This window comes from Gouania willdenowi, chromosome 6 (genome assembly GCF_900634775.1).
Source record: "Gouania willdenowi chromosome 6, fGouWil2.1, whole genome shotgun sequence".
Classification (NCBI taxonomy): domain Eukaryota; kingdom Metazoa; phylum Chordata; class Actinopteri; order Blenniiformes; family Gobiesocidae; genus Gouania; species Gouania willdenowi.
The window spans coordinates 23,888,983-24,028,641 of record NC_041049.1 but is presented as its reverse complement, the minus strand read 5'-3'; the positions used below and the strand labels follow the sequence as shown (position 1 = coordinate 24,028,641).

The 139,659-nt window shown below is 38.5% G+C and overlaps 1 protein-coding gene across 9 annotated transcripts; it reads right to left on the bottom strand.

Moving 5' to 3' along the window:
• Positions 1 to 29,112: 29,112 nt before the first annotated feature.
• Positions 29,113 to 134,218, bottom strand: osbpl8 (oxysterol binding protein-like 8). Of its 9 annotated transcripts, none has more exons than XM_028450702.1 (25): positions 133,849 to 134,218; positions 107,291 to 107,388; positions 81,949 to 81,985; positions 81,462 to 81,540; positions 77,278 to 77,448; positions 55,101 to 55,174; positions 53,748 to 53,828; positions 53,263 to 53,364; positions 52,942 to 53,145; positions 51,348 to 51,432; positions 48,949 to 49,114; positions 48,651 to 48,876; positions 47,301 to 47,485; positions 46,129 to 46,210; positions 45,306 to 45,404; positions 45,105 to 45,201; positions 44,924 to 45,022; positions 44,701 to 44,798; positions 43,661 to 43,750; positions 43,430 to 43,566; positions 41,752 to 41,937; positions 37,043 to 37,196; positions 33,523 to 33,625; positions 30,893 to 30,998; positions 29,113 to 30,790 (listed from the first exon to the last, which is right to left on the bottom strand). In XM_028450702.1, the coding sequence occupies exons 3-25, from the start codon at positions 81,979 to 81,981 to the stop codon at positions 30,661 to 30,663; spliced, it is 2,787 nt and encodes a 928-aa protein (XP_028306503.1). In that variant the 5' UTR covers positions 81,982 to 81,985; positions 107,291 to 107,388; positions 133,849 to 134,218; the 3' UTR covers positions 29,113 to 30,660. The 9 variants fall into 9 exon arrangements, with proteins under 9 accessions (XP_028306503.1, XP_028306508.1, XP_028306505.1 ...); XM_028450707.1 differs by having other exon boundaries at positions 37,109 to 37,196; XM_028450704.1 differs by lacking the exon at positions 81,462 to 81,540.
• Positions 134,219 to 139,659: the final 5,441 nt, after the last annotated feature.

The following is a 139,659-nucleotide window of genomic DNA, read 5'->3' as shown; positions in this document are numbered from 1 at the left end:
AAGAGTTGAGGCCCATGCTGCAGAAAAACTCTTTGTGGATTCAAATGAACTTTCATTATTATTTTATTATTCATGCTCCTTGTTTTAATGTCATGGAACACACTAAATTATTCACAAAAATGTGATTGATTTGCTTGGATTATAAAGACATACAAATGAATCAATTTGACCAAATTCCTTCTTACTTTCATAGTTGTTAATTCAATTGTCCAATACTTTGAGATTTGGGGGTTTTATATTGATTGGTATGTGATTACAGAATCTCTCCTGGTCAGTTCTGGTCAGACTGCCCTAAGCACGCCAGATACCATTGTACACTGATAGCATTCACCAAGATCTCTACTACTGTTATGACTACCGCTATCAGCAAAATACAAAACCCTGAGAGCATTGAACAACATCAGATTCACTAAGGTACACACACTGAAAGCCTGTTTGTCTGCTTCCTAAAACTCTTTGACAAATAAACCCTGTGTCTGCATCTGACCAGCAACCCTAAAGCTTGACTCCGTCTCATTCATCCAAAACCGCCACAGCAGTTGGGGGCTTGTCTCGAGATCTAAATAGATCAGATATTTACGCAAGTGCAGAAGTTTTCTTCTTAACTTTTTAGATGGAAATCAGTGCCGTGCCTGTTAAATAATTGACGAGATAAAAAAAAACTTGTGATTTGGTGGTGGTGATGAAATTGTGGGAAAATTTAGATTTTTCTTATTTCCCTAAAACAAAAGAGACGTGAAGCAGCCAAGAATGAGAGGTCTATTACTATTATTATTAGTTTATTTTTTTTCTTCTTAGAACCACTAGTATGTTTGTATGTATACTGGAGTTGTAGACTTGATTTTGATGCTAATGAATGGACTTGATGCTAATTTTGATATTACACTGATTTTTGATATACTCCTTTATGAGCTTTACAAGAAATAATGGTGCTTTTTTTGTGTGGTCAAAATTTTTTTTCAGAATTGTTTAATAACTAATAAGAAAAAGTATATATATATATATATATATATATATATATATGTATCTGTTTTTGCCAAGCCGGGTGTCTGGCTTTGATGCCATTGACCGATGTCTGATTTTCAATGCTTTTGACAGGTCTAATGTATGTATATAAGTATAGATACTCTAGGTAGATGTCTTTATTTATATACAGTATGTATATATGTATGTGGATATGTATGTATGCATGTAGGTACATTATGTTCACATGTCACTTACCTTTTTACTGTTGCAGCAGTAACAAATGTGCACATATTTAGTTTTTGGGTAATATTTTGAGCACATTTTATACTATTTACATTTCCACTGCATGTTGGTTTTAACCTCTGTGTGTATGTTTGTATCAGCCTCTGCGCCAAGCATGAGTAATTTAAACACATCCGCCACCTCAGCTGCACACAGAAAATAAACACTTCTATTTCCTCCCCTCACTTCACATATTTTATTTTATTGCGATGTTGTATGTAAACACACACATCAGCCTACTAATTCTACTCCTCAGAGATTTTCATATCGTTCATCATTTTTGAAGGCAAATATTGTAAAGCGTCAGCCAATTCTTTGAATTTCATGCTCAGCTGTCCCTTCTGCTGAAAAATGTTCAATTGTGGATGTCTTTGTATGTGTTATTTCAATCAATCGCTGCCCTATAAGCCTCCGAAACAGGGAATAAAGCAGCATTCACAGTGCCAGTGGCATCGCAGTAACTGTAAAGGAAACTAACACTGACATGATCAATCCATTTCAATTTACAAACTAGTTAGTCAGTTTCAGCAGGTAAAGAGATGTATGAGGGAGGCTGTGAGATTATTGTACAGGAACTAGAGAAATAAAAAACACAGGGAAATTAAAAAAATAAAACAAAACCCAGAAAAATCAACTATTACTGAATTCTTTAATATTTCCTCTGGCTTAGTTGATAAAATGCTCATGTTTTGAAATTTGTCAGCTAGCTTATCTATAAACCCACAGTTATTTGGTAATGGTTTGATCGTGATTGGTGGCCATTATGGATTGTGGTCAGGTTAGATTACTTATTCAAATCAGATTCAGAATGCATTATTTATTCCCGAAGGACAATTCAATTTCTACAGTTCCACCAAGACATGGACAGTGACATTTCACAGTCATAATTATGGAGGGAACCCAGAATATAACGTACGGGATGTTGTAAGGATAAATAGATGATAAAACACCAGAGTAACATGAAGACATAGTCATCATCATCCTACGCCAGATTGATTATCATTATAACTCACAACCTTTTCCTAAATGTCCTAAATCTAAAAAACTTAGATGTATACACGAGAAAATATTATCACATCAGAATATAAAATTACTAACTGTCTTAAACGGTTTGTTAGAACAGCTGTCCCCTTTGAAGATACATCGAACAGAGTCCATAAAAGGGCAATAACTCCGGAAAAAATAATTGCATGCTTCTCATTTTCGAACTCCATCAAGGTATTGCTACCCTGAAGCCACACACCAAATTTGGTTATCCCATCCTCAACAGTTTCTGAGAAAAGCTGTCCACTTTAACTTGAACGCACGGACGGAGCTCAAACCTATATCCCTGTTCCACACTTTGTGGAGAGGGATAATAATAACAAAAAAACAATAAAAAAGAGAAAAAAAGGCAATATTAAATGTAATATGGAATAAAACCAAGGATATTGTACATAACATCTACATTCCATGAATGTACATAAATGTAAACATCATCTCACGCAAAAAGAGAATTCACATTGAGAGTAATAACTTTGCATTTATTCAAACTACTTTGCATTCAACTATCATTGACATGTGTGTTAGAGGACTCAGATGCAGGGAAAGAAGGCAGAAGAGAGTTGGAATGTTTAGCCGTAATCTCTTATTTATTGAACTCCATAAAACAAAGTACATAAAAACAAAGGCAAGCATGGGGAAGCTGGAGAAGAGGAAAAATGCCACAGAAGAGGGAGCAGGAGTCAAGATACGATACGACTTGACAATGAGGCAGTCACTACTCCGAGTCCAAACACTCAGCTAAATAGTGAGGGAGGCTTGAATGTGAATGGGTCACACCTGAGTGTCAACAGGAGGGAGCTAATCACTCACCTAGTGGCACACTTTTTGGTATGGGTGATCTTCTATATACAGTATACCCTGTGAATTGTACAGCCCTCAACATAATACTTTAGCTGAAATACTGCAAATCTTTGTTGTTTATGTTGTAATAAGCCACGCCCACTTTGACCATTCACGATTAACTTCAAGATATTGCCTCAGGAGCAACCCAGGGTCATACCCACCAAATTTAGTAAAAATTGGTCTTGACATTTAAGAGATATAAATGTACCAGATTTGCAGTGCCCCGTAATGGCCTACATTAGTCAAATTTGGCTCATACACCTACAGTCACATGTCAACCAAGGATCTCAAATTTAGTGTTGTTAGCATTTATTTTGACTGAGATATGTAAACAGTTTGCATTTTATAGCTAGCTAGAAAATTTTAATTGTTAATAGTTTGTGCATATTTTGACCAAACGAAATGATTTTATCAACTTTAGATCAGGTCCAAATGAAGACTCTATGTGACAAGTTTCACGCAGATTGGACAAAACCCCAAAGAGGAATTCGAAAAAGTAGGTTTTTGTAGTTTATGTAGTGACTTACAAAGAGCAATGTGCTGTGGGAGTGGGCGTGGCCTATGTCAGAGAATGCAACTCTATTTAGGAAACAGGTGGATATAAACTTTATGAAGATGTGAATTAAAATGTGAAAGTTACAGGCCAAAATGTGTTTGCACTTAGAGCGCCACCTATTGGCGCAATTTTTGGTCTGGGTGGTCTGTTTGGTCTTCTAGATCTACCCTGTAAATTTCACTGCCCTCAACATAATAATTCAACAGAAATAAATGTTTATTTATATGTTATGATGTAATAAGCCACGTCCACTTTGACCAATCGCGATTAACTCCAAGATATGACCTCAGGAGCGACCCAAGGTCATATCTACTAAATTTGGTAAAAATCGATCTTGCCATTTAGTAGATATAAATTTCACATATTTGCAGCGCCCCCTAGTGGCCTAAATTATTAAAATTTGGCTCAGACCCCCACAGTCACATGACAACCAAGGATCTCAGATTTGATGTTGTTCGCATTTATTTTGACTGAGATATGCAACAGTTTGCGTTTTTATAGCTAGCTAGAGAACTTTACTCTTTAATAATTGTGCATTTTTTGACCAAACAAAATTCTTTCCTCAACTTCAGATCAGGTCCAACTGAAGACTCTACGTGCCATGTTTCGCGCGAATTGGACAAAACCCCAAGGAGGAATTAGAAAAAGTAGGTTTTGCAGTATTTGCAGACGAAAATGGGCGTGGCCGAGCTCAGCTAATTCAGTGCTATTCAGGGAATTTGTGGATATGAGATTTTTGAATGTGCGACATACGGTGTGGGAGTTATAGGCCAAAATGAGATGACTTTGGCTATAGCGCCAGCTGCTGGCGGACATATGTGAGTTTCGAACTCCATCAAGGTATTGATACCCTGAAGCCACACACCAAATTCGGTGATCCTATCTTGAACAGTTTCAGAGAAAAGCTGTCCACTTTAACTCAGACAGATGGATGCATGGACGGAGCTCAAACCTATATCCCCCTTCCACTTTGTGGTGAGGGATAATAAACGATGAGGAGTAGTGGTTTGTCTTACTGGGAGGCAGCAGCGTCAACTCAATAGACAAGATGTGTTAGTTGTTAATAAAGCTTTTGGCCTTCTGAAGAACACGTTTCTCACAGAGAGAGTTTAAGTTGCTCTGCTGAACTACAACAATTTTAGAGCAGACAATGTTGTTAAGGCCATTTCTGTTCTTTGTGGACAAGTCGTTAAACCAACAGATAAATGAAAAGGTCAACAAGCTCTCTATCTAGGACAAGTGGACAGAACACAGGAGTGGATTTTTAACAGCAAGATTCTCTGTTGACTCCTTTAACAATGGACTCAACAATCTAAACATCATTGTTGTGAACTTTGCCAGGAGTTTGATTGACCTTTTTTCCCTAAAATCAATTGTAAGTTCCTTTGTTTTAGAAATATTAAAGTCAAGGAAGTTATCATCACATCATTCAACAACAGCTGGAAGGGTGCTCACAGCAAATCAGTGGAACATCATGGCCTGTTGAGAGATGTTTCATATAAGCTCTGTGTGGGTTCATCCTTTAGTTAATGTTTAGAATATCTTTGTTTTGTACTTTCCATGTTGTTGAGGTTGATAATTAAACGAACTTAAGTCGAAATCACTTCAACCTCCTCCAATCTCTGCATTTGGGTCCTCAAACATCACAAGATGTGACAGTGGAAGGCTGCTGGCTACAAATGGATTCCATATACTTTCAAATATAGGAATTTCTTACTTGTTATAATGCACATAGAGTTCAACATAAACCCCAATGGACTTAATGAAGAGCACTTGTTGGAGGGTTTCACTTCTGCTTTAAGGTTAAATGGTTTTGTTATGGTGTTTTATACCAATGTAAAGAAACTCATATGTGATATTATTGGCCGATATTTACTATAAAATGTAATATCTGCTGACAATGGTTAACATATTGGTTTCCACCAATATGAAAAAAAAACCGATGTGTGCTGTTGTAGGAGGCAAAATGAATACATTTGTCCCTAAATATGGCACATTTTCCATAACTGAAATTGAATTAGTTTTCATTCCGATCATTTTTATTTGTGAAATACATTCAATGGGGCATCACATTAAAAGTAGGTTTAATGCATTAATTCCATGGAGACATATGATGTGACCTGTAATAAGGTTGGGGAAGGTGGAGATAGACAGAGGTCACAAAGTGCTTTACATATCAACTTATTCACACTCACATTCACACACCAATGGGACAGACCATGTGAGATAAGAAAGTAGGGTACGTGTTTGACAATAACGGAATATTGAATATTGGCAAAAAAAAAAGGAAATTTCGAACATCTCTAAAAATGTGCAGGAAATATGTTGTATTTACTGCAGTGAACAAAGGTGTCACAAAAAAACAAATATAATTTACAAAGGTACAATTATGACTGCTGGGTTCCAATCAGTTAATTTTCCATAAGCTTGAACTCAACTTTCTTGTGTGCGTGGGTGAGCATGTGTTGAAATGCTGGCAGGGCATCAGAGAAAAGAGAAAGGAATTTTAATCCTCAGTTTCAATGAAAAGTGCCAAATCGGCATGTTTTGTTAGTGCATGAACTATTGTAATCCTTGTTTGTAGGCATGCAGGGGGCACAAACCAATCACTGCAAACCTGCAGGCGGCTCAATCAAGTGGAAAAAAGTACACAAAGACTTGTCAGAGATTATTTATTTATTTATTTATTTTACTATTTTGTTGTTGCTGTTTTTTTGTCTTTAACTGTTGTTTATATGTTAAAATAAAGCAATCAGTCTGTGAAAGGTGCTATAGAAATAAACATTACTTACCTACAGAGAAAGACAGGCATGCGTGAGTGGCAGAAGGGAAGATGTACAGTGCATGTGCACATCATTGCAGTTATTTACAGAAAATTGGACTTATTGCCTCAGTAATTATCACATAGGATCACGGATCCAACCATGCATAGTAATCCTTTTTAGGCTTCCAGCATACTGCAGTTTATGCAGCTGTCTTAAAGCAGGAGATTGAGTGCACAGGTAACCAGTCCATCACAGGAATACCATCACATACTCAGCACTCAACTGAGAAAATCAAATTAAGCCAATAAACATGGATTATAATGGGAAGAAACCTATTGACACTACAAGAGAATATGCAAATTCTACAAAGACCGATTAGCCTCACTAGGATATACGCAGTGTTTGAAATAACGGCAGGTAACGGGGTTTGTTTTTCAGTAACCTGGTAGTCTAACGAATTACTTTTTACGCTGTTATCGTTACTGAACGTTAAATGCGGTGCGTTACATGTATTGATAGAATAAACTGTGATCCGAAAGCAACCCCTGGCTTCTTACTCAGCTGTAGTGAGGAGGTGGGTTCAAAACAAGGTGAGCGATTATGATTGGCTTGAGGCGGCGTTTGATATGATGAAGCAGCAGAGATGGCGAGCGTGGAGCAGTCTGATGAAAAGTTGCTATTTTTAAGGTGACGATACAAACACTACTTTAAATGAATTGTGGTCAAAGGCAAAAAGGTGTATGTGAAGTGTTCATTATATCCAGGAGTGAAGACTTTGTCCACATCCGTTGTAAGCAACTCAAAATTAATGAAGCACCTCACAACGACGCACGCATCTAAAAAATCTGAATTATTTGACATATAGCAACTTTTTTTTAACAGTAACGCAAATAGTTACTTTCCTTGGTAATGAGTGACTTTTATTATAGAGTAATTTAGTTACTAACAAGTAGTGAGTAACTATAACTAATTACTTTTTTAAAGTAATGTTCCCAACACTGGATATACGTAAACCCATAATCTTCCTTAGTGAGAGATAAAGCTCGATCCCACTGCTTCACTCAGCCAATGTAAAGAATGCAGATCAATAATAGAGCGTATATCAGCTGTGTCATCTGCTTTATCATATACTAACGAAATACAGTACATAGACTCATATACAGTAGGCCTGCTATTCTTTATCTCTGAGAATTCACACACAATGACTATTAGTATAATGGTTTCTCAACTATATCCAAAAATTATATGTACAGCATTCATGGAGGTCCTACCATAGGTGGGATTATCGTCACACTTTCCCATGTAATACAATCAGCATCAGTAAGTTGAAACTCAATAATAGCCTATGTTTTTGTTACTTTGAGACTGATGATGCTCATTTTTGTCAGAGAAAGGTTTGCAGCACAACTGTCACAGATGATACAGGGACAAACAGAGGCTCCGGGTGTTGTTGAGGAGTCAGCATCTTCTCAGACACGCAGACAGACTGGCTGGCAAATATCTGAGTCATCACTTGGCTTTTTTGGATTACTCAGGTTTCACCTCCACCTTCCACCTCTACATCTTTTCTCCACCTTTAGCTCCTATGGTTGCTTCTGTCACCAGGAGTCCAGCTGCCTAAGCCTGTGGAAGCAGCAGGTGAACAGTGATGGCTCAAACATCTCATGGAGCTCAGAGAAGTATCGAGTCTTTTGGATATCCAGAACAGTTTCTTTCAGTACCTTCATCTTTTCTGACATAGTTGACAAGGTAGAATAGTTCAGCTCACTGTTGTCTCTTTAAAGATCATTGATCTGCTGGAACACTCCAAAATCACCTTCAGATCCTTGATCTTCTGGTGCACCATGCCTAGGATGACCATCTTTTTTGTGGTGGATTCCAGCATAGGAATCTGGATATCCACAGTCTCCAGGTCGGAGGTGTCAGTCAAGGAATCTGTCTTCTTCAGTTTGGCTGACTTTGAAGTAGTGGTAGTGGAAAGCCGGGCTTTATAATCCATCGCCCAATGGACCAAATACCTGTCTATAAACTCTTCCAAGTTTCCACTTTGACTGGTGGTCGACACTCGTTTAATGACTAGAGTTTGACAGTAAAAATGTAAGTATTAAGATGAAGTATATAGTGTTTTGAAGACTCTAGCAACAGGGTGCCACCATCTTAGGATCACTGATTCTCATAGGAACACCTGACTTTCACAAAATCTCGCATGACTTGCCTCTCTTCCTCTACTCCTCAAACCTTGTTCTAAAATATTCAAAATCATAATTCATAACACCCCTACACAGCTCAGTCAGTGAAGGCTGGTCTGTTTTCCTTGGTATCCTCAGAGTTAACAAGTTTCTGTCTACTGTGTTTATGTATTGGTCAAGGATTGATTTGAATCAGTATAATCTACATGCATGAACAAGTATCAGGAGCTTGGTGAAAGACTGTCTCCTAACCTCTTTTATGCACAGATCCTGTTAATGTTGTTTCAACACAGTCTCCACTGCCAATAGGGTTTGGATACATGTAAACAGTAAAGTCATAATCATAAGACACCATGGTGTGTTCCTTGTTAAATGTAAGAGCTTTTGCCCATTTGCAAAGTCTTTAGAGTTTTTGGATGTGGTTTGGCATGTCCAACCCATGGAGCTAGTTGTGACTCTGTAGCTTTAATAAGGTCAACCACATGAAACTTTGTTATAGCTACAAAATCTAGGCCCTTGACCAAGACTTTTTTTCTCAGGTTGTGTAAAAGGAAAGCCTGTGCTGCATCTGGAACTCTCTGGGCCAGATTCACAAAGATCTGAAATAAATGGTGGTAAACCAGTTGCTTCCCCAAAGCCTTTAGTGACACAGTTTCTTCACCTGTTGCGCGGAATTCACTAAGATTGCAGCAATCATTAGTGCATGAGCAGAAGTATTTAAATGAGCATTTTGCTCGTTTATTGTGGAGACGTCAGTGTGCTTGTGCACATTTGAGGAAGTTCAATTTGAGGCAGATGGACTTCTGTCTGCTGCACAAACATTTAATAATGTAGAAAACTAAATAAACAAAAAGCTTTTTTTTTCTTTTTTTTTAAACAACAACTTTAAAACCTTATTATATTTTTACCCCTCATTTAATGTGGGTGCTCCGTTCGGTCCTGCAACTTTGCTCTGATCAGTGCATAAATAGGCAGATCAGGACAGAAACCGTCCTATTGATCGACCATTGATCTGAGTTAATACAGCAACACAGTCTGTCAATCAGTCTGCATTCTTTGAAGATGATCTACTGACCATCATTCAGCGCAGGTCACACACACTCTCCTATGTCACCATCGGAGAACACACGTAAATTACGCATCTGATCTGCTGATTCTGGCCTGACATCAATACGACACGAGACTTTGACGGTGAAAACATGGACTGAAAGGAGATCAGTGGAGCAGTGAGTCCCAAGTGATGTGTTTTTACCTCCTTCTCAGTCATGGAATTTTCTGTTACTAAAACTATCACCGCAAAACAGTTCCAGATTTAATTAATTGCATTGCGTCCCCTGCATTAATTTATTTGCATTCACTCCTCCCATATTTTTGTCCCCCCCCCGGGAGATCCGCCTACTATGCATATTCATCTGAGGAAAACACGCGAAATGGACAGAGGGCGTAGCGACAGTGCACACCTGATTCCATACTCCTTATTAGCGCATGGAGTGACGTTTGCACACATTTTAATACCCCTAAACCTTTTGTGAATCCGCTCCTCTGTGCGCTCTTGGTTTCTATTTCCATATCCAGATTCTGGATACCACCTTGGTTGTTCCTGTTGTTGGCGTGTGTCAGCATGGACAAATGCAAGCGGACACTGATCCCTCCACTGAACTGGATCTAAGGCACCTTTGCATATGAAGTTGGTCAGGGGTATGATCAAATCAGCAAAGTTCAGAAGAACCTGCAGTAGTTTTCAGATATCCTCAGAAATCGCCTCCTGTCTTTTTTTTTTTTTAACTGGGATCATCAACAGGCTGTAATTGCTGTGGTTTTATCTACTTAACTGAAATTACTCTGACAGCTCAACTATTATATATAAACATACTAATATTTGAAGGTAAATTAGAAGCTGCAGTATATGATTCTTTTAATAATCGTTATCTGTCAACGATTAATTACTGAAGGAAAATTGCACATTTTCTGGTTTTTATACTTCTCAATCAAATAATATAACCAAGACAATTGTGTGACCCAAAAATCCTCTTGAACTCTTTTCTTGTACTAAACAAATTAACATACAATACCTGCCTCTTTAATTACATTTGTCAACCTTTGCCTGTATTTGTGTTTCATCATCAGTTAAACTGAATCTTTTGAACTAGAGGGTGACACGGGTGTGGATTGTCACTCCTGTCCCATCCCACTCCCACAGAAATAATCACATCCAGTCCCAAACTTGGGCCATAGTGAAAATAAAATCTCGTCCCGTCCCACTGCCATCCTGTTCCTATTCAGAATGACTGAATGGTTGCACACGCGTGCAACTTTGTTCGTAAGACCAGACTTGATGCAGAATGGTAGTTTGCGTTTGACAAATGAAGAGATTAGCTGTTGAGCCCACTCGTCCCTGACTGACTTGTACAGTATATTTTACCAACACTGAACACGTTTCACAGACAGTAAATTCGGTGCTAGCACCGTCAAACTAGACCCTCGAGAAGTTTTGTAACACTTGCGATTTCTCCACCAGTTCCGTGAGCTTAATGGACAAATTATTATTTCTCACTTTGCGCTGCAAATTCAGTTTGAAGATATCTGTTGATCCTCCTCTGCTGCTCGCTCCCTCCATTGCTGTTTAAGAAATCCAGCGGAAATCAGCGGCCGGAAGCACCATTGGCTTCTGGGCCATGTAGTTCTTTTGACTTGCGTTATTGTGTACGCTTATGGAAAGAAAACTACAAATGGAAGTTCATCTGTCCTATGTTTTTGTCCTACTGGTTGGTCCCGCTAATAGTAAAATGACTCCCATATCGTGGGAATCCCGCAGGAATCCCATGACCAAGTTTGAACATCACGAAGTACTTTATGTTCATCAGTGTTGATCTCAACTGTCACAAGTAATACAAATGTCCACTCTGGCGTTTGTCAAATTTGAGTCCATCTTTATTGACGATGTAGTTGTCTCCCTTCTGAAAGGTTATTGTGGCTCCAGCATGTGTTGCTCTTGCCACTGAGAAGGTCATGTGGGTACGATGGCATATAGAGAGCAGCTCGTAGATGCGCTCTATGCTGTCTACGTTGTCAAATAGTTAGATCCTCGCAGTCCGTCTTTTGTTGTGCCATTTAGCAGCACTTTTTCCATCTGAAAGCTCTACGGAGTGTGTCTCAGGCTGGAGCGAGATGTCATTGCCCATAGTTTCTTGACATTGTTGACAATATGCGATATGACTCCTGTATTTACCATGAAGTGTTCCATCTTTACATTGTCCGATGTTCTCCTTTTCTTTATATCTTTGGCCTGGAAAAGTTTGCCTTTATTGTTTCCCCTTACAGCTTTCCTGATGCCTTCAGGTGTCTCTTCTTCCACAAGGACTTGAGGTATGTATTGTTTCTGCAATTATGCAATTGACCTTCCTGAAACAGTATTTTGCCATGTGACCTTTTCTTTCACATCTGTTGCACGTCAGCACAACGTCCTGGATGGATCTTCTGTACATACCTATTTTCAGAGAAGGCCGCAGGGAAGGCGCTAAAGGCAAACCAGATGCAGTGGTGCAAAGGTTCCTTTGGATTGTGTACATTTTGGTTACTCAACTACAGCTGCTACAGATTCAATATTTGTGATTATTTAAACTCACCTGAGTGCAACAAGTGTTTAAGATTAGCAACGTCTTAACAAGAAACTTAACGTTAACGAGAATAATGGAACTCAAGTAATATAAAAAAATACTGTATTTTTTAATTTTAACACAACATACTTCATTCTCCTCTGAAAGCAGGTGGTGAAAAAAGTGAAATGACCCAATAGGCATTTTAAGAAATTTGGCATTACGTCTGTTTCTGAAGTTGTAGGACACAGCAGCTCCTTGATGAGGGAAAAAACTATCCTATTAGATGACAGAGAATCACATCAGTGTTTAAAAAGTAGACATGGTCTATTAATCAGGCCCTATGACCACTATCAGCTGACCCAACTCTTTTTCCATGGCCGACCCCTTCCTGGCTGAGGCGCTGCCAGGGCCCTTCACTGTGCCTTGGTGCCAGGCTGAGGGATAGAAAGATCTCCATCTGCAACTGACACGTCTCTTAACCAATCTTACTCAGTATCACTTTGCATCTCTGACACTATCAGAGGTTGAAGGTCATCTTACCCGACACAAAGAGCCCAGGTTGTGCATATGCAGATGATCCTGGACAGCCTTTGTTAAAATGCTGCTAATGTGAAATGCAATCTGAGCTCACTGTGCTGTGCTGACGCCTTGGCCTCTTCATCCTTTGATCAGCTTTAGTTGTGATGCTGGTGGTATGAAGCTGAATGAGGGAAACCTGAGACACAAGCAAGGAGCATGTTTAGATTCCTTATTTATTTAAAGACGCAGCTCAGGCTTACAGTACAAAGTGTACAGAGCAAGATTTTTTAAATGTTTATCCTGCTGTATTAAAATTGTTACTCTAACCTACCAATGTGGTTCTACAAAATCATCTAGTTTTCAAATATATGTTTATATATAAAATAGGAAAACCTTTTATCTGTGGGTTTCAGCTTCTATAACTTCATAACGCCTAAAGTTAGTCCATTTTGAGTAAACTTCTTTCAAGCTGCTACCTTTTCATTTAAAACCAAAACCTACATCTTGCCATTACAAGAAAAACAAAATGCACACCAATAAAATAGTCTTTTGGTTTTGGCAAATAAGTAGATACGGCTCTGGATAAATCAAACGCAGTTTTTGGCCGTTGAGATATAAACCCACACAAAACACAAGATATTTTCTTGCAAATGCTCGACACAATAAAAACAAGTCCACGACCCACTGTTGGATCCTGTCCCACAGGTTGTTTTTTTTTGGTTTGTTTTTAGTATGTCTGCTTTTGTCCTCAAGGTTGACTCCACATTAGCAATCAGTTCTTGACAAATATGCATGTTTCTATCTTGGAGAAAAAAAATAAAAAATAAAAGTAACCAGCCCTCCCCAAGGAAGAAAAACCTTATCAGGGGAGAATATGTAAAAATAGAGGGCAGTGTTACACCTAAATAAAGGGGAAATAAGGTTAAGGAGAATAGGACTAAAGAGGGGAGTGTGAGAGGTAGTGTTAGTAGCACCCTTAGTAAGTGTGTTACTGCTATCGTTCAGTGGAGGGAAATCTACTGAGAGTGACCAGAGGGGGTAAATGTGTGCTTTAAAGTGTGACAGAGCTATTGGCTAGGCACAAGTAAGTCTGTGAGATCAGTTGAAAACTCTGCTGAATGAGCAGCAGGATAAGCTAAGCCTACCCTTTAGCCTGGTCAGGAGCAGGCTAGCTGCACAGAATAAATCTCCATGGCAACAAATGTGTTTTGCAGGGTTGGGGTCAATTATAATTGTAATTGCGTAATTGATAAAGTAGAGTAGAGTAGTACACCCACCCTCCTCCCACCCACTCCATAGCTGAGCTCATGCTGCCCGTACATAGCGGTACTCTGACAGTATTGGTACTCTGACAATACGTTTTTTCAACAATGGCGATCCGTCACGTAGAGCCACATGTCCTCGATCTACAATCGGACCCTGAATTTGAGGTGCATGAAGCCGCACAACCTCCCCGATGTGCAGCGGTGATAGACTGTGGAAGCACTGCGTGAAGGACGCAGACAAGCTCACCTTCGTGGCACGGCAGAGAGCTTCCTGGAGGCGTGGCTTCTCCAGTTCAGTGCCGCGTCAAATTCATCATCAAAGTGGGAACGCGTCATCAAATTGTAGGGAGGTGTTTGTGCTCACCCTGCAGTAAGAAAGGAGCAAATCACCCTCTAACTAACGATTGAGGGAATCAATGAAAAAAACACTTTAGACATGTGTATGAAGCCCTAATAGCACTTTATGATGTTTAAAGCACAGAAAAGTTGATTTAACTTAACATGGGCCCTTTAAATTGTGCAGGGTCGGTAATGACTGACTTGTTAACTCACACAGAAAAATACAGAATGCAGAAAGAGACATAAACAAAGTCCTACTAATTTTGGGAACAAATTGTGATTTAGTTTTAGTCATGATCTTTTGACTAAAATGCTACTTAGTTTTAGCCCACATTTAGTCATCAGGACTATTTCAGTTATAGTCTAGTTTTAGTCAACTAAATGACATTAGAATTTTAATCAACAAGATAAAAATATAAAGCGTTTTTTTTTCAAGATGAAATTATCATTGGTCAACCTTATATTTGATGGTATTAATGTTTGTAAATGTACACATTTGATGTGATCAATGTGTAAGATCACATGATCACAAGTTCTGAATGGATTTCATCCCATGTGATGATAATATCATTTGTAGTTTTCATTCACATGTATTTTATTTAATTAGTCATAGTCTCGTTCTTGTCACTTAAAAAAAGCAGTTGACGGAAAATGACAAAGAGTTTTTGTCAGCAAAATGAGCACTGGTTGAAACCGACCAAGCCATGCTACACAACTCACTCACACGTGCTGTCCCTTATGAGAGAAAAATCCAATAAAAACATTATTGGTGCTAATGTGTCAGTCATTCAATAGACACTGATGCTGTAAACTTTTCCAGTTACACTTTACTTGAAGTTTTATACAATTTTATTTATATGAAAGGCTGAAACTACGCTGTCATTATTATGATGTGACACCTGTCTTTAAGATTAAGATTAAATCGGGGCTTTCGCCTTTAATTGGCCATGTAATGTTATTACATTAATGGAATTTGTCCTCTGCATTTAACCCATCCCTGAGGAGCAGTGGGCAGCCATTTTGCAGCGCCTGGGGAGCAGTTTAGCATGAATAAGGTGTCATGAAGGCTGTCATTAAGTGTCGTTCATTACCCTAACCCTAACCCTAATCCTAACCCTAACCCTAACCCTAACCCTAATCCTAACCCTAATCCTAATCCTAACCCTAACCCTACCCCTACCTAACCCCACTAGATCCCTCCATTTAACACAAAAAATGCCAACATAGCTCCAAAGGTGCCATAATTCAGCAAACAACACTAAATGACAGCCTTCATGACACCTTATTCATGCCAATGACAGATAATGACAGCGTAATGTCAGCCTTGTGTCTAAAACTTCAAGTAAAGTGTTATTGCATATTGTAAAAAAGAAAAGCAAATGCCAACACAGAACACAGAAGCATGATAAACAGAAGCTGAGTGAGTGAGAGTGTGAGTCTAGTGTGTGTACATCTCTGTCCTCACATCAGCTCTGAAGGTCACATTAAAGGCGTTACCGTAATCGTTGTAAACAGTGTGTGTGGATGACAGTGCACGTTTCCCTCTGGTTGTTGTGGAGCGTTTCCCAGGCTTTTAGAAGACATCAGGAATCTCTACTCATTTGCATGTGTAAGATGTTGAGAATAAGTCTAACTATAGTTAGGTTAGAGGAGAGCATGTGTTTAGTATTCAGAGGGAGGAAGATGCAGGCAACTTTTCTTTCTACAGGGGTTCCCTAAAGCCATTCCTCTGTCTAAAAATAGCTGCAGCTCTGCCAACCTGAACAGGAGGGGAAACACCATCAATCCAGACAAGCATGACAATGTAGGGAGAGACTGTATAATGTATAATCTAATAAATGTAAGCAGAGAGGACAGTGGTTAGAAGAAGGGCTGCACATGGATTAGTAATATGTTATTGAACGTGGATGTTCCCTCTTGGTAACCATTGCAGACACTGTATTACATGTCAGTCTAAGTCAAGCCCAGATGTTAAACAGGAAGATGAAGTGAAACCTTGATGAAGTGTAATTAGCTGATAGCTTGGTACGGACGCTCCATCCAGTGTTGTCAGGGCCATGCAGCCTCCGAAAAAAGAAAAACCAACCTAAAAAGAAGAGTAAATGCTTTGCTAATCCGGTAATGAAAGAGAGCGGCTCGCTGCAGCACTTCTTTTATGCTCAGTCGATTCCACAGGGAGATAAACACAACGCTGAGCCAGCACCCAGTTCAACCTCAGCCCCTGCAAACACTGCACATTACCTTATTATACCGTATGTCTGCACAGTGGGGGACTTTAGCCATGATGTAACAAACCCTTTAATGGACTCGCAGGAGGTTCCCCAGCCACAGCTGGACAAACTGCTTTTCTTCTGTGTGGTTTTAAGCTAAAGAATAAAGTTTGGACAAATAATCGTATCATTGTATAGAAGATGTTCATGCAGCTAATCTGCCATGACATCATCACGACCTATACTTAATATTGTTGCTGTAACATAAGCACACTGAGCAAACATTTTGTCCACTTTGGATTTGTAGAATTTCTATAAATATATTTCCATTATTGTGTAGAAAGAGCCCACTGCCAACAGTGAATTAGAAATATACGAGATATATAAACGAGACTAAATTTATGCACGATTAAATATGCAGATTCTACAGAAAAAAGTCACGTTAAGATTTTAACGCTCATAATATGTGCACTACTGCAAAACTACAGTTACTTTAAGATTTAGATGCACATTATTTTTTTTCTAGAGCTTTATTGTACACATACTGTATTATTCCTGTTTCTTCTTGTTTTTGTGTGCACGGCTCTGTGGGAGCCCCCCTCCAATTTTATTGTATACCTTTGACAGGGCAATAGCAATAAATGGCTATTCTGTTCTATTCTATTCTGTTCTGTTCTGTTCTGTTGTGTTCTGTTCTGTTCTGTTCTGTTCTGTTCTGTTCCGTTCCGTTCCGTTCCGTTCCGTTCCGTTCCGTTCCGTTCCGTTCCGTTCCGTTCTATTCTATTCTGTTCTATACTAAAAGTTCCATATCAGATTCAGGGCCTTACCTCTGACACAGTTGTGGATAGTGACACTGTTAAAACAAACCACTCCTACGGGTGATTGTGCAGCTGGTACGTAAGTTTATCTATTGCGTGGAAACACAATTTCCTATATATATTTTTTTTTTTATAAAAAACAAATTTTAAACTTCCTTCACCTGAACCCTAATCCTAACTCTAACCCTATCGAGGCTTGTGTCATTGCCTTAGACTTTATTCCAAACAGAACAGTCCAGAACCTAATCCTATTGAGGAAGCATAAAAGTCAGTCCTAAAGCCTAAACATAGACCCCTACTAACCCACCCTTCAGACAACATTATGTGCCCCTCAACCTCTAAAATACTAAAAAAAATAGTGTTTTTGGTTTTTTTAGTGCTGGTGTCTGGTCCAACCTGTTCTCTCAATTTTTCATTTAAAAAAAAAGAAATATGAAAATGTTGAATGTATAGTTTATTATCCTGACATAGAATCTCTGCTCCCTCAATAATGTATATAGTAAAATGGTTTGATTCTCCAACTGTTATATATTTTAAGCACTTTGTATAGTAGGTGTTTATCCAACAGCTCACATTGTTTTACAGTTAGCTCAGTGGTTATGGTCTGCCTTCCACAGCGGTGGCGGTGGTTCAATTCCCAGTAGGGTTGTTGACTATGTTGGGCAAATATGTCAAACTCCGGGCTCGGGGGCCAAATCCTGCCGTTTAAACTTTCCAATTTGGCCCGCAGGAGAAAGTTAATAAAAATAACATGAATCATGGTGACATGAATCACTCCTCTATGAACCGCCACCTTAACGTGGTGGAGGGGTTTGAGTACCCGAATGATCCTGGGAGCTATGTTGTCGGGGACTTAATGTCCCTGGTAGGGTCTCCCAAGGCAAACAGGTCCCAGGTGACGGGTCCGACTAAGAGCGGTTCAATAGCCGTGTCCCTCGGGGATTCCTGTGGGGGGTCCTCCAGGAGTATGGGGTATCGAACCTCCTGATAGGAGCTGTTCATTCCCTATATGACCGGAGTCAGAGTCTGGTCCGCATTGCCGGCAGTAAGTCAAAATCGTTTCCGGTGAGGGTTGGACTCCGCCAGGGCTTCCCTTTGTCACCGATTCTGTTCATAACTTTTATGGACAGAATTTCTAGGCGCAGTCAGGGCGTTGAGGGGGTCCGGTTCGGGGGCCTCAGTATTGCATCACTGCTTTTTGCAGATGATGTGGTCCTGTTGGCTCCAACATACCATGACCTTCAACTCTCACTGGATCGGTTCGCAGCCGAGTGTGAAGCGGCCGGAATGAGAATCAGCACCTCCAAATCCGAGTCCATGGTTCTCGACCGGAAAAAGGTCCTTCTCCGGGTTGGAGATGAGGTTCTGCCCCAGGTGGAGGAGTTCAAGTACCTCGGGGTCTTGTTCACGAGTGAGGGAAGGATGGAGCGAGAGATCGACAGGCGGATTGGTGCGGCGTCTGCAGTGATGCGGAGTCTGCACCGGTCCGTCATTGTAAAGAGGGAGCTGAGCCCAAAAGCGAAGCTCTCTATTTACAGGTCGGTCTACGTTCCAACCCTCACCTATGGTCATGAACTTTGGGTCATGACCGAAAGAACAAGATCACGGGTACAAGCGGCCGAAATGAGTTTCCTCCGTAGGGTGGCTGGGCTCTCCCTTAGAGATAGGGTGAGAAGCTCAGTCATTCGGGAGGGGCTCAAAGTAGAGTCGCTGCTCCTCCGCATCGAGAAGAGCCAGATGAGGTGGAATCATGGTGTAAATGAAACTCAATCATATTTGCAGGTGCTCACAGTTTTCCTGGTGCTTATATCGCACGATTGATGTTGAATCCTTTAATTTTCCTCAAATTATTACATAATATTTCCCTTATTTAAATAGAATTTGGCAACAAAATCTAGGAAATGTAAAGTAAAGATCCGGTTAGCACTGATATCGATTACTTATTGCTTGGATATTGTCAGTTTCTTACATATTTTGTATTTTATGAATACGGAAATGCAAACTAGGGCACAATAATGTTGAAATCACTCGTTTTCCGGCATAAAATCTGTGGCCCACCTAATATTAAACTGCTTCATATTTGGCCCCTGATGTAACGCATACATTAGGCTTTTATTATTTTATCAATTTATTCTTTTAAAACTCTTGTGTTTATTTGGTTCATCTATTTTTAACAAAAATACCTTTTGGATTCCTCTAAGGATTCCTGAGGCAGATTCAGAACATTAACTCAAAGCAAAGGATGATGTCCTGTGGCCTGTGTCTTGTTAATGAGTCCTCTACCTAAACATAACAGCAACTAGGAATCCCAGACCTTAAAACGACTGCATGGTAATGATGGGATTGATATGACATCTGTTCTGGGTAATAACTTCTAATTGAAACACTTTGGTTTTAAAAGTGTTCCAAGCTGCATGAAAAACATGAGGACATCACGTTGGCACGCACAGAACAGTAGATTGTGACAGTTTCATGATCTCCCATGATATCGTGTTGGTTGAAAAGCATTGCTGCAGAGTCACCACCAGCAGGACCAACCTGGCAACCCATGCCAGGATGTTCCTCAGAAGCAGAGGACAGAGGAAGGAACATTAGGCACACACACTGTCTAATCTCCCCTCCCTCCTCTTCCATGTCCACTCCATGTTATTCCTCTACGCTTTTTTTTTGTTTTGAGCATCCTTCTTCATTTGTCCCTTTCCTCCATCCATTCAATCCTCATTCTTCACTACTTTAGCTTTGAAAGAATACCAGCCAGTCTCCATAATCATGTATCCTAGCAACAGGGGCATATCCTCTCATTCTGCATTACGGTGAATAACATTTACATATGGAATAGAAGGAATATTGTCATTGGATGGATGGATGAGAAAGAGGACTATGGGATGGATGACTAACCATATGAAGAACAGTGCAACACATGTTCTTTGCACTGATATGTTATTCATCACACGCCCCTGATTATATTGACTGATGAAAGGATGAGCAGTTATTAGGTTTGGGAGATAATCACTCTGTGGTTGCATCATGATTTACCAATTACACTTTGCATCCAACTATGAGGGAAAAGGGAATGTTGTGGTATTGTTACCTTTATCACTTTAGCATTAGCTACAGTATTATCAGAAATTATAGCTAATGTTGTGTAGTAGCTCTGACCTGTGTCAGCAGAAGATGTGCTGTAGTATCTGGTCAATGACGTTAGATCCTGGATCAGATCAGGGGTTCTAACCTGTGGGCCATGAGCCGCTTTGTGCAAATACGCTTATTGCTGATTGGACGAGGCAGCTGTCTTTCAGCTTTTGAACCAGACGTAACTGGACAACATTCAACTTTTACTAACATGAAGCAAACGTAGCTGCTGCTATCCAAGAACATTTTCATTTAGAATATACGTACAAAGTGATACTGGTTATGCTCCGGAATAATCACGAACTTTCAATCAGTAAATGTACACTGACTTTTTTTTGTGTGTTTTCATTTATGCATTTCTGCTTTGTTTTTTGTGTTTTCTTTTTATTTGTGTTCTCTCTAAAGCATTCATGCGTTGCACTTCAGAGCCACCGTAACTTCTGGCCCTTTGTCTTTAAAGGGCCCATGTTATGCTAAATAAACGTTTCTGTGCTTTAAACATCATAAAGTGCTATATGGGCTTCAAACACATGTCCAGTGTTTTTTCTGTGATTCCATCAATCATTAGTTAGAGGGTGATTTGCTCCTTTCTTACTGCAGGGTGAACACAAACACCTCGCTACAATTTGATATGGAGTGGGTGGGAGGAGGACGTCAGTGTTCCGTCTATAGACACGCCCACTCATGAATATGCATAAGTAGGCCACAAATCAGCCTGTTTGTGCTGAGTTGATCAGAAAATGACTTTTCAGAGGCTAAAACTCTGGAAAACAGGTGAGTTTGGGAAAATAAACCTCAATGCTATGTTTGTGGGGTTCTTAGAACAAATGGAGATGTGTGAAAAATAGCATGATATGGGACCTTTAAAGCAGGAAATATGTTTCATTACCCATTAAATTACATTTTTGTGTAATTTAAGAAAAGTCGACTAATCAAATGTTTTTTTTTTCTTTTTTACAGTCATATAAATGTTTGTTATTATTCTATTGATCATTTAAAAATGTAACACACAGTTTTTGTAAAAATGTGACCGTCAATCCCACATTCACCCTTGTTTACTGAACACATTCCACAGATGCTGGTTTGAAAACAACTCAAAGAGGGATTTAAGGACACAAAGAGTTTTTTCCACTCGTCACCACCTCTTCGCCCTCTGTCCAGATCCAGGCCTCACAGCATTAGATCACAGGGAAAGACGATGTGATGATCTAACATCAGATATTCTGTTATCGGAGATGGAACAGGAAGAACTGTTTGTCTCCATCACAATTGATCCTTGTCCTTGACTGAGGAAATAACAGTGAGAGTCTGTCCTTTAAGATCATCTCATTTACAATCTAGTCATAGACATTATAAATATGTGTGTATGTTTGAGTCATACGCCATTTATGTTTTTCACAGCTCTTTCTATCCATTCTGACCTATGAAATAAGGAAAATAAATGATGTTAATAAATGTATATTTCTATGAAATGTTTACTTAATGTAAGGCTCACAGCAGAACACTTGGAATGATTTGGTTTAAGAAAACAATCATTATTAGTGAGCAAAAGAAAAACTAAAGGACAAAAAGCTCCATAGCACCATCTAATGGAAAATGAGGGGCTTCACGTATTATAAAAACCTTTGAAGACTGTAAAAATTTAAAACTCTCTTTTCTCAAAACCTTTTTTTTTTTTTTTTTTTTTTTTTGAATGAAGCAAAAATAAATTTCATTTTTTTTTTTTTTAATTTACTGTCTCTTTTTATTTAATAATTTTATCTATTGGCTGTCTTGAAAATACATTTCGGTAGAATAAATTGAATATTCTTTTAAATAAACTCTACAAAAAATATATGACAAACTGATTCACAATTCTAAATATATAGAATTGCCTCAAATATTGACGTTTAAAATAAAATCTTTAAAAAAAAACAAAAAAAAAATTGGACTTTTGTAATCCTTTACATTTTAATTCAAATGTTTTTTTAAAAAAAGTATTGCTGAACAGCCTTTACATTATGTAGCAACGTATTAGTTTATTAACCTGTACCCAATGTCAACATACAGTAAATGTACATAATTGATCATTCATTATCATATTTCTGTCTGAACAGAAAACGTCTGGATTTGGGGTTTAAACTTTATTGTTTTTACTTGTTATGAATTTGTTCTTATTTGTGGTGTTGGGTCCCTTTATGTGAATTAATTGCTTTAGTGTATGAGAAGCAACACACACACACACACACACACACACACACACACACACACACACACACACACACACACACACACACCAATGGCTTTTATAACTTACATCAAACACTTCAAGTGTGAAAAATATTCGTGTTTATTATAAATTACTCCAGATTTCATAGAAGTTAACATGACTTATATCCATTGTTACCTGTGCCATTATCTGTATAATACTGTATGTGTGGTTTTGCATGTGTGCAACCATAATACTAAAAAGCTGTTTATATGAATCCTTTGTTAGATTGGGGTGGGGTTCCAGTTCAAGCATCAGTGTATGTGATTATTACTTTTGTTTTGTTCTTGTCACACAATGCGCTTGAAATAAATGAAATGAAGTCAGCAAATTACTGGTTACATTTAAAAACAATAAATAAAAACACATTCTACTCACTTCCTCTCTTATCTTTATACGCTGGCTCGTACGACCCTCACTTGTGATCATGATCTCATGATACTTGAATTCCTGTCTATCATCTAACCAGCGACTCCTCATCCTTTACCTCTTGGTTTGAAATTAAAAATAAATTTAGATATAGACCAGTTTTTTTTGTGAGCATGAATACAGGAAACATGTTTTAATAACCTACAATAGTACTCCCATCTTTGTTTGTCTGTTTCACTTTGGAAAGGGTCTTTAAATTCCTTGAGAAAGGCTATAACAAAACTTATATATGATACATCAATTTTATATAGCGCTTTATCATAAACACTCAGTCGCTTCACAGAATTGAGGCATTATTCTTTAACTCCACACTTAGTGGTGGTAAGCTACTATAGTAGCCACAGCTGTCTTGGGGCAGACTGATGGAAGCGAGGCTGCCATAGTGCATGCGCTATTGGTCCCACCACCAACACTCACTCACACACTACATTCATACTAGGCAATGTGGGTTGAAGTGCCTTGCCCAAGGACACAATGACAGACACTGGAGTGACTGTCCACTACTGTGGCCCCTGGAATTCTCAGTGGTTTCCCATCCAACTATTAACCAGACCTGCTTAGCTTCAGAGATCTAACGAGATCAGGCAATGACAGACAGGTATGGCCATTATTATATATTATTGAAATACAAATGAAACCTTACTGAGTGAATTTAAATGCTGTAGTTCACATCTACCATGTCTCATCTATACAGCACTGAACCTGAGCATGTGTTTACATTTATGCTGTTCTGAAATGATTCTAAATCCATTACCGTATTTTTCGGACTATAAGGCGCATCTAAAATCCTTTAATTTTCTCAAAAATCCACAGTGCGCCTTATAATCAGGTGCGTATTATGTATGAAATTAATATGTCAAAATGTTTTAGTACAACTTCAGTAAACTATGAAGCTGCACCTCTTGATGGATTTTTGGCACTTTAGTGCTACCGTAGTCAGACACCTCGTGTGAGTGATATGTACCAGTACTGTGCTTCAACATGCTGAACTGAAAAAGTGAGTGTAATGTTCTGTATTTTATGTGTTAAACCTGAACAATGTTGAGAGTTATTGTTAATGAGTTGAATAAAGTTTGACTTATCAGACTATTTTGTTTCGCTTAATGAGCCTTAATAATAATAATAATAATAATAATAACAAACCGGTGCACCATATGTATGAAAATAGACCCGGTCAGACCCATTCATTGATAGTGTGCCTTATAATCCTGTGCGCCTTATAATCCGAAAAATACGGTACTTGGTTTTATGTCCATTTGTGCAGGAATGTTAAAAATCACAGACATAAAGAAGAGTCTAGTACATCATTTAGTTTTTATTCTGCATTATGTCATCATGGATTTTGGGGAAGTTGTGGTTACCATAGAGATACAACAGAAATGTATGCAGGTAGTGCATGTTGAAGAGTGCATGCACAAACTGATGACAGTAGCTTGTGTTTGATGTCAACAGAATGTGGGGAAGAAAAAAAAAAAGGAAGTCATGACATTCTTGGAAAAAACATTAAAGACATAAAGACATGACCTAAAACTACAAAAGATGAAAACAGATGCTTAGAAAGAAGGAATAAATAAATTACAATAAAATGTAGAAACAGTGAATCAGCATCCCGTAACCCGCCGCTACGTTTCTATGGCGATACATCAGGAGGTGAGCAGTGACCTGTGGAGGCGGAGCCAAACTAAGGCTTGGTATGGCACGTCCACAATTCAACACTACTGTGACTACAGCTGTGACTCCACACACACCAGAAGCTCCTCCCTCCACCTTAAACCACACCCTCATCTCCATCCTTTGGACTCTACAAGGCACTGGTTTTTGCTCCACATTCTAAAGTCAGAACTCTCCGGTAAAGGTCGAGGCAAGGAGGGCGCACAAAAAGAAGTACAGATACACACGGGCCAGCCGGGTAACTCACATGGAGGATTAATACAGCTGCTTTCATTCTGCTACATTCTTCCTTTCTAACTTTGTGCCTTTTGTTGGCGTTTGTCTTCATCTCAAAGCAGTTGCTGATGGTGGAGGCAGTTACACATGTAAACGCCAGCAAAGGCGTCATCATCATCACAGGCGAAAAGATGTTTAAAAAAATCAAATCAAATCTAATAATAATAAAGTGATATTGTGGGGGAACAATTTTTTTCCCCATTTAAAAGAAGGAAAAAAAGATTTGGGCTGAAAACGTGTTTACTCATAATAAATAAGAAAAAGCGTATTTTCAACTCATTGAAACACTAATAATATTAGACTTGTGAACATGTGGGACCTTCTATAACCTTAACTTTAATTATTGTACTTTTTTTTGACACTGTTGATCTTAGCCTGCCTGTGATTGGCCTGTTGGGAGGATGTGTTCATTCTATCTTTAATCAGTAAATATAAGATGAACGAGCAGGAAAAAAGACCAAGGCTGTTTAAAATCGCATACTAACGTGTACTAACGCGTACTAACATACTAACGCGTACTAACATACTAACGCGTACTAACATACTAACGCGTACTAACATACTAACGTACTAACGCGTACTAACATACTAACGCGTACTAACATACTAACGTACTAACATACTAACGCGTACTAACATACTAACGTACTAACGCGTACTAACATACTAACGTACTAACGTACTAACAAACTAACATACTAACGTACTAACATACTAACGTACTACTCATACTCGGTACTGAGTTTGTAGTGCGTTCCAATTGGATAGTATGGAAAGTTTGAGTACGTGAGAAATACCAGGATGTATACTATATCAGGACGTTTTTTAGGTATGCACGATGGGCACACTAGTCATAATCAGCCGCCCCATGATGCATTGCGAGTGGAATGTAAAATGGTCCTGGTACCGGCTTCAAGCCACAAGTCAAACATCATCTTTTCAAAACAAAAGCATCTCTTCTCGTCTTCCATTAGTTTTTGTAAATAGGGCTCTTATTTTGAAGTTAACCGGAAGTTTAGTCAATAGCACAATGGAGGGTCTCCCTGAATCTCTGAAACGTCAGCATTTAATGCATTTCCGTGAGTTTTATGGATGAAATGAGCACATGTTGATATTCTACTTGGTCACTTTCTCACTTAAAATGTTTTCAGAACTTTCAAAGGTGGTGAATTAACAGAGATATTTAGCTCAACGTGCTTCTGGTTTTTGTTGTTGTAGGTTCGAATTGCATCTTGGGAAACTTGGAAGTATACTTCAGAAGGAACGCTCACCATCCTAATCATACTAATAGTATATAGTAAACAGTATGTACTCATTGGGTGTGTAGTGTGTAGTATGTTAGTATGTGATTTCAAACACAGCGCAAGATTGTTATTCCCACTTTATGATAAACTCTCTAAAGATATTCACCATAATATACATAAACTAGCCTCTGTATCAGTTACTGTATTAAAAACAAAGCAAACCAAAACGAGAACTACCAATGATTCAATGTGTGCAACCAATCAGAAGCAGAGCAAAGTGATCACAGTGTCACTATCACTTTATGTACATTTACCAGTACTGTTTTCTGAGAATATTATGTTTAAAAACCAATAAAATAAAATACAAGCACATTTTCAACTGAGTAATATCTCATTAGTTTAGGTGAGTGCTTTGGTCTCCTTCTTTCATAGGTGCTAAAAATGTGATTTAACAATCAAGAATAATACAGCTTTCCCCAATATCTTCCCTTTTAATCCGTGAATCATTTGTTCATTCGTTTTTCATGATGGAACAAAAACACGAAAAACAGAAAAAACACTCATTTGATATTTGTTTCCAAAACCAAAATGAAAAAAGCGGAAAATGCCTTGTTTTTCAAACTTAAGCTCATTTGGTTCAGTACAGAAAACAAAAAATGGAAAACGAACACCTTTATTTGTTTTCTCCATTACCGATTTGCCAAAGTACGTGACCCGGAAGAGAAGCGTTACACATTCCGAGATATCTTTAGCTCTGCCGTTAGCATAGCTGTTAGCGTCGGATGAGAGTACACTTCCGGGTCACGTACTTTGGCAAATTGGTAATGCAGAAAATGAATAAAGGTGTTCGTTTTCCATTTTTTGTTTTCTGTACCGAACCAAAAGAGCTTAAATTTGAAAAACAAGGCGTTTTCCGTTTTTTTTTTGTTTTTGGAAACAAATATCAAATAATGTGTTTTTGTTTTGTTTTTTTTGTTTTTCATGTTTTTGTTACATAATGAAAAACAAATGAATGAATGATACACGGACTCCTTTAGACATGTTTTTATGGATATCTTCTATTCTGAGAGGTTTGTGATTCCCTTGTGTATGTGTAGCATCATGGCTGTGAACATAAAGACACACAAGCTTGATACAGGGTGGTTTGTGCACAAATGATTGAAATGTGATACTCATAAGGGACTATAATGCCTCAGTGGTTGTTAACACAGTGAACTATAGCCAGTCTACACACACACACAGTTTGGCTGGTACTGAAGGTTAGAAACAGTCTAGGACTCTACATCCACCTTTCACTAGGAGATTATTAAATCTTCTATTCTAGTTGTTTTAGATTCATATTTGAGGCTCAAAAGCACTGGAAGAGATGACTGAGGCTCCAGATTGGAGAAACCAATCATTTATAGACTTTTTACACGTTCAGGGTTTCCAAATATTGCACAGTTGACACAAACTGTTTGTCGTCCTCACAGGAAATAGGGTTCAAACTGTGGAACAAGCCACGCCTTCTTTCACGCACACTGAAACATGACACAGCGTTTTGTTCCCTGTACTCACAGCGATCACCTCATTTCAAACATCTGTCCATCAATAAATAAGAATGAACAAACTGAAAAGGGATGCATGTTCATGTTTGTTGTTTTTTTAATATTTTGATAGCGCTTAGAGATGACTATTGTTTGTCATTTTCTAAATAATGTTGAGTTAAATTAAACAATAAAAACTTTGGTGGAGAAAATAAAAGTGTTTGCTTTGATTTCCAAACAAAAACATCTGGAATCAAATGTTAATCAAACCTGACAATCAGCAGTGAACATAAACCATATGGAATGGGATGGAATCAGTGTTCATTTTAGTTTTAGTCATAATTCAGCCCTCAGGAATATTTCAGGTATAGTTTTAGTCGACTAAAATATAAAGCATAAGAGTTTATGGATTTTCACAAGCCAGTATTGGGGTCAATTACAATTACGTTTTCAATTACCCATTTTCATTTTCGATTACAGTAACCAGCATTTTTTTCCAATTACAAATAAATTACAGTTGTTTTTTTTATCCTCAGAAAGTTGATTACAATTACGTTCTCAATTACTAAAATTAAAATTACAATTAATCATAATTACTGAGCCTGAAATAAATGATGTTAACTTTCCTCTCGTGTTAGCTTTCTGTTAGCATCTCTTAAGCTAGCAGAGTCTTAAATCAGCTGTAAAATACACTAAAAACAATTATCTATCATCTAATTTATTTCCCATCTATTGGTTACTTTGCTAGGCTTCCTAATCAATGAAAATATAGGTTTTCATATTTTTGGTGTGGGAGCCTTTTTTGTGTCTGTATACTCTAGATTTAAATTTTTGTAAATAGTAAAATGTGGGAAAGCTTGACATGAAACATATTTCAATAACTGTGAACTACATATATGTAGAACTGTAACATGGTTCCCCAGTTTTGCGTTAAATAAGAAATTGATATTTTGTATAGAATTTTCATGGCAATTATAATTACAAAGTCAATTATCTAAACTCAATTACAATTTAATTACGATTATGACAGCAACAGATTTTTAAAATCACGATTACAATTATATGATAATTGTAACTAATTATCAAGTTATAATTGACCCCAAACCTATATATATATACACACAGACAGATTTGATGTGATCGATGTGTAAGATCACATGATCACATGAGTACTGATTGGATTTTGTCCCATATCACAAAATTGTAGTTTTGTTTTGATTAAAGAGAAAATATATAATACACTTTAGTATATTTTTCCTTTACATGTATTTTATTTTTTAAATTAGTCATAGTCTAGTTGTTGTCAATTCAGTCTTCAAAATGACCACTGGTTGGAATGCCTCCATTTCATAGTTTGTTAGTTGTGTTGATGGTTAAAGTAGTTCACTATAGGTTCAAACCAAAATGCCTTTAGCTGAGCTCGCTAATAGGGGGGAAATAAAACCTGCTCTGTAAAAAAAAAAAAAAAAAAAAAGAAAATTAACCGTTAAATTAAAATTTTTCACAATGAAAAAAATGATTCACAAACTGGTTGGTAAGCATTGCTCCCTCCCCCTAAACCCAGGTTTTTAATTGTTTTAAAAGCGTTGTGCAAAAAAAAATAAAATTAAAAAGTCGACCATATTCAAACAGGAACGTTACCAATAGTCCATCTTTTTTTTCTTCTAATCAATTGAATGCACTGCTGTTCTTTTCCCACACTGAGGTTTTCCTGTGTTATATGGCTTATAAACGTTATAACTTTACCTTAAAGGAAGAGTGGATTCAGTAATGCACCCTGGTTGTACTGTATAATATATCTATTTTAGAGCAAACATGTCCATTCACTTTCTCCACCTCACAAAATTATATTTTTTTATGACTTAATTAAAAGAATAAAACCAATACAGCCCAGACCATCCGTGTCATTTCCAGTGCATTTGTGCCTTCAAACACACTACTGTACATAGAAGTATATGTCTACGCACAATTTCATCTACATAGAGCTACAGTATAGAATGATGTTGTGATAAAACTGGACTCTTTAAAACATTGTCTGTAAAAGGTGGACTTTTATCACACAGCAGTGAAATCCCTCTGACAGCCAGTTGTGTCAGAGTGGCTGACTTTCAAAACTGTGATACGAATGTTGATTTCACCACGTTTTTTTTTTTTTCTCCTTATTGTGTGGGTTTTTTTTGTTTAGAAGAACTCAAGACACAAATCGTAAAACACACCAAAACAAAGAAGTTATTTAAAAAAAAAGAGATTAAAATTAAAGGGATGGATTGAACTGACACAGTCCTTGTTTTTGTGATAAAAGCTTCCGCCTTTTCAGGTGAAATGCATTTCAACAGTCGCATCGCTCCATCGTCAAAAGCAAAACGACAACAAAACTTTTACACCAAAGCGACTGAGTCAAATCCAAAGTGGCAGTAGAGACCTTCCCCTGATAACAGCGCTCCTCCTTTCTTCTCACCGTGGCTCCATTTCTCCTTGAAATATGTGGAACTCCCAAAGTTTTCAAAAGAACAGGTTGAAAAACAATAATAAGTTATTTAAAAAGTCTTCTTATTGGAAGCATCGTCTTTTCTGGACACATGCAGCTGGAGCTGGATTTGTGTGTCTTGGTCCCTTGAAGTGATGGCCAGTGTTCAGTGTGTGTGTGTGTGTGTGTGTGTGTGTGTGTGTGTGTGTGTGTGTGTGTGTGTGTGTGTGTGTGAGAGAGTGTGTCTCACTCTATCTCTGCTCTTATGGCTGCTACTTAAAGATGTAGTTGATGAAGACCTGAAGGAGGACGAGGAAAAAGATGAGGATGCAGTCACGCTGTTGGAGGAAAGCGCTGCCCTCCCCGCGTCCCGCTGTACGACTCCTCAGCACACTGATGCTCCTACACACACACAGAGAGAGACACACACACACACACACAGTGATCAGGCTTCATCTCCCTCTGAATCCCCACTGAATGTGTTGAGGGACAGGTGGTGCTCACCTGTTAATCTCCTGCTGTGTCTGCTTTATGGATTCAATGGCACTTTGTATTTCGCTGAGGTCAGCTCCTTTTTTCCTCAGTCGACTATTATGTTTGCTTTTGTGTCCTGAAACGAGACAAGTTCCAGTTTACACAGAGTTCACTGCTACAAAAACAAACCTGCAACGGTCTCACTGTTCAATCAGCAGAAGGAATTCAAGCAAACAATAATTCAAGACTATGAAGAATTTCCAGAACACACGTGTCAAACTCAAGGCCCGGGGGCCAAATCCATCCAGGTACGTGGACCCCAAGGGGTACACGATGGCACTACAGAGGGTACTTGAGAGAGTGAAAGGCTGCGTCTCATTTCTCCCCCTTACCCCTTCGCCTTACCCCTCTGAAATGCGCGTTCGCGAGAGTCAGTGGGGTGTCCCATTTCACTATTGTGTAGAGGCGAAGGGGTAAGGCGAAGGGCTATTCACCCCTCTAAATGGAGATTTTGCCGATGCTGACTTAAAACAGAGGGGAAGGAGGAGTTTCAGGCTTTCACGCAACTCAGCAGCATGGCGCCGAAAAACGTGCATAAATGTAAGCCCATTTTTCACATAATATAGCTTACAAAGTTATATAAACCTCCAGTGACGTCATGAACAGGGAACAAGTGTGTGTGTGTGTGTGTGTGTGTGTGTGTGCGCGCGCAGCAGGATGACAGGGAGACAGCTGGCTGATCACTTCACTTATCATAAACAGAGCCACTTTTACCATATAAATGGTCAACTTCAGGAGTTACTAAAGGATGCGTTCACTCAGAATGTCAGCTTATTTAAGAATGTAACCGCTTTAATTTTGCCCCGGGACGTGGGAAGCTCCTCCCTCGGCTGTAGAGCTGCAGTTGCTTCCATTGCACCTGATGTGTCGTTTGCTCCAGTGTGTGTGTGTGTGTGTGTGTGTGTGTTGAGCGGGTGACAGAGAAGAGAGAGAGAAAGAGAGGGTTGATCACTTCTTTTCCTTCTTGCTCCGTTTTTACAGTTTAAATGATCAACTTACGGAGATATTAAAGGATGAGTTCACTCAGAATGTGTTATGATCTGTAGTTACTGTGGTTTTCAAAAAGTGAACCGCTTTTTTTTTTGCCCTGACAAATTGAGTCGCGTTCCGTGTTTGAAAGCACCTTTACACATGACAGCAACAAGTTCATTATGGGAGAGGGGTGTCCTAAATCTAAGGGCTAAAACATGGCCCTTTGCCTTAGGCCTCGTTTTGGAGGTGAAGGCGGGGGGGTAGGCGTAGTAGGGGTACAAAAAGAGAATTGGGATTGAGCTAAAGTGTAAAATTTACAAATGAAAGCCTTATAAATATGGGGTTTTAAAAAGATTATTTTTAGTTAAAATGATAATCATAATAATGATGATGGAAATGATCTTGATTAGAGCATAAACTGAAAATACAAAGGTCAGTGTTGGTCCCACACCAGGCAGGAGACGACCAAAAATGATCAAAACTATAGAAATAAATGTGTTCAGGAGGCACTAAATACATTTTCTTTCCACTTATTTACAAAATTTAAGTTCTTTAAAATGTGTTATCACACACAAGAGAGTGGAAAATTAATAAATGTGAGCATAAATATGGGTTTCGCAATGTTCATTATAATAATTATAATAATGATGATGATTAGAACATGAAATTTAAAGTCCTAGTCTTACACTATAGGTGGGAATAGAACGGAAAAGATAAAAACTATAGAAATAAATCTATTTTGGAGACACTAAATCAGTGTTTCTCTACCTTGGGATCGTGACCCCATGTGTGGTTGTCTGGAATTTAAAAGGAGTCACCTGAAATGTCCAGTAATTGATAAATATAACAACTCAATGAAAATACATTATTTAAATTCAAAACAACACAATGTTAACTATTCTATACTTTCACTTTCTCAAATATAAATCTACAAATATATCTGAGCTGGTGCAACAAACATGATCGAAAACTAATTCTAGAAGAAAAAAAGTGTCTTTGAGGTCACCTGATATTTCTTATATCAAAAAGGGGTCACGATCCCAAAAAGGTTAAGAACCACTGTGCACACTTACAAAAGGATATTATTTAAAAATGTTATCACTAACTGGTATTCTGAGGAGAATGTTGTGGTCGGACAAAGGAGGTACTTGGATTCAAAAATAAAAAACGGGGTACTCGAGCAAAAAAAGTTTGAGAACCACTGCTTTAGAGCATCAAATTCAGCGCGCTGGAGAAAGTAAAAATCATAGAAAAAAACATGCACCATTTTGTAATTTCCCAACTAATTCAGCTGTAGATTTCTCAGCCCCTCCAAATACAACAATTCAATTAAAATCCACATTATTTGCCGAGCTGATTTTTCCAGTTCTTATGTCAGATGACGGCAGTCATTTTTAATCTCAAATTGTTGAAAGAACTCTAAATTGTTCCAAAATCTGGCAAATTTTCCTGAAATGATTCCACAAAATTTCCCCAAATTCTCAAAATCAGGGAAATTTAAGTGAAGATCCTGCAGAGACTGAACTCTGTGGCCCACTTAAGCTCAAACTGGTCCGTATTTGGCCCCTGAACTCAAATGAGTTTGACACCCCTGTTCTAGAACTTCTATGATGGTGTGCGTTGCTCACGTTCGCTGCCGGACGAGTCTTGGCGGTCGGGTTCAGGTGATGAGCAGCCGCTCTCCGGGCTCTTGGGCTTGTCGCTCTTGTGTTTCCTCTTTGGCACCGTCACCTGCTCACACAGCCACACACACAGATACACACAGTGGGTCAATAATAACAGCACACGCACACAGAGCTGCACCACTGAAACAAAGCATGACACAGCATGCAGAGACAGAAAGACTGAGTGAGACGAGCAGGAGCTGGATGATGAGGCAGGCATGTGATGATGGCTGAGTGAGGCATGCTGCTCAGCAGTGGCTCATACTCATAATAACATGCAGCGATGCGCGGATGCACAAACTTATTGTTCATCAGATTTAACTCATTCAGATGGAGACACAGACTGTCCAGTTTTAACACGATTACACTTCCTTCTCTATGATGATGGTCAGATCAGATGAATTAATTTAATTTATACAGATACAGGTGTTCATTTGTCATTTTAAATCGAATCGTGTTTGTTTATTACCCACTGTCCATGTACTGTACATGCACCAAGTTGTCATTAGTTTGCTCAAATCTGTTAGAATCTGGCTAACACTTTTATCTCTCACATTATTGAAAACATGTGTGTGTGTATATATATATATATATATATATATATATAAAATACTCTTTTGTCACAATGACCCTGCTTTGTTTTTTTGGTCTATTTTACATTCTGCTCGCAATGCATCATGGGGCAGTTGAGTATGACTTGTGTGGCCACCGTGCATACTTCAAAAACGTGCCAATATAGTATACATCCTGGTATATCTCACATACTCAATCTTTCCACACTATGTAATGTGAACGCACTACATACTAATTTTGATGTCAGACTTAGTAAGAGTAGTACGTTAGTATGGCATTTTGAACACAGCCTTACAGTCCAGAGACTGAGAAAACCAGGCAGACACAAAAGCACTGCCTGAGAGAACATGTAAACTCTGCTAAGAACGGCCTGAGCTCTGGTTCATCTTAACTGCTACAGACTTATTATGATGTCTAACATTGTCAAGAGGTTGATGTAGTGGTTCATAACACGATGCTGTCATAGCTAATTATATTGAGGAAAAATTATATTCTATTTTTGTGATATTTCACTATTGTTATGTCTGTGTAGGCCAATTATGGTTTGTCTTTTAAAACAAACAAAACATGTTTTTTTTAATCCTCATTAAAGCTGCAGTTTGCAGAAGCCTCTCTCGGCTCCGTTTTGCAACTGAAACCGAAACTCAACCTCCCTTACCGGTGTCTTTTATGAGCGCTCTTTGCAACTTTTTTCTCAATATAGACTAGTGACAAATGTATGGACTTTATCTTGTGTTATTGTAGGATTTTCTGGTGTTTTAGAGATTCTGACATGAATACATGTGTAGGGACGGGAATTGATAAGAATTTAGCGATTCTGATTCCATCATCAATACTGCTCATCAATTAGATTCCTTACTGATTCTCTTATTGTTCTTATTGGGTGAGAGAATTAAACAATACAAATGGATTTGTTTGCTTTAACTCTATTATCTTATCTTTGTCTCTTTAATTTCCTGCAGGGATACCAGCTCTCTTTTAATCCACCAGGTAAGGCAGGTATAGATTGTTTTCACTGGATAATAATATATTCTATATATGGCACTTTGGCTACAAACATTTGAGAATATTAACAGAGCTCCTTTTGAACTTGAACAACTAATTCAGACATAAAATTAATACTAATACTAATAATTATTCTGTAAAAAAGAACCTATTAACCAAAAGTACAGCTTGACTTATCAACTGTGGTAGATTAACTATTTGTGTGCAGAAAAATGTGCATGTTTGCCTTGTCAGGAAGGATACGAGATCGTTCTGGACTTAGGGTGTCTCCAGCTGTGGAGAACACCCTTTCAGATGGTGTAGAGGATGCTTGGACACAGAGATATTTCTCAGCTAAAGCTCACACCATTGGCAACGTGTCACTCTTCATCCACCACCAGAGGGTGACACTGTCTTTGGTTGGGATTGGAGGAAAGCTTCTATATGGTTTAACTTCTTGATCCACTCTTTGGACTATGTAGGGCGGAAATGGACAGAATCGGCATGAGACGCTGTAACCGGAACGTTTTTTTTAATGGAAAAATATTTCCGGGAGGACTGCTCATCAGGTGCACCGCCTGCTCCCCTCCCGTCCTAGCCGCTTCAAACAGGCTTCACACACCGCCTAAACCACCCGAAACACCGCCTAAACTCCCAAAAAACTACGCAAATCATCACTGACTCCTATATATGTAGCCACCAGTGCCCGTATAACTTTACGGTGTTTGTGAACCTCTGTCCAATTCTTGTCAAGCGCAGTGGCGCTCCGTGACAACATCACGTATTTGCACCATAAGAGGAACCAATAAGCGGAATTGACAGGCAAGCAAACCAACGATTCTTAGGAATTGGATTACTGAGAACCGGTTCTCAGAAAGAACCGGTTTTCGATTCCCATCCTTATACACATATTACTTTATAGTTACTGTCCTAAGCAGTGGCTGCTGCCGTCGGCTCGTTCCCGCCAGAGATCACACAGATCTAGGCTGCCTGCTGCCCTGAGTGGACTGATAACCATCACTCCGCATCGAGACTATAAAACTAATTCACCTTGAATGAACTTTTCTTGGTTTACATGCAATTCATCCCGTCTATTCTCGCTCTCTGACACCAGTCAGTGTGTGGCGCAGACCTCCGCAATCACGGTGGTCCATGAGGACACAAAGCGGTCCGTTCCTCCTCAGTGTTCGTAGCTTTAAACTGTTGCTTCTTCACCTTGGTCTGCCTTTTTCAGCTTGATTTGCTGTGTAACTGTTGTGTCTAACGCTGGTTTGGAGACTTCTGCTTGGACAACTGTCATTTCACTTTTACAACCAAGGGTACGTGAACGCGACTTCAGATGAGCAGCCAATAGTAACTCCAAAAACAGCCCATGGAGCTCACGTGTTCGTAGAAAGATCTCTGATTGGCTGGATTTATAAATGTCATTTTACAGGGCCAGGAGAAGGAGAGTAGATTCACTCAACACTTTGATTACAATATGCTCAAAGATGATTATGGATTATTGACTAAATGATACAAAAAAAAAGTTACATATTGCAGCTTTAATGTAAGGATGAAATCAGTTTCTACAGAATGACAAATTTGGAATAAACCTTAATGCTAAAAGCAAGAACAGAATATTTTTAAACACAAAGAAGTCTAGGCTAGATTTGCACGTGTGAGCATAAATTCAATTTATGGGTTTAGAAGTCGCTCTGAGAGAGTGATGTTGAAGCTACACTGTTTTTTGGACTAAAACCATGCTAACTGTAACAGACAAACTCTGTTAGACGAAACACAAATGAAGGACACACATGAGAGGAAGAAGCGGCGACGGCGGCGGTGGCAGTACAGTGACGACGACACACAGTGTAGCAGCGACAATGATGCTGCGTGGAAGATGACTGAGGCGGCGAGATGCTGGTTTTCCATCAGGGAAACCTACCTGGCACTTGCAATTGTCCCTCCGTGGCCCCTGGTTACTCAGACTAATAAGACTGCCAGAACGTACCATAGGGGTGCGGTGTCGGACCTTTGTCTGGATACAACCATCTTTCTCAAACTGGATCAGGTCGTTGAGTGGATCCCATGGCCTCGTGCTGGGGGAGGAAAGAGACACAAATACGTAGAGGAGGAGGTCAAAAAATTATTTATCAATTAAAAAAGTGCATTTTTTACATTTACAACCCAATGCAGAAAGACACCAAAAAAGGTCACCAGTATGTGACAGGGCTAACAGAGAGCTAACAGACAGCTACCCTATTAAAACACCAGACACACACATATTTACTCCCTAAACTCAGCAATGTTATTATTTCCAAACTGAAAGATTGGAGCTTAGAGTCCAATCAGCTGCTTTACAGAGCAGGGAATATGCACACAGTAGCTTACAGTAAAAAATGATGGTTTTTAAATGCTGACGACTATAAATAAATCAATTAGTCAATATTATTATTTAATTTGTTAAAATAATGAATGAAAACATTCAATTACATAACAAATAATAAAAATAAATCACTTTAGCATTAAAAATAAAATATATACATATATATATATATATATATATATATATTTTAGTGCACTTATAACTGTCCAAAAATGCGATCAACTCGAGCAAGGTATCATCACTTTTACATTTAAAACGTTTTTACAATAGCTCTATGAGGGTAAATGGTAAATGGACTTGATCTATATAGCGCTTTATCACCACACTGAAGCAGTCCCAAAGCGCTTTACATATCAGCTCATTCACCCAATCACTCTCACACTCACACACCAGTGGGACAGGACTGCCATGCAAGGCGCTAGTCGACCACTGGGAGCAACTTAGGGTTCAGTGTCTTGCCCAAGGACACTTCGACACATAGTCAGGTACTGGGATCGAACCCCCAACCTCACGATCAGAAGACGACCCACTACCACCTGAACCACGGTCGCCCAATGATGTGGCTACACCTCTAGATGGAGCCCTACTCAAATAAGACGAGTTTTTAAAAGGGGAACCTGAAAGATAATTTCTAGAGGTGTCCAGATTCAACTTTTTCACTGCCAATACAATACCGATATTTCACGATATAAATCTGATGTGATATCATCACAAATCATACATCATTTTATTTCTCATTTCATAGTGTGGAATGTTAGAACATTATACATTAAAATGTAGTCTGGAGTGGACTGCTAGTATCTGAGAGCTTATATCAGTTATTTTAGATGCAGTCCGATATCATTCGCTATTTAATTTTTTTTTTGCTGATATCGGGCCGATATCCACTATCAATATCGGATCGGGACATCCTCGAAACACCCTCAATACTAGGGTAATAGGGGTGTGCATTGCCATGAATCAGACGATACGATATGATTCATGATTTGCATGTCACAGTATAATATATCCTGATAAACTATATGATTACATTGTGATGTATATCACAATATCAATAGTTACAAATTTAAACTTTACAAGTACAAAATGGTATGAAATACATTATTTTTTGCACTTGTGAGAACAACTTAATGGCAACTAACTGTAATTCAAGTAACATAATCAAAAACAAGTGGTATGTTCATCAAACTGTCAAATTACATTATAAGAAGTTTAACTTTAGCTTCTACGACAGATTCTGATTCTGTTTAGTACTTAAATTCTTCAAAAAAAAAGTAACCACATACATGCATAAAAGTGCCCAGTATGTTTTATGAAAATATCAACTTCCAAACTAAAATGCACAGAGGAGTGAAGTAGTAGTAACAATATTATGTGCAAAACCAAATCAAAGTTCCACTCTGTCAATACAGAGTGCAAACAGAGCCTGACCATGTACAGTGAAGAAAATAAGTATTTGAACACCCTGCTATTTTGCAAGTTCTCCCACTTAGAAATCATGGAGGGGTCTGGAATTTTCATGGAAGGTGCATGTCCACTGTATGAGAGATAACCTAAAAAGAAAAATCCAGAAATCACAATCTATGATTTTTTAACAATGTATTCGTGTGATACAGCTGAAAATAAGTATTTGAACACCTGTCTATCAGCTAGAATTCTGACCCTCAAAGACCTGTTAGTCCGCCTTTAAAAGTCCTCCTCCACTCCACTGTATTATCCTGAATCAGATGCACCTGTGTGAGGTCGTTAGCTGCATAAAGACACCTGTCCACCCCATACAATCAGTAAGACCCAAACAGTCAGCATGGCTAAGAGCAAAGAGCTGTCCAAAGACACAGAGACAAAATTGTACAACTCCACAAGGCTGGAAAGGGCTACGGAGAAATTGCAAAGCAGCTTGGTGAAAAAAGGTCCACTGTTGGAGCAATCATTAGAAAATGGAAAAAGCTAAACATGACGGACAATCTCAATCGGAGTGGAGCCCCATGCAAGATATCACCTCGTGGGGTCTCAATGATGCAGTCATGGGAGAAAGTTTTGTGGTCAGATGAGACCAAGATTGACCTTTTTGGTCATAATTCCACTATGCGTGTTTGGAGGAAGAAGAATGATGCGTACCATCCCAAGAACACCATCCCTACTGTGAAACATGGGGTGGTAGCATCATGCTTTGGGGGTGTTTTTCTGCTCATGGGACAGGACGACTGTACTATATTAAGGAGAGGATGACTGCAGCCATGTATTGTGAGATATTGGCCAAAAACCTCCTTCCCTCAGTCAGATCATTGAAGATGAGTCGTGGCTGGATCTTCCAACATGACAATGACCCAAAGCACACAGCCAGGAAAACCAAGGAGTGGCTTCGTAAGAAGCATATCAAGGTTCTGGAGTGGCCTAGCCAGTCTCCAGACCTAAATCCAATTGAAAATCTTTGGAGGGAGCTGAAAGTCCGTGTTACTCAGCGACAGCCCAGAAAGCTGACTGATCTAGAGAAGATCTGTGTGGAGGAGTGGGCCAAAATCCCTCCTGCAGTCTGTGCAAACCTGGTGAAGAACTACAGGAAACGTTTGACCTCTGTAATTGCAAACAAAGGCTACTCTACCAAATATTAACGTTGGTGTTCAAATACTTATTTTCAGTTGTATCACACGAATAAATTGTCAAAAAATCATAGATTGTGATTTCTGGATTTTTCTTTTTAGGTTATCTCTCATACAGTGGACATGCACCTACCATGAAAATTCCAGACCCCTCCATGATTTCTAAGTGGGAGAACTTGCAAAATAGCAGGGTGTTCAAATACTTATTTTCTTCACTGTATGTCATTAACAACATGCTGCAACTACACAGCCATGTTCTTTTAACTGTTAATAAACTTATTCTTCCACAGATTGAAACTAGAACTAAAATTTACTCCTCTTCATCTTCTTCTTTTCCTGCTTTAGGTCCTGGCAGGCTAGACGTAGCAAAGGCACATTACTGCCCCCACAGGTCACAAATAGAAGTTTGGACAGCTCACACAAAAAAAATAAAAATATCGCGAGACTGATTTTTAACGTGACGAGAAATATCGAGAGTTTGACATCCCGCGAGATATCGTAGCATAAAATCTCGTCACACCTCTAATAAACATTCATTTTAACAACTAAAAATGGAATGAGCTGAAGCAGTAACTGCTTATAGGAGCCCATCCCCAAACAGCATTATATGAAAAACACAATAGAAACAACTCAGTAACAGCAGCATTCATCAGCTTATCAACTTTTGTTTAAATAGGAGCAAAATATTTGTTTTTTTTAAAGAAATTTTCAACATAAATAGTGAACTCATTAACTTAAAATGATCCTCAAGATCATTCCAAACTTTTGCAAGGTGAAATATTATTGCCAAATCAATTTTTTCTTACACCCTTACTCGATACCTTCCATGTATTCATTAAATTAAAGGGGACATATTATGCTATTTTTCACTTATCTCCATTTGATCTAAAAACCCCCAAAACATAGTATTTGAGGTTTATTTTCCCAAACTCACCTGTTTTCTGTAGTTTTAGTGCTCTAAAAAGTGACTTTCTGACCAAATGTAAAACTGGGCTGTTTGAGTGGCTAATTAAGAGGATATTGTGGATAATGTGATTGTGAGTCAGAAAAACACTGATTCATGAAGTGTATGCGCCGTGCAGCAACTGCAGCTTCAACAACAACAGCAGCTGTTTCAGCTGCTTCAAACACTTACCAGAGCTGCTACGTTGCTTTGTTGTTATTATCTCCTCTAGAGATTACAGGAATAGTCCATTTAAGGTAATAGTTTAGCTGTTTTGTCCAAGCACAGCGTCGCATTGGGTCACAAACACATTGTTGCCAGATTCGTGGTTCGTGTTTGGGTTGTTATAAGGTGTGATTGGGCTGGAAACTGTCCATCTGATCTGGCAACACTGATTCCCGATAGCGATTGAAACGGAGCAATTTCCTCTGTGTTGTAAGACTTACACAGACCACAAACAAATGACTGGATGGATTTATTTCACATTTTGTGTGCTGGTGGACACACGTTACCTCATATGTGATCAAAAATACTGCAAAAGTGGATTTTTCATAATATTTAATCCAAGTGGAATAAAACAAATTGGTGCCGTTTCTCTGCACATATAAACCTATGGGAGTAAGTGTTTCTCCATCAGCTCTTCTGCAGAGCTGACTGATGGAACAAACATCACAGACGTGTCATTGAAAAGATGACTGACTGAGAGCAGACGAGGTGTCACTCACTCTGCGTATCTGTAGTGCCACTCTCCAGTGACGGGGTCCTGCTCGAACAGTGCAGGGATCCAATCCTCACACTTGGCTTTCCGCTCTCGGGCAGACTTCCTCTGCGCCTCCTCTAGGATAAACTTCTCATTGGTGGCCTCCGTCTGATCCTTGTTGATGATGGCCTGGGTCACGTGCTGCCATAGTCTGATAAAAGAAGGCAGACTCAAAAAACAAGTCTGGATAACAGAACACTTGATAAAACACTAGGGTTGTAATGATATCTAAATCTCATGGGTTGATATAATCACGGTACGATAATTATTGCAATATTATAGGAAAGCTCACGGTTTTACAGGAAGGCACACAGTTTGCAGCAATGCTAACAATAACAAGAATGATGACTATTGAGAAATTATCTGTTCACCATTTTTGACAGTATTTATTGTCATACTTTTATATCAGAATCAGAATCAGAATCATCTTTATTGGCCAAGTGTATGTTGTACACACGAGGAATTTGACTCGGTCAACTGTGCTCTCTCCAATAGTGAAACATTCAATATTTATTACATTATAAACTGAATACTGTCTACTAACAGAAACAGAATCTTTAGCTAAAGTGTAAAAATTCAAATCGAGTCAGGAACACAGGTATAGAAACAGTCTAGTAACAATAAATAATAATCATAAAAAAAAAACTGCCAAAAAAAAAATTCCCAGTAGTGCAAACTGTCTTATTCTGTATTTAGCTTAATTTTAGGTTTTTCTTGAGAAAGATAAACAAGTCAACATTTGAGGTTAGGCGTAATCTCTGAGCATTTAAAGTATCTACTAACCTTTTAAAGCCCTCCTTGTCAACATTTATTTATTTATTTATTTATTTGACAGGGACAATGTAATTCAACATAGATAGAAATTAATTGTGCAGCTAATGTGATGCACATAAAAGTTTAAAGCTAGTGTTAGTTTTCACCTCTTGTCCCTGGTTAGGCCTTTTTATATAATAGTGGAATACAGTCAATACAATAAAACTCACCCACCCACAATACAAACATTATATAACATTATCACACGCACACTCCATCAGTAGGGTAAAACTAACCAGTCTCACGTTCTAATCCCACAACAACAGAATACGGCCGTAATTGAGCGACGTCTCTTGTTATTTCTTGAGTTCTTCAGCTATTATGAGCGAGCTTGATTGTAAATGCTTCCTTTAGAGTTTTTTTGACCAGACTGGATTGTTTGTTTGACACAATCCTTAAACGTTTCGGGATACCGGGTTGTTAAGTGGCTTTCCGGAGGAGTGGCGCACGGGCACGGTACACTAGCAGTGTTTGCATATTGTTCACCTTTTCTCCTTTATGGTTTGTTGATGTGGTGAAACCAAAAATGTTACCACACCTCTGACTTGTAGCCACTGAATTATGCATAAGTTCTACAAACTCCTCCGTTTCTACCTCGCTCTGCTGGCTGCCACCATGTTTTCTTTCTCACGCTATTGGCTCAACCGTATGTAACCTTATGGTACTTGTAGTTTTGTCTCAAAGGGTCCGCTACAGCCAAAACAAAACTTTAACTTCAAGCACAATGGCTCATTATTTTATACCGTGACATTACCATGACGATATTGAGGCATTTGTAATACCGTGATATTGCGATATTGTCAATACCGTGACATTACTATAAAACGCACCTTTCAGACTCAAACTCGCCCTGCTCTTCAGGAGGGACAGTGCAGCGGGTCAACCGGCTCTGCCTTAGCTCAGTCGTGGGGTTCCAGAACGTATCCATAATGCCTGTCTTCTTGTCATTGATGAATATCTCACTATCCTGTGAATAGAAACAGGAAAATGTTTTAGTATTTCTATTGGATGCTGTTACACATCAGGCAGTGATCATGTGACATGTGAGCAGCAGGTCTCACCCAGTGTCCCTCCAGGGTGGCCAACACCTCCTTCCCCAGCTTGATCTTTCCAGAAACCTGATTAACGCTGTCACTGCTGCCCAGAAACGGCTTCAGAAAGAAGAAGAGGACGAGCAGGACGGGAGAGAGATAAACAAAGGAAGGAAAAGAAAAGAAAAGCAGGGGAAGAGAAAAGAGGAGAAAGAAGGGAAAATGAATGAAAATCAGGAAAGAAGCAGCAGTTTTATTGCAAAAAGAGAGAAAATAATATGTTTGAAGTAATTTACAGCAACAATTCATAGAGGAAAATGTATTTGAGACAAAAGCAAGTAAAATCAGATTACTCAGTCACAAAATGAATGAATCACTTTAACATACATTACAGGACAGGATGTTCATTGTACAGAGAGGGCACACAAAACAGAAAAACTTAAATGTTCTTAAGATACGTAAACACGACATATTCAAGCAATTCAAGCAAAAAAAATTGTTGCTATGTAATTTACAATCACTTCAAACCTGCACCAATAGAACGTGCGCATTACAAAACAACTGAACTTTTCTCTCTCTCTGATGTGTACTTTATTCATCACCGTAGTGAAATTCTCTGCATTTTTACTCATTTTCCCCAATGGGTAGCACTGGGCTGCCAATGGCAGGTACCCGGGAAGCAGTCTAATATTATTCAGGTTATTAGATTGACCAAACAGACATATACTGTATATCAGATTATAAATATTCCATGTATCATGTAAGGAATCACATTGTTTATTACTCCATCATAAGGTTTGTTGATGGTTGTGTATATCAGAACTAAGGGACCTAAACATTGTTTGGTAGGTGGTCATAATGTAATGACTGATAGATTATAATTCAGTGAACTACCATTAAAATCTGGGTTTGAATTATCTCAGTAGTTCAGAAGGTTTGGAATGATAGAGGTGTTGATGATGGTATTGGGAAGTGAGACAATTGGAGAGAGAATGTGAGTCTCTGTGGTGGAATAATGTTGAATATAGCAAAAAATATGTGTTTTGTTTTACTGTGAAAAACTGTTTTACCTTGAGTCTGAACTCCAGCTGAGCGCTGTAGCCTGTTTTCTCACATGCAATGGTGATCTGACCTCCCAGCTCCAATGTCATGGTACCGTACAGGATACCTGTTAAAAACATTCATCATCAGCCAGGAACAGCACCTATTTACTCTGCGACATATTGTCCACTATTTAAAACCAGCTACTCATAGTCATAGTTTATATTACAATTATTCTTTCTCTGTTCTGACCTTTACAGTGAGCGTAGGGCATGTTCATCACATAGTCTTCTCCCCGGTTAAGAAAGGTAAGCCGAGCCTCACCGTCCAAGATCGCTGACAGGGAGTTTCCTACAAAGCAAACAATGTTTTTCCATCTTTCAAAAAAAGCTTCAACAGCAAATAAACACTGACTTAAGTCACATGTCGGTACCATAGAACTTGGACTTGGCCAGGATACTTCCACTGAGACAGAAGCCGTCCTTCCTGTTGCTGACGTAGAAGGCAGACACTGGTGGATGATGTGATACCTGAGGACATAGAGGCATGTGATGGTGTTATAGATTGATCTGATCATCACTAGCCTACATACTGATGCTTCCACACTGTGTCTAAGTAGAAGCAGTGCTGTCACCTGCTCTGCAATGTAGAAGGTCTTGCTGTTGGTTTTCTGATGAAGCCACATGCAGCGGTACGTCTCTCCGATGATGGGGTTATACGGCTTCTTAAGACCCTGGGAGTTCAAAACAAAGTCATTATTCTGAACTAGAATAATCCCTTATTGTTTTAACTATTTATTTCTAATGACTAAAGGCAAACAAAAGAAAGATGAAAAACTAAGACTAAAATGCATTAAAAACAATGGGTAACACTTTACTAGAAGTTATATAGATAAAGGCTGACATTACGCTGTCATTATTATGACATGACACCTGTCATTAGCATGAATACTATGTCATGACGGCTGTCATTAAATGTCATTTGTTACCCTTAACCCTTCATTACCCTAACCCAATCCAAAAATGCCAACATAGCTCCAAAGGGGTCATAATTTAGCAAACAACACTGAATGACAGCTTTTGTGACACCTTATTCATGCTAATGACAAATAATGACAGCGTAAAGTCAGCCTCATGTATAAAATTCATTTTATATCTAAAAAAAACTAAACAAAGCTATCTTTGTCCAGTCAGTGGCTCATTGACATGATGATAACTGAGCCAATCAGAAGTAATTGTGTGGTAACCACTCATATATGTTATTTTACTCACAACATCATCTGCAGCTTTAGTTCATTGACAATAAACTAACTCAAATTACCAGAACTAAACTAAAATGTAATAGAAAGACAACCTAAACTAAAATGCTGCACAATCTAAAGTATTGGTTCAAAGGCAGTTTCAATTATTATATCTATATTTCATACTTAAAATACGGAAACAGAGGTTTGTACCAACCTTTGGCTTTTTGTAGAACCCAGAGATGTACCACTTCACCACCTTCTTCATACGGTTGAAGGCGTTTTCTTCAATTGCAGCCCTGTGTATGAGATCTAATGTTATTACAGTCAGGGAAGAATGAGATCCCATTCAAATAGGGATGGGAATTGATAAGAATTTAGCGATTCGAATTCCATTATCGATAATGCTTACTGATTCGATTCCATACTGATTCTCTTATCGATTCTCATTGGGTGAGGGAATCAAATAATAGAAATGGATTTGTTTGCTTTAACTCTTTATTATATTATCTTTGTCTCTTTAATTTCCTGCAGAAATATCAGCTCTCTTTTAATCCACCAGGTATAGATTGTTTTCACTGGATAATAATATATGCAAAAACGCTATATAAAATTGATGAATTATCATTATTATTACAACATACGACACATTGTGGCTGCAAACATTAGATAATATTTACAGTGCTCCTTTTAAACTTGAAAAACTTGATCCAAAACTAATTCAGACATAAAACAAACAATTATTCTGTAAAAAAGAACATATTAACCAAACGTACAGCTGCACTTAATTGTTGTGTATTTAAACGGTAAAGCTTTAGTTTAGCCTTTGTTTACATTTCTATAAATGGATCCTCAGAGACGCCGTCCCCGTTGTTGCATGTGACGTCATCAGCCGTGTGTATGTGAACCAGTGTGAAAGAGCAAACTAAAGACAACGATCAGTACCAGTCCGTCTCCCGTGTCTGATTACTTGTTATGAGGACATAAACTGTTGACAAGGTGTGTGTTCTTGTGGAAATTTGTTGTTTTCGGAAGAAAAGTCAGTGCCAGAAGCAACTTTAGCGCGAGTGTACAGAACCCGGAAGTGAGTAGCGTAGCAACAAAAACGCTACAAACAGAGCATGGAGGGCAGTTCTCAGAAAGAATTGGTTTTCGATATCCCATCCCTACATTCAACAGCCTCAGATTAAACTCTGCACGCCTCACTTCTGCACTGGGTCTAATAAATTGTAATCATGTGAAGGATGCATGGAAAAGCAAAAGTAACATTTAAAAAAAAAAAATAATAACTTCAAGCACTCATGTGAAAATTATATATAACAAATGGTCCACAGACCGTATATCTTATAAGTAAGGTTCCTTTAAACCAATGCTTGAGGAGTATCTTACTCTGACAGGAAGTCTGCATGGTAGTAGTAGTCGGACAGTTTGTCCAGGAAGGATCTGGGCTCCAGGATGAAGGTGGGAAGAACCACTTTGGAGAGATCCATGCCTGGTCGCACTTGCTTCAGTAGCGTCCAGATCAGAGATTTATTCTCCTCAGAAACTGTCTCAGTCTGAGCGGCTTCACCAGCCTGAAGGACACAATGAGAAGAATCTGTAACATCCCAGAAAAAGCTATAAAAACATCTTTTTCTCTTCTATTTCCTCCTTATCCGTAACTGTTTTTTCTTCAAAGTTGAACATTTACAAAGATTAAGACCTTACATGTTCTGTGTGCACTTTTAAAGCCTTTGGACAACTTTAAAACCAAATTGGTATCAGGGCAGGGTTGGGGTCAATATAAGTATAACTGTGTAATTGATAATTAATTACAATTACGACGTAATTACAATCGGAATTGGAAAAATCTGTTGCTGCTGTAATCGTAATTGAATTGTAATCTGGTTCAGATACTTGACTTTGTAATTGTAAATGTCATGGAAGTTCTATAAAAACTGTCCATTAAAATGTATTTAAACTCAAACCTGGTTAACCATGTTACAGTTCTATAATTTACACATACATAGTTAACAATTATTAAAATATGTTTCATTTCAACTTTTCCAACTACCCGTCACTTTTATTGAGGATCATTTTACCATTTAAAAAAATATAAATTTAGGGGTATATTAAGACCAATATTTTCATTGATTAGGAAGCCTAACAAGGTAGCCAAGAGATGAAAAACAAATTAGATGATAGATAACATTTTTTAGTGTATTTTACAGCTGATTTAAGACATGGGTCAAATTGACCCCTTACCATAAGTTATGCTAACACAAGAAGTAGTAGTTTTATAGCTGTCAAATTGACCCCTTACCATAAGTTATGCTAACACAAGAAGTAGTAGTTTTATAGCTGTCTCTGTGCTCCAAAGCATCAAAGACTATAAAAAGAACCAGCTCCAAACAGTGGCCAGGCAGTCTGAAGGCGGAGGCCATCTCGGCGGTAAGAAACGGAAGGAACTCTAAAGACTTAACTGTCTGAGTCTAGACAGGCAAAGAAAGCCGACACAGGACCAAAAAAGCCAGGAGAGCATGATCTATTGGTTTATAACCGGTGGTCTACTGTTGTCTGCTGTTGTCTACTGTGGTCAAATAAAGTTCATGTAAGAACCAACAAAGAAACACAACATTGTAATTGAAAAATGTAATTGACCCCAACCCTGTATCAGGGCTTTGAAAACGACCACATTTGAATTCTAATCACATTCGACATCCACTGCAGCCTCATTCCACTAGGCAGGATGTGTCTGACCTCGCCCAGTTCTTCATGTGACTGTTCCAGGTAGGGGGTTTCACGCAGGTGTTCGTTGGGATCCATGTCCATGTAGGAGTCATCCTGGCGCTCCGATGTGTCGCTGTCGCTCTCCTCGCTCTTCTCCAGACCCTCTGGGTCCGACTCCTCGTGGTCCTGCTCTCCTTCACGGTCTGACTTATCTGAGTACAGATCGGGGTCTTTCAAATGGTCACTGTCATTGAACCTAAGGCAGCAGATGGAGAAAACGTTTTAACCACATAGTAAAAGCACTGCTGGGTTTCCTGTATCTACTCACTGGAACCCGTGCATGTTGTGAGCTCGCAGCAGGCTGTAGAAGTTAATGGAGTGCTCTCCGCTGGTTGTGACGGTGCTCATGTCTTCCTTCCCCTCACGAATCATGGTTCTTTTCAGCAGGCTGGAGCACTTGAGGGCCAGCTCTAAGGCATCCATCCAGCACCGGCCTGAGAGAGACAGTATAATCAAACAAGCACTTCCTGAATCAAAGCAATGAAACTTGGTGGCCAGAATTTTTACTTTGTGTAATTTTGATGCTATCCCCAATCTCAAAGTATATAGTCTGGTAGCATTTACCAACATTAAATCCTGTTTGATGTCCTCTATTCCAGCTCTGTATTTAGTATAATACCACGACTTGGAACTCAAAGGAAGACCAGCAGGTCTGAGCTTGTTTTAAATAATGCATATCTGCAGATTTGATCTCTACGTTTGGCATGACATCTTAACTATTTTTAACTCTCATTTGGATTTTACTCGATATTATAGTAACATCTACCAATCTTTGTATTTTGTGCCCTCGTATTTTGACAACTTATTAAAACTTCAAATTCTTGATTTTGCTTTCTTCAAATGTTGTCAACTATTAGTAATTTACGGCACAAGATTAAAATGTGAAAACATTATTTATTGACATCATCTCACACATTCTAATTTTCCAACATTTCCAACATAGTCTATTTTAAAGACCACATTCTGCATTGCCCCAAGCCCATCCGTGGTCTTGAGTTTCAGCTGTCTAAATGTTGCTAAAATGAGCTATGCTGAGCTCTCCTGATAACAGGCTATTTATGTGCCTGCACCTTTAAATGCTAATGAGCTCCATCTGTCGATGCCTACTTCTGTAGCTGGGACAGAATATAGGCACTTATGATTTGTACAACCAACAGCAGAGCTATTTGTGCGTCTAGCTCTGAGTGACAACATTGCGAAACACTACTGCCATCTCACCGTTGGATACACCAAACTTTCGCTCAGAGGAGGTCGGCCTATGAAAATGACTCCTTTGGTAACGTAACGACAGGAGCTGAATCTGAACAGCCTGTAGGAGCGCTGTTTTACCAGAGGGTGGGCTGCAGAGACCATGCAGGAATCACTTGTTTTCCTCAATCTGGAAGTTGGCAGGCTCAGGGAGGACCAGTTTATAGATGTAGAGAGCAGAAAAAACGTGTTTTTCACAATATGGGACCTTTAAAGAGAAATTCTAGGACTGAGCTTCAGCACCATGGACAGAGACTCTAAACAGCAGAGTGAGGCAAGGAGAACTACCCTTCCTTCAGTGCTAACAGTGACATGTCTGCAGTAGGGCTGGGCGATATGGACCATATTTTTTCTCAAAATGTCAGTATTTTTATTTTTAACTTGATAAAGTCTTCCTAAAAAGACAATTCTGGGTTAAATTTGCTGATGCAAAATGCCACACAGACACACACAATATGTGCCACTTTAGTCTTTTTCTCCTACTAGTAGAGTGCCTGTCGGAAGTATGTATTCATATAGTGGGAGGAGCTTAAGTAGAGTTGTCAATCATGGCCATACATATTATAGTACTCTGTAGTGTTATAAAGGGGTTTATTTGCGGGTGCAAAGTAAAATAGTGTGTGCAATTTCCCTGGTTTAATTTTATGAGACATGCGCATGATAAATGTGTTTGTTTTTTACTCATTTTTATATTTTTTTTCGTTTGGTGTATTTTTCTATGTATTTTTTAAATCTTTTTTGGTGTAGTTTAGCACAGCCTTCGCCCCAAAGGAAATGGAGTCCGTGACCTGCGATTTAAAGGCAGTTTGGGATCACGGGAAAATTTAAATAACCATGAAATATTAACTTAAATAACTTTTAGCAGTACAAAAACATTTTAAATATTCATTATTAATATTGCCTTCTTTTTTAAACCCAAACAAACTACGACACAGTGACGTCATGAACCCAGAATAGATAGATAAGGGACATCATGTGTGAGTGAGTTCTGTAGTGTAGGAGAAGGTCTGGGTTAGGACACACTCAGTAATCCATCTACCTGTGCTTTTCATGCTGTTCTGAGTAGTGGTGAAAGCAGTGACTAGTGAAATTAGTATTTTAATACAAAATAAGCTATAAAATAACAATATATTGATATAGGCAATATTGTAATTTTCTATATCATCAAAACATAAATTGCGATATATTGCCCAGGCCTAGTCTGCAGTGCAAATACGTAAAGTTGCAAAGTGCAGACACAATAAATCCAATGGATTAGAAATGTGATGTTAATTAAGGAAAGGTGTGTGTGTGTGTGTGTGTGTGTGTGTGTGTGTGTGTGTGTGTGTGTGTGTGTGTGTGTGTGTGTGTGTGTGTGTGTGTGTGTGCGTGTGTTTATACTGTGTATGATCAAAGTCATTTTGTGAGCCTGTTCCTTACCGTCAGACTCAGAGGCAGCTCTAAAGATGAGGTGGCTGCTCGGTAATGGCTGCGTGATGGAGCCGACAGCTTCTCCTTTAGGACCCTGGAGAAGGTAGAAATGTGTCAACAATAGGGATGTAACGATTCACTCAACTCCCGATACGATTCGATTCACGATACTGAGTTCACGATACGATTCTCTCACGATTTTTTTCATTAACAAAATGGGACTGTAGACAAATTTTTTTTTTGAAAAAAAAAAACTAGAAAATACTGTATTATTTTCCTTTTATTTTTCATTGTCAAAAGAATTCCTTGATAAACTATTCAAAAGAATGCAATTTAACTAAAAATAAATCTTGAATTAAATAAATAAAGGAATAATACAAATGAAAATGAAGCCTATTAATTTAAATTCTGGTTCTATAATAAACAATTCAAAACTGCATAATAGTTCTTTTTCTTTTAAAAGTGCAACTGAAAATGTATTTTGTGCCTTAACAATTGGACTTTAAAAAAAAAAAAAAAACCGTCATTTCACTGATTTACATCATATTTGTTTGGACCAGCAGAGGGCGCTGGTAACACAGTGGTCGGTTGGCATGCTGATATCTTGCAGTGAAGAAGAGAAGCTATGCTAGCAGACAGAGCTGATAGAAAAATGTGACTTTTACAGATATTCAAGTAATATTACAGATATTCTTTCAGTGCTAAAGGGGCAATGAATCATTTATTAACATATTTAAGAGTAGAAGGCAGCTAGAAAGAAAGTATTAGCAGACTCCGCCCGCCGCCAACACTTCCGGATAGTGCCCTCTGCTGGTTAAAAAAGTACTGCGATTCAATTGTCAGAAAATCGATATCAACCATGATACCTATGAATTGATTTTTAACTGCCTTACGATTAATCGTTACATCCCTAGTCAACAACATACAACATTGAAAAACCTAACTAAACAAATCTATTACTTTGGATAATTGGATTGTTATGTATCTTGTATTAGTGAATTCTGTATTAAATTACCTAATAATATATGCAGACTGCTGTGCACACTGAAGTAAATGAGCTACAATAGGACCAGAAGGCACTGAGGCAGACTGAGTGAAGTGTTTATCTGAATGTTAAAGAGGATGATAAGGAGGATCACACATTAGGATTCAAGCTTTGCTGTGGTGGGAACCAATGCCAAAACACTCCAAACTCCAGGTCAGTGATGAATACAAAACCCAGCTGGAGTGCATCGAGCTGCAAAACACAGGGGTGGATGATGGGGATTAACAATAAATTAGCTTTGTATGAGCCTCGATAAACAAAAAGATGCCCTCTTATAATTATACAGCAAACATCCACGGCTGATTAGCTTTTGATATTCATCACAGGGAACAGTGGGTTTTGTTTTTCAATGGAAGAGGCCTTTATGTCCTTTTATCAGTGCTCATCACAGGAAAACACAATAATCTCTGCTTCATGTCCTTTCTTTCTCTATGACTTGAACACATTGCTCAATAACTCACATTAAAAGCTTTTTTAGCAGAATCTGTGAAACGCTCTACTTTAATACATTAGCTTTGGAAAGATACCAAAAAGGTGTATATTAAAATGCTCTCTGACCTTCACAGCCCAGATAGACTGCTCCAGAGGGTGAAAGAGCTTGAAGCAGAAGCCGTCCTTCTTGGAGGGCCTCTCGATCAGCTCACAGGCGTTCAGCAGTACCGTTCCCACCCATTGTCCATTTTTGTGAGTTTTATAGATGAGCAGGACCCCTGGTTTTAATACACACCACAGTTTGGTCCAGCTCTTCAAGGTGCCACGGATCTATGAAAATACAGAGATGTTTATGGAAACCCTGAAGACACCTCCAATGCTACATAAAAACCCTATTGTGTGAATGGTGGATGCAGACATTTAAAACATAAACACAAACTGCAGCACCTTCAGCCAGTCGGCCATGACTATGACCGAGGGGTCAGTGATGGTGCTGAGCAGCTCTTTTGTTGCCCTCTTCTTCTCCTCCCTGTAGTTTTTCTTCTGGACCTGCACAGAGTAAAGATACAAGGACATTCTTAGCAAAATTGTGACTTTTCCTGCCCTCTTAATTATTGGTGAGGGCTTAGTTTGTAATAATGACACATGAAAAGAGGAGATATACATTCTAGCATTTAAGAAAAGTTGACAGTGCCTGAATGTTATAAAACAATAGATCAAGGTCAAGATCCTAATAATGTATCAATACTTTTTGCACTAAAACAAAGACATAAATTTAAAATTCTATTCAAATAGGACAAATGTGGCCTTTGAGGTAAAATGAGTTTAAAACCCCTGTTATATATGAATGTGTGTATATATAGGGCCCGTTTAGTGCCTTGAGAGTTCATGTAGGGATGGACCGGAGCTAAGCTGCTTTAAACCCGACCGACCTTGAGGGACTCCTTCTTGGTGAGCTTTCCCCCAGATGTCGACACATCTTTGTCAGAGCCATTGTACAGCTTTGTTTCAGACTGGAAAACAGGACAAAACATATTTTTGTTAATCTATAAACCCCTTTAAACACAAGGAAACAAAGTGCTGCACAAAGTGATTTAAAACAATTATAATTAAAAATCCCCACACGTTCGAAAAAATAATAGTCTTTCCTGTTTAAAGCTGCACTACCTGATTCTTGAACCATGACAGAGGGGCATGGCTGAATTCGAACCGTACATCCCGCCCCCCACTCTGATAATCCCTCCCAGTCTCCTCCTCTCACGAAAGTGCACAAAATCGCGCACGAGAGCTGAACGTGCACTACTGGTAAAACATGTCGACATGCAAAAGGAAAATGGAACATTAGATTACCTTTCGAGAAGGTAAACAGCCACTTGCGCATCCAAAGTTTGTCCAAAACTGAAAACAAGTTTGCACTGTGCAAGCGCTTCACTATATATTGCGGCAGCCAATGAGGAGGCTCCTCCGTGGCCTCTGCTCACCCCTCCTTTCTCTAAATCCTTTGATTGGAGCTGGAGGGGGTGACCGCCAAGACCTGTCTTCCGGGGTTTTATTAACTAAAATAATTAATTATAAGGCACAGACAGACGTTATACTATATGATGCTAATAAGAATTTTTTTTTTTTTTTTTTCCAATTAAAGAAAATAAATTGAGTACCCCAGCTTTAACTCGTGATTTAATCCATCAATGTTGTGTGACTGACTCAGCAACGTCTGTAATGTGGGTTTTTGTGAAACAGTTTAAAGCACTGGACAGCAGTAGCCTGGTCAATGGTACTTTCCTCCCCAAGCAGTTTGCCTTCCTAAATTAGCCCACTAAACAGACTGAGACCTGTAAATGCTTCAGCAGGTGGACTCTGCCAGATCCCTTCTGCTGCCAAGTGGAGTGATTCTACAGTATGTGGAGAGGCAGGCAGAGGTAACTCTGAATGAATAAAAAACCAACAGTAAGGTTCACAGGAAGGGCAGGACAAGGATGGGAGCAGGACTCTTCACTTACACATCTTTTTTCAAGATGAAAATCTTTAAGGTTACGTATTTAAAATTGTGTTTTTAGTGGAAGCGTGATGAATAAACAAGAATATATTTGTCAAATGTCTCCAGGCTTGCATAGAATTGCTGTAGCTAAGTGGACAAAGGGCAAATACAAATTGCACAATTATGTGAAGTTGCTCTCTGTATACCTGGTGTAAAAGTTGGCAGAGTAATGTTAATACAGGGAAAGGAGTGCAGCACTTCCCATCCACAGGCTCATTATCACATGCCTCTGATGGACTCTCCTTACCTTGCTCTTTGCTATAGAATGTGAGTCCTCCTTTAAAGGCAGAGGCAACAGATCCTCCTTCCCTCTCTCAAAACCTGCAATGGCAAAAAGTCAAATCATGAGTAAATGCATGAAATAAAACCTGATGCTGTTGTGTTTTTCTTTGCTCTCTTTAGTCAAAGTTAAAAACAATTCCCTCTACAAAAGGCAGTTTAATATTTTTTATAATAACAGGCATCACGATGAGATCACTACAAACATTCTCAGGTGATGATAAATCATTTCAACAGGTCAACACTAGTCAGGAAGTAACAGCAGGGTTTTATTATTACCGGTATTAAATGTATTTCCTGCATGTTACAACTGCATCTTATTTGTGGCTTGTTGTCTTTGCATTTTCAATTTCCACAAATTTTTAAAAGATCTGTGATTAGCAAAAGAAAACTCTAGTTCAGGGCTGTCAAACTCATGTTAGTTCAGGGGCCAAATACAGAAAAGTTAAATCTCAGTTTGGTCGCAGATTTTTGGCCAAAAAATAGCCATTTTTAACATCATTGTGACCTCGTCTGTAATTCCAGGAATAAAGGACATATAAAGTATGTACAGTAATACACCAACAATGTCCAAGCAATAAGTTCAAATTTCTTTCATTTTGTGACAAATTTCTATTTTATTTAGGGGAAACATAGAATAATTTAAAGAACGTTGTAGGATTTTGGAAAAATTTAGATTTCTTTCAACTATTTAAGATTAAGAATATGAATTAATATTAAAAGTGTTTGGACTCTGGAGGGGCTGTGATATCTACATCTAAAGCAATTGGCAATTTACACAATTTTTAATGTTTTTACTGCAATTATTACTTTCTCCCATGGGCCGAATTGGATGCTTCAAAGGGCCGGATTTGTACCCTAGGTCTAAGGTTTGACACGTGTGCGCTAGCTTGCCTCTATAAAAATGCTCCATTGCAGATGAAATGAGTATTTCTGAGTTTTAAACCTTTCAGTAAAAATAAAGGCGAACATCTGCAGATTAACAATCCCACTGAGAGCACACTACTACAGCCTTCTCCTACCATGCATAACTTAGTTAACCAAAGCTTTGAATTAAGTAGCTATTTTTACATCAAGCACTGACCTGAACCAGTTAATGGTAAACTGAATGTGTCCAAACCTTCGATCATGAAACACTAAGATATTCTTGTCTGACAAAATATTCTGTCTTTGCTAATTAGTGCAAAAACCAACATATTTGTAACTGAACTATCATTGAAAAGCTGCAGGAGACAAAATGATTTTCATATACTTCAAAAGAAGAGATCAAAGAGTAGACACTTCCTAGCAAAAAAAAAGATCATAGGGCACAGACCGAGTGTGAAGTGGCCCAAAGCTTCAGATAGGAGAAAGTAAGAAACGGTTATGGGACGCTTGTTTACCCTGTAGCTAGCCACCTTTGATGAGGGTGTCTAATGTGTAAAAGGCCGAAACACCCCCTGCATTCAAAAAAACACTACTGATGATGCATCCACAGCTCCCATGCCACTCTCAAATGGTTAACCTCATGAGAATACCATCTTGGCATAAAGGACAGTTTAACATCATATTCCATGTTGAATGATTCTATTGGTATACTTCAGAGGCTTTTAGGAATATTTATCTCAATTTGCATTATTTATCCTAGTGCTAGTGCAAAATACATTTCCTAAATGTACAAAGTAATACATTTTTCATTTTAGCATGATAAAAGCATTTTCTAGGAGAAGTGAAAAGCTTCAGAGTAGTGGTCTTTAAGTGCACTGACAGACATATTTAATGTAATTTTATCTTTGCTTTAGCACTAGATAAACCTTAATGATTAGCTGTTAAGAAGAATAGTGATGTATATTCTGTTATGAGTGAAAAGCAGTTCAAATATCTCAGTTTTTAATAGAATAAGGTAGTACCACATTTGCGAATTGTATTCACATTTTTGTGGCTCCGTCTTTGCCGTTTTACACAACTAAATTATACAGTAACAAGAGAGGACGGTGTATTTTGTATTTTGTTGTTGTGTTTTATGTATTAATGCAACAGAAACCAACACACGTGTGGTCCCAAGATTCAAGTATCTGATTAAAAAACTAGACAAGCTAGAATACAATAAAGATACTAAGAACATTTATCAAATAACGCAATGTGTCTTTTTATTAAAAAGTATAATAAGACGATTGCTACTAGGCCCTTCTCTGGAACACAGGTCTTGTTTCAGCACTGTATCACATGTCTCATCAGACCATCTGTACATACTTGACAGGCACATCTCCATGCCAACCTTAGCCAGAAAACTACTCAAAAGACATTAACCCACAGGTGGAACTCACAAGAGGTTACGCATTTTAGAGACAGTAGTCTTTTCATCTCCATCATGAAAAGAAAACTGAGGAAGGAAAGGTATCAGAGCTCAATACAGACATTTTTCCCCAAGAAGTACATGTGTTCCTTCAGTAAAATGTTTGGGAGCACAAGGTCATATAATAATGAATGGGTCCTAGTTTGATTTCAAACACTTTTTCCTGATTTGATTTTATCACAATACTTAGGTGCTGATTCAATTTCTATTGCAATTTGATACTAATTATTACTGCATTTTTAATTTCCTTATCCAAAACAAAAGTTGAGATCATACACTTTTAGAGAACATAGTTCCAAAAAACAACGCACATCACAAGTCAGTCAGTCGCTCTGTCATTTACCTAACTGGCACATGAACGTGGTAATAACATTCACCGGTAGTAATAATTAATGAGATTTTAATTTACTTATTTTATTTACCAAAAAACAAAAGTTGAGTCATACACTTCATAGAAGTCACGCACTCGCTCTGACATTCATTACAACTTTACATACACTACACTGAATGTAGCGTTAATCTAAGACAAAATATGCAGCCATGGTTTATTAAAAAAAAGATTATGGGAAGAAATATCCTTTTTAATGTCATCACAAAAAAAGAGTGATGCATCATAAATAAATAAAAAATTCCCACCCCTACTAAATACATAGTAAGATATTTTTTGGATTCATCTTCTGTCAGGCACATAGCAGTGGATGAGATCATATTTTTCATTAGGTGTTGTCCTAAAACAGACTTTCCAAATGTCACATTCTTATTAGTAGGTCTCCAGCAGTGTGTGACCTTTTTAAGCTGCACACTACCAAGAATGTGTGGTAGGAGCGCCAAGTAAAAGAAAACACAGGACAGAGAGAAAGACACTTATGTCCTCAGGACATTTATATGGATTGAAGGTGATGGAATGGCATTAATGGTTCACTAAAGATGTGTGTGTGTGTGTGCTGTGCTGTGCTGTGCTGTGAGTTGGAGTATTCGTTCTTTATAACTGGCTTTTCTCCCACAGTTGGAGCTGACAATGGTGCTTTAACTGACATATAATGTAAATAGCTGGTATACAGTATATGACAACAGACAGCGAGAATTCACAATATCTCCTCCTCCACCTTCATCCTCAACACTGGCTCCCCCTAGGGCTATGTCATCAGCCCTCTGCTCTACACTCTGCTCACATTTAATTGCTGCAGTAATGGGATGGAAATTACATAACGACGAGTTGGCCAACAGACCGGAGGTGGAAAACCTGGTGCAATAATCTCTGCATCAATGGGGGGAAAACAAAGGAGATGGCCCTGGACTTCAGGACTTCCCCTTCTACATTTGGAAGAAGTTGTTAAGATGGTCCAATGCATCAAGTATCTGGGGGTTCACATCTCCAGGGATATAAAGAGGATAAAGTCAGTCAGTGTGGTCAAAGAGGCCTACCGATGCCACCACTTCTTGAGGAGGCTAAATCAGGCAGGAATGAGCCTTGAAGTCGTCTCCAGCCTCCCACAGGTGTGAGGTGGAGAGCACACTGACCTCCTCCATTACCTCATGGTACGGGAACTGTTTGGCTATGAACAGGAATGTTCTGCAGAGGGTGGTGAGAGCCAGTATCATAAGTGACCCCAACCACCCACCCAGCACACAGAACATTCCCCACCCTCCCTTCAGGAAAAAGGCACAATAAGGCATTATCATTACCCTGTGTGTAATGTTCTGTTGGGTGTTTTGTTATTCTGTGTCTTTGTTTATTCTGAGTCTTGTCGGTGTTTCAGGGATTCCTGTTTTTGGCTCCACCCCTCAGTGATGTCTGTGTGCTTGGTTGGTGATTGATTAGCTCCCTCGTGTTTTCACCCAGGTGTGGCCCATTCCCAATCAGGCCTCCTCCACTATTTAGCTGAGTGTTTGGACACAGTATGGCTGTGGGATCATTGTAAGTTGTCTCTCCACCTCGTGTCCTGCTGCGTTTTGTTCCCTGTACCTCCTGCCTCGTTGGATTTAAGTTACTTTTGTTTGGTAAATAAACATGGACTGGTTCCAAGAACGCTATTCCTGCATCCTGCCTCCATCTTTCCCTGCATTTGGGTCCATACCAACAACAAACCGTAACACTGTGTGTCTACCTATTTTATATTTTACATGTCTACTTCTTCATTTTATTATTTATTTGTTATTTATAGCATGCTGCTGGTAACCTGGTAAGAAACATATTGATGTGTAGCCCTCCCTCTAACTCGAGTTCTCCACATCGATCTGGGTCTGTGTCAGGCGAATCCTTTCTGAACCAGGGAGGGACATGAACAGAATGCTTGAAGCTGATTGGGCAAAGTGCCTGATTCACCATCCACCATGATTTGTTTTAGCCAATCACACGGTAACAAATGATGTCATCAACGGTATGTGCCGCAGAGATGCTGCTACAGCAACAACAAGGCTCCGCTGGTGAAAACTTTCTTTTGGGATAGTAATGCTGTGGTCATTATGTCGTTGAGTGACTTTGGCCGTTTTTGCAACACGAATATGTGAGTTAAGTTAACCATCCTCCTGTATCAACATCTTTCTATTTTGATTCAGAGCTATGCTAATAGCGGTAGCCCAGCTAGTTCCTCTCTACACAAATGTGCATGCGCCAGTTTTGCTTCGGCGCTTCTGCCTTAGTCACACCCGGATATCCCGCCCTAAACCACAACACTGCCTCATAATTGGTTCTAATCGGTTTGGTTTGGTTTCGAAAGGCAAAGGCGGGAACATTACAAGATGGATTCTGGGGTTTGTGAACACCAGAATCCATCTTGCAGGCAAGGTTATGCTGCTGTCCCTGAGGCACAAATTTCATTTTACTTATTCTTCTATGTGAAAAATGATAATACAAACCTTGAATCCTTGAAAGCCTACTGTCATCTATGAATATGATTTTCAAGTATTTACACAAAAGTACAAAAACACAACTGGGAACATGGACATGAACAGGATATCACGTTTTTAATATATGAACACTATATCTCCTCAGGAGCATGAAATTGTCCAAAATGCCTTGATGGGGTCTACTAAACTAAACTTTAAAGTTTGCTACAACTATGAAAAATCAATGCAGGCTAAGACCATTTTTCTATCCACATCAATGAAAAACTAGATTATTATTTTTTTTTTTTTTTTTTTACAAAATCTATTGATAATTTATGGTAAATATTGATATGGTTTAACCCCAATACATTTCTCCCTCATCATTTGTCAGGCAGTATTTCCATCCCATTTGATCAAATAAATGGTTATAAACACTAGTATAGAGTTACACAGCAAGACTTTAAAGCTGCTTAAAGAGTAACTAAACCGCAAACCCACTTTTTCTGCTGAATACATACTGTATGTAATTGGTATGAAGTAATGTTGTTGATTGATTCAAGTCAAACTCCCCAAATGTTTGTATTTTAATTTGGCATATTTTGGTATAAAATCCAAGAGTGACTGCCCTCAATGGGTTGAAACCAAACTATTACAATTGAATTTTGCTATTGGCTGAGAGTGAAAGTGTGACATTTCTTGGGCTTCTTTGCGTCACAAACAAGCCCTGTTAGCCCCGCCCCTACTCTAAAAGCTGGTAGGAGGGGCCTGTCACATTCTTGTCTGGCAAAGAAACACAATAAGTTACAGAAAGAGAAAACACTTCTTTAAAATAAAAAAATGTTTCAGCTTCTGTGCCATCTTAGCACTCTTCTACGGGACTCCAAACCCCACAATTCAATGCATGAAACTGTTCAAAACTTCAAGTCTCATGGCCATTTGACAACAAACCCATTGTTATTGGCGAGTGAAAAACTATTTGACTGTGAGTAAATCGCTATCAGAGGATTTATGAGAACAAATTTTGGATGATACAGGTACATTTTAAAAATGTGAGTTGTGTGGTTGAGCAGCTTTAAAGAACAATCAGGAGGATGGCAATTAGAGTAGGTATTCATGACCTTGTCACAGAGATACTATAATAGTGACAGTGTTGATGAGTGCCAACAGGGGCAAACCCCCCACAGAGACCTGTCAACCACATTAGTATTAGCTCCATCTGCAATCACACCCTTATCTAGTTTACAACAAGATCCAAACACATGGAACAGATTTGTCAGACTAAAACCTAACCTTCAAAGTGACTTCCTGAATGTGCAACACAACTTCCTATTGAAATTCATTGGGAAGGCGTGTCCAAACTTTTGACTGGTTGCGTATACATGAGAATTTTTTTCTTTTTAATTAAGCTGTAATTCTACCGCAGAGGCCAGCACAGGTCCTGTTTTATATCAGTACTTAGCTTTTAATGACAGAGATACTTCACCTTTAGGAAAGAGTGACACTTCAAACAAGATTTTCCTGGACAACAAAGGAGAAACATCACTGCCACTATTACCAGTTGCTGTTTAGTGACATATATATTACACCCAGGTGACACTAATATGAACTTTTGCCCTGTCCTATGATATGTTTAGACCCAGCTTTCATATGTTACACTAAAACAGGATGTAACAGTGTTATTCAGGGGCTTTATTCAATTCAGTTTGATCTCAAGTGAGCCAAACCACAAAAGTCCAGGTTTAATAAAGAAATAAAAATTTCACATTATTGCACCACATTGGCAACAGATACAGTATCAGTACATTTAGGATCATTAACTTCAAATGTCCTTTATTTTGCGATTAATCTCATCAAAAATAGCAATTTATCCAAATTCTGTGGGGTTAGTTACAAGAAATTGCAGGGATTTAGAAAAGATGCCAAGTTCCTGAGACAATTTGCAATGAAAAATTACTGCAAATATGTGTTGATAAGTACAAAAACATTGAATTTGTGAATTTGAAGGCACTGATTCATCTACAAATTCATTCTATAGGGATTTACATGATAAGGTTTTTGGAGTAATTTTTTTACCTTAAACGTGGCCCGAAATGGATGTGTTTAAGCAGAAGAAAGCCAGTGCTCTGAAAGAATAAAAAGCACTGCATTTCTCTTTATAGAAAATATTCATCCTCAGTGTGAACAATATGTGAAGTGACACATGTCAGGCAAAAGCACACAGCTTATATTCTGCCTGCACACTGCTTACAGCTCCCAGCAAACAAACAAGCACTGAGTCATCGTTTATAAGTGAGCTGTTTTCTGAAGAAAACAAAGACAAGACATTACATCAGCAGACAGGACTAGCAGAAATGGAGAAATAACAAGAAGATAAATCAAAATAAGAGAGCGAAGTCGGATGGAAAACCTGGCTGCACCAGCTGTCTCCATGCAGTGTGTAAAGCCAGAGCCTGTGAGCAAAATGAATGGGGCCTGGGCTTGGCACTTACTGCGAAAAAAACATCATGACTCAGACGTGGTATCACTGCTTCACAAGGCTATATCACTGAATAAACTAATGCTCATTTAAATTCTAATGAAACATGATTTTGTCTGACCAAAATACCAAATCCAGAGCAAGCAAAAAATACACCAAGGACAAAAACTGATTAAGGGTAGACCAGAGAAATCAGCTTTGCAGCATTAAACAATGATAGGGTGTTGCTTGGAAACAGCAAAGTCATCCTTGTTTTTTTGATAACGCATAAAAAAGCGTTGAAGGTGGACAGGAGGTCACCTATTCTCTGAGGTTTCATTTGTCGCCCAGCTGTTGCTCCCCAAACGTAAAAAAGGGAAAGCTAGTAAAAACAAAGATCAATATTGAGCTAAAGCCTATCCATCCAGAAACCAGGACAAACTCTGCATTTTAAGGAGGGAGCCCACGTTTCATCACAAAATCAGAAAAGCAGAAATTCAGACTTTGTAAAAGAAGAGATCAGCGTCTAACTTCTGTAACCAAACACTAATAAGTGTGAATCTGTTTAAAGAATCCAACAAAGAGAAAGTTTTGGCAAGGAGCTGTCACTTTCTGTGCATTATCTTGAATTGTACAGTTATAGTGACATAAATATAAGTATTTAAGTGGTGTACAGCAAAGACTAACAAGGGAATACATTTGTAGTTATTTTCTAACAATGCACACTATTGGCTGAAAAAGGTGGTAATCAGAACTGATGACCAATCAGAACGTCTATGGGTAGGTTCTGATAAGCTTCTTGTGTCTGGGACAGGCTCCGACAGGCTTATCACTACTGTAGCACAGTATAGTACGTTAGTTCAAAAAGTGTGTTTCAACAGGTTTAAATGTGTTTAAGGTGTGACGGTGTTGGTGGGTTTGTTAAAGCTTAGACAGATGCTCAACCCACATTACAAACACAGCTCAACAGAAAGACTCTCATATGTTACCATTACTAATGGAAATGAGAAGTGATTTAAAAGCTGCAAATGCAATAAAAAGCACTTTAAAAGTATGCTTGTGGAGGTTGAAATGTTGTTAAAAATAAAAGTTTGACAAACTGTGATGAAGTGGTTAGTCAGGTACAGTAAGTATGAGGTTAAGTGCATCCCATCATACCATATGCTGTGTTCCAGGCAACTCAGAACTTAGAATTGCAAATTCCAATCTCCAACTTTAAAGTATTACAGGCGCAACATGTCGAAATATCCCAGAAACATGGCTGAGAAAATAACATTAAATAAGAAGACTGTTAAATGCATTTTAAAATTAGAAAAACAGCTCATTTAAAATCAAAACAACAAAACATAAAAAAGCCTGCATTACCATGTTCTAGCGGTAAGTCAACTGTAAATGTAGAGATTATTGTTTATTATTTCCTAGTTTATTATCCACAGAGAAACATACTTTTCCCCCAGACTTTGCCGACATCAGGCGCCTCATCTTCAAAGTCACTTTTTCAAGTAGGAGGTCGAAAAATCCATAGTTCCGAGTTGGCTGGAACTCAGCAATAGAACAGCATCTGTTTTAAGTGTCTTCCTTGTTCCTCTGTAAGGCATGCATGGATCTGCAGTTAGATGGCCGATAATGGCGCCGAGTGGCATTTTTAAAGCCTGAGTTATTATTACCGGATTAGTTCAACGTTGAAATACATCCATTTTAATGTTCCTGGTCTTCTCAGAAATAATGCCATAATGTCCAAAAAACTGGATGATACATGACTAATCACTATAGCATTGGATTGGAGTCATTCAGCTGTCTCTTCAGGCCAAACTTGGTGAAATACAATACAGTAAACTAACTGTTAAAGAGCAATACAAACCCCTACTGATATTGTGATCATGCCACAATCCCATAAACACACCGTCACTTAATTTGTCTCACCTTTACAACCAGTAGGGCTCACTTACCCTTGTCTCAAGGGACCTCACAGCCCCAGCAGGGACTGGAGTGTGTCCTGGATTCATTAATAGTGTCAGTCATCTAGCTTTTGTTCACATTTAGTCTTTGTCTAGTTTTAGTGAAGTGAGAAAGTATAGACAAATGAAAAACTATTGGCAGTTAAATTAAGACTGGTTTCCTTTATTAGGAAAGTCTATCATATTCCTACCTTTGTTTGTTTTTTAATTACACCACTTGGAATACATCCTGCATTTATAGCAGCTTATTATGAACAATATTGCAGCTGATAATAAACAAACCTAATACTGAAAGGGGAGATAAGGTAATATTTTACAATTCATCCAAATGTCTACTACCCTGCAGCACTTTTAACGTCACTGATTAGCAGCACATATTTATAATTTATAATATAGATTCATAACCCAAACCTAAAACGCAACCAAATATTACTGTCAAGTAGATGCTAACTGGTTCTGTTTTGAAGCAGATGCTGTATACATTTGCTGTGTACATGACTGGGGTGCAGAAGTACAGTGGAGAATAACAGGCTACCTCATGCTGCTATGGTTAGGCACACGACAGTCAGCATCACCATAGCAGCCTGTCAGCTCTTGCTAGTCTATTTGCCTCGATGGAAAGCCTTTTTGGCAGTCACGCTGTACCGCAAGCTCACTGCAAGTGATCCAAGACCAAAATTCCAAATACCAGTACATTTACATTCAATAAAATATACTGGAACAAGAATGAAATCATTAAGTTTGGTGCACTGTTAATACAGGTCGTGCTGGCTAAATGTCAACAGGGTTTACACATTTAAATAGAAAAGACTGGGATCAAATCTAAATATTAAATCATATATATCACAAGCAAAGATCATCTGAACATTTCATTCAGACTGTAACAAGTGCCCAAACAATCCATCTTATTTCTTTAGCTATCGTCAAAATCACCAGAAATGTAAAAACCAATTACAAATTTAAGTTTTCAGCTGTACCCCTCAAATGTTCTGTGGAGAGTAAGAGGGATGAAAAGGGAGAAGTTCATAAATAATTAGATACTGAAACCATTTTCCTGCATTGCGACTGGCCCCTGCTAAAGTGGGCTTCAAATGAATCAAAATGTCTTTAGTGGAATCTTATTTAACAATATAAGACTATCTACACTTTAACACAAGCAATTGCAAAATCAAAAACGTACAAAATAAACAAATTAAAATTTCAATATCAAGATTTAGAATGAGACATGAAGACTGACATCTACACCAGAAGCTGAGTTTGGTTCCTGCTAATGCTCTGCCAGGACTTTTCTGCGAGATTATTTAGATTTAGGTCAGGAGACCGACATGAGCAATTAAAATGATCCAATACAACAATCACATTTTCAGTATTTGGTAAACCAGGTCACATACACGTCTTCAAATGACCATGCTTCACTGATGAAGTTGTAATTTGTTGTAGAACTGAAGAGGTTCCTGCAGATGCCTTTAATTCAATCCCACTTCATTTGAATAGAGCCAAATACAACAACTTTAATCTCAAGGCACTCAACCCAAATACCTCTTATATTGTTGCTCTAGAAGAAAACTAAACCACTGCTGAGGTGCAAAAACCATCACTCCAGAAACCTTAAGATTTCTGTAGTTTTTGCTTTTTGCTGATGTTGAAAGAGCGTTTCAGAAATCTGAATTGACTTACTGAAACCAGTCTTCAGCATGCAAATCTCTACAACTGCTTGCTTTGTTGCTCAATGTGAACAACAAAGACGCTCTAGCAACATGACCATAAGCCGACAGGAATCAGCAAAAAATACCACAAAATCACCCTAAAATCACCATTATTACTATGTACTCCTACATGAAACCATTTAAGTATTTAGAAGTGATTACAGCATCCTTGTCATTTTTCACTTTACCAAGTGGATGCAGCCAGAAAGTAAATACAGGATGATTACAGAGCAAAGCATTGAAATTGCTCTAATCCTTTCAATATCTTATGCCAGAGCAAAACACTACAGCTTTTGGTCTTCAACACTTTCTCTGAGGGGCAGGATAGCACACCCACCTGGCAACGAGATGGGTGACAGCTCATTATAGCCCCCGAAGGAGGCGTTGCGCATAAGTTTGCGTCCATCCGGGTGTGGAGGTCGAAATGCCGCCGTTCCGCCGCATGTAGAGAAACGACGGCGACTCAGCACTCCTTCCTCCTTCATCATGGGAATGACAGGAGTATCCTCCTTGGGTGGGAAAGGCGAGGTGCAGCGGTAAAGAAGGAGGAAGTTGTGGAGAAGAAGACTGATCCGTTCCCCAGTCAGAGTACACATACACACAGACAGCAGGCTGTGAGCTGCTTTGGACTGCTGCCTTCCTTACACATGCACACTCACTCGCTGTCTGCACAGTGTGTATGAAAGTAGCAGCACTTCACACTGAGCCCCTCCCGCTCTCTCCTCTCTGGATGGGTAGGAGAGCTGCAATTTCAGCTTGAATACAGCTTTCAACGTTGTGTATCTGCTCTTTGACTTCACATCCATCTTTTGATGCAGGGACATTTCACTGTTTTTTTAGTGGACTTATTAGTGTCCACAGCTTGTCCTTTAGCAACACTTATAGTTAGCAATTATTCAGGGTGTCCTGATATTAGATATCAGTTTGATATCAGAAAGGAAAATAGCTCTGATTATATTGGCCTGTATCTAAAACCTCTGATACAACAAGCAGTTAATTTATTGCATTGGTTATGTCATTATCTGTCATTAGCATGAATAAGGTGTTCTTTTGCTTATGACACGATTGGAACTATGTTGGCATTTTTTGGATTAGGTGGAAGGATCCAGTTGGGTTAGGTAGGGTTAGGGTAGCAAACTACACTTATTGACAGCCTTCATGACACCTTATTCATGCTAATGACAGGTGTCATTTCATAATAATAACAGCATAATGTCAGCCTTATGTATAAAACTTCAAGTAAAGTGTTACGAAATATTCTTCTGTTTAAGGTTAAACTTGTTTGTTATTATATTTTTATTGTTATATTGTTTCGGGACACCCCTAGCAATCATGTATAGATCCTTTTACATCAATAAAAGGTCATGGTGATTTCTTCTGTAAATAAATTTAAAAAAACACTACTATGGTAACATTACACAGCAGGCACGAAGGCTGAAATCTGCTTGTAATTAGTTGTAAGCCAAATAAAAGTAGGACATCAAATTCTACTTTCATTACTTCTTATCGTGAAATATATATCATGAAAAAATAAACCTGAGGAACTAAAAAGGCATAATTTATTTCAGGTCTGAAAAGTAATTATTATGTTCTAAATACTAAACCCCCAAATGGTTTAATTATAGAAACAAAACAACTAGAATAAAGAAAAAGAACATATTTAATGCCCGTTTTAAAACAGGGCTATTGTGTGCACCACGTGATTGAGAATAGCAGTGCTACAGTACAATACGCTGAACTTAATGTGTGATGAGAAAGAATATGCACATTTAGAGCAGTGAAATGTCCCTCTAAGTCTACAGAAACGACACACACAAAGACAAGCACAGAACAGAAGCCCATTTGTGGACAGAAGGAAGTTTTTGGTCACACTTTGTTCAGATAGCTGTGATGCACCAAATTGCAATGTGCTTAATCACATTGAAAAAATATTCCTGCATTCAGAACAAACATCCACAGCTGGATAGTCGGTGCAAAGTTTTAATTTCCTGTCTAGACACATGTCAGCCAAAACCTTGGGCTTTATTTATACTTTAATAACCGTCTGGTGTCAGAGTTCCTAGTTGATTACAGAAAATGGGGATTCTGAGATAGTCAGGATAGATTCTGTAAAGTCTAAATGTGAGTTGAAGAACCAAACCAATCCCACGTCCAACTGTGTTTTTTCTAAAGCAGTCATTTAGCATCCTGTCTTCACCGTCTCATTTCTGTGTTTGTACACACATGCCTTATCCTCACACTTAGAAACGTTCTAATAAAATGAAATGGACTATTCAAAGCATTCTAACATGCTTCTATCAGTACAGTGAGTACACTAATGAGCATCTTCTGACCTTCACTTCTTGGGTCTGATGCGCTTGATGGAGATACTTTTGCTCCTCATTCAGCTGCTCCTGCACACCATGTGTCATGTGTCAGGTCAGTGGGTGTAAGGCATGACCAGCCCAGCATGTCGTCACAGACAAATGCTGAAGTGTGAGAAGCTGGTCTACACCATGATCAATAGCAATGTGTCTACAAAAAGGAAACTGTTCTAGAAATCATGAAAACAAGTTAGCTGTAGATAATGTTAATGTTAATTCTTGGTGTGAATCATTTATTGTATTGGCTTTGAGTAAATGGTACATGAGCTCCTAACAATTAGTTCTATCTGATTGACAATAAATGAATACATGTGAAAAGTTATGGTCAAAGAAAAAAGCTGAGTTGGTGTTGCAGAGATTTCAGGGGAACCTGCTGACTCCTATCGCAACCAAAAATAAAAATGAGAATGTAAATAAAACAGAAAGGTTCTGGAAGTGCTGGCTGTAATTTGAATAGATCACATTTAAATGTTTGATTTGAATAAATAACAGGAACTTAGAAAACAGAAAGGACTCAAAAACAGTCACTGTGAAGATTATATAAACTTAACGTCTATAAAGTTACCTTTTCTGTAGAACAAATATTTACTCTTTCTACACCAGAAGCCCCTCCCACAGTCAAATCAGACATTTACCTGACATAAACACAGGGTTGCACGTAGCTTATTTGGGTCTGGTGCTTGGGGCTTATTTTACAATACACTAGTACATACAGAAGCATTTCAATCACATTTCTGTACTTGAAGGCCTATAGATATATAGAATATGAAGCTTTCCAATGAAAGGAGAACACACAGATCCACACATATTGACCCATCACATTTGGCTGAAAAACTAAAACAAATCAGCTTCCAATAGAGCTTTTTGACATTAAACTACGCATGTATAAGATTTAGTGGGATAAAGGTCATTATAACCAAAGGTGCTGTGTTTACATTTTAAGTGAAGCCTTTATATAGTCATTAAAACTCAATTAATCAGCAAGATTGTGCCATTAAGGACTGCAAAAATGGCACTAATGTGCATTTAATGTACAATAATGTTATGTATGGTACTATTGTTAAAACACAAGGCTGTCTGCTATTTCTCATACACAATATTTAAAAAAGTTAAACAGACTCGCACTATGTTCTGCATCAATATTCAGTTTCAACATTAGAAAGATCTTTACAATACTCCTCACAATGTGAATATGAAACTAAACATCTGAAGTCTAAAGTGCTGTAGCTCATCTGACAGCATAGAGTGCAGACAGTGGGTCACATTAGGGTCACAGAAGAGCAAAGAGACCCTGTAAGCCTGGGATTAACTGAACAAAGCAGCTTTTTCCTACTCTTCTTTCAGCATCTGCTTCGATTAAAGAAGCACAGATAACCAACAGCGTTGTGTTGGGCAACCGTAAAACTTTGTGAAAGCATTTATTATCAAAGTGATCTTCCTTCTATCCTCAGGAGAGCAACACACAACAACACACACACATCACTAATAACCCACAGAGATCAACAAGGAAGTGGAGTCGAGAGGATACAAGCAGGAAATGTCTAGTCTGACAGCTTTACCTGGCCTTTCCTCTGACAGAGCTTAGAAGAATGAGGCCCAACGTCAGGTGTTGACGGCGCTTTAATCTTCTACATCATGTTTAGAATCTCTACGACTTCACAACCATATGGTGTCAGTCCATGCCACACCACTGAGAACAGTGCAGAAATGTTCTCCATCCTATTCTCCAAGTTTTCTGTTGTCCACAGCACTTTGCTCTGCTGTCACCTCTTGCCCTTCTTGCTGCTCGGGCCTTATGTGATGAAATGAGAGGGGCGGGTCATAAGGCACATAAGGCCAGCCCACTGCATGCCGTTAGATGTAATCCGTGTGGCTGAGCCTAAATCCATGCTGACCTTTGCTGCTCTTGCACTGCTTTGGCTTCCCTTTATCACACACAACTATTAACTCTCAATCTTGGGATTGTCACTTCATTACTTGGTTAAAATGTTTCCCTACACCCTCTTACCTTCTAATCCTCTTCATTACACCCCACACCCCCCACTCTCAGTTATGACACGTGATTTCAAAGGCAAACCTTGTTTACCCAGAGGATGAATGAGTCAGTGAAGGGAGAGTTTCGTGAAAAAGTCTCGTCTTGCGTCTTTTAGCATTTATTATAGCTCTCAGTGAGTCATGAAGACCTAAAAACAGCCAGAAGGCCACATGCGCACACACAGATTGCCCATGTGCATGTGATGACGGAAGAGATATATAAATAGAAGAAAGCTTCTGTTTCTGGTAGGATTTTGTCCTGGAAATGCTCATAAGTTACAACTCAGTCCCTACAATACAAAGTCAGATTTATTTATTTATTTCTAATAAATATTAGACCATCCAGACCAAGCATGCAAAACATTGAACTTTGACGTCAGTCATTCCTGCTGGTCATAAAACCAATTTTACTCAAAAGACAAAATCTAAATCAAATCAATATTTAGCTTTGGCATTATTTGCCTTAAAGCCTTTAACTTCTTTATCATCCACTTTTAGTGAAGTGAGGTGAGGGAATATAGAAAACTACATTCAGGTGTAGTTATAGCATTCAGATGCCAATAATAACCTTTTAAAATAAATTATTGAATAAATAAATTAAATTTAAAACACAACCAATAAGCAATTCACACATTGCTTCCTTGTCTCTTTGGACTAAAACAAATGCTAAACAGAAGAGGAAAACTGCAAGATTTACATGAATACAAGGCAGTTCAGTAAAATACCAACAACTGAAATTTACCAGAATGATAAAAACAGGCCCAGCCATAGATTTCATTGTAATACTTGAAACAGAAATTAACACAAGTTGAAAAAAGAAAAACTAGAGCTGTCCCGATATAACTTTTTCATTTCCGATATGATACCGACATTGCAGCCTTGCGTACTGGCCGATATTGATATTGATCCGATATCAGCATGAATCATAAATATCTTTAATACTTTTTTTTTCTTTAATAAAAAATAATGATTACTTATTTTGTGGTGTGGAATGTTAGAAAAGGCTTAATCAAGTGATGTCACTCAAACATTGAACAATAGTCAGCAACAGTAGGTATGAGAAAAAACTGACCCATTTATTATTAACCAATTGGTTACATAAATGTTAACCTTCAACATAATATCTACAGTATTCTACAATTAAATAAAAATAAATAAAAAAATTAATTTGAAAAAAAGGAAAATAAAATTTGGAAATTTGAATCCAATATTAATTTTCAGGCTGATGTCGGACCGATATCGATATCGGATCGGGACAACCCTAAAAAAAACATTGTCATGGTTGCCACGGTTATGGCATCAAATCATTAAACATTACTATTTTAACCATAATGAATAAAATAATTTGTTGTAGAAAATTATACGGAAAATAATGATCTTTGGGTAAAACTGAAGATTTTACACTTTAGGAATGATATGTGATTAATAGTATAATCTACAGTCATTTATACATAGCTATCACAAGTCACTTAAAATGAGTTTAGGAACCAGAAAACAAACAGCAATCTATACACCAACCACATAACCAAAAGGGATAACTTCAATATGGTCATCATCTTATCACTTTTCTGCTAAATAAGTAACTGCTTATCCTCAGAAACACAAGAGGAGCATTTGACATTACATACCGTCATCACTTTCACACAGAGTAGCAATAGATAAACAGGTTGCACAGCAGGGAGCTGTGAGTCAATGCTTTATTAATGACTGTAGAAACCATCATGCTGATGTTGACAATTCGAAGCTGTTGATGAAATCTAGTTGCATCAACCAAACCAGAGAAGATGACACATGGACAACCTGCTGCCCTGAGATAAAGACAGGACCCTGCTTTTAGGAAATCTTCCACTATTATAAAAGTACAATCATTAGATCTGTTTATGGATCTACAGGATTTGCTCAAACTTGTAAAGTTAAGTGTACAGACATCTCTGAGAGGAAACCTGGCCTGCATAGACAACCAGACACACCCAGAATTGTCTAACAATCCTTTTACTCCCCCTGGTGATAGAAAACAGCCTTACAGTTATTAATTAGATCATCAAGTTAGAATGTGATATTTTACTGTATGAAAATGTTTACAATGTGGGTATTTTCTTTAGCTGTTTATGGAAATAAATAATGTAGTGTAAAATGTCTGTAGAGGTGTAATGATTTATGCATCTAGTAAAGGTTGACTTTAAAAAATGTTTATATATGAATGTTTACAATATATTACAGTTGTGTACAGTGTATTAGAGTGTACTGTATGTTTACAGCAAGAACTGAATGTGGGTCTGTCTGTGTGAATACGATCAGATATGTTTGGTAACAGTATACACCCTAACGAGAATATAAATGGACCAGCAGTCAGGAGCCTCCATGCATTGCAACAAATTACACATTAGCCGATACAAGACTACCCGTGGTTACAGATTATTATTATTGTTATTATTATTATAAAGACAAATTTCAGTGGTTCCCAACTTTTTTGGGTCGTGACCTCATTTTCCAGAGACATTTTTTTTCTTTCTAAAATTAGCTTTTGATAATGTTTGTTGTTGCCAGGATTAGTGAACAAAGTGACAAGATGAGCCAGCTCAGATATTTCTAACTGCATTTTATTTGAACTAGATTTAAATTTGAGAAAGTGAAAGTTTATATTCCAATTGTTTAAAAATGGTGTGCATGTGTGTGTGCGCGTGTGCGTATAGAAGTGAGAACAGGGTGTGTGTGGTGGTATAATTTGAAAAAGAATAATAATTAAAACATCTTAAAAATACTTTTTTACATTATTGTGTTTTTTAAATCCTACAATGTGAATTCCTGGATTTTTTTTTCACATTCTGTCTCTCACAGTTGAAGTGTACCTATGATGAAAATTACAGACCTCTGTCATCATTTTAAGTGGGAGAACTTGCACAATTGGTGGCTGACTAAATACTTTTTTGCCCCACTGTATATTGTTACCAGAAAATGTTCCCTTTGGTGACTTCCAGTCGCTTCATCCAACAGTTACATTAAATTCTAAGCAAAACATACTCAAACTCTGACATATCTAACCTAATCTATACACTGTAGCCTTGCATTATGTATTTAAGAACATGGGTTTCATTGTGTATTTGGAAAAAGGCTTTGTAAAGTGGTTTTATGACAGTTCGGCAGTTATTGCAGCTGAACCTTCTTAGTAAAGTGAAGCATGTCAGGGAAAAAAAATTGTGTATCACTAAAAGATGATGTATACAGTTAGTTACACAGTTAATGAAACATAAGTTTTATAATAAAACTATATAGGAGTGTGTTTTTAATCAAAATGTTCTAAAACAAGCTACATTTGGAGAGTTAATAAAGACAGACAACAATGGAGTTTCCATTTGCACCTGTAGCATAAAGTCACAATCAAAACTGACATACCAACTGAGCACCATTATAATTATACACATATATTACTTTGCTTGTACAGCATGTAAAAACGCAAATCCAAACAGCAAAATGCAAACATGTCTTTTAAAAAAGAAAACTGTTTCGTCAAATCAGAGCAGATGACAGTTTCAGAGGAAAGTTACAATACACACCTGACTGACAACTGAATAATATAAAATATCTATTCCCAAAGAGAACACAAGGTGGCACTCTGACATAAGAGCAGAAGCAGATGAGCATTAGACTTCCTCCACTACTTCACCTGCCCTCTGTCTGCATAGAGACAGCCTCTAAAAAAGGTGTGCAGTGCACCAGTTCCAAGTTAAGGGCTTTTCACCAAAAGCCATCAGTGAAAGTATGAAAAAAACAGCAGCACAACAGCCCACCAGCAGGTTTATTTATACCCTTTACCTGACTAAAACAAGGAAAACATACTGAGGCCTTGTGTATACTGTGTTTCTGGTAGCCCGGCAGATATGTAGCAATATTAGGCTAAGATGTTCACTTCACAATGGCAAGATGGAAATTCGCAATACAGATGGCGGCCATCTTGTATCTAGCTCTGAGCACAATTACGTTATTTCAAGATATATTATTGAATCACTCTGAAAACCTATAATTAGGCACTGAGATCATGCTTCTATGTCAAATAGTACCAACGTTATGACAAAACATCAAAATTTTCTTTAATTATTTTATTTTATTTCTTGATGTTGAGTGGGAGCCGTTGGTTTGCCAGCGTGGATCCCATTAAAAATGGATTCAGCATACTCAAAATCCCCCATGTACAAATTTTCATGCTTTCTTCCAAAAGTGAACATCTTTTTCACATATCGACTGGGCTATGATGGTAATATTTCATGTTTCTTATTTATGTTTATTTAACTAGTTAATCTGGAAAAGAATGACATGGTATTGATCGTTGCCCTTGGGTGACAATGTCTGGGAGTGATAAAGCCAAACTAAGTAACTTTTTCACCTTAATAAATCCTTCTCATAGTCAATGTGAGGGTAATACAAGTGTTTATGGGGTGATTGGGGTCTTTCATCTCTCCCTGCTGTCTCTGGCCAGAAAACTTTCCTGCCTCCGAACCGGTGGCAAAACGTACTACATTACGACAGCCCAATACAAACTAATGCTAGATTGTGACTGCACACGGTTTACTACAAATTCACTTTTCTCAAACTTATATCTTGACCTCTGTCATTGCCAACAAAGGGTACATTACAAAGTATTGAGATTAACTTTTGTTATTGACCAAATACATATTTTCCACCAAATAAAATTATTAAAAATCCTACAATGTCATTTTCTGGGTTTTTTTTCCCTCATTTTGTCTCTCATAGTTGAGGTATACATATGATGAAAATTATAGGCCTCTCTCATTTTTTTAAGTGGAAGAACTTGCACAATTGGTGGCTGACTACTACTTTTTTGCCCCACTGTAAGTAGCATTTACATTTTAAGTAGATGCAAAGATGCAAAGTCTTTCTTCATTATCTTTCCCTCTAATTAATGTGAAACTAAGAAATTGTAATAGTAATTCTGTGTGTATCAAACTGGTAGCCCTTTGGATTATTCAGTAACTTTGAAGTAGCTTGCGGTTTCAGAAAGGTTGGTGACCCCTGAGCTATACCATCATTTCTGGACTATAAGCTGCTACTTTTTTCCAGGTTCACTAGCTTTATGCTGCCAAAAATTTCAGCCTTGTCATATTAGACCAATGAAATTGCCAAACGGGTCATGGTGGACCAATGATACTGTTCACATTAAATCAAATGCAATCACGCTGAATCATTCCAATCAGCGTGTCATGCTCTCATCCTTATCATGGCAAAGACATGAAAAAATGCATACGATGCAGCTTTCAAGTTGAAGGCCATCGACCTGGCTATCAAAAAGAAAAATAGAGCTGGTGCACGGCTTGGCATTAATGAATCAATGATAAGGCGTTGGAGATAGCAGTGTAAAGAACTGACCCTGCAAAAAATGATAAAAGCTTTCAGAGGAAAGAGAAGCAGATGGCCCCGACTAGAAAACGGCACCTTAGGCTCAAGTCTGCCAGTGGATCTTGACAGAGTGTAGCTGTGTCAAGAAATCCACTATCGAAAGTCTTGACTGCTGCGTGTTGAAGAAGACGGCATAAGCTCAGGGGGAAATTTAACTCCAGACTTAAGTGACATTGAAAGCAACAAATCCAATGCATTATTATGATTCCATTACCTGTGAGTGAATCTTCACACCCGTAGAGGTGATAGGGGTTAGGGATTAGTGGGTTACAGTTAGGATTTAATTGAATTTTATTTTAATAGGGACGATACAATTGTACAGTATAACAATGCTATGAATGCAATACATATTATTATATTTATTTATATGATCATCTTGAGGATGATTTGACCATTAAAAAATAAATAAAGTTGAAATCAAGGGGTATAGTGACACAAAAAAGATGCCCACACCAAAAATATCAAAACCGATATTTTCCTGGACAAGATAACCAAGAGATTAGAAACAAATGAGATGATAGATCATTTTTTTTGTGTATTTACAGCTGATTTAAGACATGGGTCAAAACTGACCTATTATCATAAGCAATGCTAACTGAAAGCTAACACAACTGGAAGGTTAAGTTCTACTAATTCAGACTCAGTTTGATTAATTGTAATTGAACTTTAGTAATTGAGATTAAAAAAAACAATCATAATTCAGCTGTTATTTGAAAAAATGTTGGTCACTATGTAATTGAACATGGATAACTGAAGATGTAATTGTAACTGAAATTTGTAATTGACCCCGACCCTGGTATTTGGATGCTTAAGTTCTTTCAAAGCACAATTTATTTTAGACAGATGAAGATATAGAAAGACATAATGTAACAAAACCCTAACAAATCAGTTTTATTCCTGCTCTAATAAGTTTAATCCATACCTCTAAAAGCTGACTCAGTGCTAGTCCAATCTATAATCTCCAGTTTCATCATTATGAGATTCATCCCAGTGAAAAACAGTGGCGTTTAGTTAAACTGCTGCTGAATCAGTGAATAATGGTTTTGTTCCTACCATGGCTGTAGCTGACCCCCGGGCTGAGGGTAGAGGGGGAGGCAGCCAGCTCCCTGCTGGGTGTCTGGAGCCCCACCTCCTTGTCCCTCTCCTTGTCCCGCTCCTTCACCTGGCGCTGGCTCATCCTGCCTGGGGTCAGAAGGATGGGGTCATCACCGGGCACTAGAGCAGCTGGAGGGCAAAGGAAGACGAAGGAAAACATCAGTAAAGTCTGCTGGATCATCTGCTTGGAGCAGCAGCTTGTGGTTTCATAACCCATTTTCATGAACATTTGTTTTGATAGTGAAAAGAAATGTTCCATGGGGTCCATGTGAGCTGAAAACCTAATTAACCATTTTTTTTTCCTGGATGGAGAGAGAAATGTAAATAATCTCAATGGGTTTTTCAGCATTTTTATGCGTAGACCTTCAAAGCTCTTTCTAAAGTATAAACAGAATAAAAACATGCCGCAGAGTGATCTCTCAAAAACATCTTTTCTGTAAGAAAAGATGATCTGGATTTTAGCAGATTATACCTAACTAAGCTTTCTCTTATTCTCTGTAGAACTTGGTTTGTATCCTACCAAGTTCACTTCTTCCCTCTAACAAAGGCTGATTGATTTAATGATGATGATAATTAAAGTTTTACCTCAAATTACTTAAGCCAGTGTAATTGCATGTTTAGTGTGGAGCAATTTAAAATGAGGATTGATCTTTATTTTGTTCATATAATGTACTGTTGGAATGTAAAATGCCTTATGTTTGCTAATTTATTGTATTCCTAATATATAATCCAACCTATTAAATATTAAATAAAAAAAAACATTTATGCTTTTAACATAGTTTTATGTGCACAAAAAAACAATCCAACAACACACAAACTATTTACACCAAATAATATTTATGTATGTATAATATGTAACCTTCATCCATGTGCGTAGTTTGAAATCAGGCCAAAGTGTTGACAAAAAATAAAGAGCCAGTCTGGAACACTTGGATGGACTGATCCAATAGTTCGCAGCTCAGCTAGTCTGTAACACTCGGATGGACTATCCTTCTATCCTATTCTGTTTGCCCTTCTATTCACTAACCCCAACCAGTCGAAGCGGATGGCTGCCACCTCTGAACCTGGTTCCGCTGGAGATTTCTTCCTATAAAAAATAGGGAATTTTTTTCTTCCCACTGTTGCTTAATGTTTGTTCATGTGGATCTTGTTGGGTTCTTTCTTTTTTACTATGGACTTTATATTTTGTTCATGACTTTGTAATTCAGTTGTAGATATCTCAGTGCCTCCAAACACACAATTTCTATGAAACTCACAGTTTTCCCCATTTTGTATCACAGAATGGCAGTCATTTTGAACTCTCAATTTTTACAAGACATTGCAATTTTCCTTAAATGATACCCAAAAATGTCTCTAAATTGAAGAAAAGTTGGTCACAAAATCAAGGAAATATAAGAACACCTGAGAAGTCTACCATAAAGTGCATTAAAAACATTTTATGACTTTAGTTTACATTTATTATGGAATTAAATGCTATCATTTATTTCTTTAGTAATTATAATTTGTATATGTTTTGTCAATTAATTAAAATTAAATGTAATGACTATAACATCTGGTCCCTGAAGAAGAGGAACGAGGTACAACACATACAGTATAGTATGGGAAGACACTGAAGACACCTCTATTTACACCTTTAAGGTACATGATCTGTGATGACATTTGTGAGGCTCCACCTGAACATAAATAAAACTGTCATAATGGTCATCCCTCAGTTCAATAGCCACTCTTCACCGAGCCCAGCTGCGCGGCGGGGCAAAGAAGTGTTGTACCTTGTTCCTCTCCTTCAGGGAACAGAAGTTATAATCATAACATTTAATTCCCTTTCAGTCAATTCACTCGGTACAACACATATAGTATAGGACATGTATACACGTCCCACAGAACAGCTATGAACCGGAATAAAACCTCCAGCACTCTAGTACATGCTAGACCCAGTAGAAAGAACCGAATGAGCCACACAAATGCACTCTGAGTGTGGTCTATGTATCTGAGTAGAGCACCTACAGGACACAAGGAATGTAACCTCCTTTGCTCCTCCGATGCAAACGAGGAGGAACAAAGCTCATTAGCTCAAAAACCATGGAACTATGGGCCGAAGGGATGACCTTAGGCATATAGTCCGCATTCGGGCGTAATGTGACCTTGGAACAATCTGAAGTGAACTGGGTACAAGAGGGCTGCACTGATAGAGCATGAACGTCACCCACTCACTTTGAGAAGGTCAAAGCGAGAAGTAGTGCCATCTTGTATGAAAGAAATGCATTATCCACTGACTCAATAGGCTCAAATGGGGAACCACAGAGAGCATCCAGCACTAAAGTTAAATTCCATGACGGGATGATAGATTTCACCACAGGCTTCAGCCGGCGAAATCCCTTTAAGTGATGGATGGAAGGTGGATGCACACCAGGCATCACTCCATTAAAGCCAACACGATAGGCAGATATAGCCACCAAATAAAACTGAATCGTGGAAAAAGACAGACCTTTATCAAGCAAATCTTGAGGAAAAGTCAAAACTGAACTGAACACTGAAATGAGAGTACATTTTAGTCCTGACACCATTGCTCGAATGCACACCATTTATAAGCATATAAGCCTCAAGTGGATGATGCCCTAGGACTCTGGATTGTTGTCGCCACACTTGGGGACAGACCCTGAGCTATTAAATTTGACCTTTCAAGAGATACGCATAGAGCCACCACAATTCCGGACGGATGAATCACTTCTCCGCCCGCTTGCGAGAGGAGGTTCCTGCATAGAGAAAGCTGCCCCGGCTTCTCTGCCAGCAGATTGATTATCTCGGCATACCATAATTTTGCTGGCCATGGAGGGGCCACCAGAATCAGGGACAGACCCTAAGATGCACCTTCCCTGTGTCCCTCCCTGCTTGTTTATGTAAGAGACCACTGTTGTGTTGTCTGTCCTGATTAGAACATGTTGGCCGCTTAGTACAGAGCAAAAATGCTTCAGGGCCAAGAAGATTGCCAGCAGCTCCAGATAATTTATATCAAGTCTGCTTTGTACTGAGGTCCAGAGTCCTCTCACTGCTGCTCCATCACACAGAGCCCCCCCATCCCATCAAGGAGGCATCTGTGGACACCACCTTGCAAAAAAACATCCTCCCTATCGGGGAGCCCTGGCTTAGTAACCCGGGCTCCCTCCAAGGGTGGAGGGCCATCATGCAAGATGGAGTTATTGTGGACACAGCCGGTGAGACCGAGACCAGTGCTGAAAAGCATGCATCTTCAACAGCCCGAGCAGCACTACAGCGATCACAGATGCCATCATGCCCAAAAGCTACAGGATCAACCGAAAAGCAGTTTGCGTCCCAATTGAAATAATGCGAGGCAGCCGTGGAACGCAGACACTGCTCTCCGACAGACGTGCTTGGCCGGATAAAGAGCATATTTTCAGACCGAGGAAAGGAAACTGCTGACTCGGGGTCAGCGAGCTTTTCTTCATATTCACTGAAAAACTCGGAGCTTGAATGTGGGACAGAACTTGTGACAGATTCACCGCCAACTGTTCTCTTGAACTTGCTATCAGAGCCCATTCGTCTAGATAGGCTAAGATACGAACGCCTTTCTGCTGGAGAGGAGCTAGCGCCGCATCGATACATATGGTAAAGGTGCAGGGGGTGAGTGACAGACCGAAAGGGAGCACAAGGTATTCGTAGGCTATGCGCCTTTGAATGCAAACTGTAGAAACTGCCTGTGTTCAGGTGTATCGCCAATTGAATACAAAATGCACTGTTTATTGAGTTCTATTTACAATAGGCACAGAGTGAGCCTCTAATGGGGCACCAAAAAAGTGCCGAACACTGCAAAACTTTACAGTTACCTGAGATCCATTCAACACACCCAAACTGGGGTTTATATACAGAGGAAACAAATGTGCATTTGTGTGCATGGGGGTTTTGTGCTTGGGAGACTATGTTAGGAGAGAACAATGCCTTTTGGGATTGGACCCCTAAACAAAACCTGGCAGGCGCCATTTTCCCTGCTGCTGAGGTCCCTCTCCACTTAGTCCCAGAGCTAGGATGGAGTGTAGTTTCTGCCGCTTATGCGCTGAGCTCTGAGGCGGCCCTTTGCTCCAAGCCGAGTGGCATGGGGCTTGTGGTGCAGGAGGTTGCACCCTCACCGGTTGTGAACCCGAACCCGAGGGAGGCTGCGCATCCCTCTTGTGGGGTGGTGGTGGTGGTGGTAGTGCTGCTGCAGGCCTGCGGGCACATGCAGGCAGATTGGGCTTTGAGTCACGCTGAAGCTGGTTAGCCCTACTCGGTAGATGTGTTCTTAGAGAGGTGAAGAGCGTAAGAACTGAGTGATAACTGTGATGACAGTTGTATTTATGTGAAGGCGGAGCCTTAAAGGCGAGATTAGAGGTGTCTTTGAGTGAATCGACTGAAAGGGAACAATGATTTGTTCCAAATTCTACAACCACAGTGGGTCATCATAGAAAAAAGCTTAAATCTTAAAACACAACATCTGCTAGAAAACTCTAAATTAGGCATCTCCAAATGCTCTTTAATGACTGTAAAGCTTTACATTGGACACATTTGTCCACATGCTAAGCATCATCTAACTGTGGCCCTGCCCTTCACCCTCCCTCTGAAAGGACAGTGGCTTACCGGAGGTGGCATGGATGTCCTTCGATTCTGCATTGGGCTATCAGAGGACAAAGATGGAAACAAACAAGAAGAAAAAAAGGAGGGGGAAATGGTTGGACAGATGGAGTAAAAGGTGGGTGTCCATCATGCGGTGCACATCAGATGTTGGCAGAGGTGAGGTGTGCAGGACAGCATCAGCCACAGGAAGCAGCAGCAGCAGCCACACGAATGGGACGACAAAAAGCAGTGGAATAGGACAAGAGAAGAAGAGACGTGACAGAAAACAAAAACAAAAAAAAACAGACATTAGTAAAATCAAAGTGTTAACGAACAACTCCACACAATAACTGATGGAGGATTTGATGGTATCAGGGTGGACGATACATGATGGGTGGTGATAATGAATGAATGAATGAAGTTATGATACCACACACCACAAGCAGTACGGGGCACATTACCTACAAATATATATACACACACACAATCAACTGGATTTAACTATATTTGAGTCAGCGAGTATCAAGAAAGTTATATATGGTGAATGATGCATAAATTAAATGACACAATGAATGGAAGACAAATTCAGAAACACTTCTAGTAAGCATTTTAGCAAAAATATAACAAAGGGTAAATCACTGGAGCAGATTCTGCTATTCAGCAGTCGACTTGACAATGACATAATAAGGAATGCTTTGTTACCTCATACACTAAGGCCCTTTTGACACGACAAGATTTTGCTTCTGTTTCCTTTTTTTTTTTTTTTTTCAAAAAGCTAGTAATCAAACTAATGCTAAAGCTACAGCTAGTGGTAAAGAAAGCCAGCGGTCCGCTGAGCGCTTATTTGTAAAAAGAGCAAAGCTACTACGAGGAAAATTATGGATTTCATGGCTTTGGATTTGAAGAAAAACCTTCTACTTATGCATAAGTGACTGTAATAAGAAAACAACTAACCTGTGTCATGTTCATTCTGTCATTACCCTTTGACTTATGAAAATGTTACACATGCTGCAATTTAAGTTATTTTTAGAATGATGTTTTTACATTTAAATATCCACAAAAGCTGTTACATTTGGACATGTTATATTTTTGCACCACAGGACAATGTATTGGTAGTTTTGTTAGTTTGTCCTGTAGATTATTATTTTATCACCTACCCCAAACCCTGTGATTTTCTTTATTTGTAAAACGAAAATACTGATATGCACTTTATTTTAGTCAAAGAGCTCCAAACAGGTCTGCAATGTAACCTGTTGGACACATTTATTTTGTTTTTAAAATGTGAAAAATGAAAGACTAAAGGAAATGGTAGAATTTGGTATTTTGGAAGTTCTAAACTTTTAATTTATATTTGAGATAACTACCTCATGTGCAGTTAAAACAACATGTTTGTATTGTTTCACGGGTATTGTTGAATGTTTTACAATAAAATAACTTTGGAACTTTCAAGGTGTATGATGTCAGTTATGAAAAAAAATTGGGATCGGCCAAAATCGTTATCAGGCGGTCAGGCTTTTAAAAAAAAATCTGTGATTGGTGCACCCCTAAAATATAGTATATTAGGACCTAGTATACATGGCAGGCCAATGGATTGCAGTGTAGTTTTGCAATGAACCAAAATAAGGGCATGCGCAGAGACACTTCTGCTGAACACAAGTAAGGGTAGAGTTACAAAGCTACAAACAGAATATGGCCTGAACCTGAATAAAGCTGATCTTTCTTTATGCCTGAACCCATTGCTGCCCAACTCTATTCACATCCTTGCGCAGCACACACATGTAGGCAAGTTTCTGTAATGACAGCTTTTTTAATAGCTACTCATCTACATCAAACTATAAACATGACAAACAGCTTCATGTGATACTACACTCTACGTGCCGGTTTTGTTGCAACACACAACTCCGCAACCTGCTTCTTCATATGCGACAGCACACAGCTTTGCAAACTTCGCAACGAGTCAAGAACTGGCCGTTTATGCATTTTATAACATAATTTGTTAATGTATCACAGGACAGCCATTCACCTCCTCAGCAAACATTTGTGGGTCTTTCTTGAGCCTATTGGAACACATCACCTGACCGTTCATTCCCCGAGCAGCGCGCGAGCCGAGTCGAACCAGATTCCGCGTTAGAAAGATAGAAATTAAGCCCGACTCCGAGTTCGGTCAAATAGCTCTCAGTAGGAGTGCAGCACTGTGATTGTGGTCAGAATCTGGTGCAGGCATGAAATACGTTTCCACTGACCCATGTGATGGCAAAGTAAATCAATCCTTTGTTGGAGAAGTTCAGTTAAATTCCTAACAGTTTGCTTCTGAGGCTCAGCAGCCATTGTGCTTATGCACGTGACACAGAAAGTGTTGGTTCCCTGTTTACACGGAGACAAAAACATTCCACTCTGGAGCCCGTTTTTTAAAAGTTCCGTTTTCAAGCACCAAAACGCCGTTGACGTGTAAATGGACCGCCAAAACGCAACAAAGCTTTTGCATTTTCACTAGAAAATGTTCTTGTGTAAACGGGGCCTAATATAATCCCTCTGTACTGTCACATTTTCTTATTCAAACCAGTATTAACATCCTCAGAAACTTGATCTATACAGCAGTGGCGTCCACTAACATCTAAAGTTCATCGTCTTACATGTGTGGTGAGAGATGGATACAGGATAACGCTAACTGGGTTTTTAAATGTCTTTAAACAGGTCAGCAGGGCAAGAATTAAACAATCTGTAGCTTGATTAACACACCCAGATAATGTGATTGACAATCAAGCTAATTGTGCATATAGACACGCCTGCTCAATCTGAAACAAACACAGGGATGGTGCATGCACTACTTTTTGTTCCCCAAAAGGGGGAGTAGATTGATGGGTGAGAAGCAGAAGTCACACTTTTGGATGGACGAGGAAACCAATTTCAAGCATCCTAAAATGCATGGACAGGAGAACATTGATACACACTGTTCTGTAAAGAATACAGCACCACCTATGGCGATGGAGTCATACAGAGTTTGTCAGGAGTTGTTTTTTCTCACCTGCTGTTAACTCAAGACAAGACAAAAGGTCCTTCATCAACCTATAAGCATAGCTTCTTGCTGTGTGCATGTAAACAAGCTTTGTAGACTGTCTACGTAATTTACTAGTTGGTCGTGATTGACGTAATAGCCACTAACAAGTGGCCACTAAGGCCTTCACAAAAGAGTCACAAGTTTCTCTCGCACACGAAAAATCAACATAACACTTTTGTTCTAATGACACCACTGTAACGAAGAAATGTGGCTCTGGTTTGTACATAGCTGCTCCTTCGACAAAGAACTGGTTAAACCCCTGGTGTCAATCCGTACTGTGGTAGTACAAAGCATGTACGACTGACGTCATAATCACAGCCGGAGAGAGGCAGGATCCTCTAATCCACTGTCAGACTAAACCTGAACACGGGCATTATGGGAAGAAAGGAGGAAGGCAAAACAATGGCTTTGATTGGATGTGGTTCTTTTAATCAGGAAATGTACCTTCAGATGGCTAAAAATCTCATTGGCTCAGACCTTAAGTGACACTGAGTCCACTTAATAAGACTTGCTAGACTACATTGAGGGCTACTTGCAACAATGAGGTGAAGGTATTAAGAAACTGTCACTGGAAGTCAGAGGTCGATTAACAAGTCTTTGTGGACACAGCATTAACAGAGAAGTTTTCCATTTCAAATCTAGACATAGCTAATTTTCACAGAGAAAGGTAAGCAAAAACAATTTGCACAGTTACATTTTCTTAAACATAGCTTCTGAGTTGCAAAACAGTGACCTACAGTGCCAGTGCCTGGAAAGCTGGATGGCTTCCGAGAGGGCTCCCTTTAAATAGTCCCTGGATTGAAGCCAATTATGTTCCGTTGGTCAAAGCGGTACAAGAGGGCTGTGCCAAAATTGCCTCACCATGATATCAATTGAAAGCATTTATTTTATTTATTTGTATTTACGTATAACCTTTATTTATACAGGGATTTCCATTGAAACAATGACAAGTGACATAATGCCAAATTTCTTCTTTCCACTCTCAAAGATGCCCTAAATGACTTTGATTATGTGAGAGCTGAAGAAGAAAAAGCTCAAATACAGGGGTTTCATAGTGTGGGGTACATGTTTATGGTATGCTACAGATCAGCGAAGAATGAGGTTTGGCCAAAACAGTCCATCTGCTAGCCCAGCTGACTCAGGGACAGGACACAAGTCTATCACTAAGCCAACACACAGAGATTTGTTAGCGTTGATTTGAACTTGAATCTACTTTGTCACCATACTGATTCAGTAATGCTAACCATTTTGCCACTATATGACCCAAGTTAGACTTGTGCTATCAAAATCTGACAAAATCACAGCTAAACAACTATGAATGGCTAACACGGCTTAGTACGTTACGTTTCACCAACCTTCAAAAATATAGAATTAGTTGTAGTCTCCAACTTGTTTATCTTTTTTACTGCAGATGTAAAATGAAATGCAACTTCCTGTGTTTACAGAAGGATTTGCACTTGATTAATTACATTTAAATCAGTAGGACTAAGAGAAAAGTAGGTACAGTCATCAGGAGAGCAGAGTACTGACAGTGCCTTCAGATCACACCATTTGACAGCCTATATTAGCATTTAAAAAGGGTCTTTTAATATAAAACTGCAGTGGAGTGGGCTGGATGGAAATGCACAACTGATCAAAGAGGACCTATAGACCTGTGCTTCTGTTAAATTATGCCACTACTACAGTTGCCTGTCAGCACTGCCCATTCATCTTTCTTTTGTTCTGGTTACTTAGGGCAGGGGTGGGCAATTCTAACAAAGCGGGGGCCACAGAAACGTGCATGTATCTGATCCGAGGGCCACATATTCAACATTCATGTCAGCATTCAGAAAAAAAGACCAATCTGAACATTATAACAGGGGGAAAATGTTTTGTCTTTGTCTGTTGTTTTGTTGTTTTGTCAGTTCTTACTGATTACGTGTGGTTTGCGCTATTTTTTTGTATTTTTGTTGTTTTATGTATTTTCCTGCCATTTTGCGTAATTTTGGTCACAGTTTGTGTGTCTTTGGAACTATTATGTAATGTATTTATTTTCTTTATGATAATTTTGTTTAATGTATCAATTGTATGTAGTATGTTGGGCTTTATATTCCTTCCATCTTTTTGAATTACAATTTTTGGGGACTTGCTTTGGGGGCAGCAAAAAATTAGACTGAGGGCCACCAGTTACCCATGTCTGACTTAGGGTCTGTTTTGGGTTCTGTAAGCAAAGTTACTCTGCATTGTATTCAAACCTACAAGTAGTCAGAGAGATGACGTGGGACTCAGTAAATATTTCAGCTGTATTATTGGAATCAATCATACATTCAATAATAGATATTTAGCAAACGGGAAAGTAAATAAACATGAATAAAAACGTAATATAAAAACCAGAAGCTCAAAGCAACCCTGACCTACATGCAAAAGGATCAATAGTCCAACCCACATGACACTTACACCAAGTGATGCAGGTCAAGGGGTGTGAAGATCTTGAAGCGGCCCAACCAACCTGGAAACTCTCTCTTCTCCCTAGACTCTTCACTAGCTTTGAAGTAGCTCACAGTTTCAGAAAGGTTGGTGACCCCTGGCCTAAAGGCTAAGACTGAGAAGATGTGGAAGAATTTCTTCCCTCAGGTTTACTCAACTCTTAGCTTTAAACCAGACTTATAGGTATTTCTTTATATATTATCGGTATATTTATTATTGTTTTTGTTGCAACTGGAGGCTGCACATCATAGCATTATAAGATAGAATGAGCTTTACTGACCGATTAAAAATGATTTAAATGACAAATAAACTGACCTGTTGCACTTCAAAAGTAAAATAGAAAAAAGAACCAATCAGAGCCAGGATTGTGTTTGATGGACTGTCTGACAGCTGTTGCTCACAGCCCCCGCCCCTTTAGGCCGTGGCCAAAACACAGCAATGCTCATAGCAAAGTCATGCCTGGAGCGCCGTCTTTTTTTACACTGTATGATCTGGAAGAGTAGAAGATGGAATTGGCAACTTTTCTGCTTGAAAGGTAATTTCTGCTGCTTGATTTACATAATGTTTGATTTGTAATTGTTACACTAGAACTCTGTAGTGCATGTGTTTGTTTGGGTGCGCGCTGCCATCACTGCAGCCTCTGTGTGGGCTGCTATCAGTGACACTGTGTTGTTACGCTGCTGCTGCTGCTGATAGATTGGTGTGTGCACATTAAGAGAGGAAAGCGCTGCAGTAATATGCTTTTAACAGTGCATGTTATATTACTGTGATGTTGCTGTGGGGCTAACGTTAGCTTGTTTGCTCCTCAGAGGGAGGGACTTTGGAGGCAGGGCAAGAGAGCAGCAGGGAGGGAGGGATCTGAAATTTACGGACTGCACCTTTAATCTCTTATTATTCAAGCAAATGAGAGGTCGGGATTTGTTGCATCCCACCTTCAGTATTCAAAGATTTGCGTCAAAAAAGTTTACTGTTCCAAGATCTATTTTGAAATGTGTATCTTTATTAAACCTCTAAGAATTAACTAATCTGCAAACTTGCAACATAGAGAAAACTCCCATTTCATCCACATTTTTTGAAAATGGCTCCTATTGAATTTCATTAAAATAACGTTTTGATAAAAATGAATTAAATCTGTTGCAAGTTATTCATTTCAATCTATCATTTTAATGTAATGTAAATGTATTTCTGTTCAGTGTGTTGTAACTTTGCTGCCTCTTGGCCAGGACTCCCTTGAAAAAGAGGTTTTTAATCTCAATGGGATTTTTTTCCTGGTTAAATAAAGGTGAAAAAAAAAAATTCAGGTTTGACATATTTCTCAAACAGTGGGAGGCTCTAAAATAAATCTGTCAGATTTAACTACCGGGTATGAAAACTGACAACGAATAAGGGCGGTGATAATTTTTTCATAATGGCAAATAAAAGTAGGTGAAACATGACCACTTAATAATACATTTACTATAACCAGAAGTGTGATGTGTATATGAAATGTGTTGTGATGACTGTGCTGATGATCATTGAAATGGACTTGTTCCTGCTGATCCAAATATCATTGGTGAAGCCTTTCTTTCCTTTGGTTCTGGATGTACGCTGTAATACTATGATTCCAACCCCACCAGCATTACCATGGCAACAACATCATCATTAGGGGAAAAACTAACTTCTCACAACGGTGTGAACCCAGCTCATGTTGCCTATTAGTGAGAGAACAATCCAACGCTTGGTTAATGCTAGGGATGTAACGATTCACTCAACTCCCGATACGATTCGATTCACGATACTGGGTTCACGATATGATTCTCTCATGATTTTTTTTCATTTACAAAATGGGACTGTAGACAATTTTTTTTTTTGGAAAAAAAAACAAGAAAATACTGTATTATTTTCCTTTTATTTTTCATTGTCAAAAGAATTCCTTGATAAACTATTCAAAACAATGCAATTTAACTAAAAATAAATCTTGAATTAAATAAATAAAGGAATAATACAAATGAAAATGAAGCCTATTAATTTAAATTCTGGTTCTATAATAAACAATGCAAAACTGCATAATAGTTCTTTTTCTTTTAAAAGTGCAACTGAAAATGTATTTTGTGCCTTAACGATTGGACTTTAAAAAAAAAAAAAACCCGTCATTGCACTGATTTACGTCATATTTGTTTGGACCAGCAGAGGGCGCTGGTAACACAGTGGTCGGTTGGCATGCAGATACGTATCTTGCAGTGAAGAAGAGAAGCTATGCTAGCAGACAGAGCTAATAGAAAAATGTGACTTTTACAGATATTCTTTCGGTACTAAAGGGGTAATGAATCATTTATTAACATATTTAAGATTAGAAGGCAGCCAGAAAGAAAGTATTAGCAGACCCCGCCCAACACTTCCGGATTTAACCCTCTGCTGGTTAAAAAAAGTACTGCAATTCAATTGTCAGAAAATCGATATCAACCGTGATACCTATGAATCGATTTTTAACTGCCTTACGATTAATCGTTACATCCCTAGTTAATGCTGCTTTACAATGGTATGAAAAGCTGTCATTGGCTCAATGAAATATAGCCATAGCCCTAAAATGGTTGATCATGTTGTGTAATAGACAAGGTATTAGTCTTTTTTTAATACATATTTCCTTTAAGGTTTCTTTACTTTTGATTATTTTGCAAAATTTTTAACATTTACAAAATTACTCCTATTTTACCAGAGTGCACAACTAATAGTATACTCATGCGATGACTCTTCAAATGTTGCCATAATAGGCATTTCCTTTCCGAGTCTAATTCATAAAAGTACACAATTTTGCAATATGCCAATTGGAATTTCTTGTTTTTGATAATGACTTAAGAGGTACCCCTGCCCTCTTTAAGTTAGTCTATAACCTCAATCCTTCTACCCCTTTTTCACCTTGTCCTCCCTCTGTGACACACACCAGACAGTAGCAGTTTTCAACTGGATTTCTCCACAATATTTGAGAAGCTAAAATAATAATGTGTTCTCAAGCAGCTGCACTAAAATCTTGGTAACAAGGCAATAATGCATCTCACTGAACTGAACCCTTGGAGACCAGAGTTGGTAGATCTCATTTGAAAGGAAAACACTGCTGATAATAAGTCTTCTGACAGAAAGAGTGTCACTAACCTCCACTTCAATGGGCAGCACTAATGCAATCAGAAGCTTTCATAGTGAGCTCATTATAGACCCCCTTTTTCAATAATGAGTTAATGGTTGTGAGCATTTGGTAAACATTGCATTTGACTCCAAGAACATGGACTTTCTCAAGTTAAAGGGAGTGTTGCAAAGTGACTGTTGGATTCCATTTTTTAAGTTTCTTGCTGTTGTCAGATTAGAAAGACTTCCTGACACCCTGCGGGCTCACAGACCCTCTTATCTACTAACAGACAAATCAACAGTCCAAACTGTTTCTCTTCAGGTAAAGTTTACACCCATTTCCACACAAAAAAAAAAACTGCTTTAGCAATCTGTGGCAGCTTAATATTTGCACACGCTCACACACCCAATTCCAAACCCATGACATCGGAGACGCCTTACAAATTCAAACACAGACTGTCAGGTATTGCTGAAATACTCGACTCTGAGCGAACCCTGACCTGCTGCGTTTGATCTTGTAGAAGTCAAATAGGATGAGTCAGAACAAACTAGGCTCCTGTAACAGCTCACGCTTCTGATATTAAAGAAGTCTGCACTGCTCCATCACATAATCAGCCAATATGTTTCCTGTGGGCCTTGTGGTTAATACCTGTTTAAGGTTTGTTCACAGGAACAAACAGATTAAATGTTATAGGTTTTGCGTGTGTTCGCTAATATTTACATGGCACTAAAAAATCATTGTGCATGTTTGTTATAAAATAGTTAGCAAACATTTTAACATTTTTGTAAGTATTATAGATTATTAAACACTAAAGTAGCATATGGACACATTAACATACATTATAATAATTGTAGTCAAGAGATCCATAAATTCCTTCTTGTAAATAATTAATATTACACATTTGAAAAACTTAGGAAAACGGTTGTTAAGCCATATTTAGAAACATTTATTTCAGTGACTTTTAAGAAAATTAAACGTGAGCTTCCAACAATTGTTTAATATCTACACAAAATGTCTTCTCTTATTTAAAACGACACGTTTGGTCCTTGTTTAAATCTTATTATATAAATCGTATTAAGCAAATTAATGTATAACTGGCTCTATAACTTTGTAGATTTAAAATTACAGTATCTTAACTTTAAATAAAAAAAACTTAAAAAATTAAAATCCTTGATTTTTTGGTGATCATTTGGGGTTAATTAGGTCATTTCCTGTAAGGAGGACAGAATAAATGCACTCAGTAAACAGGTTCCTACCACACTGCACTTTCATGAGTACTTTCATTAGAATGGAGGCCACAAAGAATGAAATTGTATGCACAAGCAAATCTAGCTTCCTTTTACAGCCCTCTTTAAAGGCACATAAAGCAAGATTTCATTTTATTTTCCGTTTTAAAGGAACAATTGTGCTAAGTTTACTCTGTCTGGGCTGTCAGCTTTTATATATATATATTTTTTATTTATTGCATTTATCATTTTAACAACATACAAACAACAGAAAAAGGTGGTAACATACAAATAAACCCAAGACAGACTACAATACAGAGGAGTACTTCAACTAAGTAACAGGGAAATAACTGGTTGCCATATTTTTAAAAATAAAATTTCTTTGTTAATTAAGTGGTATCTAATTTTTTCCGAGGGCTGTCAGCTTTATATGAACATGTTTAACCCAAGCAAAAACTGTCTCTGAACACACCTCTCAAATGCTGCCATAAACCCCTAAAATGACCACTGCTAATGTGCTAAATATGAGAAATATCTAAGAACTCTGTTTCCTTTCAATCAAACAAGAAAATCTTGGCATTGGAATTTTTATACTCAAGGTCAACAGTTAGCTCTGACGTCAGTATCAGTTTACCAAATACTTTATGTGTCAGAAGAACCATGCAGATGTGAAATCTGTGTGCCACTGCTGAGAAGTGTCACATCAGCTTCATCCATCAAAGAACAGAAACATCTGTCAGTGACTGAGGTGAGTGAAGGCGCCTGACACCCAGTTCAAGCTGGCTGCAGATTCACAGGATGAAATGCAGCTTTTGGGTTGTGTCCAGATGGCAGATGATTTAAGTCTGCAGTACAAACACAACAAGCTCCATAAATCAGGGTTTGATCATCAGGAGTGTGGCCAGTGCTAGCTTGGTTAGCCAAGCACAGTTTAAAGTAGAGCATGAAATAATCACTGCTTGCTGGGATCCAAGCTGTTCACTCATTTCAAGAATTCTACAGTAGCTGGTTTACTCGAAACTTTAGGCTCCAACTATGAGCAGAGCTGAAGAATGGTGGGTAAGATCATTGACTTTTGTCCACGTCCACCTTTTAAATGAACAAAAGATTTGGATGTAGCATGTGCTGTTGTCATTGTTTCTAAATCAACTGCAGATAAAAAAATCAGATTTTTTTATATTGGGGAATCCAATCCATCAGTTCTTTGGTATATTAAATGCAACAGATTCAATTCAATACAGAATAAGATTGGTAAATACATACACAAAGAAACAAAAACAATGCTGTTCATGGTGTGACTAGTCAACTAATAATTCTAATGATCAGTGATAGATCAACTACTAAAATAGCCAAAAGCAACAACTCAATAGAGGACACACAGATGTTGCCCGAGGTTCCAGGTAGTTCAACTTGAATATGATGCATGGCTAACTGTGGTCCAATTTTGATTAATGGCATGTACAGAATCACTAATGATGTCAAAGATACAACATTATGTATTTTGATCCTGAAACAATCAAAGTTCAATGCAAGATGATACAAGTTTTACATGCAGGCGTTACATTGGGCTTAAATTGATATTGACTCAATTCATTTTGCACATGAGTTATATAATATCAAAGATAATGAGAAGAAGTGTTGTAATGTACTTGGACAATGTCCTGCCACACAATTTACCATTTAAAATTTTGCTTAGAAAGATTGGTGTGTTTTTCATCCCCAAATATTCTAGGGTGTTGCCTTCCAGCACAATTATCCACAATTAAAGCAGTTCTCAAACTTCCAGGTCTCTGATTTTAATTGGAGCTGGAACACTAAGATGATGACTCACAGATGTTTGAATCTGCTCCACTTATTTCTCCTGCTCCACTCTGGGCGTTTCTGCAGCAGGGATACATGACACAGCAAAGACAGAGCCTTGCACATTTTGTCATTTTATGGTAATGAACATCACCACCTTCTTCAAAAATGGCCTCCTATTATGTTTTAGTTCATATTAGTTTTTTGTCATCATCATTAAAACTTATATTTGAAAAAATGGCTTATGAATAAATATAATAACATTTCATTTAAAATACATTTTATCATAATTGATATTTGATTTATTGTTTCATAAACAATCTCTTAAACTGGAAAGTGAAAATGTTTATTTGTTTGAATATTTACAAATAAATGCTAATTATTTTAAACTAAAATGTTTTCACACTCAATTCAATAATTTCTCCCAAAATTAAATGCATTATCACAGGTAAGTATTTATTAATTTAGATGTACAGTATACACTGTAAATTAAATTAATGATTTATAATGGAAAACAGATTTAATTGAAAATTGGCTACTTAAGGAACTATATTAAAAATATTAGAATGTAAATTTTTTTGAAAGTTTTTTTGACAATGATTGGTCGATTGTTTTTTTTTTTTTTTTTGTGATATCACAATTAAAAATAAATACATGCATATAGAAATAAAATTGTTTTAAAACATTTAAAATTAAAAATTCAACACAGTGTTTTACTGCTGTGGAGGTAACAGGACCACAACCCAAATGTCATCAGAGAGAACAAGCAAATTCCACTATGGAAGATGGGAAGATGATATGAACCTCAATCTTCTCACTCTGTACGTGTTGCAAGGGTAAGTATGTTGGGCTGCTGCTTTCCTAGCAGACACTGACACGGACAATCACAAACATATGCTATATTTGGCAAAATCAAGTCACAAAGAATCTAAAATGAGACAGAACTATGACTCAGAATGACTCATTTCAATTTAAAACTACCACCTCACCATCAATTGCCTGAGTTCTATTTTTTTCTTTTTTTTTATGTGGTTGGAAAAATGGTAATTCCTGCTCTTTAGAAAGCTTACTAAATGAAAAATTTAACAAGTGGATATTCAACTTCGAAGAGGCTTTGGATGCAAATATAATATTTTCAAACTGTACATGTTTTTTTATTCAAAAGTTGTTCAAATACACTGACAAAGACACATTTCTGGTGTTGTAATGGATTAAAAGTTGTTCACGAAACAATAGTGGATGATGACGTTCTGGCTTCCCAGGGAAACACCCGAATACAGCCGAAATCAGCTTGACCGCATCACAGAGAATACCATAAGCAAAGTAGAAACACAAATGATGTACAAACACACTTCTTAGAGAAACTTTTCAGCTTCGACATCGTCTTTGCATTGTTCTACAGGACTCCAAATCCCACAAAACTTTTCAGAAGTTGAAGTCACATGACCATTTGACTATAGAATCTCATTGTTTAAGAGTCAATAACAATCTTCGTTTCTCAGAAAAAAAAAATACCTTCCAATTTATTGATCTATGAGGCCTACACTATGTCTTTACTTGTGTTTGAAAAAATATTAGTCATCATCCCCAGCAGCTTTAATATAAACACATGCAATCAGTGTTAAATAGTCATTTCCAAATTGGTGTGTGTATATGAAAGTGTGCATTGGTGTGTGCATGCACGATGTGGGGGGATCAGGAACCTCACTCGTATTGCCAACAACATTTCATTAGACAGCAGCATCTCATGTCAGTCTTTAAACTTAAATGGTGGCAGTCGAGCCTCACACAGAGGGGGGGTTCAGTTTCATCTCAGCGGGAGTGGAGCTGAGGCTCAGAGCTGCAGTGGTGTGAGGAGGTACATGTTCTTGAGATAAAAAAAAGTGATGACACCCTTGGAAATATGTCATTTCTGAGAGGACTTAATGAGCTCAGGTACAGAACGGTTTGATTGAGAAACTTGTGAATACTTTCAAAGGAATTAAATACATTGAACTGAAAAAAACAATAAGAACTTTCCAAATATGAATAAGTTCTCCAGCCTCATTTCTTGGATGACAACCCACAGCAGATGTAGAAGGTCTTTCAGTGACTCACAAACTTTAGGGACAACAGTAACAACAACCTGCAGCTAATTCATTCTTTTTGAAACACCAGAGCAGCACAAAGTGACATTCCTACAGCCCTCACCAGCCCCTGGCACACCTCCCCTCCTGTTTCAGTGAAGTGAAGCAGGAAAGCTGCTGGCCCAGAATAAGTACTGGGAAGCTGCTCAAGGCATGTGTTGACCAGCTGTCAGGGGCCTTCACCACCTTCTTCAACTTTTCCCTGACACAAGCTTCATTCTCACCCTGCTTCAAATCAGCTGCTGTACCCAGATAATCATCCACTAAATACCCCAATGACTATTGCCTGGTTGCATTACAGCCATCATTGCACACTGCTTTGACAGACTTTGCACCTCACCAAGACCTGTCTCACATCCACCTTTGACACACATGTTTGCATATCGACTTGAGCCAAAGAATCAACCGAGGAATGAAAATGCAATGGCTGTAGCTTTCCACACTGCGCTGAGCCACTTTGGACATTAGGGGATTTATCTACAGATGCTTTGTATTGATTACAGCTCAGCTTTTAACACTCTAAACAGGGAAATGAGAGAACTTGACAAATGACTTCCGGACTAACCACACTCAGACTGTAAAACTCCTACTCCTCCATCTTCACACTCAGCCCTGGCTCTTCACAAGGGTGTGGGCTCTCTCTACACATACGGCTGATGCTCTCCAGCTGACCAACAGGACACCTTTGTCAAATTCAGAGACGACAACAACAGTGGTGGGTCAAGTTTCAGGGGGAGATGACTTGAGTCTTTCACCCTCTGAGGGTACGGAGGAGGAACAACCTGAAGGAGAAACTGCTGGTTACCTTCTACCACTCTGCAGTTAATAGTCTACTGACCTACTGCACCACAGTCTAGTATGCCAACTGTACTAGCGCAGAGAAAAAATAACCACACAGGAGATGCTCAGATGTCCTCTCCCGTTCCTCAATGACTCAGCAGTGCAAAATCAATTGCAAAGAATCGTTAACACCCAGGCTAACACCTGTTCAACCTTGTGCCCTCTGGAAGGCCCTATGTGTGCATCAAAACTCAGACTACTAGACTCAAAAACAGTTTATTCCCCAGAGCCAAAAGCACACTTAACTTGCATATGCTGCAGAACCAGCATCCGATACCTGAAGCAGATTGAGATGCAGCAGTTTGCCTAAACTGTGCATCACTCTGAGCATGTCACCAACCATTGGCAGTATTTCCTTCCTTTGACTTGATGGATGCACCACAGACTAGCAACAGACACAGACACACCAATGCATAATTTCTTGTTCCTTTAACACACTTGATTGTGATTGCTGTAAAAACATTACAAGTCAAGCCAACATTCTGTTTTTTTTTTTTTTGTTTTGTTTTTTTTTAGAAAAAAACTAATTTGAGTATTCCTGGTTTGGATTCCCAATTGAGAAGTCCTTTGTGTGAAACCAATTGCAGGCTTTTCCCACTCTGTATATTCATTGTGTGAGATCATGACCCCAGCAGCAAGAACAGGCCTTTGTAAACACTGTCCATCTGATTACACTTCCAACTGCCTGCACTACTTGGATGCAGAAAATACTCCTGCCGAGTCCTTTTGGGGAAAATGTGACAAACACAAATGTGGAAAAACTGCTTATTTATAACTGTGTCAAAGCCACAGATCTTGAGCTTACACAGCCAGGGGTTAGAACCAATCCCGATTACTTATTGATGGAAACAGTTGTGTTTTTGTCGCATTGGATTTTACAAAATCCAATTATAAAAATGCACAAATATCTCTCTTCCACCTCTCCATTTTCTAGTATTAGGTCTGATTATATTCATGCTTTAGATACCAGAATGCAGCAGCGCAAATCCTGTCATACACATGCAGTCCACAGTGTAGAAAATATGCAGAAAATAAACTTAAGCAGGATGAAGATGTTGCTCTTGAGTAAAGCGGTCTTCATTCAGTGACTAAACATAGTAGACAAACATTGAGCCCTCATGGAAACAACATCATAAATGGTCAAGAGAGAAGCCTTGCTGACTTTCACACGACACATTGTGTTCTATTCTCTCCAGAGCTAAAATGTTCTACACATGACTGCCTTTCGTAAACACAAAGAGAGAAAGAGCGTACCATGTGCTGCTGCTGCTCCTCCTGGTTCAGACTGAACCTGGGATGACAAGTCCCTGAGCTCAGATGTGTCACTTCTCCTGCACAGACACCAAACACTGAAGGGAGGAGACAAGGCAGGGAACTCAAGCCTCTCTCTATCTTTTTATCACTTTGCTGAGTGCTGCTTCCTTTCTTTCCGGCTCTTGTCGCTTTTTTATCTTCGTCCCAGTCATTTGTCATTATTGTATGCCATTTCCTCTCGCGAACATGCACAATATTCAGTCCTAACTGGCAGTTAATATATTCTTCATTTACCGCTTCTCATGTAGTCTCACACAAAAATCCACCAAAAGTAAAGCCACCAAAACAAGGAAGTAAGCAATTCGCTGCATAGAAATGGCTGAACAGGAAGGCACAAACTGAAATACTTCTGTATTGAAACCTGCTATAAGAGCAACCAGTTAGTGTACAAGCACAGCACCAGAAACCACACAGCTACTCCTTCCCTCACTGATTGAAAACCATCTGCAGGCAAGATTAAATGCACTCAAGTTTCTATTTACCTGCAACTATGTGCGCTGTATAATGCAAAAGGTGAATATGTTGTTTAGGAGTTTTGATTTACAGAGAAGAACAGTATTTTATGTTGTGGGCTTGTCCAAAAAGTGTATCTGTATTACTCCACTATGGATGGGAAGAGTTCATATTTATTCAGCTGTGAGCGTCAAGGAAATACAAAGTTATGCTTTGGAAGGCTCTAATGCAAGGGTGCCAAAGTCGTGTCCAGTAGAGCCCATATCCAGCGTTTCTCTTTTTGCCCAACTAGTATTATACTATTATTATTACTATTTGAAGCATGTCTAATTGAAAAGTGACACATACCTCATTCTGCCTTTGGACAATCTCTGGTTTATAAAATCTCTCATGAGTCACAAGAACTTTGTGTGAAAAGTAACATCTGTTTCATGTTTAATCAATGGCACAAAAGTAACTGTCCTTGACTCTATCTAACATTTAGACTTCTGAAAGAAAGTTAACAGGTCAAACTCATATTGCTCATTCAAATGATGGCATAGAGATTGATTTTTTCTTTCAAAGCCATGTGGAACCTATTCATAGCAACAAGCAAAAGAAACTGCTTGTTGTTTTAAAGAGTAACTAAACCCCAAACCAACTTTTTTCTGCTGATTACATATGTATTTGGGTATTAGGTAGTGTTTTCGGATTCCATCATCAACTTTCACTGTTAGCCCTGCCCCTCCTATTAAAGTTGAGAGCAGGGAGAGGGTTTCCTCCAATCACAGCCCTCAGTGAGCATTGATTGACAGCCAATAAGGAAGTCCACTGTGTTCCGTGTGCGGTGATGTTTGTGACTTTGTGCTTCTATAAAGAGCAGATTCTGGTCTAATCAGAGTGTTCATCAAGCAATGTGTGTATTTACAGACACATCTATGCTATGTGTGTATTCCCGTCTGTCTCTGTGTGAGCGTGGACATGTGTGCACTGCGCTGTGAGTGTGAGGTGATGGGAGAGCAGGGCTGTTTGCCCCTGAGTGGTGTCTGTAAGGCTGTGTGTGAGCTTCACGTCGTGACTGTGTGTGCCTGTGGTTGTTGTGACAAATTTCACCTTATGAACGCGCTGTGTGTGTGTGTGTGTGTGTGTGTGTGTGTGTGTGTGTGTGTGTGTGTACAGACACATCATTGTGTGTATTACCGTCTTTCTTTGAGCACAGAGTGGGCGTGTCTTACAACTACAGCAGTAATGCCCATAATCAAGGCATTTTTGAATTCCCCTCCTAGAGACAGGTCAGCAGAAAGCAGGGGTGTACTACTTACTCTTTAAGGAGCTTGATAGCATCATAATCAACTAACTCCCTGTATCTTAAATGCAAAAACATGGAATCAATGTAAGCCTTTACAAGGGAACAGAGCCCTGGATTAAGTTAACACAGCAACAGAGGTAACTTTGCAGTTGGCAATAAATGGAGGGTAAAGGTGTAAATGTTCCACTGACTGAAAGCAGCAAGATAGGATACATGTATAAATACATGACACATGATTTCCAGGCTGCCTGTCTGTAATAAATCCGGAAGAAAACAATCCATCATAATAGTCGCCCATGTGCTTGACACACAATATATCACCTGCATGCTGAGGAGGAACTAGATACGGCCTCTGTGTGGGGGTATCTGTCACGTTATCAGGTTGTGTGCACGGATCGATCCTGCCAGCGCCCATGGCAAGAGAAGTGGAGGAACACGTGTTTCAGCTGCTGTCGAGCCTGGAGGTCTGGATCACAACACAGTGTTTCTACAGATTATCAGATCTATTTGATGCCACAAAACCCGGCTGAAAGCATTCATCAACAACAGCCCTTTCACCAACCACCCACATCTTTCTAGGCTTTTGTTGAGATTGTTACAAGTGAGACATCACCCTAACCTATAGCCATAGTGGAACAACCATAGCCTTTTCTGTTTACTTTAATTTGTTTACCTAAATGAGTGTGTCAACAAGAGCATGCTGTGGGTATGCTGAGTCACCTCGCCCGAGGCGAATTTTCTCCTCTGGTCTATCAGTGGCAGTTTTCTCAATCCCACCAATTACTATATATATAGTATATATATATATATATATATATATATATATATATATATATATATATATATATAAATAGAGAGAGAGCAAGAGAGAGAGAGAATTGATCACTGTTTAACATCTTACATAAAGAAAGAGGGCCGCAAAATAACAACATTTTCCTGGGATTCATAGTTTCCAGCCACGTCTAGAAACATGTATAGGTAAGTTGAATACATGTCACGCATGCACGCACGCGCACACACACACACACACACACACACACACGAGGAGGAGGAGCAGAGATGATCTAAATCATGGGTTCTCCACTGGTCCCACCCTGTTACCCACTTTTTTTTAGAATTCAACTAACCAAATTAGGTTTTTCAAAAATAGCTGTTTAAAAACACACATATATAAAACATTAAAACATTTTGCAAATAAATCTTGAGTCACTGTCAGTCTGTACTTCATACAAAACTACAGTACACCAGTTAAGTCAACTATTCATCAGCATGCATGGCTATGGCTAGATCCTGAGCTATTATTGTTTGAGTCCATAATGCTTGTCAGAGCCTTTTCTCTCAAGCCTACTCTCCGCAGCAGGAAACCAGAGCTTTCATTACAGTACATACAATACAGATGACAGCTCACTGAATGGTGGAGGATGCTTAAAAGGGGAGACAAGTGAGAGACATGCACCCACCATGCCTACCAGAGTTTACAATAGCCTGGAGAGCCATCCTCTTTACAATAAAAATAACCAGCAACACAATATGTCACATGTTTGACATTCTCAAGCGAAACCACAAATATAAATAGCAATATCATTTGATTGGCTGTGATTTCACGTATCAGCATAATAATGACAAAACCAATAAAGTTTGCAATAAAGAGTAAAAGGTAGTCTAACTTCAGATAATAATAAAATATTAGAACCAAGTCCTTCAAGCAATGCTTAAAGATAAAGGTTGGACAATGTATTGTGAGACAAAATATCACATTTCTAAAACAAGCTGCATCGTCGATGCTACGAATGGTATCGTAGGGCCCTATAAAATCCACGTTAATGGAATTGCGGACGGAATCACAAAATTGACCACTGAAATGCGGGAATGGACAAAATCAGCATGAAACACCGTCACCATGAGGCAAGGAACGTTTTTTTATGGGAAACTGTCTCCGAGGACCGCTGATAAGGTGCAACACTCGCCCCTCTCTTGTCCTGTCTGCATTAAACAGCGTCTAAACTGCCAAAACACTACGCAAATCATCACTGACCTAAATACAGAGCCACCAGTGCTCGTTTAACTTTGAAGCGCCTGTGAAGCTCCGTCTGTTTCTCATGTAGCGCAGCATCGCTCCATGAAAACATAAGTCAGCTTTAATCAGTTTTACCTGCTCAGTGTTTAATAAACATTTCATCAGAGCTACAAGAGATCTGTGAGAAAAGTTGTTCAATTGTTGTGGATGAGACATCGATGCTTTCACAGTCTGAAACATTGTAGGTTAATGATAACTTCTGATACTGTAACATTTTCTGGCCCCTAGTGGTGAAATAACTGATGCATCCGATTCCTTGTGTCCATTTATTTCTGTTTAATCATTATGGTCTCGAATGATGTCATCAGGATAATTTGGTTAATTTAAATTAAGTTGATCAAAACTTAAACAATAAACCAGCTCAGATTCAGTAAACCATTGATCCCTGAGGGGAAATTGGGTGACAATAAAGGGGGGGTATTATAAAACAGATTTCATAGGGCCCTAGTATCGCAAGGGGGTGAAAAGAGTTGAAAAGGAGTAAGTATGAGTATGTCCAGAGTAAAAATTTGCAAATTGCACAGATTGCAAAAATGGGTTGGACTAAATGGGAAAAGTAGAGCAATGGTTTAAGTCCTACTTGGAGGAGCGAAGTTATTTTGTAAGCATTGGAAACTTTGAATCTAACATATTACCAATGTCCTGTGGGGTTCCTCAGGGATCTGTTATTGAACCCCTTCTGTTTAGCCTTCATATGCTTCCTCTAGGACACATTTTACACAACTGTAAGGTTGATTATAAGAGCTACGCAGATGACTCAACTATATCTATCACCGAACCCAGATGACTATGGTCCCATTGAGGTGTTGTGTGACTGCTTATAAAAAGTAAACTGCTGGATGAGTGAAAACTTCCTACAACTAAATCATGATAATATTGAGGTGATTGTCTTTGGGAACAAGGAAAAGAGGACTGCTGTCAGCAATTATCTTGAGTTTTGATTTTTAAAAGCTAAAGACCAAGTCAAAAACCTTGGTGTTCTGATTGACTCAGATCTGAAATTCAACAGTCAAATCAAATCTATCACAAAAACAGCTTCTACCACCTAAAGAACATCTCCAGAGTGAAAGGTTTAATGACTCAGAAAGATCAGGAGAAACTGGTCCAGCTACAGCTGGTTCAGAACGCTGCAGCTCGGGTCTTAACCAGAACAAAGAGACCAGAACACATTACTTCAGTATTAAAGTCTTTACACTGGCTCCCAGTCAGCCTCAGAATAGACTTTAAAGTTCTGCTGCTGGTGTATAAATCTGTGAATGGGTTTGGTCCAGAATACATCAGTGACATGTTAGTCAGGTATGAACCCAGCAGGTCTCTCAGATCTATGGACACAGGTCAGACAGTAGAGCCCAGAGCTCACAGTAAACATGGTGATGCTGCTTTTAGTTGTTATGCTGCAAAGAAGTGGAACAAACGGCCAGCAGAGCTGAAGTCAGCATACAATGTGAACATTTTTAAATCCAAGTTAAAACTCTGTTTTTGCTCTACTGCGTATGATTGAGAGGGAGATTTTTGGTCATGTTGTTGATCTATGTGTTTGTTGATGATTTTAAATGATTTTACTGTTGATTTTAAATGATGTTCTTATTGATTTTAAGCTGTTGAATGTTTTCTGTTGCACTTTTTGATCATGTAAAGCACATTGCCTTGTGTATGAAATGCGCTATACAATTAAACTTGCCTTGCCTTGCCTATTGCAGTTCCTTTGATCTTAAGGAGCTGTCTGAATTAGCAATCCTATCTAATGTTCAGCTGATAAAATCTAAAGAGGGACGATTATGGTCTACAGTCAGATCAAATTAGTCATTTATCACTTACAAGTAGGGCTGGGCCACATAGTGATAATTAAGCTCTTGTGAGCATTTTCTAAAAATGTAGACCTTTTTTTTTAACTAGACAGTAATGTCGCAAATTGTGATCATCCAATTACTTAAACTATCCACTGCACTTCGTTTTATGCTAACTAGTACAGTGCCCGTCGGAAGTATGCATTCATGTGGCAGCTTAAGTAGAGTTAATTATGGCCAAATTACTATGTGTTTGAAGGTTGGATGTACAAAGAGGTGTACATACTCTGTACTCTGTAGTGTTATGAAGGGGTTTATTATTAATTACAGTGTGTGCGATTTTTATATTTTTTGGTTTGGTGTATTTTTCTGTAATATATGTTTTTTGGAGTCATTATGTGTATTTTTGTATCTTTCTGTTGTGTTTTTGTATAATTATAGTTTTTGTTGCCATTGTAGTGTGATTCAGGAGTCATTTTGTGTATTTTTTGTACAAATATTTAGTTTTATGTATTGAGTCATTTTTATGTTTTTGTTGTTTGGTGTATTTTTCTGTAATGTATGTTTTTTGGAGTCATTTTGTGTGTTTTTTTGTCTTTCAGTTGTGTTTTTGTACATTTTATGTGTAAGTGTTTTTGGTTGCCATTATATAGTGATTCTGGAGTCAATTTGTGTACTTATTGTATAAATATTATTTAGTTTTTTGTTTTATTTTACTCATTTAGTATATTTTTATTATAAATAAATAAATACCTTGTGTGTGTGTTCCCGGGAAATGTTTAAGACGCTGATAACCAAACTCCATAGACATTGTAACGCCAATCAGAAAAGTAACAAAACAAAACGTAAAGCTCCAAACTACATGAGTAAGTAAATTAAAGTATTATCTACAATTTGGCTGTCTTTTTTTTTTTTTTTTTAAAACAAAAATCATTTTTTACCTTCAAACCGAGTGGTCAGAGCTTAACTTCCATGCACGGCACCACAGAGAATCCGCAGTTTTCCAGGTGGAGCATTGAACGGGCTGGGAAAGTTGTCTGCAAAAGACTCACCAGTGGCTGACGGTTTCAAATGATCTATTCAGAGAGCTCCCGTGTCTCGGTCTAAACTATCTTCTCTCTCACTCGTGTGTTTACAGTCTGTATCTGCTTGGCTGTGCGCAGCGATTGGCTCTGGCCGCACACGTGACTCTTGCTCGGGTGAGGAGCTGTGCAGTGAAATAGATATAGATGGTGCGCTAGCGCCCCGTCACACCCTGAGGTCAAAAGCTGAATAGGTTTCATTTCGGGGCCGTCCAGAAGTGAATTACAAATTAATATAAACATTTCGAAATGACCAAATTACTCCAAAATAACAGATGCACACATTTGGGGTATTTGGAACCCATTGACCAAGTTTCAAGTCGAACTCGGACCGCGTCGGGGAGATATTTGCTCCACACGCGCGCGCGCGCACACGCACACACACACACACACAGACACAGACACAGACACAGACACACAGACATTCTTTGCTTTTATAGATACAGTAGATAGTAGTGCACTAATTCGAAGAATGTTTGTCTTTGAAATTGGAACTGCTCCCAGTCAGCTTTTATTAATAGTGCAGTCTAACAGGACTGATGCTTGCTTAGGGGAAAAACCTTTATATATTATTTAAATCTTCCTCATTTTTAAGTCCCACTGCCTAGTTTTAACTAACATGATGAACAAGGAACAGATTCAGTTTTTCAGAACCGTTTTTGTCTTACTTCTTCCCCTTTCCCCTGCAACCCAAAAGCACTTCCTCTATCCAAACACACAGGGGGCTTGAAGCTTTCCACCCATTCCCTAATTGGTGTGACTGTACTGTGAGCTCCTGTCAGGAAAGCCTTTGTGTACCACTTCAGACTATTAAGTAGCAGTGAGGAGTAAAAGCAGTGTGGTCACAGCCTCTATTTAGCAGCCCTTGTGCTAGTTGGAAAACTATATAAGCATAAAGATCACAAAATTATAGTAAGTTAAGATCCCAAAATTGATCCTAAGCATTGAAATAAACCCTTTTGTGAAAACTGATGCCAGTGCTCTCTTTCAGCTGGGTGATGCTGTCTTTCACAAAAACAAAGAATTTTTGGTGACACTTTACTTGAAGTTTTATACATAAGGCTTACATTACGCTGTCATTATTATGACATGACATCTGTTACTAGCATGAATAAGGTGTCATGAAGGCTGTCATTAAGTGTTGTTCATTACCTTAACCCTAACCAGTATCGGAAAATAGCGAGGGGCACGGCCCATTTTGCCCCAATTTAACCAAGAAGGCCCCAAAAAACTTTGTTCCACAGGCCAAAATTGCCCCCAAGTTTTTGTCAACAACTTAGTATTCTCCAGACATAATGTACAGTATATATACATTTCTTTAGAAACTGTAGGTCTATTAAACTTCTATTGCACTTTTGTGTAATATTTACATGCTGTTAAGAGCTATATAAACCCATTGTTTCCCTACATCTGTCTTCTTCTTTCTGTAATAGCAACCGTACTAAGACACTTGCAAACTTCTCTGAAAAAGAAAGGGTGAGCTTTTCCTTTATATGCTTTGTGCATTTTAATCTATAAAAATATCAAAGCTCAAAGTACATTCTTTTACCCACGGCCCCCAATCATTTTTAAAATGCCTCCATAATATTTTATTTATTTTATACCCTGCCCTAACCCCTAACCCTAACTAACCCCACTAGATCCGTCCACCTAACGCAAAAAATGCCAATATAGCTCCAAAGGTGTCATAATTTAGTGAACGACACTTAATGACAGCCTTCGTGACACCTTATTCAAGCTAATGACAGATAAAGACAATGTAATGTCGGCTTTAATGTATAAAACTTCAAGTAAAGCATCACCAAGTTTTTATTCATTCTTTAAATTGTCCATATCTCAATCTAGCCAAGCCTCTGTGGGACATGCTCATCAATCATTCATAGAGGCCAGCCTTGCATATGTCCACTCCTGATCAAACTGTTAAGACCAGTTGAAAAATTGCAAAAATTTACATTTTGAACTTTTGGATCTTAAGAAGGTTCTAAGTTCAGCTTCAAAAGCCTAAAAGTAGAAATGGGATTGAGACAAAAACAATTTGAGTGAACATTTTTTTTGGAAAACAATTAAACTGAAACAGGCTTCCAGCGTGCCAGATGTATTGAGCAGGCATAGAGAGCCTGATGCATTACCATTATCTTCTGGCAGATCAAGGAGTGTCACTCAACTTTGTTTTTTCACATTGTCGAATAGTGATACAATAAAAAAGAAAAATCACCAAATTGTACGTATCTAGAATAAAAAGTGAGATTCATGGGATGTATTTTAAAGCTTACATTACAGCAGTACTATTACTGCCAAACATGAAGTTACTTTAACTGTGCAGTCTGTATGATCTTTCCTTTCCAGTTTTAGCTTTATTCCTGTTTTCATGATTGGGGGTACCATTACAGTCTGCTGAGGAGTGACGGTCTTCCACTGTAAACTTTAAATGCCTGCAGCCGGTTGCACACAGTAGTTCTTGAGATAAAACAGTGTTTTAGGAGGAGACACCCTGTCACGGATGTCAGAGGAGGATGAAAAACCTAAAGTTAACACTAAAAAATGGGCAGTGAGTGAAGACGTCTATTTATCAGCTGACAGCAGGAAATGACATGGTGGTTGGCTCTATTTTTACATGCTAGACCATTAAAGGAAGATAAAGTCATTCAACAACACACAATAAACTGCCACATATTATTAGGAAATGTACTCCTATTGCTTAATAGGGTGCTATACTGTCTGATATATTGATATGTTTTTGTTGGCTTACCAAAGTTTTCTCAGGCTCTTGCTGGGACTCTGAGGACGACTCCATGGTGGCGTTAAACCAGAGTCAGGCTTTCCAGAGCGGCTCAGATGATCGCATATCTGTCCAGACACAGAGACAATGGGTTGCAATCAGACAATAATAAAACCTTTGATTTGTAAGCATGACAAACTTTGCATTGGCAGGAAACTTAACAAATGTTTCAAGTGTCGTGATGAAACAAAGAGATAAAATGCTGTGTGGAAAACCATCTGAGGTGATTGCTTTGATGTATCCCTCCCTATGAGTTCTCATAAGGAAAGCATCTTCTGATGGCATTCATGTGTCCCTACAAGCCGGATAGAACTCTCCGGTTGGCCAAGCCCAGAAAAAACTCAAAGTTGGCCGTGCCCCTCCTATAAAATCTAGCACCTGTAGACTGCAATCTGTACTAAGTAGGTTGGATTGAGAGAACAGTGAATAGAGCGATATACTAAGCATTGAGTAGGTAGTTAGCATAGCATAGATTGTTCTATGAAGATTTTTTAGTATAGAGTGGGCATGTCTTAATTGTTCCAGAAGCCCAGTCCATAATCAAGGCATTTTTATGAATTTCCAGCCTAGACACACATCAGCTAAAAACCTTGGCGTTTAGTTACTCTAAAAAAAACACAAATCTGATACAAACCTAAGAGGAAGAACTGACCTCCTTGTTAGCTCCATAAATACAATCTCTTCCTTCCTTTCCTTGTAACTCTAGACTAATTTTCCCAGCAGATCTGTCAGAGTGTGACAGTGTTGTGAACCCTAATCTATCCAGGGGAAGTTTGGGCTTGCAGCCACTTAGCTGCTCTGCTGAACCAGCTGAGGACCGACTCCAGGGAGTAACCGTGAGTTATGGAGCAAAAAATCCACAGGGGTTTGATGCCTCGATGTGATAGGTTAGGTGCTAAAATCAAAGTTCAAGATAATTTCTTTAACAGCTGTCACACATGAAGAATGAGAAATAGAAATACAAGGTTGGTGTATTTTTGATAAAATATAGTGCATTGAACAAGGCAGCTACAATGTGGTAACTGTTGTAACTATAACTTAATAATATTATAATGACTTATAATGATAATAATCATGACAAATTAGTGTACAATTGTCATTTTGACACTCAATTACTAGATTTAATGACAAAACCATCAAAGCATCATGGTGGTGGCGGTGTTGTATTTTTTTGCACATGTGCAGGTCCTTCTTAGTATTCAGTCTTATCTTGTTGCTGAGTGTGCAAACCGTTCATCATTCAACAGCATCAGTAAGAATCCTATCACACACCAACACAACTCCACTGCATGTATAAATGGTGAACAGATATGCAGCCTATTCATGTAGCACAGAGTCCACACAAAGGACTTTTCTTGGGAAAAAAAGGTCTAAAGGGGTCTGAAAACATTCCATAAGTAGAGCAAAAAAACCAAGAGTTAGCCAAAAATGTCTTTTAATGTCTTAAAAATGGACAGATCAAACTGTTACATAGAAGAGCTTGTGATCTACGAAAGTACTTACCATTGTTGGTAACATATTGATCCATTGTTGATAACATGTCTTTTTGTAAATATTTACGTGTATGTATAATGTATGTTTCTTGCATGTAAACTGTTTATCTGTAATATTAACTGTTTTGTGAAAGGAAGCAACCACTGATATGAAATTATGATACTTATAGGGGTGGGAACTTGTAAGTTTACTTTCTCCCACTCCTTTTCGAGTTTATGTACAGTATTATGTATATATGAAAGCATGTTAAAATGTCGTAAAGCTGCACATGTTAATGCAAAAAAAGCATGTGTATATGTAACATACATTGAACAATCAATCAATCAACCACAATATCACAAGGGCTGACAGGTGAAGATCCATCCCGTCAGTAACCCTGTGATTTCAGGTAGGTGGGATATATTGGGCATTGTGTGAATGTTCTGTCTTCAACCTTAACGTAGTCGTGTCTCTCCACACTCTAAGCATTTGTTGGCAGTTATCTTTTTAAGCACTTACTTTCTATTTTTAATCTGCACTTTGTTGACTTTATTTGAAAGCTTTGACTGCTGTTCAAGACAGATATGTTTTTGCGGCTCTACTGTGATATTCTGCATTATTTTTGGTAGGGGTGTGCCAAAATATCGATACGACGATATATCGCAAGGTTTCGTCTCGAGATACGTAAACAATTCACTGGCGCCCAATATCGATATTTTTTTTTTCAAATTGCAACATACAAGACAAAAAACAAAAAAAAAAATATAGTAGTGTGTGTGTGTGTGTGTAAAGCCATTGTGCCGTATACACTTTGTTTTACTTAGCTCTCATTCATGTGAAATTGATTGACAATGGTTTGTAATTCCTGTGAAATGGATTCACTGCAGTCAATAAATTCTGAATTTCTTCAGTGACACAGATATCGTGATAATATCGTTATTGGGGGAAAAAAATTTAAAAAAAATAAAATAAAATAAAATAAAAATAAAAATATATCTTGAGGTACCTGGTGATACCCAGCTGTAATTTTTGGTATGAATAACTCCACATCATTAAATAATTTGGAATTAAACATGTTCCTCAATTTGGGTCACGGTGTGTTCTTGGAGGTTATGATGGGTCTCAAAGGCAAACCAGTTGAGAACCACTTAATGACTTAGATGTATCTCCTAGGGGGCCGGTACCTCTGAACACAAGACTTCCATAAACTAAAGTATTTTGTAACTATACAGACTTGCTTTCGAGTCGCACCGCTGAGCTTTATATCAGCCTCACCATCCAATAGATAAGTTAACTCATCATTGTATAGATGGTGCTTACAGACAACATTTTCCTGATGACCATATGGATGAAGCGATAGACAAATTAATGGATGCGCTGGAATCATGGGGTCTCAGAGAAGAAACTCAGGTGTGTATCACCACTGACACTGACAATGGCACCAATGTGGTGAAGGCAGCAGCGCTTCAGTCACAGGCTTTATCTCACCTAACATCGGTTTATAAGAGTGTAACATTATAAGCTATTTTTATTTATTTACTCCACCAAGTTTAACAGAGATGTTATAAGTGCAACTATGCTTTAACCAATGACTGTTTTATTTATTGGATATATTATTATTTTTGTGTGTTTTTCAAGAAGCAAGCAATTGTTGTGACAACATTGTCACTATTTTGCATGTATATATATAAATGTTCTCAAAATTACATTACATTATATGCGTTTGTTTTGATTTATTTATGGATTCCTTAAATAAATGTAGCTTTGCTAAGAAACTATGTAACCCTTTCAGAAAGAAGCGATATATACTGTATCTTTACCGCGATATGAATTTTAGGTCACATCACCCAGCCCTAATACCATATTACCAAGGAAAACTATTTTATGATTATATATCAACTTACAAATGTTAAACACATTTTCATTAAGCCATACACATACACTATATTATGGAATAAGAAATACAAGTTTTATATAACTGAAATGAGAAAAAAATAACCATTGACTGCCAAAGACACATGTCAAACTCAAAACCCGGGAGTCAAATACGGACCTTTTAAGTATCCAAATAGGCCCTCAGGAGGAAGTAAAATAGCAGAGAAAACATTATTCATTGTGTAAATTAAATTACCAAATGATTCCGATAAGGATATCTTAGTCCATCCAAATTCACAAATTAAATGAAATTCCACAGTATTTGCATGGACATGCTATTTCCCCATGGCTATATCACATGAAGGCAGTCAGCTTTTAATCACAATCTACACTCTAGTCTTCGAAAATCCTGTAATTTCTTACAAAAAACCCCCCCTCAAAACAATTGTCTCAAAATTATAGAATTTTGAATCGATTTTTTGTCCAGCCCTTAAAAACATCCTGATTCACAGTTGTTACAATCTTTCACACGGACTACAAACACACTTTTATGTAGATACTTTTCCTTCCAAATAAGCTGAGGAAATAAATGAGGTGGTGGAGTTTAAAGGACAATGATCAAGGTCAGATTATAGCAACTATCAGACAAAGGTAGGGACAATGAGGCAGCTTCTACATCCTTCATCCAGTCATTTTGATAATGCAACGCTCTGGTGCTCAAACAGTCACTCGGCTCCGGCCCATGTCCTTCAATTTCTCAAAGCATGAGCTACATAATCAGCTATAAAGCCCAACTGGAGCTGCAGCCAAAAAGCGGAGGTGGGACTCCAACAGAGCAAAAAGTACCCAGAAAAAAAGAAGAAAATATACAAATACATATCTCATATGTGAATTATCCCAGCTACTGAATGAAGGTAATACAAATTACTTTAATTTAAACTACAAACATTCATCAATCACCATTCCACCACATGCCAGGATCTTTTTTTATTACAGAGGGGCTGTTTTAGCTGAAAGTGGGTGAAATTTGTATTATATATCATGGTATTGTAGCAGGGCTCATATAGTCATTGACATCATTTAATGTGATTAGTATATAGTGCTCTTATTTTTAGAGACACATTGAATGCTTGCAACAAAAATTATTTCCCTGAGTCAGAAAACCAATGAAGCACATCTGTCATTTTCTTGTTGTCAACATGGTGAGAAGCATGATCAGGCATTTACATTTTCTCTTAACAAACACTAAATTGAGTAATTTATATTAATTTAACATTGAAACTATTGCTTTTCGATGTGTGCACCAGCCCATGTAGGCTTTCCTTTTGAGCCAGGAGATTGACAGACATTTCCACTTGGTTCTGTAGGCCTAACGCTGTATACCAGCATGAAAGACATACCATTATAAAAACACGAAGTGGAACTCCTGGGATGCGTTTGGTGTTGAAGGATACACTGATTGAAGACATTGAGGCAATGATGTTGGTGCTCCTTTGTCAATGGCATTATTTCAAAGTCAAGTCGTATTAAGAAAAATAGTGTCATCTTAAGTTCCTCTGCTTAGCCCCCCTGTGACCCCAGAATACTAGTGGTGAAATTATTAAGATTGATTAACAGTAAACCTCTGCTCAATCAGAGCCAAGGTCATCCTTCACTTGAGAATGATGCTAGTGTCCAGTGCACTCATAGAAAGACCACATAAGATGAGATAAGATATGCTGAGTGTACATTAATGTGAAATAAAATGATTTTTTTTTATTATTATTTTAGCAAATGGCTGCAATGAAACAAAGAGTGAAAAATTTAAAGGGGTCTGAATATTTTCTGTACTCACTGTATATATATGTTTTGGTACAATTTCAGTCAAACAGAAGGAAAACAGAGAGGTTTAATGTAATGCGGAAATGGTTAAACCCTGAAACAAAACAAAATCCATGCCCCAAAGAAATCAGTGACTGCAGGGGGCGACATTTCCAACTCAGCTGTTTAGTAGAAGAGAAGAGCTCAGGGGTGCATGTAAATACAGGCAACCAGGATCGACTGCTGCTCATTAATGCTGACGGTTCTTTGCAGCAGACAGAATAAACTTGGGGCAGCATTAATGAGCAGCAGTAGATCCATCCTGGTTGCATGTATTTACATGCACCCCAGAGCTCTTCTCTTCTACTAAACAGCAAAGTTGGAACTGTCGCCCCCTGCGGTCACAGATTTTTTCGGGGCATGGATTTTTGTTTTGTTTCAGGGTTTAACCATTTCCGCATTACATTAAGCCTCTCCGTTTTCTCCCCTTTTTTCACTCTGTCGTCGCCCCCTGCGGTCACAGAATTTTTTGGCTCACAAATTTTGTTTATCAAATTTCGGGGAACAAAAGCCTTTTTTTTTTACTGATTTTTAGAGCAACCCAATGCAGCACAAGTTGTCATTTTGACTGAAAAGGCAGCTAAATTATCAAGAATGCTTCACTGCTATACATAGAAGTCAATATACTAAAAGAGGTGATTCACGTCATCAACGATGTCATTTCAACAGGCTCTAAAACGGTAAACTAGGCCCATTTTTAAAAGTTAATAAAACAAATATGGTGCAAAATGATGTGTTTAGTTAGGCATAGATCTTCTAATAAGGAAAGTTCAAAGGTTTTAAAATCTGTAAAAACAGTGGAGGATCCCTTTAAGGGTTATCACAGGGAAGCACTGTAATTGAGGAGTGAAGGCAGTGGAGCATGACGTTGCACACTGCTGTGATCAACAAATATCCTCACATGGACAAACAAAATCATGGTTGATAATGCCCAACAAGGCTTCCATTCCCAGCCACTAGTTAGATTTTGCTACTCCATTTCAAAAAAAATTATCCCTCAAGGATTTAGTATACCAAGACTTTATCGGACCGCTTCCTACTCCCAACTTTGTACAAACTATGTGTAGCCAGTAATTATATCTAAGTCGGGGGAAGCTGATAAAATGGAAATAAAATGGAATTGGGTATACTGTACTATGAAATGAAATTGGGGAAAACTCAAAAATGAAAATCTGAGGCCCCATTATTGCATACACAGTAATACAGTCATATATGCCACATATGCAGGTGGGTCACTAAAATATACAGTAACTGTCACTATATGATCCATACCGGAAACATGATCTGTTCTGCACATATGCGGGATATGCATCACTTTCTTTACTCACATTTTTTATGATGTAGATTTTGCAACTTCACGTGCCGTGATATTTTAAATGTAAACGAGGGTAATATGAACATATAAACCTGGGAATGATGTTTCGGTTCTTTTCACAAATTGTATATCCAACTGCTTTTGTGGCGTTTGCTTATTATTTGCAAAAAATAAAGAAGACAGATTTGTCTGAGTACTAGCGGCAGTAATGGAGTAATACTTAAAATAAATACTTATAAATACCAAAAAAATTAAAATAATCATGATAACAATAAAAATAATAATAATAATAATAATAATAATACATAGAAACAAATAACAAAAACATATATATAATTAGTACTTGAATTTATATGTTCACACTAAGTCAGGCCCATTTGTAGTACTTTAATCTTTACTTTTCACATTAAGACTAACAACTTCTCTGATTAGATAGGCATGACTCATCCAAATTGGGCAAGGATGGCTATACACGGAATGCTACATCATATGTGTTTTATTATCCAGAACACAGAAAAAACACCCAGAGCAGTTTCTTTATTCATCTCCACAATTTCAAACACTCCTTTCACTCGACTGTCATTGCAATGAATGATACACCCAACAAGTCCCTTTTTATTCAATTTTTTACTTCACTTAAATCCATACCTGCAGAATAACACTAAAGCTAGACAAAAGCTGATCAAAACACAATACACAACACTCACAATCAAAAACCAAACAGAAAATAAACTAAAACTCAAATAAATCACTGAAAGCACAAACTTCCAATAATTTGGTAAATCTTGGCAGCAGGTTTAGAATTTTAACTCATTCCAAAAAAAAAAAAAAAGCGACAAACATGGCTATGTTTTTTTTTTTAAATATCTGCATTATTGAAATTTTGCCAAAAAAAGTGCCAAAATTAAAAAAAATTTGTTGTGCAAAAAATCTTTACTTTTATCCTTACGGTTTAAACCAAACTTAATGTGGCCAAACTCAAGTGATGAAAAATCTAAATCCTCAATTACGTTGTCATTTGTTGAATTTAAGTCTGCCAAACGGATGTTTCCAAACAGATCGTGTAGTGACGAATGATTGTCACCATGGTGACAGAGAGCGTGCATGATCCATAACTGTCAGATGTAGACGAGTTTTCCACCAGCACAGAACTGCTTTTCCGTTACAGATCATGTAGTGACGGTGACTTAGCTTTCTTAAGACTAACTGTCATTCATTAATATATGCAATAATGTGACAAATCTTTAAAAAAAAAAATATTTCGAGGGAAAAGAAAAACACATGCAGGTGGGGAAAGCTAAAAATCAGTCAATTGTGCAGGAACACATACAAGAACCATAGTGGATGACTGTTTTACATATTAGTTCTAAAAAGGCCAAGAAAAAAGCAAACATTCAAAGGGAAGCCAACAACATTACTTTACAAAAACAACAACTTAGCAGATCTTACCGCTACTTTTTTTAATTTGAAATTACATTGCACTCTGTTATTTTTAGGGACATACTTCCCACACACATAGGCTCGAATCACACACATGCACAAACAGGACCTGTGGACATGCATTAATAGAGAGATGTCAGAATGGGGCTGCTTTTACAATGAAGGGAGCGCACCAGAGCAGTGTTGGGTTTTTGGTGCCTTGTTCAAGGGCACCTCGACAGTGCTCGAGAAGTGCCCTGGCACCTCTTCAGCTACCAGAACAACTTCCGTATTTTGGTCCGCATTGGGACTTGAACCAGCCACCCTTCCAACCCATGTCTCTACGGACTGAGCTACTGCCGCCCAAAGTACTTACAGTACTATGACAAAATCGCTGGCAAAAAACTCCTCCAGAAGCATTGTATGTCATCACTCCTAAAGTAGTAGAACGTAGAAAAGTTTTTTCCTACCTTAAAGATAAAGATAGCCTCAGCTGGTCCAAAACTGTTGGTTAAGACGATTGTATAAAACAACGCTGAATTGAATCAGTGTACTCTTGTAATATCACACAGCTGCAATTCAATACCTGGCAAACACAAATACTTCAATGGAACATAAAGCAGAGAGCTAACAATGCACAACCCAAACAAAAGGGATACTAAGCACAGGCAAAGCCTGTAAATTAAACAATGCTGTAGATGAAGTCACAAACATGCATTAAACCTTGTATTGTTACACTCTACTCCGTCTCATCTCTTCTGCTGATTTTGACGTAAACACACACATTATTAAACAATCAATGAATCATCTGCTTCCATCAGCAGATCAGATCCCAATGTCAATCCATTATTATGTGTGCAGAATCATTAAAGTAGCTTCTCACAGCCTCATATACAGTATGTAACCTCGGGGTATGAACAAAGCTCATCAGAGCACAGCTTAGCTAAAGGCTGTGTACATTTCTCTTCTATTAAATAGGTTTACAAGCAGGAAATAAGCTATTTTGCAACAATATTGAGTTTTTAGATGCAACAAAGTGACTCACTGCTCAATACCTGAGCTAACAGGGTGACACGTGGGTGGTGCTGCTCATCTGCAGGAAGAGGACGAAAATATCTCAAGAAATGTGGTGTCAAGGAGAGTTTAGTGATTGCACAGGTTTCTGTCTCAGCCCAGGGAACACTGTGCTGGGGCTCAGAGGATAACCAGAAAGACAATGGAAGAAATGATAGCTAGATGAGCCTAGCATTAGATAAATTTGTGCATGACGCACACGGCTTCAGCTGGGTTGGTTAGTATGTCTATTGCATAACAGAGAGAGGGAGAGAGAGGATGTGCGGAGCTGATTCCAATATGAAGATTCAATATAAAAATCCACATGAAGGATTTTCCAGGGAAAAGCAAAGGAGTGTGACGGTTATAGATGTCATTGATATTGCAATGATGACCTGTAAATGACCTTTAAAAAGAGCTGAAAGATGAGATCAAGGGTGTCAGAAACTGTCAGAAGCTGAGAGACTATAAATCCAGTTTTTAATCTAAACCATTTTACCCATCTAACTACCTTTAAAAAGCATTTCTAATCTTACATTTCTACAGCCACCTGCAGTGAGCATGCATGGCATCAGGTGGGTAGGTAACGCAAGTCCCACATATGAGACGGACTACAACAGACAAACAGCAAACCCAGGCGTGCACACACAGAGAGAGAACCGAGCAGCACTATATGCACAAGTTAGTGAAGGACAGCAAGCTGGAATGAGAACCTACCTCCTGCTGTAGAGGCTGCTGAAATAGAAAGCATCTTTACATTCACAACGCAGCCTCTGAGAGAGCCAACACATGAGTCGCTGCAGATGACATCACCATATTTTTCCCTCCTCCTCTCAAATGTAGGCTAGTGCTGCCGGTCTGCCAGTGACAGCAGCAGCCACAGTAAAGAGGAGAGGAGAACTGCTCACTGTTGGCTACAAACTAAGGATGCTGGCAAGTAAATGGTTAACCCTGTACAAGTTGACAGCATTCTATTTGACTGCCAAAATGCCAGACATGTCTTTAGTTTGTTTTGGAGTACAATAATAAAACTAACAGCCGCATGAGTTTTTAAATACATGTACCAGTAAGTACACTTTATATCATCTACCCAGGGTTCTCACCAAGAATTTTTCACAGCAACCTGCAGGAAGATTGGGACTGTTATTAACATGTGCCCCCCCCCCCACACACACACACACTCTCCCCACGTGCATGCAGAATGATCAGTTGCGAGTTATAATATAATAATTGGGGGCAGCTAACATTAGCGCGTTATTGTTTGTTTGTAAGATCAAGTGAGGACATATATGTGTGTGTGTGTGCGTGTGTGTAAAGGTTTGAGCGAGTAAGAGACGTGTTTTTAAATCATCGCTTACTAAAGAGGAAGTATAACACTCATACAAGTAACCTTGATTAGGTCCATTGGCTTCTACTTTCATTTACAGCATAAAAACTATACTTTTCCCCAATATTGGCTGTCAAGTGAATGGCAAAACAGTATCTGAATCAGTATGGATCCTGATTTGGATACTGGTTATTACCCTCTTGCGTAGGACAGTGGTTTTATATGGAGCCCAGTGATGATAACATCTTTAATCTGGCTGTGCTGTTCCAGCTCCTTCACTCAGCTCTCCAGGTAAACTGTCCTCTACTCATTCTCTCCTCCACTAGCCGAACAAGGACTTAGCCAGTTTGTTTACGACGAGTCAGCTAATAGCAATCCACAGTTCATCCTGCTAACTTAACATAGCAGCTGGTTTGATTGTCTTGAAAAATTGTGACTTTCAAAAGGCTTGCATTGCTCTCATTAACAAAAATAAATAAATCATGAAACCATTAATGCTTGATTACTAATACAAAATATACCCATTCGTCAAAGTGTTTCACTTCCCCTTTAAAACAACGACTGCTTGTTCTGTTAGAACTACTGCCTAGAAAGCAAGCAGAGCAGGACTGGTTCTTATCCAAATGTTTGTTCCTCAGTATTTTAAACTCAATAAATGGCTTGGAAATGCCATACAATGATTTAGGCGGTCATTTGTTTCTTTTCAGCGTAAGGGGATACGCTAATGTTCAACAATGTTAATCTAGTTAACTGTCTCAGTGTGCATACATCTCAGGAGTATCGCAACTAGTAATGTTGTATGCAGATGATGTTTTCTAATAGTTAAGTGAAGAAATAAGAATAATAAACACCAGTGATGGAAACTATCTCAGAGGTCTCCTCTCCTAGGACATCAGTATCCTCTTTGGTCATATCTTTATTATCTATTTGTTCTTACTCAGCCCGCCCTGAGTGGATCACATTATGACGAAGTGAACAAACAAAGAGAGTCACCAAATGTGCAAGTGCCATAAGCATCTAAGTTTGTCACTGTCCAGTTCCCTTAAGGTCACAGCTTAGCTCAAAGGATTATTCCATCCTTCACAGGTTTCTTGAGACTGGAGCCCCTCTAAGATGGCTCTATGCCAGCATTCTGATGTCATATGAACATAAATTTGACAAAACACAAGACTCTTCATATCATTGTGAAACATGGATTCCAAAGTGTAGTGTTTAGTACCTATAGGAAACATTAGCCACTTTGGACAAGAGTGAGTCCAGTTAGTTTTAAGGAGAAGCTACTGTATGATGTTCCAACGGTTCTCTGATCAGAGGCTGTGGGCGGAGCATTGCTTGCTCAGAATTAGGCTGTGAGAAAGTAGAGAATGTTCAGCACATGTAGCTGGCCAACAAGGACTGTGAGTCACAGAGAATATACTGTATGTAACGGTTTCTAATTTTTGATATATGGGGTCTACAATTATATGACTAAAACATATAAGATGTAAAGAAAATAAAAAAAAAAACAATTCCAGGATCGCAGGCTCTACCATACTGCCTGGTTTGTCTGTTTAGCATCTGTAAACTGGAGTTCCAGTCAGTTAGACCTCCGGGCACTAATGATGTGTGTTTTAGAAGTGTAAATGTTTGTTTGTTGTGCAGGTACAAAAAACTTGATTGATCCAAAAAAAACTTTTACAACAAGCTTAATGCAATTACTCCTATAATTGACTATAATCTTAAGGGCAGATTGAATAAAACTGCAAGATTTGTCTGAATACTGTAACGCCATCCCTACAGGGAGAATTTTAACACACCAAAAATTGGGAACCAGTTAACAGCTGGAGCTTATTTTCTAATTGATTTCTTTGTGGGGTTAATTTTACCACATTGCCAACACAAGTTGGAACATATACATTTTTCACTTCCTAAGCTTTTATTTTATTATTTACTCAATCTGACCTTTAGCTCACTCGTCAAACAGGATTCAGTACTCGTCACCTGGAAAGACTGTCAAACACTTAATACCTTTACAGTAATTGTGCACCCTGAGGAACCTTTGTTCCATACTTGGCGTGGTCATATGGAACTAAGATATACTGATTTTGAATTTTCATTTAGAAAAGGGACTAAACATAAAAAGCATTTTTGTATTTTGACAGTAGTTCCTGTGCACTTAATTACAAACACAATGCAATGTGCTAATCCTTACACAATACTGACACATGGTAGATACTTGGAATTTATGTTCAACCTTCTAATTACAACACGAATCAGGAAGGATGGAGCAAATATCCAGAAAAGCTATTTAACAGATACCAAAGTTTTAGTCATTTGGCAAGAATGTGTGAGAATTCAGTGTTGGTCTTGCTTTGACTTTAACAATGTCTTCACATACAAACACACCAATTTGTCACTGTTTAGGGTTAGTGACTTTGTACAATAGCAAATATGAAGAAGTTTGCAGTTATTTTTGAAGAGCTTTTAATCAGGGGTCTTGGTTGTCATTTTTGGCACACCCAAGCTTTTGTATTGCCTCAAAAAAGCTCACACTGCAGAACAATCACAATCGAGTTTAGTTTTTCTTCACCTGCCACACTGTGTCTGAAAGTTTTTGATGTTACTTTCTCAACAGTTTGTCTATTTAAACAAGCTGCTTCAAAATCTTGATCATCTCTGTGTGAGACTGGAGGAAGGATCATTTTAGCATGCTGTAAAAACGTTAGCCCACCTCCACAGTTCTGTCTTTAGGTTAGGATGGGCAGTGATGGTAATGAGAGAGAGCACTTCTAAAGCACCTGATGTGCCCACGCTAATTCATCAAACAACAGATCCTGCTCAGCAAAATCCAGACACAGGACAAAGCACACTGAACGAACCTCTTTGATCCGAAGGCAGAGGAGCAAATGAAGTGGACTAGATTAATGTTTGTTCGGTACCATTTGATGTAGGGGAGGTAGCAACATAGCGACAACAAAATGAAAGGTACACACAATAAAAAGCTTTTAGTAGCATTAGAATGGCTGATTTTATGGGTAAGCCTTCACTAGCCTCATCACGAAAGGCCATAAAAGCTATGGAACACCCAGCGAGAGAAAACAAGGATATGGCCTCACCAGTGTATCACTGCTGTGTAAATTAATCAAGAAAAGCAAGACAACCATGTCACTGACAGTGCATCTGGCGTTTGTCATAACAAATGCATCCTATCAGCCAAAACCCGGCCAGTGGACTAGGCAAATCCGAGCAGAGAACATTATTCTCTACTGCTGAACAGGCTTAAAGGGGAATGGTAACACATTGACAAATTAATATATTTTGATACATTTGTAATAAAGCGTTTGTGTTTCGTTTTTGTTAACAGTTTTGCATTTATTTTCTGTCAATAAATGCAATGGAGTGGTTTGAAAAATATTCTTAATTTCTTGAGTGCCACAATACCGTTTGGAGACGATATCACTGTGTGTGTCTGTAAACAACCATAACAACATGGCCAGCAACCCAACAACATACACACTATTATATATTTTAATAAACCATTTGCAGTTTTACCGTACCGGCCATTTGTACTTAAGACTTGCATGGCTTCATCTTTGAGAGAAAAGGCTGCAGGAGCCGCAGGGGGGACTCAATAAGTCTGTTTTTTTCACACAACCTACTAGTTTCATGTAAAGCTGTCCTTACATAGTGACAGCTTTAGCAAATATGACAAAAAAGTCACTTTTATAAGAGTTGCAGACAGCACCTTTAAAGGCCACAATACAGATCATACAAGGAATTCACAAGCTAGGTGGCAATAGCGTCCAAACAAGTCTAGTTGCATTGTTCAGAAAACACATTACAACATCCAAAACGCTGATCACAGTTGGTTCAGGAGGGAAAGCGTCAATGAGTCAACAAACAAACTAAAATGAGATCATCAACTATTTAAAGAAATTGTAGAAGAGCACCTGGCTGAAGCTGCCTATTATAGTCGGGTTTTTTTAAATACTAGTAATCTGAGTCTTACATAGATATAATAGATAGATAGATAGATAGATAGATAGATAGATAATTTGACTAACTACACATATTCAGTTCACTTCATGTACGTAACTTCAGCCCCTCTTTATGTATACCATAAAAATCACCATGAGAGACAATGGAAGAGCAGCACTAGCCAAAGTATTTATGTTGAACTAGATTTGGTTTTTTCCATGCCTGGGCTGGTCTGAACTGCACAGATTAACGTCTAACAACACCATTTGCCGTGTTGGGACTAACCCATTATTAAGTAACGCATTAAAGTAACTACGTTACTTTTTGCGGTAACGAGTACTGTAACAAATTACTTTGTCAAAATCAGTAAAGTGTTTATCATTACTGCGATTTGAACAAGCTCGTTACTCGTTACTTCACGTGCATAACTCAGGACTGTGCAAACTTCCTCCGCCAAACCCTGATAGTCCTTAGCCCGCACCAGAGGCAAAGTGGCCAGAGCTGTGCGCACTTGTGGCGGGAAACTGGCATAGATACAGCTGGATGACGAGGAACAAGATATCGCCTGGCCCCAGCAGCACAAGCATATTTTCCATCAGCTCTGTGGGTTTACTGTCCCCCAAACTGGAGGAGCTGATGTTTGAGAGCGGTGTATTTGCTGTGCAACGGTGGGTCTCGCAGCAATCCCATCACTCGGTGGGTGGTGGATGAATGCAACGCCGCTACGACATGGTAATATTTTGTGTAGGAGACGGACAGGTAGGATGAGTCGGCTTTCTTTATTGCCTCACACACAGCATGACAGTTCACCTGTCAAAACATTACCACTGTCATCACCGCACTTCCTCCTTTAACACATCACATGTCACTTATTTTTCCTTTGTGTCTCTGAAAATACTTTTAAGTTTGCCCATCATTACTGAAGATGAGGTCTCCAGTTGGTTGAGTTCAACTGTTTTAAGTTAAGGTTACAAAGAATGGATAAACCTCACTGTGATTATGTTGAAAAAATCTATTGAATCAGTTTTGCACTATTATTGATTCCTACTGCTAAATGGTCTAAGGGACAGTTTAATTTTTGCGCTGCCAAAAGTATACTTTCTACCTGTTTCAATGGCTACAATAAATATGCCTATCAAAAGTTTCAACATACTGTATGTTGTGTTTTGTTGATCCACTGCTTCATCATAGTGATACTGGGTACAATGATTAAATTTTACAGTTGTTTTATCGAGCACATCTGTGTGTATTTGTAGACGGTTGGAAACAATAGAAATAATTTAAAACAGTAGGATAAAATAAATGAGAGGAAAACAGACATTATAATTTTTTATTTATTTTCATTCATTTCATCATTCACTTGCACTCACACTACTACACTGCCATTGCACGTTCAGGTCGCTAGGTGGTGCATTGCGCTTGTGGTAGGATAGGACTTACATGTTAGCAAGCCAGAGGGCTGGCAGCCTGCCTGGCTATCTACATAGGGAGGCAACACATTAATAATAACAATAATAATAATAATAATTTAGAGTAAAAAAAAGAAAAGTTACTTTCCCTAGTAACTAGTTACCTTGAAAGTAATGAGTAACTTAAAAAAGTAACTAGTAACTGTAACTAAGTAACAAGTAACTTGCCCAACACTGACCATTTGTCATTACTAGTTAATTACATGTTCAGCTGCACCAGACTTTTAAACCGACAACATATTTACACAACACAAATGTATATAGAAAAAAATAGTGTTGATTGAGATTAAAAAAGAGCCTTATTCATCTATACGATGAAGGATTAATGCTGATTAGAATAAGAAGAATAATCAATGTAATCAAATGCACTGAAACATGCTCGTCTGTACCAAGTGACTCTCTCAGGTTCTTATTAGGACACTAAAACTTGGACCTGCAGTAACTTCCTATCATTTTATGGAATCACAAATACAGGGGTCTGCCAGTTTATTTGCATAAATCTAAAGTTTTTTCTAAAGTTTTTTTTTTAAGGTGTCTGTGGTTCATCGGAGGTTAATTCATACATTTGAAGGCTTGGTGCCACCTTAAATTATGATGCATTATGGGAAGTGGAGGCCTGGCATTTCTGGTGTAGATTTTATTGTTGTTTCCCGCACTCTCTCTCCTGTGGGCTACAAAGTGTGCACGTGCAATGATCAACGTTGAAGTACAGTGTCCAGTGGGTGTCAGAAGAGGAATAAATGGAGACTGGTGTGCAACTACCTGCAGACACGAGCCACGGCTGAGACCCAGTAATTTATCACCTGACTGAAGGTAACAACTCAGACATCACTCAACAGCAGTCACAGAAGGTGGAGGCATGATTAATACTGACGATGACTAGTTTAGGGATGTCTCACATACCTTAACTATGGTCTGAGTCATCAGCATTGGAAGTGAGCTTTCTACTGCTGAGTCACTTGATTTAAACTGAAATATAGCACTTAATATACAGTAAGCACACTTGTCACAGATAGTACAAGAAATATGATAGCAGCAGAGAGACTTATACCTTTTAAACTTGTACCCTGCACTGCACAGCCTGCAGCGTTTTAGTTTAGATTTTTGTATAGTTCACTTTAAAAAAGTTTGCAAACACCTTGATTCCACCAGTCAAGTGTGTTTAAAATACAACTAAAATGAAGAGAGAATGCTCTTTAACTGTTCAAATTTGTCATGTTTGTAAACTTGGTGTTGACTTGGTCTCACCCCCAAAAGTCTTGGTCTTGTCTTGGTGTATTTTGGCCTCGGGCAAGTTTTGGTCTTGGATATGGGTCTCGGATGTCGTCTTGAGTACAACACTACTTGACAGAACAACTGTGTGCATTAACGCTGATGTGTCTCTACCCATCCCATAATAAAAAGCAGTAAATTAAGGGGAAACACTGTGGATTCATTACTTAAACTTTAACTCTCTAATATGATCAAATAGGGCAGACCAAACAATCATAAGTAGGGTTGGGCATCGTTTGGATTTTAACATATTCTGATTGCAATTCTCAATTTCGATTCCTGTTCTAAACAATTCTCGATTACGATTCTTTCAGTTGTGCAGGTCAACAGGTCACAGATTTCACAAAATAATTTTTTAGTTTGAAAAAGCCTAACACAGGCCTTTTCTATTAATTGACTTAGTTGATATAGTTTAATTTGGTTGCTGTACTGTAAATTGGATATTCAATTACAAAGGTCCTCAACTGTAACTGTAAAAGTCAAACTTGCTGAAATAAAACTACAAACAAGTTGGCATCAGTCTAAAAAAACAAAGAGCTACAGGTAAATGTGAAAGTAAATAAAACAAACTCAAACACTGGAACAGTCATGTGACGAATCAATCAATAGTTCTTGTTGAGAAAGATTATTATTATTCTGGATACAGTAGAAACATAAACTATAAAAAAAATAGTTATATTTTGAACCTATTTATATTGTAGGGAACATATTATTTACAAATATGTAATTCGAGTCTAAAGCCACAAAAAACTGCTTTAAAAAGAAAATAGACTATTATAAGACCTCTTTACAGTTATTTGACTCATTCTGTGCTTGCGCGACATGCAGCGATGACGCGCTGGTGGCGACATAATCCAAGATGGCGGCGGCCTCGGACTACAGCCTTAAAAGACATGTATATAATGAAAAGAGTGGATGGACAAAGTAGGAATGTGTGATATTTTATCGTTTATGATTTATCGTCAAAAACATTCTCGCCGGTAAGAATATCCCTCGATATAAACGATAAATTCCCATGTCGGAAATTAGCGAGGGCCACGGGCCATTTGTCCCTCAATTTAGCCAAGAATGCCCCCAAAAAAACGCGTTCCACAGGCCAAAACTGCCTGTTTGTTGTCAACAACTTATTATTCTCTGAAGCGAAACGTTGTTTACGGAAGCTCTGCACAGTTTGCACCGCCCCCTGCACACACCGCCGTCTGAGTATGTGCTCGTCACGGCTACCTGAAGCTACTATGCTGCGATACAACACGAACCGCTACTTGGTTAAAACGAGACAACCATCCAACAAAGGGAACCAAAGTTCTCCCGTCAGATCCACCCAAAGTTCCAAAAACACGGGGACAGAGATGGATCCGCAGCGTCGATTATGAACTGGAAACTCAACTAAAGCTAACTATGCTAAGCTAACCCACCGACACAGACTGAGCTAAGTGCTAACGCTAACCTCCACATAAAGAATAGACCAAGTAAAAAGATTAAAAGAACACGTTTTACTGTCATAAAACCACAGAGAGCCACCAATTTGTTTATGGTCAGATTTAACACTTGTATGGAAGGATAAAAGCTAAACATGTCACATGTTGTGTGAAATAAATATTAACATAATAACTAATGTCACTATTTATTCATCCCAATTTGTGAAACGCAATATTTTTTAATTATATTTCATCAGCAGTAAAAACACCATTGAAGTTATTTGTGCTTATAATGTGCTTTTTTTTAATATTTTAGTTTAAGTGAGGAAATAAATGAATTACATACAACACCAATAGTAATCCACATGCACAAATATATTTCATAAAATATCAGCTCATGAGCTGTTTGAGTCAGCAGTTATTTTAGCCTTTTTAAATGTGTCTAGTGTTGATGTATTAAGATTTATTTGTGTTTGTAAGGAACCTGTTTACACTAGGTTGTGAATTTTTTTTTTATTTATAGTTTGCATTTATCGTGATTTTTATCGTTATTGTGATAAATACTAGAAATTATCGGGATAAATTTTTTTGTCAATATCGCCCATCCCTAGGACGGAGGCATAACCATGCAGACTTTCACACGGACTTATTAAACAGTCACGGACCTTGGTAAACGGAACAGGCTTCCCCGGACGGCAGGCACTAAGACCCAGAAGCGGAGTAAATGCGTCACTGTACTGCATGTACAGGCTATAATATCACCAGTTTATCATTTTTACCAGTTATTAGAGCTACTATCTTTACCAGGGAGCAAATATTTATTCCTGGTGATTGTTTTTCTGGAGTTTTACAGGGCTTTTTACCGGTGATTAGTTGAGTTTTCTATCTCCCTTCCGCGCCGCGGTCCAAACTGAAATCGTAGCCACACACACACCCGCCACTCTTCTCACTTGATCTTACATGGAAACAAACTAGTGCGGGCATTTAGGAATCGAAAAAAAAAATCGAAATGCAAACATCTCCGTAACGGTTCTGGAACCGGATGTACGGAACCGGTTCCAAATCTCGGTGCCCAACCCTAATCATAAGTGCATTATTAATAAAATGGGCATGATGTGTCTTAGAAACTACTTTACTGGAGAAGATGCTATCTCACAGATGATATCACAGGTTACTGATTTCCCCTCTCTGTAAATACCACCGAGTCAGGAAACAACTCGTTCTAAAGGTTTTTTCAAAACACACAAAACCTGTTTTATTGGTTTAAAACCCACACACAAGCCTCATTGACCCTTTCACTGGCTTTGATACACAGCCTACCTACTTAGGTCACTTATTTGTAATGCTGCAGTGGCAGACACCCAATAAATAATTTTTGAGGGTGAAACATTAGATCCAGCTCTTACACTTCTACTTGCACCAATGACACTAAAATTTCAAATTGTTTCTGAAGCTTTATATAAATACTCTTCTTCATAACTAAAACAGAGCCTCAGATTTTACCCCTTTCTGTTTTCATTTCCATTACAGTTTACCAAATTCCATTTTCATCGGCCTCTGATTATCCAATTACAAGTTTCTTGAATTCCGTTTAGAGTTTGACCCATTTCCATTTTGTTTCCCATTTCCATCGCCTTTCACTAGATGACTTTTACTGGATATCAACCTACCGAAATCATACCAACATGCTGAATATGGTTAATAGAGTAAACTACTGTTATTAATGTTAGCCAGGTTTCTCGCAGAGGTGTTGAGCGTAGGGGCCCCAACGTTTCTCCCCGACGAAGTGATGGTTCCCCCTACTTCAGTTTTTTTCAGCAACGTAGGGGGAATTTTCTGTTGTTTTCGGTACCGTCATTACAATAATTGAACAAAAAGGGACTTTCAGGCATGCACAGGTTGTTTAAACTCTTTTTAATCTGCATAACCGATAAACACATACTGTACATCAGCCGCATTCGCTATTTAATACAGGCAATCTGCTCAGTTGCTCCCGTCTTTACCTGAGAACCCCGAGGACCCCTGCAGCCACTTAGCTGCCCCCGATGTACCTACACCAAGCATGAGTAACTCTCCAACTACGATTATCATCACCTTCACCTATTCAACAAATTACTTTTACCTTTAAAGTAATGAAAATTTTCCACGCCAGTGGCACTCCAATCGCGCGCCAGTGATCCTCCTATGCTGTGTAAACTTCTTGGTGAGAACCCTGTACCTTTATATGCTTCAGATTACTTAGAGAACCAATAGAGTAAAGCTAAAATCACACAAGATTACGTCACTATAGAGTTTTTAATGTGTTTGATGCACGTTCGACCCTCAGCCACCTGTTTTAAGGGAAATACTGTATACCATGGAAATATGTGATATGGTCCCAAATTATTATTTAGGAAACCTTTAATTACCACCAACCAGTGAATCAATGTCACGGTTTGCAAGAAACCCCAGGTGATTGGAGATGTAATGTTGTGACGTGTCACCAGGTAAATGTCACCAGTTGAATGAATACACCAACAGCAAAACCAGTCTTTTTAGCAGCGCCTTTTCAGATTAGAATGCAGTCATAACAATCTGAACCACTTGTTCCTCATAATAACACATTAAAAACTCACTTCAGATGAAGTGCTTCATTCCTTTTCAATCACTGGATAACATGATCACCAGTCAACTATAACACGTAGCACAGGATTTTTAAATAATGAGCGAAATTTGACGTATTTATCTATTTACCACACTATCTATCTAGACGTTCAGTCACCCATTTCCCGGAGTTTAATGTGTGATATTATCCTAAAAAGTACAATAAAGGCATTTCCACTTCGTATTTGGGCTAAAATTTAAATAAACAGAGAATTTATTTCATTTTATGTAGTTTTTTTTTCATTTCAGTATGTAAATTCTGCATTCTCAATCAATACTTCTACCATTCCATTTCAGGGGGTGAAGTCTGGCATTCTGAAAAATTTTGTATGCTGTGATTTTGTGAAAGATTTGTCATTTCTATCTTTTTGCTATGCATTCAACCACCCGTTTATAGGGGAAAAAATTGCGTGTAAATGCGTGATATTGTCCCAAAACAAGTGTGTGAGGGTATGTACATTCCATGTCATACTGCCATTTATTATGGGTTTTGTTTGAAATTAAATTCATTTAAAACAAATAAATACAAATTATTAAAGATATATGTAAGCAAATTATTGCCATTTCTGTTTCAGGAAGTGAATCCTGTGATTTCTTTCTTTTTCCCAAGATGACAAAAAACCAGAGGCCCAACTCCTATTATGCTGCTCCACAACATACTGCATTTTCATTTTAAGCTACATTTGTACAGACAACACACTGTGGTTAGTAAAGGCCAGAATAGAAAATATTTGAATGGCATATTAGCTGGTTAGCTGATGCCGTGACAAACAACAAAGGCATTGAATGGAAAATATGGGACAATTCTTCTTTACTCATATACCTGTAGGCAAAGGTTGAAATTGGAAATACAGTGTGTAATTGTTCTGAATGGACAGAACATAAGCAACAAAAGTGAGTTGATGAGTTATCATTACTGCCTCGACTTAGCTCATTTGAAGTGTATAAACCCTTTAATCATAGAACACACACTATAATCAACTCATGCTGCTCACCATGTCTAGTATTATGACAAAATAAGATATTACAATTGTAATGTAAACTAATATTTACAAGTTCCTAACTATCATGTTAGAGAGACTATATTTAGATTAAAATAGGATGACAAAAGGTTCTTTGAAGGAAAATCAGTCTCAAGACTGGTGTGAACATCTGAATTGGACAAGCTGGTGGAACATGATCATGGGTTACTATAAAGAGGAGTATCCTCCACACAACACAAGATACATGCAAAAATAAAGATAAATAAGAAGCAATCAAAATAAATGAAGCAAGAAGATATCAAATCATCATTTATCCATTTATCCAAGTTCTCTGGAGCCCATCCCAGCTGAGTCACAGCACAAGGCAATGTTCAACCAGTAAACACACATGATTTGATATCGATATCAGCTATTCATACCCTGAAGCCACACACCAAGTTTGGTTGTCCTATCTTAGATTATTTGTAAGAAAAGCTGTCCCCTTTGAGGATACCTCGAACAGAGTCCAAAAAACGGAAAAAGGGCAATATGGAAAAAATAATTGTGTGCTTCTCATTTTCGAACTCCATCAAGGTATTAATACCGTGAAGCCACACACCAAATTTTGGTTATCCTATCTTAAACAGTTTTTGAGAAAAGCTTTCCCCTTTGGAGATACCCTCGAATGGAGTAAAAAAAAAAAAAAAAAAGCAGAACAATGGCAATAACTCCAGAATAAATAATTGCGTGCTTCTCATTTTCAAACTCCATCAAGGTATTGATACCCTGAATCCCACACACCTAATTTGGGGTATCCTATCTTAAACAGTTTCTGAGAAAAGATGTCCCCTTTAACTCGTACGGATGGACGCACGGCACTCAAACTTATATCCCCCTTCCACACTTTGGGGGATAATTATAATGGGTCACTTTTTCTCATACCTGCTGTTGGTGACTATTGTTAGAGTAATATCACTTGATCAAGCTTTTTCCAACATTCCACACCACAAAAAAGGCATGTAAGTGTGTATGATTCATGCTGATTTCGTATCGGCCAATACTCAGAGCTGAAGGGACAAAGTTCTATCAGGACACCCCAACTACAATAAGTAGATACTCTCCGTTAATGAAGAACACGCTAACCTCGTCCAAAAAGGCCAGAGTGACTGAAGTCAAGACCAAAAACCAAGCAAAGACACCCACCCTGTCAAAGAGCTTCATGGCCAAATATAAGATGGTTTCCAAATAAGCTGCACTAGCCGACATCTTTTCCGCCATTAGCAGAACAATATAACACTAGCTAATAACATTAATTGGTTATATGTTGATCCAAAATTAAACTAAGTGCTTTAAAATAAGAAAGTGTCTATTCGTGCAGTTGCCGTACGGACAACCCCCGGTGCTATTGGTACGTTAACCGAAGTACACGTACGTAGTATCTTACGGGTTAGGGTTAGGTCATAACCCTATATCGCAACAATTTTTAGGGTTAGGATTACGACAATGACTGACCTATCAGGTGACCTAAACTGGCCAATGAAGGGCGCTGCGTATGGATAGAATGTCAGTATATTGATACGGCAACCGTACGGCTAGCCACTGCTTAAAATAATGCAATATGTTGACTTTTAATTGGGATTTCTCTATATAAACAAGTGAGGAGTACATGAAGGAAGGCTTTATGAGACAAACAGTATGTAACTGGGTGATAGATATTAGATGTCCAACATGAGACTATAGGATTCACTGGATGCACCACGTGTTGGACACAATTAGAAAGAATTGCCCCTGCTGGCATGTCTACTGTTTCCACTGCTGTCAGGTGAAAGTGTAACAGAGCACCTGAGCAAAGGAGGCTACAGGCATCCAATTCTACTGCAGGATGGGTGGGGGGTTAGCAACATATTATGCCATATGTGTCAAACTCAAGGTCCGGAGGCCAAATCTGGCCCTTTCGAGCATCTAATGTGGCCTGCAGGAAAAAGTTAAGATATAAAGGAAACAAAACAACATTGACTAAATTATCAAACTATTCACCTGTAGATATTTCAGTCTCTCTAAATACACAAATTTAATGAAACTTCACAATATTTGAAGGACTCACAGTTTTTCCATGTTTATATAACATGATGGCAGACATTTTTAATGGCAAATGGTTGAAAGAACTCTCAATTTTTTTTTCTAAATCTTGCAATTTTTATCAAAGAATTCCACAAAGTTTCCCCAAAATAAATAAGAAAATGTCACTAAATTAAAGGACATTTAAGTGAAGCTCCTGCAGGGATGATATCTGTCACATATTGCCTGGAGATTGTCAGTGAATTATAAACTTTATATCATTTAAACGTGGAAGTGCAAACTAGAGCACATTAATGTTGAAAGTGCTCGTTTCCCCGCCTAAAACCCTTGGCCCACTTGAGACCAAATTGCTCAACATTCGGCCCCTGAACTCAAACGAGTTTAAAACTCCTGTCTTATGTAATGCCTTAGATCAGTGTTTCTCAAATGGAGAGTACGCGTACCCCTAGGCTAGGGCTACGAGATGGCACTGCAGGGGGTACAAAAGAGAGAGAGAGAGAGAGACAAATAAATTGTCAGTGTTGGTCCCCAGGCGTGAGATGACCGTAAATGATAAAAACTATCTAATCAAGAGCCATTAATTCAGTGTTTTTCAACCTTGGGGTTAAGACCCCATGTCGTCTGACATTTGGGAAAAACTAAAATAGATTTTTGAAAGTTTTTTTTTATTATTATTATTATTATTATTATTATTGAAACACACAATCCTTAACAACTTGTGAAATATAAATCTAGTTCAACTAAAATGCTGTAAAAAAATAAATAAATAAATACCAAAGCTCAAACATGATCAAAAACGAATTCTAAGGTGAAAAAAAATGTCTTTGTGGTCATCAGAAATTCTTGATATCAAAATGGGGTCACGATCCAAAAAAGGTTGAGAACTACTGCACTAAATACTGTTTCTTACCACTTATTTACAAAATTAGATTCTTTAAAATATGTGTTATCACTCATTCCTTCCATCATTATGCTCTATAGTTGTTTATAAAAAGTTTTCTGAGCAAAATGTAGTCTGACTAAGGGGGTACTTGGATTCAGAAATAAGAGAAAGGTGTTACTTGAGCCAAAAAAAGTTTGAGAACCACTGCCTTAGAATTTGACATGGAACACCATCAACAACACATGCCTGATCAGCGATCAGTTTATCATATAACAAATTCAGAAAGCAAGGATGTGATCTCAAAATCAGGGGTGTCAAATATTGGCCCTGATTGGTGCACCACGTGACTTAAAGTTCCGTAAGTTTTATTTTAGCTCATAATTATTTTTTAGCTACCCCGCTAACATTTTATTTTAGCCCTAACCCTATCCTTAACCCAAGAAATACCCTCAAATGTATATTTCTTTTGTATATGTATTTTTAAAGTTGTAATTTGCCATGTTAAATATGTAAAAATTAAAAAATATATATGACAAATGTGGCATTCGTATGGAAGCCCGTTTCCGCCACTAAAAAAAAAATAATAATAATTATGACTTTCTATCTCATAATTATGACTTTCTAACTCGTAATTATGACTTTCTAACTCGTAATTATGACTTTCTAACTCATAATTATGACTTTCCTTGGTGATTTTTTTTTTTTAGTGGCGGAAACGGGCTTCCATAGATTTGAACCAACGGCAGCGAAAGGAAGAATTCTTGAGTCAGGGGCCTTAGACCACTAGGCCATCCTGACACGGTGAAAACACAGGCACGTACCCAAAGTCCCGGGGGCTATTGATACGTTTCCGTATCAATAGACACTTCCTCAAATATACAGCCAGGCAAGGGGTTGACTGTGGTCTTCATCTTTAGGGTTAATTTACAAGTTGTAAGATAGAAACGATACTCAAGATGAATGGACAAAAAGTTTAGAAATTGAAATTATTAAAATATAGGGGATTTTTTTTTTTCTTTTTTTTAATAACTAATGATTATCTTCTCAAAACTTTTAATACATTTGATGTATATTAAACTTGTTTTGTTCTTGTTCTTTCTGAGGTGTTGGCTTGAGGATGTATAATTACATGTTTTGTTGGCCTACATTTACATGAAAATGTGGAATTAGTTGAATATTTAAACAGAGCTTCTTTACATACTAAAAAATAAAAAAAAAGTACGCATTTATGTTACGTATGTATGGATGGCTGATTAAACAATTTGTGCCCTGAGCCAAAGGAGGATGCTGGTGTGGGACACAAGCTGAGGAGGATCTCAGTGTGTGGATATGGAGAAGCTGCTACACCCACATCAGCACCACTAATCCCACTTTATTACGTAACAGTGATCCACTGCAAAAGCTGTCAAGCTCTCTCTATCTCTATCTCTCTCTCTCTTCCACAAACACACAAACGAAATATTAGCATTTAGGCTAGCACACACAGTGAGCATTATTTTCGACATTCATACAGAGCCACTCACCTTTCTGGGGTGGAGCCTCCTCCCATGGGCTGTGTGACACACAGAAAGCAGCCTATTTCGCTATATTTGATGGTATAAAAATAAAAGTTCTCCGCTCAGGCGGACTGTCTGTGTATCTGTCTGACTGACTGTCTGTTAGCTGTTAGCTGACGTCGCTTTCATTTAGTGAACGGGACTCGCCTTCACCGCCCCGGGCTCTCAGCACAGCAGAGTGACGTCAGTCCGCTTTGAAAGAGTGAAATATGAACAGAAAGGTTCCAGGGCACTGACGGGCTTCCCTCTGCTCCTCTGTTTACCTCCACTCTTCACTCCTCAGTCACTGGCCTGAGCGTGAGACGTGCTCGCCTACCAGGTTCAGTCAAGGCTCTGATTCAGGGGGTAAACCCACTACACTGTAGTGCACTTCCGCTAAGATCTACCAAAATAAAAGACTAAGTTAAACACACACTCCCAATGTTTTGGATTCGAGTGATGGTCTTTTAATTTCGTAATATGATAATAAATAACACAAGGTCAATTGTTTCTTTCTTATCAGAAGTTTTTTAGGGTAACGGAAGTCTATTAATTGATAATAATGAACAAGTGTTTTTGTTGAGAAACACCTTGCAGCCCTGCTTTGAACCTTTTTGCTTGGAATTTGCATGTTCTCTCATCAGGCCTACTTGAGTCAGTTTCCCCCGGGTACTCAGGCTTCCTTCAATAATCTAAATCAAAGTTTCTCAAAGAGTGGTCCGCGGACCACTGGTGGTCCTTGAGTGACCACTAGACCCCATTTTCACCCCTTTTGTCGATTCTATGTCATTCAAATTGTGTCAGTTGGGAGTGTGATTGTTTTACTTTAGAGAGTGTCTATTTGTACGGTTGCGGTAAGGACAACCCCCGGTGCTATTGGTACGGTTACCGAAGTACAAGTATGTAGAGTCTTAGAGTTAGGGGTTTGGGTTATGATTAGGGTTAGGTTTCAGTTTAGGGTTAGGGTTAGGGTTCTTAAGAGCAGCACTGGTACAGGACATCCTTTCCCCCCAGGTGAGATATCCCCTTTTATCATTTTGTGATTAGGGTTAGGTTTCAGTTAGGGTTAGGGTTAGGGTTAGGTTCAGTTTAGGGTTAGGGTTAGGGTTAGGGTTAGGGTTAGGTTTAGGGTTAGGGTTAGGTTTCAGTTTAGGGTTAGGGTTAGGGTTAGGGTTAGGGTTAGGTTTAGGGTTAGGGTTAGGTTTCAGTTTAGGGTTAGGGTTAGGGTTAGGGTTAGGGTTAGGGTTCAGGTTCGGGTTAGGGTTATAACCAAATATTGCAACAATTTTTTTAGGGTTAGGGTGAAGGTTACGTTTAAGGTAAGGCTTAGTCTTAGTCATGCGACCTAAACTGGCCTATCACGTGACCTAAACTGGCCAAATAGGGGCGCTGCTTACGAATAGAATGTCGGTATGTTAATACGATAAACGTAATAATAATATTCAAACTGGGTATCTATTTTTTTTTATTTAATACAAGTTTATATGCATCTTAAAAAATAATAATAACTTTTTCAAATGTATTTTAAAATTCAACTGTAACACTTTTATGTGGTTTTATCATGAAGTTAGTCTAAAAAATGGCCTTTTTTCTCTAGCCTGGAGAGATCTCTTTTGTTCTCTGGTTGGTGATTGTATGATTCAACTCAAAAGAGCTGCGTTAATACCTTTATTATCAGGGTTAATTTATTAAATGACCTTGATGTACTATCTCCATGTAAAGGCTGTTATTGTTTATGAGAAATACAAAATTGATTAAATATATCCATTTCAGATGTATTTTACATGCATGGGGGAACATTGACATCTAGTGGACAATGTGGGTGATGGAGCAGGGAGAACTATAGTCAGACAAACTAGCTGATGCAATGTGTGTTTAGCTCTCCAGATAAAATAAGTTATATTGTAAATCCCTTGGTTTGCTTCTTTCTGTAATTAGTTAGAGTGGATAACAATGTGGAGGAGTGAGTTAATGGTGGGACAGTTGGGGACTTGTGACTGTTGCAGAGGGAAATAAGCTGTTTTTGTGGTGTGAGGTTTTTGTTCTGATGACTCACAGCTTCTTGCCAGAGAGGAGCAGTTCCACCAGTGCGTGTCCAGGATGCGAAGGATCACCTGTGATTTTACCTGCACGTCTTTGTGTCTTGGAGCCAGGTTTACAGTCCTGCAGAGATGGCAGAATGCAGCAGTGTTCGTTTTGTCAACAAGAGATCTCAGGTTCACAGGTCTTTCGTCTGAAAAAAACTAAATCTAAATTTGCTCTCAAAACGACCACTGTGGATTGCAGTCGATCACATCCTCTGTAGAATGGATGACATACTCCAGTCTGCCTTTGTCTCAAGCAGTGGCTACAGTGTGCCATATGTAGAGATTCCACAACCATCACCACTTTGTTTAAAGCTTTAGTCCATCTCCTACCTGTAGTCAGGCTGGTCTCCATCAGTAATGATTCCAATGAGGGTCAGGCCACTGGTGACTGGTGACTGGACACGAAGGATTTCAGATGGTAAAACACAAAGTGCTTAAACTAGCTCACCAGCTGAGAGGTCAGGGAGACTGACCTGTAGTCATTCAGTCCACTCGGCCTTTTGGTTTAGGGATGGTGGAAGTCTTGAAGCAGGCTGGCACATGCCATGTCTCCAGTGATGTGTTGGAGACAGTGGGGGACTGGCCATCTGGGATACCAGGCATTGTCCTGGTGTGCCATTAACCCAAAGTAAGCTGGTCCGTTCCACTATGTTTTTTTGTGACAAAAACGTGGCAAGAAATGAGTGAAAAATTGCTAAAATAATAATGTAAACTTTATTGATCACCGTAGTGAAATTCTACTATGCATTTTCCCCATTTTCCCCAAGGGCTAGCGGTGGGCTGCCAACTGCAGGCGCCAGGGGAGAAGTTGGATTGGGGTTAAGGGACTTGCTCAACATCCCACAGTGTTGGCCCTGGGTGACACTTGAACTGTTGGCCCTCCGATTACAAGCCCACTGTCCTTAAACACTAGGCCACCATTCCCCCCAAAAATGGTCCAAAAGCAGTAAAGAGTGGCCAAAAAATGGGCAAACAAAGAGGAACCAGGTGGTATGTAAATACCAAAGGGTATCTGAATTGGGCAAAATGTGGCAAACAACAGTGAAAAAGAAGAACAAAAAGAAGCAAAATGTTGGGAAAAGGAAACAGTGGCATTTATTGGGTAAAAGGTTGCTTATTTGGATGAAAAGTGGCCAAAAAATGAAAGAAATGACAAAAATTGGATAAAAGTAGTTAAAAAATAGAAATAAATGGGTATTTATTGGTGAAAGGTAGCTAAAGTCTGAAAGAAGTGTATTTTTGAAAAGGAGCAAAAATGGGACTAAGGAAGTTGCAAAAGAGGAAATGGGTAAAAAGGGGTTAAAAAGTTATGTCCTTTTAAGGATTTCTGGGGGCTTCAGGATAATGTCTTCTGATAATGTAGTGGACTGGTCTTGACAGAATATGCAGGGCTGAATTTTTGTCCCAGTTCACCCCTGGTTGGAGATGTCTGTAAAAAGTGGTGAAAGCTGATCTGTGCAGTGCTCCATGGTGGATGGGAGATAAGTCACGTCCAGCTGATTTTCCAGAGTTCTGTCTCTTAAAGAATTTGTTGACATCTTTCTCTTGAGTTGGGGGAGGGGTCTGAGTTGCAGATCAGTGGAGGCTCTGCTGGGATGGATGTGGAGCTGTGAACTGTGATGTGATGTTTTCTACCTGGATGTGATGTTGTTGAACTGGATGTGATTTAGACTGTAGATGTGATGTCTGTCCATCCATCCATTTTCTGACCCGCTTGTTCCTGTTTTCAGGGTCGCGGGGGTCTGCTGGTGCCTATCTCCGGTGCTACAAAGGTGTTGGGGGGGGGGGGGGGGTGCACCCTGGACAGGGTGCTAGTTCATCGCAGACAACCACTCACACTCACACTCACTCCTACAAGCAATTTAGAGATACCAATCAACCTGACAGTCATGTTTTGTGGGAGGAAACCCACATAGCATGGAGAGAACATGCAAATTCCACACAGAAAAGAGCCAAGTGTCCACCCCAGAGCTTGAATAGATGTTTTCTAACATAATGTGATGTAGACCAGTGGTTCACAACTTTTTTCTTCTTTTTCCAAAACTTTTTACAGTCCCGTACCCCTTCAGACGTTTAATCTGAAGTCATGTGCCCCCTACTTCTGCACTTAAAAAACTAATTGTAATGTCATATACAATGTAGCAGTGAATTTGACCTATTCTGTTTAAGAATAATATATAATAATCATAAAAAAATATTTGCATTTCCTGAAAAAAATGCATGAGGATGCAGGCGCTGGCCCACGTCACACTGGATTAGCTTAGCATTGGCATTATCTAGCATTAGCATTAGCCTAGCAATAACAATAACCTAGCAATAGCATTAACCTATCTTCAACATTAACATTAGCACAGCAATAGCATTTGCCTAGCATTAACATTAGCCTAACATTAATATTGACCTAGTAATAGCTTTAACCTATAGGAATAACATTAACCTAGCAATAGCATTAGCCTAGCATTAGCATTACCTGAGCATTAACCTAGCGATGGCAATAACCTAACATTAGCCTAACAATAGCAATAACTATCACTACCCAATCCTTTCATGGACCGGATCCTTTCAGATCCTTCGAACATCATCCGGTCGGCCTACTTTACGGCAATTTGTGTACTATTTAAAAGCTATTTTAAAATATTTAACAAACGTATGGTCGGTTTACATTCAAATATCACGTCCCAGCAACTCTGTTGTAAGGATTGCCAGTGAAGGAAGGGATGCAGTCTACGCGCATGTGTTGAAAGGATCTGAAAGAATCCGGTTCGTGAAAAGATTAGGTAGGTAACAATACCCTATGATTAGCCTAGCATTAACATTCACATAGCATTAGCTTTAAGGCAGTGGCTATTCGTATGGTTGCCGTATCAATACACATTCATTCTATCCGTACGCAGCGCCCCTATTTGGCCAGTTTCGTCACGTGATAGGTCAGTCATTGGCCAGTTTAGGTCGCGTGACAAAGACTAAGCCTAACCCTAAACCTAACTCTAACCCTAAAAATTGTTGCGATACTGGGTAATAACCTAACCCTACGTACTTGTACTTTGGTAACCGTATCAATAGCACCGGGGTTGTCCATATGGCAACCGTACAAATAGATACTTTCTAGCTTCAACGTTGCGTTAGCATTAACATACTGTAGCAATACCATTAGCCTAGCATTAGGGCATTAACTGCTTTATTTATATTCTAGTTTCCAATGTCGTCAGTGACAATTTGCGTACTGGGAGGTACCCGTACCCCACTTTAAGAACCTGGGATGAGGAGCATACCTGTCAAGTATCCCGTTTTAGCCAGGAAACTCCCGTATTTTACCCCTCTTTCCCGCCATCTTCCCGTATTAATATTTTCCCGTAAATATTCCGTATTTTAATGTAATAATAATAATAATAATTAAAAGATGGCTTACTAAACTGAACGCCATCACTAGCCTCGCGAGAACTCCCACCTGAAATGGCCTGAGTGACAGTTCTCACAAGATTAGTGCTGACAGCGGCAACAAACCTGGAAACAACTCAGAAAGAGAGATGATGAATGAAGACGTTCTGGTGAAAAAGACAAAGAACTGGTGTAAATACGTTGTGAAATGTGACAGAGAGTTAATCTTCCTAAAGAGCAGCAGGATGTGACACAGTTACACGTTCTGTTAGATTAATAACTGAGATTTTAACGTCTACCACAGAGGAAGGAACAACGTAAGTCAGCATTAAAA

Excerpts from the sequence above, each read along its gene's own strand:
- osbpl8 (XM_028450702.1), bottom strand. The coding sequence starts at position 81,981 with ATGCAGAATCGAAGGACATCCATGCCACCTCCG. Across the intron at positions 46,211-47,300 it reads CATGCAGACTTCCTGTCAGA|GGCTGCAATTGAAGAAAACG; the intron begins GTAAGATACTCC and ends TCTCATACACAG. Across the intron at positions 37,197-41,751 it reads TGGCACTACAGATACGCAGA|CACGAGGCCATGGGATCCAC; the intron begins GTGAGTGACACC and ends TTCCTCCCCCAG.